This window comes from Phascolarctos cinereus, unplaced genomic scaffold (genome assembly GCF_003287225.1).
Source record: "Phascolarctos cinereus isolate Bilbo 61053 unplaced genomic scaffold, phaCin_HiC Scaffold_8;HRSCAF=390, whole genome shotgun sequence".
NCBI classification, from domain to species: domain Eukaryota; kingdom Metazoa; phylum Chordata; class Mammalia; order Diprotodontia; family Phascolarctidae; genus Phascolarctos; species Phascolarctos cinereus.
The window spans coordinates 46356868-46498952 of record NW_027556291.1 but is presented as its reverse complement, the minus strand read 5'-3'; the positions used below and the strand labels follow the sequence as shown (position 1 = coordinate 46498952).

General features: G+C 50.5%; 2 protein-coding genes across 2 annotated transcripts; one reads left to right on the top strand and one right to left on the bottom strand.

The window, feature by feature from the left end:
• Positions 1-33213: 33213 nt before the first annotated feature.
• Positions 33214-102215, top strand: BCORL1 (BCL6 corepressor like 1). The gene is given in 15 exon segments (XM_078147976.1): positions 33214-33581; positions 57488-57618; positions 62339-62429; positions 63318-65615; positions 65617-66303; positions 71649-71808; positions 72107-72187; positions 74223-74645; positions 81717-81940; positions 83733-83951; positions 87082-87248; positions 88579-88724; positions 95654-95731; positions 98189-98342; positions 101413-102215. Coding segments are annotated over 14 exon segments (5094 nt in total). The 5' UTR covers positions 33214-33581; positions 57488-57532; the 3' UTR covers positions 101693-102215.
• A 10955-nt stretch (positions 102216-113170) lies between these two features.
• ELF4 (E74 like ETS transcription factor 4) lies at positions 113171-140196 on the bottom strand. Its single transcript, XM_020969814.2, is given in 10 exon segments — positions 113171-117825; positions 117827-117962; positions 119203-119562; positions 120633-120825; positions 121070-121153; positions 125889-126077; positions 127485-127568; positions 128963-129134; positions 129729-129952; positions 139931-140196. Coding segments are annotated over 9 exon segments (1833 nt in total). The 5' UTR covers positions 129801-129952; positions 139931-140196; the 3' UTR covers positions 113171-117282.
• Between the last annotated feature and the right edge of the window lie 1889 nt (positions 140197-142085).

Here is a 142085-nt window from a genome sequence, read left to right as displayed (position 1 = left end):
TCCATCTCTGACATCCTCCATTCTAAGGTAACTTCCTAATGGGCCTGGTGAGGTAGAGGATAAAGAGACAGCCTCATAATCAGGAAGGCCTACTCTTCCCCCCACCCCCCCACCCCTTACACTATATGACTCTGGGCAAGTCACTTAACCATTTAAGGCCTCAGGCAAGTCTTTGAGACTTTAAGTTCCAGCTCATTGGTACGGGAAATTTCCTTAGTCGTTCAAGTAACTAGACTAAAAAAGAAGCAAGATACCTCCCTCTGACATTATCTGTTCCTATATTCTAAGGGCCCTCCAGACCATGTAGTTCTGGCTCTGCTATCTTGTGGCCTTGGCCAGGTCCCTTTCTTTCTCTGGCCTTCAGTTTCCTCATCTGTAAAATTTTGGGGTTGGTCTTGGTGGGCCTTAACACAGCTTCCAACTCTGAATCGATCGAAGATCAGATGTATCTGAGCATTTAATTCTTAAAATTAATCTTTTGATTGATGTCTTTTTAAAAAAATCCATCAACTGAAAGCATTTATAAATGACTTACTATGTGCTATGTACTGTGCTAGGGATAAAGACAAAAGTAAAAAACAGTCACTGCCCTGAGGAGTTTACATTTTAACAGGGGAGATAACAAATATATATATAGGCACATACAAGACATATATGGAGGAGATACAAGGAAACCTTGGAAGGGGATGCCTGCAGAAGGGAGGATTTGAGCTTCACTTCGAAGCAAGCCACAGAAACTGAGGTAGAAATGAGAAGGGAGAGCTTTCAAGGCCTACAGGTGGGAAACGGAGTGTCATGTGTGAACAAGAGCAGTATGTCTGGACTGAGGAGTATGTGGAGAGGAGGAACGTATCAGATGGGAAGAGTAGTAGCTAGGAGCCAGGTTCTGAAGAGCCAAACAGAGGAATTTCGGTTTGATCCCGGAGAGAACAGGGAGTCGGTGGAGTTTAGTAAGCAGGAGGTGACACGGGCACAACTAGGCTCTAAGAAAATCACTTTGGCAGCTAAGTAGAAGATGGAGCAGAATAGGGAAAGGTTTGAGACAGAGACACCAATTAGGAAGCTATTACAATAATCTAGCCAAGAGGTGAGGGGAGCTGGAACTAAGGTGATTACTGTGTAAATGGAGAGAAGGGCACAGATCACAGAGATGGTGTGAAGGTCGAAATAAGATTTGACAACGGAGTAGATATTTGGAGTGAGGGAGAGTAAGATAGTCGATGATGGCACGGAGGTTGCAAACCTGGGGGACTGGGAGGATGTGTGGTGGTACCCTCAACAATAATAGGGAGATTCCAAGGAGGGGAGGTATGGCGGGAAAAGATGAATTCTGTTTTGGACGGGTTGCACTTAAGATGGCTACAGGACAACCAATTTAAAATTCCAACAGACTGTGCAAAACTGGAGTTCAGGAAAAACTGGGGCTGGATATTGAGATCTGGGAATAATCTACATAAAGAACCCATGAGAGCTGATGAGGTCACCAAGAGAAGAGGGCCCAAGACAGAGCCTTGGAGGACACTCATGGTCACTGGCATGACCTGGATGAAGATCCAGCACAGAAGACTGAGAAAAAGTGGTCAAACAGGTAGGAAGAAAACCAGATGAGAGCAGTGTCCTGAAAATCTAGAGAGGAGAGAGGATCCAGGAGGAGAAGGTGGTCAGCAGTGTCCGATACTGTGGACAGGTCAAGTGGCATGAGGGGAGAGGCTATTAGATTTGTGGATTAAGAGCTCGCTGGGAATTTGGGAGAAAGTAGTTTCAGTTGAATGATGAAGTCAGAAGCCAGCCTGCAGAGGGTTTAGAAGAGAATGGGAGGAAAGGAAGTGGAGCACCAAGGGTAGATGACTTTTTCCAGGAGATTAGCTGAGAAGGGGAGGAGATATGTAAGATAATAGCCAGCAGGCACCGACTGAAGGAACTGGTAAGGATGGGGAAGGCTAGGTTGTGTTTGAAGGCAGCAGGGAAGAAGCCAGTACACAGAGAGAGATTAAAGAGCAGGGGGTGGGGGTGACTGTGGGGGCAATCTGTAGGAGAAGATGGGAGGGGAATGGGATCAAGGGTACACGTAGAGGGCTTGGCCTTAGTGAGAAGGACCACTTCAAGAAAGAAAAGAGGATCACTGAATCATTTCTTTAAATGCACAAAAGGGAATAGAAGGAAGGCCAGAGGAAATCACAAGCAAGTAGGACAGCTTTGAAAGTTACATGTTGAATTTACGATATGCTTAAAAAAAGAAAAGCCAGCTATACATAACGGATTCACAGTTTCATGTACAATCCTCTCTTTCTGTTCTACTGTGTACATGGAAGTTCTCCTTTTAGTTGGTGTTTGTTAAGTTCAGAATAAATTGGGGAAAAAAAATAAAGACTTCTCTGGAATATCACTTTCCAAAAAAAGAAAAAGGCCACCTCTTGATCAGAGACTGGGGTTAGGGAGGAAATGGTTGGGGATGATATCAGGAAGACATGAGATAAGGAGAATGGGAAAAGTGGGAGCTTGAGGCAAATGGCTTCCATTTTCTCATTAAAATATGAGACAAAATCCTGTGCTAAAAGGGTGGAAGGAGAAAGATGGGGGGAAGGGGACTAGAGAAGAGGAGAGTTTTGAAATAGCCAATGCGCTAAATGAGAGAAAAGAGCAAAATTAAAAGGCTCACCTTGCTCAATGGAGAGCCCAGCTGAAATCCCATCATAGAAATTTGTAGTGGATCTAACAAGCACATTTACATGACTTCTTCACACTTCGAGGAGATGGCTAGTGAGAGCAATTCAAGGTTGAAGTTTGGCAAAGTGTAACGATAAGAGGGCAAAGGGGGCAAGGGATTCCAGAAGAGAGGATAGTATAGAGATGAATGGATTCACTAAGAGGTCAAGACTGGGAACTGAGAAGAGTGTAAGTATTAATTAAGCACCTACTATGTGTAAGACTTTGTGCTGAAGGATACAAAGATACAAATCCCCTCTCTCCCCCTCACCTTCCCCCAGCTTATGGTCTACAAAGGGAAATATGTAAGCATTTAAGTATATACAAAATAAATATATAGGACTACACCTGTGATTTCACTGGGCCAGAGCCATGGTGTCAAATTCGAATGGGAGCAACTAATATAAGCATCCATGTAGACCACATTATTATATATTGACTTAGTTTTAAAGTGTAATGTTATCCGTATTTTATTGTGTTTTTGTTTAGTTGGTTAAATATTTCCCAATTACATTTTAATATGGTTCTGGCCACTATTGAATGTTGTGGGGAGGGTGGCATACTGCTGGTGTTTGACCCTTCTGGTCTAGAGAACTCCAGAATAAGGAAACTCCCTCTGCAAATTAAGATCTGCACCAATTCTGTTATTTCTAGTCTTAGAGAGTTGACATAAACACTGAGGAGGTTAAATGACTTGCCCAGGATCACAAAGCCAATATGTGTCAAAGGCAAGATCTGAACCTAGATCTTCCTGGCTGAGGTTGGCTCTCTGTCTACTACCAGAAGAGTCAAACACTCAGCCTGTGGCCTCCCTGGTGTGACTCCAACCAGATTATAATGTAGTTGGGAAATACTTCACAAAATAAAAATACCATAGAATGTAGATGATATTAATATGTGGTTTTCTAAGTCAATATGTGGCCCATAGGGATCCATAGAATGTTTTGTATCCCCTCATTTCTATTTGAGTTTGACACCATTGCACTACACCCATACCAGGCATTTTGGAACGGAGACAATCCCTTTCTCCCCTCCTCCTCCATCCAAGGAGCCTTCCTTTGTAACAAAGATTTAAAAGGGGGAAAACAGTTAAACAAATGCAAACATATTGGCCACGTTTAACAGGATATGCTACATTCCACATCTATAGTCCATCACTTCTGTAATGAAGGGAGGGAAGTTCATTCTCATCTCTTTGAGGGCCAAGCCTGATCATTATAATCACCCAGCATTCATTTTCCTTCTATGGTCCTTTCCATTTACATTGTTGTTTTCATTAAGTACATTGGTTTCTTGGCTCTACTTCATTCTGCATCAGTTCATATGTCTTCCCAGGCTTCTCTGATTTCTTCATATTTATCAGTTGTTATGGCAAACTGATATCCCACTACATTCATGCTCCACAACATGTTTAATTTCCTCAACTGATGGGTGCCTATTTTGTTTCCAGTTATTTGATACCACAAAAAGTGCTACGATGAAAATTTTGGCATATATGGGACCTTTCTTTTTGTCTTTAATCTCTTTGGGCTATATACCTAGCAAGGGGATCTCTGGAACAAAGGGTGTGGATATTTTAGTCATTTTCTTCAAATAACTCCAAATTGCTTTCCAGAATGACTGGACAGATTGACAGCTCCACAATTAGAGGAATGTATTAATATGCCTGTCTTTCCACAGTCCCTCCCACATTGACTGTTCTCTTCTTTGCCATTTTTCTGGGTGTGAATTGAAACCTCAGGGTTGTTTTTGTTTTGCATTTCTCTTAATGTTAGCAATTTGGAGCAATATTCTATGTGGTTATTCATAGTTCATTGCATATCTTTTCAATGCTCCTCATCCCCAGCCCTGTCTCAGAGCTATCACCTCACTGTCACATTAACTTATGACCACAATCGTAGGATCATACCCTGAGCATAGCCCTGGCAGTGATAATAACAATTCCTATTTCTCAGTCAACAAGGATTTATTAAGTCATTACTATCAGTCAGGCACTAAGCTAAGCACTGAGGATACAAAGAAAGGTAAAAACTCTGCCTCTGCCCCAAAGGAGCTTATGTTGGAATTAAGGAGACAATTAAATAATTTACATACAAGAGTATATAAAGCTTATCTGGAAGGGGGAAGACATTAGCATTTGGGGAGACCGGGAATGACCTCTTGCAGAAGGTGGGATCTGAGCTGAATTTTGAAGGAAGCCAGCTGGGCTGGAGGAAGGGATGGGCTGGAGCCTTCTCAAAACTGATTGTTAAACTTTCACTGTGAGCATTTACATCTCTGAAATGACAAATGGTACAGATCAGGGCTTGATCTATCTTTTGTTGATTGAACTTAAGAAAGGGATAGAGAAAATGTTAATAATACTATAAGATGTTAATAATAGATGTTAATAAATTTAATATGACCTGTGTATTTTTTTCTCTCTCAGAGAGCTGGTTGTTAAACATTTATTGGTATATCACTGAAATCAGAGAAATGATTTTTCTGGCAGGTTACAAATTGTTTTTTTCACAGTAGCCCTGTGAAGAAGATAGTGAAAATGTCATTAATCCCATTATATAGAATATGGAAATGACTTGCCCAAGGTAAAACATCAAGTTACTATCACGGGAACTCTGAGTCAGAAGGGACTTCAGAGGCCATCAACAGCAAATTGTACCTTACCCAGAATCCTCTCTGCATCATCCAACACCAGTGGTCATACAGCCTTTGCTTGAAAACCATCACTAAGGAGGAATTCACGACTCCCCAAGGCTGCTCACTCCACTTTTAGTGAGCTCTCATTTTTAGGAAAGTTTTCCATAGATCAAGCCAATCAGTCACTTTTACCCATTCCGCCTTGCTCTGGCCTCTGGAGGTCAAACACAAGAAGATTCTCTTCCATGGGATAGACCTCCAAATACTTGAAGACAGGTATCAGGTTCCCATCTCCCACCTATCCAGTCATCTCTACTCCAGGCTAACCATGCCCAGCTCCTTCAGCCAATAGGCATGATTGAAATATAGTGATCTTCACCATTTCCCTTTTTCCTCCTCTGGACACCATTCATCTTATCAATTATCTTTTCTAAAATGGACCTTTCAGTGGAATATTGCATGTACTATTAGATTCGGTTGATCTGTTGGCCAGTTTTGAGAAACTGATTCTCTTTTCTCTCTCTTTTTATGCCTTGTTGTAAGGGATGGCTCTCTGAGTGGGAGTGGAGGGATTGATTTAGAAATGAGAGTGATATGAAAACAAAAGATATCAAAAAATCATTCACCTAAATAAATAAAATGGCATACCTAAACCAAACAGGATACTTCAGATATGGTCTGAGCAGGGCAGAATACAGTGGGAATACTCTCTCTCTAATCCTAGAGATAGTAGGCTTCTCAATGTAATTTCAGGCCACCATATTATTCTATTGACTCATTGAATTTGAATCCACTAAAGACCTTTTTTTTTTTCAGATAACCTCCTATCCAGCCACATCTCTGTCACCTTGTTCTTGGGAAATTGATTTTGGGAACCCAAGGCTAAGGCTTGACATCTATCCCTATTAAAGTTAGCTTTATCAGATTCAGCCATTGATCAAAATGTCAAGGAACACAGGGCCAAGCACAGAGCCCTGGGGCACTTCACTAGAGACCTTCCAAATTGACTTGGGACCAGTAACTCATCAGGTCCAGTTTTGACTCCGTCTGCCTGTACTGTTATTTAGTTCGTGTTTCTCCATCTTGTCTTCAAGAATAGCAGGAGAGGCTGGAGGAAGGGCCGAGACTCAAAGCTAGATCATAGAACATAGAATGCAAAATCTAGAAGGGCCTTAGAAGGATTGTGTACAGATTTTACAATACAGAAGTGAAAACTGGAGCCCCTAGGTGCCTGTGTTGAAGAGGCAGAATAATACAGTGGGAAAATCATTGTCTCTGGAGCCAGAAGACTTGAGTTCAAATCCTACCTCTGCTACTTACTACCTATATGATCTTGGATTTACCCTCCTGGGCCTCAGTTTCCTTATCCATAAAATAAGAGAGTCAGACTGGATGGCCTCCTAGGTCATCTAGCTCTAGGATTCTGTTGTAAGGACGGAGCTCAAACCACCCCATTTGGATCTGGTACTTTGGCCAGGTAAGAAGACTTTTTGATAGAATCAAACAATCAATACTGGCTGTAAACGGCCTGTATACCTCCTTGAATCAATCAAAGCCATGGTGTGAGAGACTAGGCCATACCTTTAGCAAGGGAGAAGCTATATTAGAATTGAGGGAAAAAACATTCTGAGAGGCTGGAGCAAAGGGTGGACTAAGTTGTGAGAGTACAGGGAGATGGTGAGGAGAGTTGTTACCTGGACAGGCATGTCATAGAGGAGGATCCAGGCTGGGAAGTCCCAAGAAAAGATCAGCTCTTTCCCCAACTTTTCCTTCCTGCTACCTCTCTATTGACAGACACTAATACTGCTGTTTTGTTACCCAAACATGTCCAGTAAGCTGGAATTTTACCTCAATTACAAAGAGGCCAGGAGTTACCTAGAGATCGATATAATTGTAAGGTTAGGCAGAGAACCCAACCTCTCTTAAGTGTCAGGAATTTTCCTAACTGGGGGCTTGGTGAGATTGTCACTAAACTCCAAACTTTTCATGTAAAATAAACTCCCTAAAGACAAAGAGGAGAGAACCAAGTGGACCTTAGGGGCGATTACCCCTTTGGTTTAAAACAAGCTAATTATTGGAACTGTGTATAAAGTCTTTTGGCCAGCTAGTAGCAGACTTGGGGGCTAGAACTCAGGACTCTTAGCTCCCAGCAGGCCACTCTTCCCACTATAGCACTCTACCTCTCCACTCATTTGTATGGATTCTTGAGTAGGCAGAACCAGTTTTGCTGAATTGCTCTCCAGTCCCAGTCCCAGCCCCAGACCACCATTTAAATATCTTTTAGTTAGGTACCACCAAATGTCTTCAGATGTACCATATAGCATATGGTCAAACTCAGGTTTGCTACTCTTCTGTACATCCATGACTGGTGAGATGGTTAGAAACTCAAACACTTGGGAAGAGGACCTGGGCTTAATCCAGTATTTCCAGGGTCTTTGGGAACAAAGGCAGAAGTAAACTGGGACATCTTGGGTGTGGCCCAGATAAATTGACATCTCAGTTTTGTACTTCTGGAATTCTGCTGGGGGGAAATAAGACCGGTGCCTGTGGACATTCTTTTTTTATGTGGGGGGCAGGGAGGGGGAAGAAGCTGGTTGTGTATTTTACCATTTATCTGTGTGGGAGATAATATGATGACCTAAACCTAGACACAGTGTAGGGTGAAGGTGACCAAATCCTGAATCACTGACTAGAATATAGGCTGATAGAGTACAATCGTAGGCCAGAGGAATACCAAGTTCCTGTCTCTATAATCCTATACAGAACCCTTTCACATGGATTATGTCATCTAATCCTAGACTACATGGGATCCATCAGAAACTAGCACCCTAGAATAGAATCATGGAATCTTCAGCTGAATTCCTAGAATAGAATGCTAGAATCACAGATGAGAACCATAGGTTAGAATCCTGGAATCCTGGAATAGCATTCTGGAGTCACAGAATAGAACCATGGGCTGGAATCCTAGAATAGAAAGCTAAAATCATACATAGACTCAAATCCAGGGGCTGTGCTTTGCCTGCTCCTCCCAGTACACATCACCTCACTTCCTGCTTCTGGCTTTTCTCCAGGGTCCGATGGACTCCCTGGAGAGAGGGAGAGAGAGCTGGCATGAGGAAGGGAGGCTCCGAATCACTAAGGGATGTGCAGAAGGGTGGAGGGTCAGAAGTCAGAGCTTGGCTGCAGACCAAACTCCCCCCCCCCCCACACACACACTATGAGAAGACAAACAGGCCCATTGATTCCAAAGCCTCCCTGAGGGCATTAGAGTAATGACTCAGGACTGTGTGATGCCCGCCCCCCCCAACGACCCCTTGGTTGACCCCTGCCCTAAAAGGTCCCAAAGGCCACAGATCTCAGTTGCTTTGGGGCCATGTGGTTTGGACTATTTGCAATCTCGGTGGGGAGGGACACTGGGGGTGGGGTGTGGGCAGACACTACCTCTCACTGTGTTCAATCGGCCCAGAGCACCAGGCAGGAGCATTCAAGGCCCCTTGGCCAGACACACAGGACCCAGACACAATCCAAATGGTGAGACAGTCTGGTTAATTTTTTTTTAAACTATTAAAAAGTGCTGGATGCTCGTAGTTCATTTATATCCTGTTTCATAAAAAAAAAATCTGCATGCTGTGTGTGTAATACCCATATTAGATGGAGGGCACTACAGCAGACCAATTCGGAGCTGCCTTTTAAAAAGACCGTTTCCATCCCCTTTCTGCTTAGGTGAGGCAGAGAGACAGTAATGGTCATTGCTCATTTCACAGAATCTCAGGGGGACCTCAACACCCCTGACAAGTTGTCGTCCAGCCTTTGCTTAAAGACGGGCCAGTGAGGGAGAACCCACTCCCTCCTAAGCAAGCCCTTTCTCTGGTCTCTGGAAATTAACCAGGTGTCCTGGGTATTTGTCTGACCTGGTTGGGAGCTGTTGTCCTCTCTCCCTCAGCCCCACCTCCACCTCCAGGAGTCTCTCATAGGGAAACTCTCCTGAATTGTTACTTGATGTTAACTTATGTCTTTATTTATAAATGCTCTACTGCGTGCCCAGAAATATAGAAGACCCAGTCCCTGCCCTTGGCCTGGCTCCAAGGCCCAGAGGTGGAAGCCGTGCCATAAGGCACAGGAGGATTCCTTCTGATATGTCTAGATCTCAAAAGGGAAGCATAATCAAACCCTCCCTCCTGCTCCCCCACTCCCCACCGAAGCCAGAGGGCTCTCCTGGACTCTAACAATTTTTAATAATAGTAGCGCATGCTTTTCCAAGACCTTAAAGTTTTAAAAAGGGCTTTCTTCATAATCCTGAGAAGCAGGAAGGACAAGGATTGTAGTCACCATCTAAAAGGGGGAGCAGAAGAGCTTTGCTCAGTGTTACATGCCTAAGAATAGCTGACCCTGGGCAAGTCACTTAACTTCTCACTGCCTCAGCTTCCTCAACTGTAAAATGGGCATAATAATAGCACCTACCTCCCAGGGTTGTCGTAAGAATTAAATGAGATAATGCCATTATCATTTCCATAGCAACTTAAGTTTGCAAAACACTTTACAAATATCAACTCATTCAGTCCTTGTAACCCTGTGAGGCACAGTATCCCCGTGTTACAGATGAGGAAACTGAGGCTTTGAGAGGTTCACTGACTGACTCATGGTTACACAGCTAGTGAGCTAGGTGTTATTAGCACAACAGAGATGAGGAAACTGAGGCTCAGAGAGGTTCACTGAGTGGAGCAAAGTCACACAGTTTAGTGTCTGTGCTCAGAATCAGTTTGAGTTGGCCTTTCTGACTCGAACTACAGGGCTCTAACAGACATTAGGCAAGGCTGCCTAGCCAATGACACGGTATCAGACCCGATCTCCGAACAGCAGAATCCTGCTGGGAACTTGGCTTAGTGCTTGGGGAAGGGGGGGGGGGAGCCGGAGAATTACCTCAGGGACAATTAAATTCAACAAACATTGATCAACAAACATTTATTATTATTAAATGTTTGTTTGTGAGATCCAGCCGCTCTGGAGTGCAAGCAGTGCACGGCCCCACGGTGTACGCCTGAGATGCCAAACTCCTTAGGGTGCTAAGCCTGCCCGCCTGCCCTCGGGGAGTTTGTTGTCCAAAGGGGGAGGACTTAAGGCATCGCGGCCGGCGAAAAGGAGGTGAGGCTAAGCACGATGTAACAAATGGGGGGGGGAGCGCAGCCTCCCACCAGCAGCCTAAGAGGGACCTTCTTCCAGGGGCCCCGAGGCCCACACACACCGGGCGGTCCCCACCCTCGGGAGGTTCGGTCCTCGCGGCCTTAGCCTGGGAGGTTCGGTTCGGAGCCACCAGGTGGGCTTGGGAACGAAGGAGCCCCAGAGGAGGTGGGGGGTGGGGTGGGGAGGGAGAGGCCAGGGAGGGGGAGGAAGGAGGGCGGCTCCCGAGGCTGCGTGGCTCTCCAGCTCCTCGCCTGGGTGCGGCCTTCAGGGCTGTTCTCTTGGCCGGCTCCCAGCAAAGTCGGTGGGGCTTTAACGGGCCGCAACGTCCAAGTGGTGGCCGCCTGTCCCTTCCTGCCGGGCCTGCAGCGGGGCTCCGCCAGTCCCTCTCCACCCCCGCTTCTCTTCTCCTTCCCCTTTGTCCTGTCCCCCCCCTCCCCCTCTCCCTCCCCCGGCCCCTCCTCCCACCCGGAGCCTCCCGGAACCTGGAGCGCTAGGGGCCTCCCTGCCACCTGCCCGCCGAGCCCAGCCCACATGCAAAGCGGGAGTCGGGCCGCTGGGCCGGAGCCGGCCCGGGGCCCGGACTCCGGGGGACCGTGGCGGGCAGGTGGAGAGCACTCGCACACACCTCCCCCCACCTCACTCGGTCCCGGCCCCGGCGGCCCCAGGCGCGGCTGCAGCCGCCGCCGATGCCGATGCTGCCGCCGCCGCCGCCGCCGCCGCCACCAGGCAGAGATCGAGCCGGCGAGCCGCCAGGCCAGCCGTCCCGCCGGCCAGCCGTCCGGCGGTCCGGCCGTCCGCGCCTACCCAGCATGCACTGCCAGGCCCCGAGCCACCGCCAAGCAGCGGCCCCGGCGGCGGCCCGGTACAAACAGGAAGTTGGGGCCGCCCTGACAGGCCCTGGGGGCCGGGGGCCCAAGTCCTGGAGTCTCCCCTCACCCCCTTTCTCCTCTTCCTCTCCCCCAACTTACATTCTCCCCCAACACACACACACACACACACACACACACACACACACACGCACACTCAAGGAGACCCTCAAGTAATGAAACAGCTAGCCCCCTCCCCAGGACACACTTCCTCCCTTCCCTTTGGCTCCTCTCCCCTCCAGCCCAGGTCTCTGGGGCCTCTGCCAAAGCTCCCAAATCCAGCTGTGTTGGTGACTTTAACTGGGCATCCCCCTGACCCAGCACCTTTGGGAGGGTCAAATCCCCTCATTTAACAGAGGAGGAAACTGAGGCCCAGACAGAAGGGACAAGTTCCCACGGGAAAGCCGGGACCAGGACCCAGGTTTCTTGCCTCCCAAGACACTCACTGTTCTGTCCCCAGGCACTGCATTGCCTTTATGGCTAGGAAAGACGACCCAAACTTTGCTGAAGGGTGTGAGGTTGGGGGGAGGGGAGGAAAGAGAGGAAGAGCAGACTTCATTCTTTCCCCAGCCATGGACTGGTTAATAATATCAATCCCATTTATACAGCTCTTTAAATACCCACTGAGATGTAAATGACTAATGATAATAATATCTCATTTCTGCAGGGTTTTGACATTTACAAAGGTATTAGTAGTAAGAGTGCTGGATTTGAAGTTAGGGGACCTGGGTTCAAATTTTGACTCTGTGACCTTGAACAAATCACTTCATTTCTCTGGGCCTCAGTTTCCTCCTCTGTAAAATGAGGTGGTTGAACTAGATGGCCTTTGAGGTCCCTTCCAGCTCTAGATCTAAGCTCCTATGAGGGGAAGGTCATTGACCAAAGTCTCACAAAGTGTGTAATTGGCACAGCCAGAATCCATAGCTAAATTAGCAGAGTGACTCCTTGGTCACAGACCCTGATCCCACAGTTGGATGTCCCTTGTCCGAAGAGGGGAACAGGAGAGCATAAATACCTCAGAATAAAGCCAGATAGTACATCTGGATCCATAGCTTCGAACCTACCCTGCCTGGGAGGGTGGAATGGAGCGAGCAGGCAAACGTGAACAGTTTCTAGCAGGTGAAACCCTATCCTTCAGCTCCCCTGTCCTAGCTTAATGTTAGCTTAACCAACTACCATAATCCCAGGTAAGCCAGGAAGATAGTGAGCTAGGTGACCTAGTCTTGGGGTGAGAGGGATGAGAAACCACACCAGCTACATCAGTGACAGACTAGAAGCTTCTGGCAGGCAGGGGCTGGCTCATTTTTTGCACTTTTTGTCCCCAGTGCTTAGCTCAGAGCTTGCCACATAATTAGCACCTAATAAATGCTTTTTCATTGATTCATCCACATTCACATGTGGGTAGGGACTGGACATGTGATTTTATTAGTATAGGGAGGTCTCACATGAAGAAACTTCCTTAGACCAAATGCAGATTGGCACCTTCTCTGGAACTTTTGGTCTTAGGCAGCTGCTTAAGAGTTGACAGGTATGTAGTAGGTGCTTAATAAGTGCTTGATTGATAGATGCTCTCCATAACCCTGCAAAGGAATTCAACTCAATAAGCATTTATTGAGCTGCTGCTATATGCCAGGCAACGATGCTAGACACAGGGCACTGGGTTGCTTCTTTCACTGCAACCTCCACTGCCAGGAGGAATAGGTCTACATGGTCTCAGAGCTCCCAATCTCTGTCCCACATCTGTGATTTTAGACACCCTTAGGGGCAACTCAGGGCAGTGAATGTCAGGAGAACTTGAGGTCACGATAGCTGTGTTTCTGCTGCTGACTGACTGTGTGACCTTGAGCAAGTCCCCATCCCTCTCTGGGCCTGTTTCTTCTTCTGCAAAATGAAGATGGCTTCCAAGGTCCCTTCTAGCTTCAAAACCAAGGAATCTATAGCTTCTCTCTACGAATCACCTTACTTTCTGTGTGACCCTGGGCAAGTCTTTTTCCCTGTCTGACCTCAGTTTCCTCATTTGTAAAAATAGGGGAACATGTCTAACTAGATAATCTTTAGTGCTGACACTCTGTTCTAAGGTCCCTTTCAGCTATGAATTCTCTTTTCTCTATAGTAAAGTCCCTCCCAGCTCTGACATTCTCTGTTCTTTGTTCTGAGGTCCCTCCCAGCTCTGACATTCTCTGTTCTTTGTTCTATGGCCTCTTCCAACTCTGACCGTCTGTGTTCTAAGGTCCTTTCCAGCTCTGACATCCTGTGATTTTGTGCTCTACTTGTGTGACCCTGGGCAAGTCCCTTTCTGTGTTTGGGTGTCATTTTCCTGCTCTGTGGACTTCAGGGGTGAGTGAGGGGAGAGGGGTAGTGTTTGAAGATTGGATTAGATGCTCATTAAGGTTTCTTCTGGCTCTGCCATTCTGTGATCCCTGGCCCCAGAGGCTGTAGGTCTCTTCCTTGTTCCCATCCCACCAACTGCTCCTTCACTTGGACTCCGAATGACAGAGCCCACCTCAATGAATAGGGCAGCCTTTTTCACAGCCTAGGTCTCTCACAAGCAGAGAAACACAGCAGTGACTTCACACACCTGCACAGAAAGAAAAATCTAATAAACAATTCTCTGATTCTTTATGGTTTACATTTTCTTCCCAATGGCACTGTGAGTTAGGTGGTATATTGTTATCCCCATCTTGTATAGAAGTAAACAGACTGAGAGAGAGAGACAGAGAGACAGAGAGAGAGACAGAGAGAGAGAGAGAGACAGAGAGAGAGACAGAGAGAGAGAGAGATTCTTCCCAATGGCACTGTGAGTTAGATGGTGTATTGTTATCCCCATTTTGTAGAGAAGTAAACTGAGACAGAGAGAGAGAGAGAGACAGAGAGAGAGAGAGAGAGAGAGACAGAGAGAGACAGAGAGAGAGAGACAGAGAGAGAGAGAGAGAGAGAGAGAGAGAGAGAGAGATAAGTTGCCCATGATCACATAGCAGGAAACATTTGCCCTGGTATGTCTTGCCTTTAAGGAGGGCCCTTTCCATGAGTCTATACTGCCTCTCTATAGAAGGCAACACCTGTGTACAGGTATAACCCTCCACTCCTGGATGATTGCATGGCCCCACCCACACAGAAGCACTTCCTTGCCTTAGTAGTTGGTTTCCCATTGCTGCTGAGAGAGACAAATTTCCCACCCCTTGTCCCCCAGCCAACCTGGGGATGAGGCCCTGGAGTTAGCTAGGCTACCACATTGAAAGCCCTTGCAACTTTGTAGGACCATCCACACTTTGGACTGGACTAGCATCGATTTCTATAGCCCAGGGTCACCTCCCTTCCACAATGGGGCCTCCTAGAAGGAGGGACTCCCATATAATGTGTATATATACACAAAAAGAGACAGACATCGAAACCCACATGCACACTCCCATAAGGTGTGCCTGGGCTACTGGTTTTCATGGTGACACCTTCTAAATATACAGGACACAAAAGTTACTAAGCGCTTTCCCATTTGATGGAATCACAGAATGTCAGAGCTGGAAAGGACCTTAGAAGCCCCTCCCCCATTTTACAGATGGGAAAAAACTGAGATCCAGAGGAGGTGAATGGCTAGTTAAGGGTCACAAGGCTGGCAAGTGTTTGGGAAAAGGCTTCATGACCAGAATCCTTGACTCTTCCTGGGTAGTAGACTTTCACTGCTTCTGATTTCACTGTTGTAACCGAAGGGATCATCTGACTCCATTGAACTAATTCTTTGCACAAACTGCTATCCACAGAGATGCAGGGCACACATAGCCACCTGAAAATATGTACACAGATGCACTTGTGTGCAACATGGAAGGACACATGCATGTATTGTGCAATGTAGGCACACAATAACTTCTCAGTGATTGATCTGCACACTTGCTGGTAGTCATCTGCACATGTCTACATGTAGGTATCTGCCCGGGAGCCCTCCACAGAGGCTTGCTACCTGTATGGGCTTGGGCCAGTCCCTGGGCCTGTTTCCTCATTCCTTATTCAAGTGAAAGAGGGCTTAGACTAGGCTCTCCATGAACCTCTAGAGCTGTGAACCTACACAAATACATTGTTGCCCACAGGAACATACAAATACACATGGACAGTGTGGAAGCACGTGAAAGTAAGGCACACATGTGTAAGACATGCATACAGATGTAGAGACCAGCACACACAGAAATGCCACCTGGAGCGACATGCATAGTCATCTAAACACACGTGCAGATGCTGCATGCGACACCGGGTCCCCCGGCTCACAATAGATGCACCTACAGGCACATACATGCTCATGAACACCTGCACGGATGCACGCGGCAGCACAGTGCGGGGGCGTGTGCGCGCGCGCGCGCACACACACACTCTCTCTCACACACACACACACACACACACACACACACACACGTGTGCAGGGTGGTACACACGCGCAGGGACGCAGAGCCCGGGAGTCTCGCTCCCAGCCCCACGTGTAGAAAGGCAAAGCCAGGCTGTAGTTGCTCCAAGGAGGAGCGCCTCTCAGCCCTCCCAGGGCCAGAGCAGCTCCGGGCTAGAATGGCAAGTGGCCGGCCGGCCGGCGCCCCAGCCTCCCCAGCAGCTCACTGGGGATTGGGCCGCTCCTCTCTGCTCCCGGAAGGTGACAGAGGAAGGGAGCGCCGGCCCGCCGGCCACTGCTGCCTGACTCGGGCTCCTGCTTGTGCAGGGCGCGTGAGCACGAACGAACGAGCGAACGAACGAGCGACTGATGGAGGGAAAGAGGGAGAAAGCACGGCGCTGCTCCGGCGGCTGCTTCCCTTAGACTGGGAGCGCCCGCACAGTCCATACGATCAGGCAGGCAACGTGGAGGGGCAGCGGGGAGCAGAAAGCGCCCAGGCTTGGCCAGAATAGTGGGCCACGCGTTCGAATTCCCTCCTTTAGTATGCGCGACCCGGGCCTCCGGGGTCAGTCCCTTACTCCTCTCAGGATCTCAGTTTCCCTATCGGGAAAATGGGAACAATAACGTGAATTTCTTAGACTGTAAAGTGCCCTAGAAAGGGGAAGTATTTCTTTAGCTTTGCAAACCGGCCCCCATAAGATTATAGGCCATTTCACAGTTGAGGAAACGAGGCCCAGAGAATAGTAAGGGTCCTGCCCAAAGGCATTCAGGTAGTGAGACACGGAGCTGGGATTCGAGCCCAGGACTCTAGGTGTCGAGGCTCCCCACCCCCGAAGGACAGAAAATTGGGGGCAACCAGCCTGTTTCCTAAAAGTTGCAGGAAGGGCGAGGCACTTGCCAACTAACGGTGCAGAGGATGAAGGGAATCGTTTAAGGGCAAGCCCCACCTTCCCGAGCCCCCGCTGGAGGAGGGGGTGGGCGGGCCGGAGACAAAGGAGAGCCACGCCCAAACCCTGGGAAGAGGAGTTGCAAGGCACCTTAGAGACCATCTAATTCAGTCCCCTCAGTTTTTGGGAGAAAGTGAGGCCCAGAGACCGAACGGGGTTTGACCAAGGATGCCCAGGTCCTAATGGGTGGATTCGAACTCGGGCTTTTCAGAGTGGGCCAAGAGAATAACCCCAAGTCTCGGGCCCATGCTGGCTGCCCACCCTCTAGGGGTCATTGCCCGATAAGGTGATGCCATTCCCCAGGCTAGCAAGACAACTTTTATAAGGGGCGGTCCTTCAGCCCCAGAAGGAACTCACCCTCCCTACCTGATCAGGTCCAAGTTACAGCGCCCCCCCCCCCACTCCCACTCCCACCCCCACCCTGGCCCCAGGGGCGGGGCCAGCCCTGACTAACCGGGGCAGGAAGTGGTTACTGCTGCACGTTTCCCGGCTCGCCATGCCATAGGGTGTCCTCTACTGAACCTGGGGGCTTGGGAAGCCCCGGATCAGCGGTCAAGCGCCGGTAGGATCGGGAATGTCAGCCTTCCCTCCCCTTTAGGAAAAAAATTAATAGGTCCCTTACACTCCCTCCCCCTCCCCCTTCCCGTGGTCTCCAATTTTTTAAAGAAAAAAGAAAAGCCCTATGAAACTGCCGTGGCTAGTACCATTATAGGCATTTTACAGAAAAAGAAAACTAAGGCACAGAAAGGGTAGGTTATTTGCTCAAGCTCAGGCGGGCAAGGAGCTGCGAAGCAGAGATTTGAACTTCGGCTTCTTGTTTTCAGATCCAAGGGGCAAAATAAAATGATTGAATTAAAAGGCCCTTCCCATCTTTAACACTGTAGGTTCTAAAGCTTTTCCCGGCTCTGACACTGTGTTCTAACTTCGCATGTCTGACATTCTATTCTGGGAGTTCCCTCCCAGTTCTGATATTTTGGATTGTTACAAAGTTTCTTCTGGCTGTGACCTTCTCTGATCTCAGTTCCCTCCCAGGTCAGACCTTATGTGTTCTAAGATCTCTTCCAATTGTGACAATCCATGTTCTCATGTCCCTTCCAGCTCAGAAGTTCTATGTTCTAAGGTCCCGCCAAGCTCTGACAGCCCAGGTTCTAAGCCCCACCCCTACTTTGACCTTTTCTAAGATCACTTCCAGTTCTGATCGTCTATATTCTTAAATCCCTCTCAAATCTAAAGGTTCATGTTCAAAAATCCCCTTCGGGTCCACTTCTGGGTGGTCTAAGGTCCCTCCATGCTAGGATGAACTACGGTCCAAGGCCTCTCCCTGCTCTGACGTTTCTCTTCTCGGGTCCTTTCCAGCTCTGACATTCTACCAGTCACAATCACAGTGTCACTGAATTCTGAGCTCAATCCGAGAGTTCACCAAATGCAAGGGATGAAATGGTCAGTATTCCTATCTCCCAACCCCCAGCTTGGCCTTTACATAGTCCCCAATCCTTTGAATCTCACCTGTTCTTTAAGGAACAGCCCTTCCCAGCTGGGGCTCAATGTCCTTCTGTTCCCAGGCAGTCCCCTTTGGACCTTCCTTCTGTAGAAGCCCAGGCTTTGATCCTGCCCAACAAAGATCCCCCCCTCCCTAGCACCCCTCCAGTTTGGCGTCTCTGGCTTTCCCATCTGAGATCTGTGCAGGCAAAGGTAACTGCCCAGTCAAAGCAATTGTGAAGGGGCACGTGGGTTGGAGGAAGAGGTCTCTCCACAGTTAATGGGGAGACCTTGACAGTTTAAGTGGGCATTTCACTTGAGCCCTGAGGGACCTAGTGAGGGAGGGAAGCTCCCCTGTGCCTAGTGCAGTGCCTGGCACAAGTGCCCTCAGTAGTGGCTTCTTGCTTCAGATCTGATTGGATTGTGTTGGATGAAAGGAAAATGGAGGCTCAATGAAGGGGTGGGAGTGTAGGAATATTCACTGGTGAGGAATGGAGGTTTGATGAGGTATTGAAGGGCTGTAAGAGGCTCAGGAAGGGATATGGGGGCTCACGAAAGAGGATCAAGGACTCAATGAAAGGAATGGGGTACTCAGTGAAGAAATGGGGGCTCAGTAAGGGAATGAGGCTTTAATGAGGCATGGGGTCAGGGCTAAGCATCTGGAAGCCCAGAATGCACTTCTCCCTCAGGCTTGGGCAGATGGAGATGAATCCTTAGCCTGCTTCACTTTGTTCTCACTTTTCTAGAATCTTTTGCTGGAGGGCCTCAGTTTCTCTGGTAATGCCTGATCTCTCTCTAGTCTCATTATTACATATTTTCCCCCTCCCCTAGTCTCTGATGATTTAAACCCCCCAACCACTACCATTTGCTGTCTGGCTAAGCCTCCATGTCCTCATTTTCTTGCTTTATGAAAATCCTGTGCAGTGTTGCAAGGCCCCCATAATGAACTAATGTTCGCTTGGGTCAAGCCTGAAGATTAGACGTGACAGATAGATAGATAGATCGATCTAGAGAGAGATACCACATATATATGTGTGTATTTACATAATAGACATATATGTACATTTGTATATACGTATATATACATATATGTGTGTACAATGCATCCACACACATGTAACATATACACATATATGTATGTACAATGTATATACATATACACGTGTGTGTGTGTGTGTGTGTGTGTAACATATACACACATATATACACACATATCTTTGAAGCCATCTCCCTGAGCCTGGCTGGGAAGTGGTCAAAGGTTCTCCAGCCATGCTTTGAGGGATCCAGGCCTAGCCCCCTTCCCCCTAGGAGGCCCCTGGGAATGCACACACTCAGTTTGGGGCGCCAGGGCCAAAGCCTGGCTGGTAGGCAGCAGCTGCCGCCTAGGAAAGGGGAGGGGGGAATTCTCTCTGAGCAGCAGCTTCAGGCTGACCATGAGGCTCAGGGGCTGAGCTGCTGACCTTGGCTGGGTTTTGAAGTCATTGAGTAGTCTCTGCCCCAAACCCAAAGCCCCTCTGCATGTTTGGTCAGGATCGAAGGGACTCAGTTTATGTGCAAGTACTCAGGCAGACCCATGGAGAGCCCATAGTGAGCAGTGGGGCCATCTCTGAATGTGAAGAATGGGAGACAGCCTGGGGTTGTTGTTAACTTGGAATTATGCTATGAGGTTCTAGTCTGAACGTTGATGACTTGCCTCAGTTTCCTCCTCTGTAAAATGAAGAGAGTGGATTGATGGCTTCTGAGGACCCCTCCAGCCTCAGATGCTCTGAGCCCTTGACCCTATGATTCAGGAGGCCTTTTGCTTGGATCTCAGGACCGTTGTTGCATAGAATAATGAACATTTTACAATGTTCATTCATTCCCTGTTTTCTGTCATTTGAGCTTGCTTACTATTTGAATTGTGACTCAGTTGAAGTTTGCTTTATGAGTGTATGCAGTTGTGCTTGTAGAAATGCCTGGGCAGTCATAGACCAAGCACAGAAACTCATTAAGGGTTATTCAAAGCCAATAATGTGAATTAATAATAATGCTTTACCTTTATACTTTTTCAAGTGCTTTCATAATCCTTTGGATTCCTACAAGCAAGGGAAGCAACCTCTAGTGGAGAAAGCCTCTGGATTTGGAGTTGAAAGACCTGGCTTTGTATCCTAGTTCTGAGACTTACTAAGTACATGACCTTGAGCAAAATCCCTTACCCTCTCTAGGATTTTAGATTTCTGTTTTGTTTTGTATTGTTTTTAATGAGAAGGTGGGACTAAATGACATCTAAGGCCTTTTCCAGTTCTGTCTCCAAGCCTTATCACATGTTGCTTCCTTCTATGTGCTCTTTGATTCAGCCAAAACAGCATTCTTCCTCTCATCTCTCATCCCCAAGCCTTTGCAATGGCTGTTCCTCATGCCTGGAGTGCACTCTCCATTCAACTCCATTTCTTAAAAATCCACATTTCCTTCCAAGCTAGTTCAAATGCCTCCTCTGCAAGGTGTTTATGAGGTCTTTTGGATTCTTGTTTGAGGTTCCCTTACACTGAGAATGGATAGCATGGAGGTCTAAAACTAGCCCCTGTTTTTTTGTTTGTTTGTGTTTTGTCTATACCAGTGAAATAAGGACGATACAAATCACATGTTCCTTTCTGGTAGGGAGTTTTCCCATCGCCTTTTAAACAACATCATATCCTTAAATAACATCCATTCTTACCTTGGTTTTTATGAGTGAAAACTCTCTGGGGTCAGTCCCAATCAACGAGTCTGGCTTAGGGTATAAACTCCCCTAGCAAGTAGAGGGTGTGGTTAATTCCATTGCTGTAGCATCTAACAGGAAGGTCTCCTATATTCATTCAGTCAATTAATAATATGTTCACTGAAATCTCAGTTATTTGAAATGCCTCGTGGATCTCTCAGTTAAGTAAAGAATCAGCCTGAGACTTTTCTTGATCTCAGCCTTTATCGTTGACTATCTTTTTCAAGTGTTAAAGGCGTCTCTCCTTTTAGCAGGTATACTATGGTAAGCAGCACCATATCCCGACTGCTCAGACATCTTGTCAGGGCCCAGGACCACCAATCTGACACTACAGGTGTCATTTTCTGGAGCTTGGAGGAGTAGAAGGCACAGAGGATTGTTTGGAACGTGTTCTGAACTCAGGCCCTAGCTCAGGTTTTTTAAAAGATCAAATCTTGCTGGGTTTCATGAGCATTTCCTTTAGTTCCCCCACAAAATCTTGGTCAATCAAGGTTTGCAGGTAATTGATTTCTGGTTGTGTGAGTGTCTATGTTATGGGGAGTTATAGGAGATACAGTTTCTGGCCTTGAGGCCCTCACTGTCTAGTGAAGAGGACAGGCACACACAGCTGAAACATGGACAAAAACAGGTGTGACACAGACACATGGAAATAAGTGTCCAAGAAGCAAGAATTTGGATCGAGCTATATAAGGAAGCACAGCTAGAGGCTGACTCCACACTTTTTGACTGATAGGAGAGACAGCATGATATAGTGGAAAGAACTCTGGATGAGGAGTGGAAAGATCTGTGTTTGAAACTTCAATTTACCATTTACTAGCTGAGGGAGAGACCTCCCCCCCCTTTTAAGCTACTGTTATTATTGTTGTTGAGTTGTTTCAATAATGTCTGACTCTTCTTGATCCCATTTGGGGTTTTTTTGGCAAAGATACTAGAGTGGTTTACCATTTCCTTCTTCAGCTCATTTTACAGATGAGGAAACTAAGGCAAACAGGGTGAAGTGACTTACCCAGGGTCACACAGCTAGTAAATATCTGAGGCCAGATTTGAACTCATGGATTCCTGACTCCAGGCCCAAGGCTCTGTCTACTTCAGTGCCACCTAGTAGCCCAAGTTACAGTTTCCAAGTCTCAGGGGCAGCTAGGTGGCACAGTGGATAGAGCACTGGCCCTGAAGTCAGGAGGACCTGAGCTCAAATCCGGCTTCAGACCAAACACTAGACACTTTCTAGCTGTGTGACCCTGGGCAAGTTACTTAACCCCAACTGCCTTAAAAAAAACCAAACAACAAAACCAAGTCTCTAAGACCTTCAGTCTCCTAATCCTTTGACTGATTTACTGCTTCATTGGAATGAGTCCTGGATTGGAATTATGCAGGAGAGGTCCCCAAATTATTTGTGCCCTTTGACCCAGCTACCTCACTACTGAACAGAAACCCACAGGAGTCAAAGACAGAAAGAAGGGGAGCCCCCATATATAACAGCACTTTTTCTGGTAGTGGAAAAAAAACCCCAAAACCCGAAACAAGTAGATACCCATTGATTGAGGGATGACTGAGCAAACTGGGGTATGGGAATGTAGTGGACTATTATTTTGCTGGAAGAAATGACAGATATAAGAAATTCAGAGGCACATAGGGATTCTTATAGGAATTGATACAGAGTTTAGTAAGTAGTTCTAGGTTGGTAGAATTATCCACGATGGTGACAAGAATGTAAATTAAAAGAAACTCAAAAAGCAGCCAAAATCAGATTGGTTGTAGTTACCAATTTTTGTCCCAGAGAACAGATGATAAAACCCACTTCCCTCCCCTTTATGAAGGAGTGGAACACTACGGGAGCACAATGGTGTATATGCTGTAAGGGCAGTTTGTCAGTAGTTGGGCTCAACTGTTTTTCTTTTGATAGGAGAGAAGGTTCAATTGAGAGGTAGACTAGGGGCAAATGCATACCAGGAAATGACTGGTGTTTAAAAAAAAAGGTATCGAAACTTTTTTTAAAAGAAAGAAAAGGAAAGTACCTGTTTAGAATCAGAGGAACTAAGTGTGCCTAGTTACTATCCTTAAGACCTTGAGTAAGTCCTTTCCTGGGTCTTGGCCTCAGTTTTTTCATCTGTAAAACACGGGGTATGGGGGGGAGGGAAGCAGGAGGAGGGGGTGGGAAAGGTTTAGACTGGCCCACAATGTCTCTTCCAGCTACCAACCTCTGAGCACCAAGTATGGGCAGGGCAGTAGGGGATGTACAGCCTTTTAGAAGCTTACACTGTATAGGACACAAAACAAGACTGACTTTCAGGACAGCCAATGACTGGGTGGGTCATTGCCCGATCTGGAAGCCCTCATTGCCTCCAAAACATAGATACTTGAACTATTAGACTTAAGACCGATTTAGAAAAAAGAAAAAAAAAAGCAAAAAAAGGGGCAGCTAGGTGGCGCAGTGAATAGAGCTCTGGCCTTGGAGTCAGGAGGACAGAAGTTCAAATCCAGCCTCAGACACTTAATATTTACTAGCTGTGTGACCGTGGGCAAGTCACTTAACCCCATTGCCTAGCCAAAAATAAATAAATAAATAAAAGAGCGATTTAGAACTTCTGCCTCATCTGAAGCCAACTGAATCTCAGCTCTGCTACTAACCCAATGCGTGACACATCCACTTGGGCAAGTCATCACCCCACTCTGAGCTTCAGTTCCCCATCTGTAAAATGGGGGTAATAATCTTTGCATACTTGGCCTCAGCAGACTCTCAGGAGGAGAGCGATTCCTAAACAATATAAAATCCAGAGAAATGAATGTTATCGTTATTGTCAGTCTGCACTCATGTTAGTTACCCATTAAAGACTGGCTTAATGTTATTCCTATCCCAAGCCACATTGGCATTTTAAGAGGGGCCTTCCATGTCTTAAACCAAAGGTGGAGTTTCAGACAGAGAAGGTGAAGGAGAGGTTTGGTGGAGGGCATGGGGATATTTCACTGTCTTTGATTTCACACCAAGTATACAGCTGCTTGATCTGCTCAGTACAGCCTGGTCCTGGTCTGGTGAAATAGAATTCAATTCAATTATCTATTTAGCACCTACTATGTGCAAAGCCTCGTAGTCCCTGCCTCTCATACATAAAAACTCTGTGGCCCAATCAACTCTGTAAAACTATAAGGTACAGATGAGTTTCTTGTTGATATTAGGAGAGGGAGTACCAGTCTTCTTTCAAAATTCCCCTAACGAATAAAATCACAGGTCAACCCCACCCAAAACAAATGGCCTAGGCCAATTCCAAAACAGGCCCTGCCCTCAAGGACCTTACCTTCTACTTGGGGGGCATGTGCACTGATAAGTAAATACAACGGCACTGCAAAGTGATTTCAGGAAGGAGACAGTGTTAACAACTGTGGGGAGTGGGTCAGGAAAAGCCCCATGGTAAGAAGTGGCTCCTGAGCTTGGCTTTGAAACAGTGGAGGAACTCTAGGGGGCAGAGGTGAGGGAGGGCATTCCAGACAGTAGACCCCCTGCCCAAAGACATGGAGCCAGGAGGTGGAAGATTGCTTACCGTTGCAAGCTGCCTTCAATTCAGCTAGAGGGAAGAGAACGAGAAAGCAGGCAGTTCGAAACAAAACTGTCAAGGTAGGTGGGAGGCAGATTGTCTAGGGCGCTCAGCTCAAGAAGAGCAGTAGGCAGAGCATTACATACCCAGACCCCTGGGTCCCTATCCTAGCTCTGCCCTCCAACCCTTAGCTTTGTAAATTGGAACAAGTCCCTTTCTCTGAGCCTTAATTTTCTCATCTGTAAAATGGGGATAATTATCTGTACTCCCAACTGTCACAGGGATGGCATGAAGGTCAAATGTGATACTGCATGCTGTGAGCTTATTAAGAATAAACCTCGGGGGAGCAGCTAGGTGGCACAGTGGATAGAGCACTGGCTCTGGAGTCAGGAGGACCTGAGTTCAAATCCAGCCTCAGACACATTTAAAAAAAAACATCATTAGCTATGTGATTCTGGGCAAGTCACTTAACCCAAACTGCCTCACCAAAAAAAAAAAATAAGTAAATAAAATAAACATGTAAAAAAAAAAAAAGAATAAACTTCAGGGGCAGCTAGGTGGCGAAGTGGATAGAGCACCAACCCTGAAGTCAGGAGGACCTGAGTTCAAATCCAACCTCAGACCAAACACTTGACATTCACTAGCTGTGTGACCCTGGGCAAGTCACTTAGCCCCAGTTGCCTGAAAAAAAAGAATAAACCTCCAAATTTCTGAAAAGTAGAAGAGATAAAAAGGTCAGAATCCAATCTAGCTTGGTTTAGGCTAGGGGTGAGGAGCCTGCGGGCCTCAAGGGCACATGTGGCCTTCACAGAGAATGTGAAGTTTGAATTCAGTCAAACTGCTGAACTTGGGGACCTAGAGGGCCACATGTGGCCTTGAGGCTACAGGTTCCCCATCCTTGGCTTAGGCCATAAAATCCCAAAGAAGTTGAGAAGATCAGGTCTGGGACCTGCATTCCCTGAGTGCTCACCTTAATGGTGATAACTCTATTCTTCCCAGGTGGGAGGAGTGAGCTCTCCATATAAGGCTACTCTGGTCTCTTTTACCTACCTGGATTTTTGTGACAGTCTCTTAACATGTCTCTAGCTGATTTTACTAATGGGGAAATCTCATCGAGTAATTGTTTAGTGGCTCTCTATTGCCTCGGCTACCTGGCATTGAAAGTGTATGCCTGGTGTCACCCTATATCTCCAGCCTTATCTTCATTGGTTCCTTGCCCCCTCCCCCACAAACTCACCTTGTGCCCTCCTACCACTGTGCCTTTATTCAGAATGTGGCCCATGCGTGGAATGCCCTCGCTTCTCTTCTCAGCCCATTGAATCCCTGCCTAACCTCTAAAGTTCAACTCTGGTCCTACTTCCAGGAAGCTCTTCTTGCCTGGGTAGCTCGACCCTCAGAGCCCATTAGGCATTTTGTTTGCATCTCTCTAATATATCCATACTTTAAAAAGTCATATATTGGTCTTTTCTTGAAAAATATTTCTATTAAAGATACTGTGACAGGCCCTAAAGTTTACAAAGTACTGGGTTACAACTCTTCTTCTAAGAAAAACAGTCCCTTTGCTCAGGGAGCTTACTTTCTACTAGGGGATAAAAATGTAAAGAGAGAAGGAAGAGATAATTGGAAAACAAAAAGAAGGACTAGCAAGTGGGGGGAAAGCAGGAAAAGGGTGGCATGTGACCTGAGCCTGAAGGAAGCTTGGGATTCTAAGAGGCTGAACTGGATGGAGTACTGTGCAGGTGTCCCCCAGGGCAACCTGTGCAAGGTCTGGAGGCCACAGATAGAGTGCTGAGTTCAAGAAACGGTCAGAAGGCCAGCGTGGGCTAGTATGAATAGCCACTGAAAGGGAGAAATGTGAAATCAGCTGGGAAAGGTAGATGTGCCAGATTGTGAAGTGCTTTCAATGTCAAACAGAAGAGTTTGTATTTTAAAATAGATTTTTATTGATATCTTTGGTTTTTCTATTCCCTAGATTTCCTCCTATATCCCTTACCAACCCCCATCTCAGAGAGCCATCTCTTATACCATATTTAAAGAAGCAGAGAAAAAATTTTAGCAAAATTGATGAATCCATTGAAAAAGTACTTGCCGATATATACAATGTTCCACAATCATGGACCCCCTCCCTGTTTCCTCCTCCAAATACCTCTGCAAAATAGGTCTTCCTTAGTACCAAGACTGTTCTTGGCCATTTTACAACATTCATTAGAGAAGTTTGCATTTGATCCTTGAGGCAATAGTGAGCCACTGAAGTTTCTTAAGCAAGGGAGTTTCATAGTTGATCAGTGTTCTTAGAAGCTTATTTTAACACTTGTGTGGGGGATGGGTTGGAGGGAGGAAAGATTGGAAGCTGGGAGACCAATTAGGAAGCTATTACATTAGTCAAGGTGACCTGTGAGTGATGAGAAACGAATGGATGGAAGAGATGTGCAGGGATTGATTGGATATGGGGAATGAGGGAGAGGGAAGAGTTGAAAGTGACTACAAGGTTCAAAGTCTGGATGATGGAGATGAGAGAATTTGGAGGAAGGGCTCTTGGTGGTGGTAAAGGTGGTGGGGTGTTTGTGAAAAGAATGGAAATTAATTCAATGTTGGCCATACTGTAATCCAGTGCTCTGTGTTAGTGACTGATCTCTATTATGAGGCTGGGACCAGCATAGGAGCAGAGCCAAGGCTCTACCTAAACCTGGTATCTACTTCAGTGGCCAACACTAAATTCTGAACACAATAGATGCTTGATTAAAATACAGGGGCATGGGGGGGGGTGTTGAGGGGCAAAGAGGGGGACAGAAGCTGATATGGGCCTGGAGTACCTTTCTAGGACCCACACATGCCAGACTCCTTCCCACTTTGATACCTCCTTCACTCGGGCTTCACCTCTTGGGGTACCCTCCCACCCCCTCTGTCCTCCCTCTTTCCCCCCAGGGCAGACTCCAGTATACCCCTGCTCTCTGTGCTTTCCTGCTTAAAAAAAAAAAGTCTTTTTTTTTAAGCTCCCAGCAGTCCTAGGGTGGGGGTGGGGCTGGGAGCAAAAGGACAGCTGGAAGGGGCCTAGCCCAAAGAGAAAAGAAAAGTCTCTGATGTTATTCTTGGCCTTCTTTCCATTTTCTCCCCTTTGACTGTAAAATCTAGAAAGGTTGCAGGCTGTTTACAGAGTTCAATTACTCACATGTATTGCCTCCCCATGTAGGTTGGGAGCCCTTGGAGGCCAGGGGACCATGTCTTCTGTTTCTCTGTAACCTCAGCCCTTCGTACTGTGCTCTGCATGTAGTAGGGCTATTAAGTACATAAACAGCGGGGACTTTTTAGTGCAGGGGTCAAATACCATACCCCCAAACATACCAATTCAGTATAGCTATAGCCTGAGTTTCTAACTCTTGGGCTAGCTCCATCCCCAGGGTGTTTGGGATTGCATAGTAAAGTCGACTGCATTTTCCCCCCTTTCCCTCTATGTTCACCTCAATGCCTCAGTTTCCTTCTCTGTAAAATGGGGATAACTATGAGTGTTCCAGCTACCTCATGGTGGTGGTGTTAGGGGCTGGAAGGAAAAGTACTTGGTAAACATTAAAGCATTACAGAAATAGGAGTTATTATTAATGATTGGTTGGGGGGGATGACCAAACTCAAAGAAGATTCAAGCTTGCTTAATGCTCTAAGTTTCGGTCCCCCTCCTCTCCTGGATTTTATCAGGGAGCCATGGGGTTGGTATATTTTATCAGAGCAACAAGGCCTGTGATTGCAGAACAAAGCAGAGGACTAAGGCAATTATCCTTCAAATTCAGGCTGAGATTGGTCTGGGGCCTCAGTTGTCCATGGACTGCCTAGTTTCCTGCTTTGTCTGCTAAGCTGTCAGATAGTAGGGCCTGGGCCACTGTTATCCTTAGGCCTCTATACAGCCAGACTGGTTGATGGTCCTTATGGCAAGTACAGTCCAGGACTAGGTCAGATTTTATTGGTGGGAGAGAGAATTAGGAAAACAGTCTGTCTGAAAGGGAGTCATTTGGCATCCTAGAGTTCTGGGTAGAGGAGGAATCACAACTGTCTATGTATTTCAAAATAGTCTACACATTTCAAAATAGTCTACACAGCTCCTGATTTCTTGCCTTTACCTGTGGGTCAGGAAGCTTTGAACCCTAGCAAGGGTCCTTGATGATCCAAGAGCTTCAGCCATGAAATAACTTCAACTCTCTTTTCTCCAAAATATGGATGCTGTAAAATGGGGAGATGTGGACTCTGCACAGAGTGACTAAGAAATGGGGGATCAGGTAGCAAGAGCACTTAGGTTGAGAATCAGAGTACCTAGATGGGAACCCCCAATTTGTCATTGTGTGATTTGGTGGCCAGTCACTTAACATCTCTGGGCCTCAGTTTCCACCTTTGTAACTCAAGGGGACTGGACTTGATGCTAAAGTCCCTTCCAGCTCAGACCTTCTACGAATGCTTAATTAAATTAATTTGAACTGTCCAGAACACATCGAAAACATGAGCAGGAGTGCACTTGGTATTTGGAGGTCACCCCAAGATAGTAACCAGAGTAGAAACCCAGTAATTACCTAGTTAATTCAAATCCATGTAGACAGCCAGTCTAAATCAGGGTGATTTGAGGTAGGAGGCTTGATTTATCAGACCCCAAAGCATTCTTTAAATTTGATTTATAAAACCAGTTTGGCTGCCTATTTTAGCCACAGCAACCCAATTATTTCCAAATATCCACTTCAGTTTTGTGAGGTGTAGACAAAATTGGGAGAAGAATGGGGGAAACAGCTGCTGAAAAAGTGAGGACACCTTCACCTGGGTCAGGCCTCAGAGGAGAATCAAGATGGGGAAATACAATAAGTCTTATATAGGCATTACAAAGGGGTATGCTGGAAAGTGTGTGGGAGCAAAGTTGGCTTGGGGGGATGGGACCTAAGGCCTTGGGCAACAGCAAAGAAGAACTAAGACTGAAGACAATCAGTTCCCAATGGCCTAGCCATAGGAGCCCCCCAAGACCCATCCCCCACCTTTGCCCCACATAAAAACATTCCTGGTCCTTCCTGAAACCAGGGGAAGGCTCACCGGGATGCACTGCTGTCTGGCATCTCATTCAGCAGAAGAGGTGGTTAGCAAGGGTTTGGAACCTCTGGGCCCAGGACAAAGCAAAAAGGGGAAAGAAGAGAGAGGAAGGCAGTATTCTGGGGAGGACTCTTTCCAGTCCAAATGACCCTCCAATTTGTGTATATGCGTGTGGAGGTGTATACACGATCATGTATATCTATATGTATATGTAGTTAATATTCATGCCAATTCGTGGAACGTTCATTTTACAAAGCACCGAACACTCCAGGAAGTGCTCACAATCTCCCCTAACACCCTTCAGCCAGCTGAGGTGATGCCTTTGAAGTCCCCGATCCTCTCTCCAGGTTGGAGCTGCAGAGAAGGCTAGAAGACAGGCAGGCAGCTAGCTCCTCGCTTCTTTCTTCTCAGAGTTGTAAAGTCATCCGAGTTTGAACGTGGCCCGAAAGCTTGGCAATCCAGAAATCCCTGGGATGCGTTTGTATAATAAACACATATGCAATGTATTTCTCGAGGTGGGGAGTTAGGGCGAGGGGCTAGGGACTGGCGCATTCGGAGGCTGGGTGGAGGGGACCGAGGGCTCTGAGAGCTGGGATTTTCTTGCCCACAGAGCAGGGCAAGCTCTTTCTTATACCAACCTTTCATCCCTCTCCTCCTTCTCACCCCCTCCCCCCTCCCCACCCAAGACTCAACCCTGACTTGGAGGGCCAGCCAGGGGCTTTGCAGCGGGCCAGCCTTCCACGAGGGGTGGGCCGGGCCGAAGCGAGGCGAGGCGAGGCAAGGCGAGGCGAGGCGAGCCCCGGCATTTTCCTTTCCCCAGCACCTGTCCCACTTAAGCGCAGGGGCTGGGGCTGCGCCCGCGGGCGTCCTCAGTGCCCAACGCCGGAGCCACGCATGGAGGCCGTCTCGGGTGGGTGTGCGGGGAGCCCGGAGGGGGGCGGCGCGGGGCGGGGCGTTCGGCGGGGGCTTCCTCCCCCCTCCCGAATGCAAGGCCGAATACCACCCTCTAAGCGTCCCTCTCCCCCTTGGTTCCAGGAGAAAACGGGGGAGAGGCGCACGTAAAGCTCTCGGGCCGCCAGTGGCGTTGCTCGCGGTGCCCCCACCTCCTCGGAGCCCCGGATTGGCCCCCGAGGTGGCCTGTGCGGGGTCTGCGGTGACCCAGGGAGGTTCCGTCTTCTCTAGAGCCGGCTGGGGGAGCCCCGAGAATCGCAGGCCCGTCCCCCCTTCCTCCCCCTCCTCCCCCACGTGTCCTCCCGGAGCTCAGCGGCCTGATCCCAGCTCCCCCCCCCCTCCTCCGCCGCCGCCACCACCGCCGCCGCCTCCCTTCCCCGCTTCCCCGGCGTGAGGAGGAAAGTTGCGCCAGCGGCTGGGGGGCGCTGCCCAGGTGAGGGGGCGCTGCAGGGCTGAGTCCCGGGGGAGCGGCCCGGCCCTGCAGTGGGGGTCAGGGCGGAGGCGAGGGGGTGGGGGGAAAGAAAGAAACTTGCAAGCCAAGACACCCTCCGCCCTGCTCGGGAGCCTGCGTGGACCGAGCCCTCGTGCAGGGAGGGAGGCAGCGGGCCGGGCCGGATCGGACCTGGACCTGGACCGCGCGGGGGAGGGGGAGGTTGGGCAACGGGCCAGGCCTGGGGTCGTCTAGATAGTTGGACACCGACCCGAACCCAGACTAGAGGGTCGAACCGAGCCCCCAAGGGAGCTGGGGCGCCAAGTGGCCAAGGCTTTCTTTTTCTGTCTGTGGGGGGTGGGGAGAGATGAGGCGGGGTTGGACCAGCCCCGGGGTGGGGGGGAGTGAGCCCGAGCCCGGGGCACTTGCTGGGATCCGGACCGGGGACTAGGGCGGGGCGGTGCGAGGGGCAGGGCCGGGCCGCGAGGGGAGGGGGAGCAGGGGGTGGGGTAGGCTAGGGGCGTGTAGTTAGGCTCAGGGTCCGGACCCGGCCAGAGCGAAGGTAGCTAGCTGCCTAGCTGCCTGCCTGCCTTCTCCTCCTCCTCCTTCTCCTCGGGGCCCGGAGCAGAGGGAGGGAGGAACGGAGTGAGAGAGCGAGGCCGGCGGCGGCTGCGGCGGGCGGCCGGCCCGGCAGAGAAGGCCAGCTTCCGAGGAGTTTGTGCCCTGGGCTCCCCGGCCCCGACCGCCCGCCTCCCGCGCACTAAGAGGGATAGGGGATTGAGTGGTAAGCAACTACGAGTGTTAGACGGTGTTAGGGGAGGTAATTCCGGGAAAAGAGTCCAGACGCCGCCTCCGATTGTGCTGGCCCCCCGCGGCCCCCCACCCTCGGCATCTGGAGTCTCCTCTTGAGGCAAGGGGCGCCGACTCGCCCCGAGGCAGCCCTGGGCTGCTGGCCCTCTCTCTCTCACCCCTTCGCCCATCTGATTCTCTCCGGGGAGCAAGGCTTAGGGAAGTGGGGGGCAGGTGGGGCAGATTTCCCTTCCTGCGGGCGACAGCCTTATTCAGATAGTCTACGCCTCCTTCTCCTTGGATCCAGGATCGGATCGAGTCACCCAAACGCTTGGGGTCTGGATCGTCCCCCCCATCCCTACAACAGATTTGATGGATTTCAAGGATAGGGACGTATCCTCGTATCTCTACGCCTGGGGTGGGTGATTAGGCGTTAGGATTCCACCCCCCCTTCACTACCACCGCCCCCCTTTCCTCGGAGCTGTTTCCACTGGAATCGGAAGAAAAAAAAGGGGGGTATTTATGCGCCTCCCTGTTTCTCCAAAGGGTCGGCGTGCCTGAGGACGGTCAGTCTCGTAAGAGGAAAGTGGTCACCACTGAAACTCGTGTCGCCCCCGGAATTACTTAGGTAACGCTTGGGGGGGGGTAAGAATAAGGGGGGGATGGGGAAGCCCCTCCGGAGTGACTCCTGTTTCCCGAGGGGTGGGGAGTGAGGGGTGCCCCTCCCAACGCAAGAAGGTTTTTCGGGGGGAGATAGTGCTGGGGGGGTAGCGACTACTGGGGGGGGTGTTAGAGGAAGGGGGAGTCACGCCCAGCCAGCTAGGGGAGCCTCCCTCAGGCCCCAGGGAGGAGGGACTGAGTGCGACTGCTCAGTGCTGCCCGGCGGGGGAGGTCTCGGGTCTCGAGATCTGCACATTGGATTGGGCACCAAGGGGCCCAGCAAAGTGCGGGCGCTGGGGGCAAAGGGGGGGGGCTTGCAAGAAAACATTGAGAGACCCCTAGCTCTAGGGCAATGACCTCCCACCTTTCTTCCTCTGCCCTCTTCCCTTCTTAATTCTCTCCCTTTCTGGGGTGACTGGAAGGGGGGGCTTGGGTCTCTTCCACCCGTTTGGATCGAGAGCACCTCTGCCTCTCTCGGGAGTCTAGCTCCTTGCCCGGCTTGCTGCAGCCACTGCTGCCTCCCTCTCCCTCTCCGGAATCCGCTCCGTCCGCACAGCGATCTACTCCCCCCCCATCTACCCCCCCTTCTCCTCCCCTCCCTGTGTCACTGGGGCTGGTTTGGCTCTGCCCCCTTCGCCGCCGCTTGCTCCCTGCTCTTGTCCCTCCCTCTCTCCACCCCCCTACTCCTCTTCTCCCCCCCACCCCAAAACTGGGGCATTCTGGGAGCTGTAGTCTCCCAGAGTGGGGCACGGCGGGGCTCGCGGCGCCGGCCGGACTGCACTTCCCGTCGCGCCCCGCGCCCGGCACCCACTCCGAAGGCTGTGCTCGCACACACATACACACACACACACACACACACACACACACACACACCACACACACACACACACACACACACACGCGCGCGCGCGCACACACACATACATACATATACACACACGCATACACAGATACATACGCGCACGCACCGAGATACAGCGCTCCGCTCCTCTCTCCCCCTCACTCTTTCGCTCGCTGGCTCGCTGGCTGCTGGGGCTGCCAGTGTGTATCTCTGCCTTCCCTCAGCTTTGCTGAGCCCTCCCTTCTTCCCCTGGCAGTTCCTAGAGTCCGACCCGCCGCCAGCCAGCACCCGAGAGGAAGGAGGAGGAGGAGGAAGAGGAGGAGGAGGAGGACGAGGACGGCGAGGAGGACGGCGAGGAGGAGAGCGAGCACCAGGAGAAGAGGACGAGCCGGAGCCCGAGCTGGAGGTTGGTGGTTGGCTGGTGGTCGGTGGTGCTGAGCAGGGGGGCTTAGGGCGGTACGCGCGCGGAGCGGGCAGCGAGCGGCGGCGTCGCCGGGGCTGGGGCCAGCAGCCAAAGGGAGCCGGGGTGGCGGCCTGAGCTGAGCTCCCCAGCCCAGCCCAGCCGAGCCCAGCCGAGCCCAGCCGATCGGAGAACAGGTGCGTCTTTTTTTTTTTCCCCCGAAATTTCTTCCACCCTTCGGAGCCCGTTGGTTGGGCTTCCCGGCTTTTTGCCTCGCCTCGCTCTGCTCGCTCGCATCGGAGCAAGCCCCTGCCGCGCCGCCGCTCTCCCCAGCCTGGAGACCAGTGGGCGGGCGGGCAGTCGGGCGGCGTCCTTCTCTTCTCTGTGTCCCCGGACATTGCGCTCTCCTGGGGCTGGGGCTGTGCCCGCGCCCCACCCCTCCTCTCCCCCGGGACACCCCACTCCAGGGTACTCCATTCCACTTCCCAGCCCTGCGCGTACCCCAGCCCTCCCCACCCCCGGCCAGGTGAGACTTGTTCCCCTGCGGGGAGAGGAGCGGAATCGCGGATCAGAGCCTCCTCTCCGGCCGGGCGGGGGTCTCCATGGAAACGGGCAGGGGGTGATGTGGTGGCCCCGCTACCTGGAAGACGAGGTGTTGGGTGCAAGGGGGAGGGGAAGAGAGAGCAGCAGCCCACAACTTGCCCTGTGCCCGGGGCCTTAGATGGGCTGGGTAGCAGGCAGGGCAAGAGGGAGAAGGAAGGCGTCGGCCCGAGGGGGAGTGGTCGGTGGTCTGGCAGGGTTTCATAGAAGGTGACAGAGAAAATAGCCCCTACCCTTTAAAGAAGGGTGTACCCTGCTAGTGTGCTTGCGGCCCCTCCTTCCCGGGGTGCAGAGCCAGTAAGGAAGGAGGGGGGGCTAGTTTGGGGAAGGGGTGGATTGGGAGTAATCTTGTGGGGTAAGGGACAATTACCTGGAAAGAAAAGAAAGGGTGGCTTAGGAACACCTGGCCTCCCTTCCCCTGGCCCTGGGGACCCCCCAGGGCCGGGGCTGTATTTGAGAGAGGTTGGACCCTATAGAAGTCGGGGTAGTTGCCCTCAGCCCTGGCCATAAGAAGGTACCACTTGGCAGCGCCCCTCCCACCTCCTAAACCGAGGAATGGAGGAGGACTGGACGCCGCAGCCGGAGGCCGGACTGGGGTGTGTGGGGGGGGGAGCAGCAGGGGCAAATTACTGCCGCCCTTGGGGAGGGGAGGAGGGGAAAGGAAGAGATAGCTCGGTATCGCCTCGGTCGTCTTTGCTTGGGAAGGGCGGGCGGGAGCGGCTTTGGAGTGGCTGGGGGAGGGGATCCCCGAGCAAGGTTTGGGGGGGCGAAATCGGGCGGCGGGGCCAGGCGGGGCGTGGGGCGGCGGGGCGGGGCCGGGCCGGCCGGGGCGGCGCTGCGCCGCCGCCGCCGCTGCCGCCGCTGTTACCCGCCGCCGCCTTTGCCGCCGCCGCGGTTTCTGCTGTTGCCGCCGCTGCTTCGGCTGCTGCTTCTCCTGCTCCTGCTGCTGCTGCTACTGCTCGCCCGCGCGGCCGTGGCCGCCGCCGCGGGGTGCTGGGCGGGGAAGGGGAGGCCCGGGGGAGTCCCGTGCCGGGCCAGAGGGCGCCGGCAACGGCCGGGCCGTGGGGAGTGGGCTGTCCCGGGGGCGGGGGTTAGCGGGGGGTGGAGTTCCCGACGGGGGGCGGTACGAGCCAGCGGGGACGAAGAAGACAAGGAGCCCCGGGGGCCGAGTGCATGGAGGACGAGGTGCTGGGAGAGAGAGGAAGGGGGGGAAGGGAAAAAGGGACAGGACGGAACAGTCGAGCGGACGGAGGGGGTGGGCGGGGTCCCGAGACGGGGCTGGGGGGGTGGAAGGTGGCGCAGAGTCTTCGCCCAGGGCTCCTAAATGGGACTGAGCCAACTCTGAGGAGGGCACCCGGGCCCAGAGGGGGATCTGGAATCGTGGATGGAGGCAAGTGGAGGGAAGGGGGAGGGGGCCTGGAGTGCTGGGGTCTCAAAGAGAGGAAGACCGGACAGGAGGGACGTCCGGGCCAAAGCTGGGAGGGGCCCTCAGAACAACAGCAGACTCATTGGAGGGGAGGGGTGTTTTATATAAAGATTTGATCAATTTTAGGGAGAAGGAGCAGCAAACTTGATGATATATGTAAAGATGTGACCAGTTTGGGGGTGGGGGCAGCAACCTGGGCCTGCCACCAGTGACCCAGTTCAGTCAGGGCTGCCTGCCCAGCCCTACTCAAAAACAGGCAATAATTTGTTTAAAGGTCCAGCAATTTGGAGGGAGTCACAGATCATTCCTGTATCCAGAGTAAGAGGGGTGAAGGAGAAGTTAGGGGGTCCCCAGACACAGGTGGGCCACCAGGTACTATAGTCTGTGGTCTCTGAATGGAAGAAGGGCATGTATGGCATGGTCCTAGGACACTTTGGTTCGGGGCTTATCCCTGAAAGGACACTTCCAGGACTGTCAGAGAAATTCTGGGCTGGAGCTGTAGTGAAGAAATGCCACTCTAGGTTTATCCAGCTTGCGATTCTGTCTTTGACCATCACTCTGGAAGGAGAAGCAGTCTGAGAGAGAGAACTGAGGTGGGGGTGGGGAGAGGGTGGAGTGGACTGGGTAGAGTCTTAGACTAAAGGGGAGGGGGGTGGCCGGCAAGGTGGCAGCACACATGCACATATACGCAGACAGACAGACACAGAAAAAAACCTGGCCAGCCCAGCCTCTCTGGTGCTGAGATCTGGGGGAACAAACCTAGGTAGGCTCAGATAATGATATTTGGAGAAAAAGAAACAGAATGGTTGTCACAGGGCTAGTGGACTATGGAGGTAGGGTATGGGGGGGGTGTGGGGGGGGTGTTGAACTGCAGCATCCCTGGGGCAGTATCAGAAAGAATGAATTACCAAAGTGGGGCCAGGGAAGCTCTAAAGAAAGAGCCCTCACTCAGGCTGCCTGGTGTATACAGTTTGAGAGGCACGTGGTGAGCTCTGGGGCTGGGCAGAAACCTGAGTTTCTGGGCCTGGACACACAGGGCTAGGTAGAGTGGGCAGTAATGATTTTTGCAAGGGTAGTGGTGGGGGGCGAGTTTCCATTCTAGAACCAAGAAGAATGGGACTCAGGAAGTGATTGATGGGGGAGGAGGGACCTGAGAGCTGGTGACAGGGATGTCTGAATTAGGGCCTAGGGAAGAACAGCTCTCTGAGAGGCCAATGAGAAGGAGAGAGCACAACCTTGGAATGGGAGGGGGGGGCGTGGAAGGAGTGAAGCTAACCAGAGCTTGGCTTCCTGCCTTGGGCCCAGGAAGTCACTCTGCTGGGGTCCTGGTTAGGGCAGAGAAGAGGAGGGTGATCCTTCTGCAAATGAGGTCCTGGGGAAAAGGCATCCACTGGTAAGTCACGAAGTGGAATGAGAGGCAACTAGATACCTTTTTTCCTCCTAAAGGGACCAAATTGTCTCGGGAAAGCCCAGGGGGCCAGGAAGGGAAGGTTCCTGAGAATTGAGGTCCCAGGTTTGGGTTCTTATCACTGAATGTCAGAGCTGGCTGGAGTAGTCTCAGAGGTAATCTCTTCTCGGGCACACATCTACAGAGATGCAAACTGAGGCCCAGAGAGGGGAAGGGACTGACCCAAGGTCACACAGTGAATCAGGTCCAAAATGCAGGTCTCCTGACTTTGAAGCCTGTTCTTCCCGCTATTTCATGTTGCTTATTGTTTCTATTAGATTGTCTCTGCTTCCATTAGTGTGGAATTTCTGAAGCAAGGGGGAGTGGGGTGGGGTTGGGGGGGAGATATTCAGACTATTCCAAATGACATAAACTTTTACTGTCTCATTGGTCTGGTAGTATTTGGGGGGCAGGGAGGTGAGGAGGAGGGCAGATTCCTTGAAGGGGACAGGATGAGAGGGGAGAAAATGACTTGACTATGTGATAAAAGGGCAAAGGGAGAAGGCAGGAAAGGGAGGCCTTCTTACATTGGCTGGACAGTGAGGGAGGAAGGAAGTGGTAATTGATAGTGGCAGGTGGGGGGTTGTGTGGCAGGTCCTAGTAAGAGCTAGGGGGAGGTCCTGAACTTTCCAGGAGAGAGTTTTCCGAAGTGGAGTCCGAAAATTGGGGGGGGTCCTTTAACCTCCGTGCAAAGACTAGGAGGCAGATTAGAATCCAGTTTAGTGAAGAACTTCCTGACAGAACTTTCCAGATTTGGCTGAGCTAGTTATCGCCTTTTCCAGGATCTCTGAGGTCCTTTTGACCTCTAACGAGTATGAACGGAGTTGATTCCAAGAGTAGTGAGTTCTCCGTCACTGGGGGGATGGTAGTGGGTCTGGGGAAGGGCTAAGAGCCCTTCTAGCTTCTGAGATTCTCTAATCAGAGGTTCAAATTGAGCTGGTAAGGAGTAAGTATCCGAGAAGCAAAGGGCATCATTGGTGGGGATCTACTCATAAGTGAATAGGGAGGATTTGGAGAAGTTACAAAGACAAAGTGAGCCTGGAGAGGAGAGATCAAGGTGGGGGGTGGGTAACAGGTGAAAAATTAGAGTAAGCAGTTGACTCAGCTGGCTCTCCTGGGTGGAGGGGAAGGGAATCCACTGGATATTCCAGCATGCCTCAATTTCCCCAAGATATTGGGCATAGTCTGGAAAGGATAGCCATGTGAGCAAGATGGAAAGATGTGAGTGCTGGGTAGATTCGCAGTGTGGTGGGCTCAGAAGTATTTGAATCAGTTGGTCATAAACATTTATTGAGCACCTGCTAGGTGCCAGGCACTATATTAAGCAGTGAGGATAGGCAGAAAGGCAGAAGACAGTCCCTGCCCTCAAAGAGCTTTCAGTCTAATAAGAGAGACAGCGTTCATACAACTAGGTACAAACAAGGAATTGGAGATGATCTCAGTGGGAAGGCATTAAGGTTAAGGAGAACTGGAATAAAACTTCCTGGAGAAGGTGAGATTTTAGTGGAGACTTAATGGAAAGCCAGAGAGTGGGAGATTTGAGAGAGAACTTTCCAGGCATGGGGGTTGGGGGCAGCCAGGGAAACTGCCTAGAGGTGGGAGATCTCTTGTGTGAGGAGCAGCCAGGAAGCCAGTGTCACTGAATCAAAGAATATATGGGAATAAAGTGTGAGAAGACTAGAAAGGTGGTTTGGAGGGGCTGCCTATGTAGGGCTTTGAACTCCAGATAGAAGGTTTTATAGTTTATATTTGAATGACCCAGATCAATGCATCAGTGCCAGTATGGAGGGAGGTCTCTAGTGGAGTGCCACAGGGCTCTCTCCTCCATCTTGTGTAACTCAACATTTTAATCAGTGACTTGGATGAAGGCCCAGATTTCATGGTGATTAAAATTTCAAATGACACAAAACTAACACTTTGAATGACAGTTATGATCCAGAAAGATCCATTCTGAAAGCCAAATTTTAGGTTAGATGTTGCAGTGCTAACATAATGTAGGCCAGCTTACTGACCTTCCAGTCAGAGGACCTGGGTTTGACTCCTCGTTCCTCAGCTTCCTGCCTGTGTTAACTTGGACAGTTTTCTCTCTTGGCCTCACTTTCCCCCTCTGTAAAATGAAAGAGCTGGATGAGATGAAATCTCTGGTCTTTAAGCTAGAGTATATTCAAAAAGTGACCTTGTATGTCAGGATATTGTAAGGAATTGGATGTTTAGCTTAGAGAAGACTTGGGGAAGACAAGATAGGCTTCGAGTGTTTGTAGAGCTGGCATGTAGACATGTGGGGTCACAGTTTGGCTGCTGGGACCAGTAGCTGGGAGTTAGAGGGAATCTAGGTACATGCAATAGAATGGAAAACTTTCCAAGGATTTTGTTGTTGTTCAGTCATTTCAGTCGTATCTGACTCTCCATGACCCCATTTGGGCTTTTCTTGGCAAAGGTACTAGAGAGTTTGCCATTTCCTTTTGCAGCTCATTTGAGAGATGAGGAAACTGAGGTAAACAGGGTGAAGTGACTTGCCCAGGGTCACACAGCTAGTAAGTGTCTGAGGCTAGATTTGAACTCAGGAAGTTAAGTCTTCCAGACTCCAGACTCAGTGTTTTATCCACCGCAGCGCTGCCTAGCTGCTTTTCCTAAGCATTAGAGCTACTCAAATAGGATGCCTGGGATAATGAGCTGCCCCTTAGTAGAGGTCTTCAGGTGTAGGGGTGACTATTTTTTGTGAGCACTTTTTCACTAAGTGATTTACATAGATTATCTCATTTGAACTTCACAACAGCTCTGGAGGTGGATGCTGTTATCCCCATTTTACAGATGGGGAAACTGAGGCAGACCATAGTGAAGTGACTTGGGCAGGGTCATATAGCTAACAAATATCTGAGGTAGGATTTGAACTGTAGCCTTCCTCACTCTAAGCTCAGCTCCATATGCACTGCACCACCTTGCTGGAGTTCTGGTGACTTCTGAGATTTCTTCTAACTTTGAGACTCCATGATCCTAAAAAGCATGCTAGGTTTGGAATCAGAGAACCTGGGTTCAAATCTCCATTCTGCTTCTTATTCCCTATGAAATCCTGGGCAAGTTGTTTAAACTCTACAGGCCTCAGTTTCCTTAGTTGGAGAGTGAACTCCAATATCCCTTCCCACCCAAAATCCATTAGCTTATGACCTTAACAGAAAGCAAGGGGGCAGGAGGGACCCAGAAGCCCACAGGTCAAAACAAAATTTGGAAAACTTTGAATAGAACAACTATACAGCTGTGGAGCAGGGGAGAGCCTGGACTTGGAGTCTGGAAGACCTGAGTTCAAATCCAGCCTCAAACACTGCCTAGCTGGGTGACCCTGGGCAAGTCACTTAACCTGTGCTTCAGTTTCCTCATCTGCAAAATGGGGATAACAGCACCCATCTCTCAGCGTTGTTGTCAGGCTCCAATGAGAAAATATTTGTAAAAAGCCCTCAGCACAGCTTCGGGCACCTAGTAGATGCCATACGAATGCTTCTTTCCTTTTCCTTCTCCTTCCCCTGGGCCCTGTAAGGACAGTGCTTCACACAGTGGAGCCTAATGAATGCTGGTTGGTGGAAGTGACTGGGACATCTTCATTCTCCATATTTGTAAATTGGAGAGAAGTAAGGTTAAAGTAAGGAGTGCAGATTCCGAGAAAAGGGATCTACCCAGAGGGAGTTGAATGCCAGAGGGGAGGCATCTTCCATTGAGTTGACCTAGCCTTGGGCTCAGCCTTAGGAAGTGGGGAGGGTTAGCCAATGTGGACTTGGGGAGCCAATGCTAGGGTGGGCTAGAGGTAAGCTGATATAAAATAGGTGGGGAGTGGGGGAGAGAGGAAGGTTTCCCATGCATACTCTGAGACCTTGAATAGAGGAAATCATTTCTTAACCCTGGCTTTGGGGTTAGATGTGATCATATGATTGCTAGGCTGTTTAGGGACAGAGTAGACCTGAAAAAATAAGTGGTCCAGAGGACTGGATTTGGAGTCAGGAGGACCTGGGTTCAAATCCCTCCTTAGCTCTTCTTATTCTCTTTCCTCGGATGCTTACTAGCTGTGTTGACCCTAGACAAGTCACCCCCCCACCCCCCTTGAGCCTCCAGCCCCCCCCCCTTTTCTCCTCTCGAAAACGGGGGCAATTGGTATTAGGTTCTGTTATATGATTGATGGACTGTTTCCGGACCGAGCAGGCCTGGGAGGGTGTTTAGAAGAAGTGGTCTAGATTGTTATGTCCAAAGACCTGGACTCTGCCCCAGCCTTAGCCTCTTCCTGGTCTGTTGTGCCCTTCCTGGGGTTTCCTGCTTCTCCAAAGTACTTCCCAAGCCTGGCCTGCCTTAGGGCTCTCTACAAATGGCATGCTTTATTATTGTGATACTCTTCCCTCCGATCCTTCCTAGCTATGTGACCTGAGGCTAGTCTCTGAGCCTCAGTTTCCTCCTCCACCGCCCAGCCGGGATAATAATAGCATCCTCCCCTCCCCCCAGGGTTGTCATGGGAAGAAGATGAGACCGTATGTAAAGCGGCTTTCAAACCTCCCCAGAAGCTTCAGCTGTGCCCTGATAGTCTCGAGCCTAAAGGCTCCTAGCTCATACAAAAGCTCATAGCTCATACGTCATTATTGCTTTGATTGAAAGGAATGCTAATTTAATGCTGAAACTCTACCTCTTCTGCATTGCATTCTTTGTAGTTTTTTCGGAGCTGGCTGGGGGTGGAGGTGGGTAGGGAAGGGGAGTTACTAATGGGCCAAAGTTGAAGTCTAGCGATAGGGTTGGGGGTTACGTGTTTCCTTTGCTATAATTTGTATGTTCAATCCCAGGGCTCTTTGATTTGCAACACAAGACCCGACCATCCATGATCCGTTTAAAACAATGGCATGGCTTTGAAATGGCCGAATGTCAGGGTCCCCCCCCCCCCAGACTTAATGACTTGTGGCAGATTGGAAGGGGTGGGGATTTGTATTTGCAATTTACCGGTTGGGCATTATTGCAGAAGGCCCTAAGTGAGAGGCCCAGAAAGCATTGGCCAAGCTCACTGGCAGACAAAACTGGGCTGCCTTCTTGGTGATCTGTTAAGAAACAGACCTTGAATTGTTTTGGCATTAAGTTCTGGCTTTTGGGAGATCCCAGTGTTAGCACTGTTTAAGGGTCCAGTCAGGTTCCACTATATTGTGGGTGGTAAAGATGAGGAGGGCTGCCAAATCTCAGTGCTTGCTGGGACACTGTGTCATACTGTACCATCCCACCCCCCACCCCCTACCCCCCACGGCCACCGCCACAGCTTAGCCATTGGGCAGTGGAATCTGTAAAACAGCAAATCCCAGGCTTGGCTTTTAGAAGTGGGAGGGACCTTAGAAGCTATCAGGAGATAGTATTGTTCAATAGAAAGAGCCCTGTCTTAGAAGTCAGAGGACCTGGATTCGAATTTTGCCTCTGACACTATCTGGGTGACCTTGGACAGTCACATAAACTTGCTAGGCTTTGTTGCCTCCTCTGTAAAGTCAGAGAATTGGACTGCATGGCTGCTGAAGTCTTTTCCAGCTCTAGATCCATGACCCTAGTCACTTCATTCAGTTTCCTTCTAGAGAAGGTTCCTTCTAGATCTGTCATCCTGTGTTTGATCTTGGCCAGTCCTTTTGCCTTTCTGGGCCTCAGCTGCTTCTTCTGTAAAATTGGGGGGGGGTCAGACTACATGGCCTCTGAGGTCCTTTCCCCATCTAGATCTGTGATCCTTTCATTTTACAAAAGAGGGGAAACTGAGGCTTTGGCTAAAGATACACTGGTAGCAGGTGGCAAAGCCAGGGCTCGGAGCCCTGGAAATTCAGGGCTTTCCATGCCGTCTGAGTCTTCTCCCTTTTGCTAAGCTAGATTTCACTTGGTTGGACTGAGCTGCCATCGTGATGTTTGTTGGGTTTTTTCCCTTCTACTTCTTGAATGTTATCTTCTTTTACTCTTCTCACCAAGTTCCCCTATTGATCACCCTTGGGGTAAAGGGTCTCGAGGATTCAGAACTGGAAGAACTCCTGTAGTGGTACCCTCCCATTTTCCAGATGTGGTAGAAGTGGCTTTCCTATGGTCACACAGGTGGTGTCAGAGGTGGGACTCCAGCCCAGGTCCTCTAACTGGAGATCCATGATTCTTTTGCCTGCTGTACATGGCCTTGGTGAATCAATCCCTAGCTGGCCAGAAGCTCTGCTGAGCCTTCCTCCTTTGCCCTTTACCCTGGGGCAGGAGCACGTCTCCTAAGTAGTAGGGAGGAAGAGGCAGCCTGGTTCCCTCTCTTACCTGCATGATGACCTCTCTACCTCTGAGGCTACAGTGGCAGCAATGTTATCAGCTATGTTTCACCACGAAATTCCAGGCCAGGAAATGAAGAAAGCAATTCCAAGGGAAACTTCATGGAGGAAATGGAGGGAAGAAATGGGGGAGGACCCCCAATCCAGGCCTCATCATCAGTGTATGAGGACTGAACAAAAAGTTATTGCATTTGGAAGAGTGCTGAGTGGGTTCATTGTGAGCCTTTCCAGGAGGGGGATGCTAGCTTCAGGCCTGCTATGAGGGGCAGTTCCCCTCCCTTCCCCCCAACCAGTTAGCCCTCACCCAGGGTAGTACCCCACCCCCACCCCTACCTCCCATAACCAGCTGAAGTCAGAAGGCTGGGAGAGAGGGGAACACCACTGAATACATGATACCTTCCTCTGATGCCTCTTTGGATACTTTTGTTCCCAGACTAATGGGGACTTCAGAGGCCTTGTAGTTCAACACTCATGTTTTAGAAGGGGAAACTGAGTCAGAGTCAGGAAAGGGAAATGACACAGGTCACACACAGATGGGACCATAGATCACGCATACTGAGCTGGAAGGACCTTTTAGAAGCCATGTAGTTCAACCTCCTCTCCCCTGCCCCCTCTCCTCCTCATTTTATAAATGGGGAAATTGTGTCCCAGAAGGTTTAAGTGACCTACTGAAGGCCACATATGAGATCCTAGATCTCAACTTACAGATGGAGAAAACTGAGTCAGGGGAGGAGAGGTAACAGTTGACCTCACACAGATAGTGAGTGTCAGGTCTGGGATTTAGACCCCTTAGCTCTGATTGGGGATGCTCTTTCCACTGTACCTGGGCCTCGGTTTCCTCACCTCTAGATTGAGGTTCATGCTAATTGCCTGTGTGTACTTCCTTCCTCACGGGGTGTCCTGAGCAAAGTGCTTTGGGAACCTGGAAAGATTAGAGGCATGGGAACTGCAGTGATTTTTTTTTCTCTTTTAATTTTTATTAGAGTCATCAAAAAAGGGAGCAGAAGAGGAAACCATTCAAAACTAACCAGCAGCTGAGTATAGTCTGACGGTGTATACACTGTTCCATTCCCATGGACCCCCTCCCCCAACCTCTGCTGACGAGGGCTGGAGGTACCTTTTTTCCCTCCTCTCTTGGGGGGGAGGGGGGGCAATCTCAGTGATAATTACACAGCTGCTATTCCTGTTTATAACTCTCCATGAACTGTGCTCGTAAAGAAGACCATTGGCAGGGAAAATCCAAACCTGAGAATACGAATTTCAGAAAGATTGTTTTGGGCTTTGGAAAATGCCTTGTTATTCTTGTCCCCCTCTCTCCCTGCCTCCCTCCCTAAGGGATTTACCTTCCTAATTTGTTCTCCTTAGGCAAACATTAAAACTGGTCGCCAGTGATGGAGGGTAGCTGGAAAGGCCAGGGACTACAGTGGGGGTGGGGAAGGAGAGGAGGAAGCCCGGCAAGGTTGAAAACTGAGCCTCAGATAATGCACATGCAGTTAATTGAAAGTCGATCCATATTCTCAGGCCCAACTTGGTTCTGTGTGCTTTGTGTGGGCCATTCTACTGGGAAGAGCCAGCAAAGGGACCTTGGAGCTAGAGAAAGGAAGCAAAGAAAGGATTTCAGCTTTTTTTTCTCCCACATCCACCAGGAGTTGTACACTGTATGCCTTAGCTGCTCTGCTAGGTGACCAGAGACCAGAGACTGTGCTCAGGACCAGAGCTATGGAGGGCAAGGGAGTGGCCCAAGGTCACCTAGATGGTCATTGATTTAGAGCTAGAATAGACCTCAGAGGCCTCCTAGTCCAACCCTGTCTTTTTACAGAGGAGGAAACTGAGGTCCAGAGAGGGGAAGGGACTTGCCCAGGGTCATATGTGAGATCCCAGGTTCAGAGTTGGAAGGGACCTCCCAGGCCACCTAGTCTAACATCCTCATTTTACATGGGAGGAAACTGAGGCCCAGAGAGGGGAGGTGATTCGTTCAAGGTCACACAGGTAGGCAAGAAGTGGCATGGCAAAAATTTGAACCCAGGCCCTGGGATTCCAAAGCCAGCTGTCTTACCATTGTACCACACTGCCGTAGGAATCACGAAGGCATCCTTCCGATCCAGCAACCAACCAGCCTTCTTCGTTTTAGTAGATAGTTTCATGAGTTATTGTGGCTAAAAAGAATCCCTTCCCAGGCTGCTAATCTCTGGTGCTGCGGCTCCTTCTATGAGATACAGTCATTCTGGCTTTGGGTCTCTCCATCCAGGTAGGACCTGCTATGTTATTCCCCCTCCCGTAGAAATTCAGTGGTGCCTCCAAAGAGGGAGGGGGGAACAAACAAAAGAAAGAGAAGGCTGTCTCTCTGCCCTCCCCAGCTTCTAGTCTAATTGCTGGTTGATTCTGGGGAAGTGGCCAGGAATTCCCCTTGGGAATTTTGAGGGACCTTGGCATATTCATGGCTTAGCAGGCAGTCTCCCATAGCTGGACTAGAAGAGTCAAGAGAGGGTTTGAATCCTGTATGTCTATGGGACGTTCCTGTATTCGGCTTTGGAACGTGGACACCAAGCACCCAGTCCCGGCCCAGATCTGCCCCTGGCCGAGGGGAGCAAAAGCTATTCTCCATGTAGGGGACAATAGAGGGACTTTATGGAGTCCCTGCTCTTTTAGTGGGCTTAGATTCAGCAAAGCTGGCTACTTCCTTCCTAGATCTTAGAGCTGGTCCAGCTAGTGCAACCCCCTCATTTTACAGAGGAGGAAAGTGAGGCCCAGGGAGGAGAAGGGAGTGACTGGCCCAAGGTCATACATGGGATTCTGTATCAATGCAGTCTAGCTAGGTCCAGAGAAATTCAGTGGGAGAATCAGAGCTAGAATTTGGGACTTTAGCATCCTGGGCCAGTGATTTTTTTTTTTTAACTATACCATGACATTTTAGAGAAGGCAGTGGAGAGACAATTTTTTTTCCATTTGCATGAAATGGAAAAAAGCTAATGTAGCAGTGACTAGAAATGGGAAACCTGCTTGGAGATATGGAAATGGAAGAGACATTTTTAAAATTTCCTTTTGTGTTCCTTAATTGTTGAGATAAATGATGAGTGCCCTGGTCACTCACTCTCTGTCCTCTCTGGGCTTTAGGGATGTCTTGGAGGCCTGGGTGGTGAGCTTTGTCAGTTCTTGTTGTTTTTGTCCTTCCTTCTCGAAGAGGAACATTAGTAGTAGCTGCCCCATTGGGGACCCAACTGGCCAGGTCTAGTTGGGCAGTGCAGCTCCTTCCTTCCTTCCTTCCTTCTTTCCTTCCTTCCTTCTTTCCTTCTTTCCTTCTTTCCTTCCTTCCTTCCTTCCTCCCCTCCCTCCCTCCTTCCTTCCTTCCTCCCCTCCCTCCCTCCCTCCCTCCTTCCTTCCTTCTTCCTTCCTTCCTTCCTTCCTTCCTTCCTTCCTTCCTTCCTTCCTTCCTTCCTTCCTTCCTTCCTTCCTTCCTTCCTTCCTCCCCTCCCTCCCTCCTTCCTCCCTCCCTCCCCCTCCCTTCCTCCCTCCCTTCCTTTCTTCCTTCCTTCCTTCCTCTCTCTTCCTCCTCTCTCTCCTTCCACATGGGGGATCACATCCTTATCAATTTTTATCCCTGAACCCTAGCAATATATCTTGAGGTTTAGAGCTAGATTTCTTTTTTATGGACCATGCCTTAAACCCAAATCACTCTGGCTCTCAGATTGGCCAACTGTAGGTCCCAGCACAAGCCTCACTTGGTCATTGTTTGGATTCTGATGGCTCAGAGTGAGTGTAGATGGCAGTTTTTCTGTTTTGGACAGAAACCCTGAGGGTCTTCCCCTCCTAGATTGATTTTATTTTTTTGGCTAGGTGAAAGAGGCCATTCTTTGCCTCATTTTTACCTGGCCTTAATCACTGAATGGGCAATGCCTCACACAAACTGAGACCTGGGAAAGACCTTAACTCAAAAAGGCCAAGGCCTCCCACTGCATCCAGGGCCATCCCTAGTCGTCCTGATCTATAGGACCCAGATGGCTCCAGAGGAGAGAGTGAGGCTTCTGACTTTGCACAGCCCTGCTTCACTTAAATCCAGTTCACTTGCGAGTCATGACTTCTCCTTCCTGATGTCATGGCCCTCTTTGAGAATGAAGGACAAACAACAGTTTGTCATTCGTATGTACCCATTTTACAGATGAAGCCCCCATAAAATTGACACAGGAGCCATCTGATTGGTTTCTCCCACCCTCGTTTTCACAGGGATAGTGTGTTTCTTTGCATCTTATCAAGCAGCAGGAGTGTCAGTGATACTTGCTCAGATGGGATATGGTGGGTGAGATTGGAGGGGTCACAGAAACAGCCCAGGGCTCCAAGGAGAAAGACTGATAGGTTAGCAAACAAACCAGGACTTAGCAAGAGATTTAGATGGGATGCAAACACCTGCCCTCCTGGAGTTTTCAGTCTGGTTGGGAGTTGTGATGCATGCATGGGTCGTGCCCATTGGCCAGGTTTTCATTTTTTTAGCCTTCCACTGTTCTTGATGTTGTTAAGAGGAGTTGCTGTACTTGTGGATGAGGGTGGCTGGAACCAAGGTGTAGGATGGGGACCTAATTACTACAGCAACTCATGTGCGTGTAGGGGTGGGGGTGTTTTATAGCACACTCAGTTGAAGCCTTTCCAGGATTGGGTCCGTGGGGTGCGCACAGGTGGAGGCGCTTGGTTGGGCCAAACAGTAGGCCTAGGGGATGGTGGCAGAATGTCTCCTGTCTCATAGTTGCTTGGGACAGACTGGCCATAGCTAGAAAGGACCAAACAGCCTAGCTCTAAGTGATACTTTTCTCCTATCCTTTCCCAGCTGTCTGTTCCCCAGAAGCCATGAAGGTCTTATGGGAAGATGGGGTATCTGAATTCTAGTGACTTAACAGAGCAACTGGTGATAGAATCTAGGTGTTCTTGACTTCAATCCAGTGTTCAGTTCAATTGACAAAGCATGAATTAAGCACCTACTGTATGCCAGACTGTACTGGGTACAAAGGGGATCAGGAAAAGCCTTTTGTTAGCGGCGCTGCCTAAAAGAAGGAAGCTCACGGTTCTAGGAAGTGGAAGGGAAGAAAGGGCATCCCAGGTATGGGGGGCTGCTTGTGCAAAGTCACAGAGGGGGGAAATGATGGAATGTTGTGTATGAGGAACAAGCCACTTTGACTGGAGAGAAATAGGAAATGAGACTGAAAAGGCAGACGGGAGACAGGTTGTAGGGGGCTTTAAATCCCAGATGATGTGATGTGGTGGCTAGAGAGAGAGCTGGCCCCTGTGCCAGGAATGCCTTCCTCTGACACAGGTGGGCTGTGTGACCCAGGGCAGTACACTGACCAACCTCTGAAGAGAGAGGGTGCCTACCTGCTTTGGTGGGGGCAGTTTTCTCACCCTTATCCTTGTTGTGTCAATGTAATCACAGGTTCAGTCCATTTCCTTCTACCCTTGAGGCAAGAGTGAGCCACAGATGTTTAAGTAGGGGGTGGGAGTGGGTAACATGGTCACATCTGTGTTTTAGGAATACCAGTTTGGCAGCAATATTCTTCCCACTATATCACATTTCCTGTCATTTTATGGAAAGATCATGGCTATGGATGCTGGGGCTGGGGCTGTTGGGAGGGGATGGATATCGAAACATCTTCACATGGGAGATCACTGAATCAGGAAAATGTTTAAAATATAGTATCTACTCCCATGCGTAGTAGGGAGGGTGTTCTATGAGTTTAGAAGATAGGAATGTTTGTTTCCAGTGGAAGAGAACATTGAACGAAGCAAAGGATGGGACCACAATGTCTAGTGGTAGGAGTTACTACTGAAGAGAAATGCATTTTTGTAAAAGGAAAATCCTAGTGTTTTAACCCTTGAGAATGAGGGGTTAAGTGACTTGTCCAGCCAAGGGCATGTAGCCAATCATAAGTCAGAATTTGAACCCAGGACTCGACCCCAAATCCAGGGTCCTTCCCACTCAGCCAGGTGACTCATCCTACTGTGTATGTGAAGGCAGGAATCCCCATGAGCTTTTCTCTTCGATGTTGACACAATTCTTCTGTAGGGTCTCTTGAAGCTTCTCTGAGCACCATTCACCACTTTTTACTCAGCACTAAGAGGGTGGTCCTTGGCCTCTGGCTGGAAAGTCTGGATGTGGCCGCCATCCAGGACATGTACCAATTGTCATTTGTCCTATTGGATCTGGATACCCCCAAATTGTCACGTCCACTGTTGTCTTCCATGACCCCACTTACCTCCTGAAGCCATCCAAGGCCCTAGTCTGTGTGCCTTTGTAGACCGAATGGTGAGGCCAGGCTTTCATCGAAGATGAATCAGACCATCAAGGAAGAGAGGGAGGGGTGAGTGTCACTGATCCCCTCTTACTCCAGGAGATCCTTGGCATTGGCTCTCTCCAATGAGGAAGTCTCGTAGAGCAGCGTACATTCTGTAGAGTACCTGGGGTGATCTCTTGGCAGGGTTGTATTCGGCTACCCCAGCTTGGTGGGATGCATCAGTGGTTATAGCAGAACCATGCAAAATTCTGGGAAACTGGGCGATATGTGGCCCATGCCATGTTCTCTCTCTTTCTCTCTCATTCTCTCTCCTCTTCTCTTCTTTCTCCTCTCTCTCATTCTGTCTCCTCTCCTCTTCTTTTTCCTCTCTCTTTCTCTCAAGCTCTCTCTGTGATCTTGGGCAAGTCATTTCCTCCTCTATAAGAAGGGTAGATGCTCTGAGAGGTCCCCCAGAGCTCAAAATTCTGTACTCTTGGCCAGATCACTGTTTTGTTGCCTTCTCTATTTATATGCCCCTTCCTTGTGTTAATATTTGAAGAAGCTGGAGCACCGTTGGTGTGGGCACCAGTCCATAACTTAGCAGACAGTCTTCCCAGGTTTCTGTGGCTAAAAAATCCCCTGCTTGCCCTGTGGCTGACACGAGGCTTACACCTCTCCAAATGTAGCTGGGCTGGTATTTTGGCGCTAGCCTGATCCCCAGCTGCCCTGCAGCCTGGGATGGAGACCTGGCCAGAGCCTTCGGGAGGCCAGGGTCACCACTGTGCCCCAAGGACGACTTGAATAGAAAATGCCTTGTCCTTTTCTAATGAGAATAAGCCATGCTTCTAAGTCAAGTTACCTTTCCCCCCCAGCACTTTGTTCCCAGTGCCGGGCAGCAGGATGTGTATTCCTACTTTATGAAGAAGGAAGCTGAGGCTCAGAGAGGGGAGGGGAAGGGACTTTGCCAAGGTCACATGGCCAGTAAGTGGCAGAGCCAGCTCCTGAACCCACGTAGCTCCCCATCTTCTGGGTCCATGTGCTCATCAGAAAAGAAGAAAAAAGGAAAACCAAGTCAAAGCTGCTGTTGGTTGGCCTTGAGCCTGCTCTGCCAGGGGTTACTTTGAGGTGTGGGCTCTGTCCCTTTGCCCATCCTCCTGACCATTCTCCTCTTGCTGGCCATGGTCTGCGTCTTGTTAGAGCTTTTCTTCGGCCATGTCTTCCCTCCAGAGCTTCAGCTTAACCCATGATGGTGAAATAGTCCAGGTTGCCCTATTGCTTTTTTCTTTTCCTTTGTAGTTGCCACATGCTCTGGGCCTCTTGGGTCCTTACCTCCTTCCTCTGGTACATTTTAAAAATTGTTATTACAATAGTTCCCTCACCTAGAGATCAGGGAACATAGGATAGCAAGGCTGGCAGGGCCCTCGGAGGTCACCTGGTCCATCCGTCTCATTTCAGAGAAGAGGAAATTAGCCCTCGAGATGGGAGTGATCATAGCATTAGAGCAGAGAAGGAGAGGTCTTAGTGACCGCCTAGTCTCCCTCCTTCCATCATGGAGAGGAAGAAGAAGAAATGGGGGCCTGTCGTGGTAGTACAGGCATGTGATACCTGCTACTGGGAAGGCTGAGGCTGGTGGATTCCTGGGAGCGGCCAGTACACTTCCAGGCTGGGTGAGATAGGGAGATTCAGCCTCAGAAAGAAGAAAAGAAAAGGAAGAAACATGGATAAGTGCCTTGTCCAGTATCATCCAGAGCCTTAGGGATGGATCCGGGATCTGGTTTCTCCCAGTGGTTTAGGACAGAAAGCTCTTTGCCACCACCTTCTCACCTGCTTAGCAAGGATCGTTATCGGCTCGTGGGACTGACTACCTTCCTGCTCCTTTCTGTATGGCTTTCCAAGATCCACAAGCTGCTGATTTTGTGACTGAGGAATCTCTCCCTCTGGTCAGATTGACCTCTGCTGCCTTAGTGATTCAGAGGCTGAGCTAGTCTGCCCAGGTTCACAGCTATATGGAAACCTCCTTGCTCATAAATATTGCCACCGCCCCGCCCCCCTCCCCTCCACTGAGGCTTCAAGTAAGGATATTTGTTATCAGAGTGTGTGAGGTGTGCCACCCTGGTGGCATGGGGGGATCACTAAATTTGGTGCCAGGAGATCCAGGTTGGTGTCTGGGCTCTGGCACTTAACTACCTGTGTGACTGTAGGCCACTTGCTTCTCTTCTCGAATCTCCATTTCCTCATCTGTAAAATGGGTGTAAAAACCCTTGCCTTCCCGGCCCTGTTAGAAGGAAAGTCCTTTGCCAACGGTAAGGCACCAGAGAAAGGGGAGCTCTTACTTCTTCAGGGGAAGTGGGGGCTGCCAGATGCTGCTTTCCCTCTTCTGGGAAATAGACTATCTGTCTTAACTATGCCCTGCTGTGGGGAGCTCAGTACGACCAGGAACCTGTGTGGGAGTGTTTTCCCTTAGCTGGACCCTTCTTCCCCTGTGGAATAGAGCTGGACTAAGCTGGTAGTGTTGCTGTCTTACTCTGCCAGCGGGTCCCCCTGCACTTTCTCTCCCACCCCTTCGGGAAGGCCATCTTTTAATCTGTCAACACAAAGGCTGTCTTTAATTAGCACTAACACAGGGGAACTAGGAGGGCCGGAGTATATCCCAAAGCCCCACCTGTCTGATGCTTTGCAGGCTCCAAACCTGGGAAGCCCAAGATTTGCAGGGAATGCCTCTATTTCCAGGGGTTCTGGAGATGTCCGCCTTGTTCCCTGGGTGCCCAGCGGCCTTTGAGAGGTTTGGGCTTTTTTTTTCCTTTTTCCTTGGAGATTGTTATCTGGGTGATCCATCGCAGGCCACCAGATTTCCAAATCCCAGAGTTCCCCCTCCCCCGACACCTCTGGTTTGGGTCTCTGCAATACTACTACTAATCCTCTCTAAATCACACCAGAATAACCCAGGTAGTAGCAATCCACCTCGGATGCCCAGCAGCTGCTGACCCAGCCCTGCTTCCTCTAGATAGGAGGGCAGTTAGCTGCACCATACCCTTCACATTGAAATGCAAATGGCTCTTTGAGGGAGCAGAGCTGTGGATGACCTGAACCTTCTAATGCTTTGGGGGGGGGGGGAATGAGGGAAGCAGGGAGGAAGGGCACCCATGTAAAAAAAGCCACCTGGTCCATTAGCTAATGACCTGATCTCCTGTTTCTGAAGCCAGGGTAGGTGACTCCATGTGTGCCAAAATGAGCTGAACCACTTAGGAGGCCCTAAGGACAATCAGAACTCAGCTCGCCAGATTGCTGGAAATCTGTGTGGGGAACCCTGTCCTTGTCCTCCTCCTGGAGCTCCTGGCCCACTACTGGCTTCAGCCCCATGAGGGAAACCTAGCTACACCTGTACCTCGGAGCTCCTAGGCCTAGAGCTGGCAGGGCCCTCAGAGGCCCTCCAGTGCAACCCCCTCATTTTACAGAGGTGGAAACTGAGGCCCAGGGAGGGGAAAGGGACTTGCCCGAAGTCATACATGGAGTGAGAGAGCCAAGTCCCTGCTCCTCTCACTCCTAGAACCAGTACTCTTTTTTCCTCTCTATCTGGTACAGAGGAAAGCCCACACAGACTGCAGTCAGAAGACCTGGGTTCAAATCATGTTTCTGAATCTTACTAGCTGGGTGACCTCGGGCAGGTCATACGATACTCTGGGCCTCATTCCTCTTGTAATGAGGGTGGGGTTGAACTCCATGATCCTTTGACATTTCTCATCTACATTCTGAACTCTTGTCGGGGGGGTCATTTAGGAGCCTCTAAGATTTGCAGGACACTTTCCAGACAGCATTTTGTTGTTGTTGTTGGTAGTGGTGGTGGTCCTTGGTTTTCCAAGAGGACCATGACATCAGGGAGGTGATGCCATGACTTGCAGGTGAGTTGTTGAGCCTTCTTCTGATCCCCATTTGATAGATGAGGAACAGAAGGGTCGAGAAGTCACGAGATCTTCCCGGGGTCTCCCAGGGAGTAGCATCCATTTGACCCCAGGTCTTCCTTCGGGCTCTCTTTGCACTGCACCATGTCACCAGGGCGGTGGAGCATCATGATAGCACATTGGAAAGTCTGCTGACTATATCTAAAACCTTCAGCAAGCATTATATGTAATGGGGACAGGCTAGAAGCATTTCCAGTAAGATCGGGGGTGAAACAAGGATGTTCATTATCACCACTGTCATTCGATATTGTACTGGAAACGTTAGCTTTAGCAATAAGAGAAGAAAAAGAAATTGAAGGCATTAGCATAGGCAAAGAAGAAACAAAGCTATCACTCTTTGCAGATGACATGATGATATACTTAGAGAATCCTAGAGAATCGAGGGAAAAACTACTTGAAATAATAAACAACTTTAGCAAAGTTGCAGGCTATAAAATAAACCCACAGAAATCATCAGCATTTCTATATATACCAACAAAGCCCAACAGCAAGAGATAGAGAAATGCCATTTAAACTTACTGTAGACATTATAAAATATTTAGGAGTTGACCTCCCGAAACAAACCCAGGAACTCTATGAACACAATTACAAAACACTTTTCACACAAATAAAATCAGATCTAAATAATTGGAAAAACATCAGTTGCTCATGGGTAGGCCGAGCTAATATAATAAAAATGACAATCCTACCTAAGCTAATTTACTTATTCAGTGCCATACCAATCAAACTACCAACAAAATATTGTTTAGAATTAGAAAAAATAATAAGATTCATTTGGAAAAACTAAAAGTCCAGAATACCAAAGGAACTAATGAAAAGAAATGCAGGGGAAGGTGGCCTAGCAATTCCAGATCTTAAATTGTATTATAAAGCAGCAATCATCAAAACTGCTTGGTACTGGCTAAGAAATAGGGAGGTGGATCAGTGGAATAGGTTAAATATGCAAGACACAGTAGTCAATGACTATAGTAATCTATTATTTGATAAACCCAAAGACCCCAGCTTCTGGGATAAGAACCCACTCTTTGAAAAAAACTGCTGGGAAAACTGGAAAAGAGTATGGCAGAAACTAGGCATAGACCCAAATCTCACACCACATACCAAAATAAAGTCAAAATGGGTTCACGACTTAGATATAAAGGCTGATACCATAAGTAAACTGGGAGAACAAAGAATAGTTTACCTATCAGATCTATGGAGAACAGAAGAATTCATGACCAAACAGGAGATAGAGAACATTATGAAAAGCAAAATGGATAATTTTGATTACATTAAATTGAAAAGTTTTTGCACAAACAAAGCCAATGCAACTAAGATTAGAAGGAAGGTAGAAAATTGGGAAAGAATTTTTACAACCAGTCTCTCTGATAAAGGCCTCATTTCTAAAATATATAGAGAATTAAGACAAATTTATAAGAACACAAGCCATTCCCCAATTGATAAATGGTCAAAGGATATGAACAGACAGTTCTCAGATGAAGAAATTAAAGCCATCTATAGTCATATGAAAAAATGCTCTAAATCATTATTGATTAGAGAAATGCAAATCAAAACAACTCTGAGGTACCACATCACACCTATCAGATTGGCCAACATGACAAAACAGGAAAATGATAAATGTTGGAGAGATGTGGGAAAATTGGAACACTAATACATTGTTGGTGGAGTTGTGAAATGATCCAACCATTTTGGAGAACAATTTGGAACTATGCCCAAAGGGCTACAAAAATGTGCATACCCTTTGATCCAGCAATAGCACTTCTAGGGCTATATCCCAAAGAGATCAAACAAATGCGAAAAGGACCCACATGTACAAAAATATTCATAGCAGCTCTTTTTCTGGTGGCAAAGAATTGGAAATTGAGAGGATGCCCGTCCATTGGGGAATGGCTGAGCAAGTTGTGGTATATAAATGTAATGGAATACTATTGTGCTATAAGAAATGATGAACAGGCAGACTTCAGAAAAACCTGGAAAGACTTATATGGTCTGATGCGGAGTGAAGTGAGCAGAACCAAGAGGACTTTGTACACAATAACAGCCACATTATGCAATGACTAAGATTGTTAAACTGAACCCTTCTCAGCATTACAAGGATCTAAGACATCTCCAGAGGCCTCGGGATGGAAAATGCTGTCCACATCCAAAGAAAGAACTATGAAAGCCGAATCGCTATCACTTATTTTTACCTTCTGTTGAGTTTTGTTTCATCTTTCTGATGGTTCCTCCTATTGGTTTTAATTTTTACTTACAACTTCACTAACGCGAAAATGTGTTTAATAGGAATGTAAATGTAAAGCCTATATCAGATTGTGCGCCGTCTTGGGGAGGGTGGGGGGAGGAAGGGGGAGAAAAATTTTCAACTCAAAAGCATATGGAAGTGATTGTTGATAAATCAAAATAAATTAACAAAATAAAGTACCAGCATACTGCAAAAAAAAAAAAAAGGAAAGTCTGCTGACTTCGGAGGGGGAAGCCACAGAGGTGTAAAGGCCAGCACTGACCCCTGGCACCCTTGGGGCTCATCTGGGCAGCGAAGGGCTTGACCTTTTGGGTGCTACGCTCAGTGCTTGTGTCATGTAATACCATAGGTGCCCATGGTGAGGAAGATTCTGAGCCTCTGGCTAACTGGCAGGGCTTGTGCTTTGAGCTCATTTGAGCTTTGGTTTGTCTCTTTCTCTAAAACTCTGCATGTGATAAATTGAGAGGCCAGGCTGCTTGCGTTCTGGATGACCGAGGCTATTACCTGCTTGGCCCAGGAGCCCAGTCAGTGTGGCAGGCACCTAAGCCTGGCGCTTTGGGTAATGCCACCCTTCTCAGGGCTTGCACCTCCCTGCAGAGGGGCTGGCTACTATAGTAGGGACTAAGGGAGGGCTTTGGGAGCTCCAAGTGGTCAAGGTTCAGCTGTGGAAGTCCCCTTTTGAGTGAGCAGTTTGACTGGATGGTGGTGGGACATGCTGAATCTGATTGGGAGAAGACCCTAGGTTCGGTTTGCTTTAATCTGGGTCCATCTTGAGAACAGAAAAGATTATTTTCAAGGGGCTTTTTGAAGAACGGAGGCTTTCCCTAGAGGGTCTTTGTGAGGTTTCTCTATTCACATTATGGGTCTACCCTGGTAGCTTGGCTTCTATTCCACCAAACCCCGACCCTTCCCTACCTTTTACCTCATGTGGGCTCCTCTTAGATGGGACTTCAGGGGCAGCTAGGTGGTGCAGTGGATAGAGCACTGGCCCTGAAGTCAGGAGGACCTGAGTTCAAATGCGGCCTCAGACCAAACACTTGACACTTACTATCTGTGTGACCCTGGGCAAGTCACTTAACCCCGATTGCCTAAAAGCAAAAAAAAAAAAGGGACTTTAGAACTATTTCCAGGAGGCATTTCCAAGAGCCTGATCAGGTGGCCATATTCAGTGGAACCTGCCGTCTAAGAACCTTTCTTCTATCATTCAGCTCCCATCTGTTTTGGACAAATAGGATTTTCTCTCCTTGCCATAGTCCTTAGCCCCTCCACAATGGGACATAGCAGCTCTTTTCCATCTGGGAACCTCTGGGTTTGCCCAAGGCTGAGTTCTCCCATGCCATTGTATTTCTGGGTCTTTTGTAGCTAGGAGGCCTGTTACTTCATCTGCTTTCTGGCTTGGATGTTCTGGCTTCTTTTATGAACAAAAAGTTTCCCTAGCTGGCATAGGGCTTAGAAGTCATTTCATTTGAAGCTTCCATTTTACAGGGGAGGGAATTGAGAACCAGGGAGGGGAAGGGACTTACCTAAGGTCATACAGCTAATGCCAGGAATTGAGTAGAAAGAACCCAGGCTTTCTGTCCCTCTGCCACTACCCCTTTGCTCTCTCTTGAAAAGGTCGGTCATAGCAGCCGTTTGGAATCTCACTCCCCCATCCACATGACTTTATCTTGGGTTTGTCTGTTTGGACCTCTTAGGCAAAGCAGCTCTGGTCGCTTCCATCCTGGTGGTGAAGGGCTGTCATGATCTCTACGGCACCACTCTATAGTGGGGTGCACAACTGGACCAGTACTGACCGTATTCGCATGTGTGGCATCAACGAAGAGAGGTAAGACAGCTCAGTGGCTTCTGAATGGTTGGGAGGGCAGTGGGGAGCAGCTTGCAGAGTGCTCAGCCCGGCCCATGTACCCTGAGCAGTGGAGGTGCCATGGTAGTGTCGCAGTGTGGATTGAGGGGGCAAGGCAACGAGCTAGGCCTGGCCCTGGCCCAGAATGCACTTGTTTTCCTCTTGATGCTCAGCCCCCTGAGCTCCCTGGGGAGGGGCCCTGGCTGCTGTGTCAGCAATGGACCTTTGGCTGGGTAGCCTACACAATGAGAGGGAAAGGGAAGTTCAGGCTCTTTCGGTTTTATTTATGGGGCTCAAGGCAATGTTGGGAGACATGGAAGCTGATCCTGAAACCGTCCCTGTGAGAGAGGTAGTGCCTGCCACTTGGAGTCTTCTCTGTTCTGGAAACTGCCATGTACCTCTGCTCATGCTTTCGTGTCTTCTGGGCCTGCTGCTGCCTCCACTACAGGGAAATTGCTTGAGCTGCCTGGAAGGTCCAGAAAGCCTGGAATGTCTGATCTAGATACTGTTATTTATCAGTGCAGTAGTCATTTATGGTTTAAACCCTGACCTCGCTTTTTAATCAGAGTATTCTAGATTTTAGAGCTGGGAGGAACTTTTGAAGTCATCTCATCTAGCCTCCTCTTTTTCCAGGTGAGGGGACTGACACTATGAGAATGACTTGCTCAGAGTCAAACAAGTAGTAAGAGGGAAAGCCAGGATTCGAACCCAAGTCTTTTGTGTCTTAATCCCAACATTCTTTCCACTAAACTACGAAGGTTCTCTGGCTCCCAGTCTAGCTGTCTTTCTAATATACCTCAGGTGATACAGTGGAGTGAATATGGAATTTTGAGTCAGGGGATCTGGGTTCACATCATTGTTACTACTCAGATGACTTTGGGCAAGTTCCTTCCCCTCCTGAGCTTCAGTTTCCTCCTCTGTAAAATAAGGGGGTTGTGTGGATAGAGCACCAGCCCTGAAGTCAGGAGGACCTGAGTTCAAATCCAACCTCAGACCAAACACTTGACACTTACTAGCTGTGTGACCCTGAGCAAATCACTTAACCCCAATTGCCAAAAAAAATTAAAAAAAAAAAGGCGGGGGGGGGGCGGTTGGACTAGATGGCTCCTGAGGTCCCTTCTAGCTCTAGAGTGAGGATCCTGTATCATTTGACCTCCCTGTGATTCAGTTTCCTCCACTGTAAAATGAGAGGGTTGGACCTCTGAAGTCTCTTCCAGCTCCTGATCTAGGATCTTCTGTGTCTTGTAGTCAAATTCTTTGGGATCATTGAATTGTAGATTGAGAGCTGGGGGGGGGGGACGACCTCAAAGTTCATCCAATCAGTCCTGCTCATTTTATCAATGAGGAAATTGAGGCCAGAGGTGGTTAAAGTACTTGCCCAAAGTCGTGAAGTCAGAGGTGGCCAAGCTAGGATTTGAACCCAGGTCCCCTGACTTCTCAGTGTTCTTTCCATTGCATAAAATGATCTTCTGAACTAGTGATTCCTCTGTAGTACCTAGAAGCTTTTTAATAGTGATGGCTGTCACTCTACTGAGTCCTGGGTACCTTCTGCATGCCAGCCGTGTGTGGTGGTTGGTGCAAACAGTAGCCCCATTTTTAGAGGAGGTATGCGGATATCTCTTGGGTTGGGGAATGAATGGCCCTATCCACTCAGTGGATTGCAGTAACCTTTGAAGTATTGTCACTTCTGTTGTCATATCCAAGTCCCAGTCCAGGCCATGCTGTAGCTAATTTCCCAATTTCAGTCTTCCTGTATTTAGTAACTGAATTCTTCAGCCCTATAAAACTTGGAGAAATGATGATTACCTAGTAGAATATCCTTTGAGCTCACTGAGTCATAACATCATAGATTTTGAACTTGGAAGGATCTTATGTGTCATTGAACGCAACCCCTTGTTTTCTAGATGGAGAAACAGAGGCATAGAGAAGTGGGAGTGACTTGCTTAGGTTCACAGGGCTAATAAGTGTCTGAGGCAGAATTCAGACTTGGAGATTGATTCCTCACTCCAAGGCCAGCATTGGTTCTATTTACTCAGCCCCCCAGCTGACTAGGTCAAATTCCCCCTTCTTGCCCCGAGCCCCATTTAACAAGAGAAAACTGAGATCCAGATCATAGGGGTAAATGGGGAGGGGCCAGTGAAATCCCAGGTCCGTTCCCTCCCCCCAAACCACATCCTATAAGCTTTCCCACATTTCTTTTCATTCTTTATATCTATTATCACTTATGGCCCCCTCATTTCACACAAGAGAAAATCCAGCCCGAGAGAAGGGAAAGATCGAATCTGAGCTTGTAGAAGTTTCACTGGAGTTTCCTCCGTCGAGGTTTTGCAGCTGCTCCTAAGGGAAGGATATCTATTTCCAGGGATAATTTCATGCAGGGTCAGAAGGGGATGGAGGGGGGAGGTTTATGTGTAGGGAGGAACAGGGGGATCTGATATGGTTCTCCTCTCCCCTTCCTGGCTGGGGCTTTTGTATATTCATATGTGTGTGTACGTATGTATATATGTGTGTATGTTGGGGGGGATGTTGCCATGAAAGACTTATAGATCGCTTTTCCCTCTAGTTTCCCCGGCTCCTGTAAGGGGTGGGGGGGTGATAATAGGAGACCCTTTAAATCGACTTCCGTACTCCCCCTTCCCCCCCCCAAAAAAAAAAGCCCATCCCTGGGAAATTCAAGTTGTGACTTGTGCCCACCCACCCACCTAATCCCAGGCTAGGTGTGGGCCTTGCTTTTCTGGTCTCTCAGGAGTTGAAAGTGTGGGTTTCCTCCCCCCCCCCCACCACCTTGTGCAGTTCCCCCAACTGGATCCACAGCCCTTCCACCCCCTTCCAACCCTTCCTGCTCTCTGTGTCAGTTTCGATAGCTGGGGGACACGCCCACTTCCGACATTCTATCCGCCTTTTAAAGGGCCCTTGCTTCTTTCCATTGGTTCTGTCATTGTACTGCCCTGGAAAGATGGGGAAGGGCTTTGAGAGATGTCCCTTTAGGAAGAGCTCATTGCCCCTTCTCTCTCCCTTGTCCATTTTGCTTTCCCTGCCCCAAGTTTTATTGGGGGGGGGAGATAACAAATTGTCCCTTTTCTCAAAGAGTGAGGACAGGACGATCGGGCTCTTCCTTGATCACGACGTTTTTATGGAGAAGTCCAGACTTCCCATGGACTGGAGGGCCTGGCAGAACGGGAGATCTGGCCTTTGGAGGCATGAGGGAAAACATACCTTTCTTTCCCCAGAAGCATCCATGCATTCTTGCCTGGTGCTCCTGTAGGAAACAAGGGAAGATGCCCGAGCTATTTTCTGCCTGGCCGACATCTCGTCCATCTTCCCCCCACATCTTCTGTGGTTTTCATCTTCCTAAGACACAGGGGACAGGCCATTTTTGCCTTTTGTTTTTCACACCACAATAATTTCCCTATGAGCCCCTCACCCCCACCCCAACTCCCATAGAAGCATCTCATTGAAAAAACATAGTACTTAAGTCCAGCTGATCGTAGTACCATCACCTGTGCATTGTTCTCTACCTCTAAGCCCCCTCCCCTTACCTCCTTGCTACTGAGAATGATCACCTATTACTTCATACATTCTCCGGGACTTCCCAGTCAGTCATTGGCCTACTGCCTTTTAGTGATGTGACCATTTACATGATTGTGAAGAAGGCAGATTATGGGCTCCTACATCTGGAGCTGGAACGGACTTCAAAGGCCATCTGGTCTAATCCCCTCATTTTACAGAGGAAGAAACAGGCTTATATGGGAGGTGACTTATCCAGGGTCACACAGGTAGTAGGGGGTGGAGCTGAGATTTGAAGCTGGGGTCGTCTGAGTCCAAAGACAGTGGTCTTTCCTCTGGGGTGGGGGAGGGGAGGTGGCGATCACCCTGCACATTTCAAGCTCCCTGGTTTCCTTTTAAATGCCCTCTTGGTTTACTGGGGGCATCCTTATGCCCAGGAACCTTTGGGAGTGACAGTTTGGTCTCCTGGCCCCCATTTGGAGAAACCAGTGAGCCCTTGGTAGCCGTTGGCCCCTCAGGATAACCGTTAGCACAGGCCATCCATGGGGGCCTTGCTTACTCCAAGTTGACCTGGGAGCAGGAAGAACTGTTCCTTTCAAAGCCCTGATAAATGAGGAGGCTTCAGAGTGGGATTCCTTTTGCATCCTTCTCGAATGAATTTCCAAAGGGGATTCAGTTTACAAAACCTCAGTTTGCATGTGGCTCTTTTAGGGGCATGTTTGTTGTGTCAAACAAAGTCCAGTTGGGTGTTTGGAAGCATTTGTTGGCCACAGGCAGAGCTAACCTCCAGGGCCCAGGATTCCCCAGATTCAACCTTTGTTGCCCCTGGAGCTACCAGGAGAGGCAGAGGCTTCTAGGGGGCCTGGGCTGGGGAGGGGGAGAGCGAGCGGGGAGGGAGGTGGGAACATGAAAGCGGGGATGATACAACAACAAACATTAATTAAAGTCTTCTGGGAGGAGATAGAAAGTTTAGATAACCATGTCCCCTGACCTCATGAAGCTCTCTATCAAGTAGGGGGTGAAGACGCCAGCCCAGAGAGCTATAATTTACTTTGTTCCTATTGTGTGTTAGTTACAAAACAAAATGCTTTGTGAGCTTGGATGGTGCTGATGCTGGGGGGGCAGGGGTGGCCAGGAGTGGCCTTTGAACCATCTCCAAGTCTCACACCTTGTCTCTGTGTCTCCCCAATGCCAGGAGAACGTCTCTTTCTGATGAGGAGTCCAAGGCAGCTGGCTGCCAAGGCTTCAGACCCCAGGAGTTTTGTGTCACTAGCAGCTTTTCCAAGGTAAAACGATGAGCTGCTGAGGATGCTGGATGGAACGTGGCCGTGGCCCTCGTGGCCTTTTGGGCAGCTCCCTCCCAAAGTCTTTAAAAAATTTAAAGCCTGATGCCATCTGATCTGACCTCCTCATTTCGCCAATGGAGAACCAGAGCCAAGAGAGGGGGAGGTGACTTGCCCAGGTCACATGTGCCAGAGGCACGATTTGAACTCAGACCCTGTGACCCCAAAGCCAGTGTTTTTCATACTCCACTACAGTAGACCTGTCTACTAGAGTCTCTCTTAAGGTGCATCATAGCGTTGAAGGCCCTGGGAAGGTGGTGCTGGCGGATGGGTCCCTGGAGAGCAGAGGCATCATCAGAAGTTGAATGAATGCTCTTGGCTCTGGTACTGACTTGTCTGGCACGAGCTGTCTTTGTCCTCTTGTTTCTCTGTCTCTAAAATGAGGGGTTGAGGACCTTCAAGGTCCCTTCCAACTTTGAATCCTGTGGTTGCCAGCCCACTCCCACCCAAACCTACTCTCAGAGGAAAAAGCATCTGATAATTGAATTCATGCTAAGAGATTAATGGCAGCTATTGCATTAAGAGCACCGGGCAGGACCCCTGGAGGCAAGTCCTAGCCCTTAGATGGTGACCTTGGGCAGGACTAGACTAGCTCTACTCTCCTGTGATCCCATGCTGCAGGTCGAGCAGACTGAGTTCCGTTAGACTTCTTCCTCTCTTCCCCCTCCTCCTGCCCACACCTCTCTCCTTCTCCCTCCCTCCCCCCACCATTGCCACCTCTGTCCTTTCTGGGGGTATTTGGAAGGTTTGGACAAATGAGTATCTCCAGAGCTTCCAACAGGAGGTACCTGGAGGGCATTCTTTCAGATGCTTCTTCTGCTGTCTTTGCAGGTGGAGCTCACGGCAGTTGGTGGTGGCAGCGATCCCCAGGGGGCGGACGCAGCTGATGGTGCCAAGGAGAAATTTGGGCACAAGGCAGGGGAGCAGCAACCCAGCAGTGAGCCGAAGATGGCCCCCCCTGGGCCTGACGGTATTTGTACCCCATTAACCAAGCCAGGGGATGGCCAAGGGCTCAACAAGCCTTCCCCGCCTGATGGCACAGAGCCGGGCAGCAGCCAGGCTGAAACCCACACGGACAAGCTAGCCACCTGTCCCCTGGCTGGGCTTAAGGCACCAGACCACCAGCATGCTGGGGCGCAGAAGAATGCTTGCATTTTGGCGACACTCGGCATCGGGGCTGCCGTGGAGGGGGCCTTGCCTCTGGTGACCACTGACGTCAGTCCTTTGCCTGTCCCAGTTTCTGGCCCGGGCCCTGCGCCCCTGTCGGCTTCTCTCTCCGTTCCCCTTGCCGTTCCTGCCTCAGTCTCCCTTTCAGCTTCTGTTCCTTCCCCTCCGTTGGCCCCAGCTCCCATCCCCATCTCTCTTGCCACACCGGCTGCCTCCATTCCGGCACCAGCCCCCCTGTCACTCCCAGCTCTAGTTTTGGCTCCTATCCCCGCCACAGGCCCCGTCCCACCCCTCCCTACTCCAGCCCCGTCCCCAGCCACCCTCCCCGCCCCTCCTCCCACTCTCATCACAGCCTTTGCCGCTGCCACTCCTGCTCCGCCCCCCACTCCCGCTCCCGTGTTTACCCCAGCCCCCACCCCTGGCCCTCAGGCCAAACCTGCCCTAGCCCCCATTCCCACCTCAGCACCCATCTCTGCCCCCTTCAGCCTCAACCGAGTGTGTTTCCCTGCCACTCAGGCCCCAGCCATGCAGAAGGTGCCCCTGTCCTTTCAGCCTGGGACAGTCCTGGCCCCAAACCAACCGCTGGTCTACATCCCTCCCCAGAGCTGTGGGCAGCCTCTCAGTGTGGCCACGATACCTGCTCCATTAGGAGTATCCTCCACCCTCACACTCCCCGTGCTGCCCTCGTACTTGCAGGAGCGGTGTCTGCCAGGTGTTCTGGCCTCTCCTGAGCTCCGTTCTTACCCCTGTGCTTTTTCTGTGGCCCACCCACTGAATTCAGATTCCAAGCTGGTGTCCCTAGAGGTAAACGGACTCCCTTGCACCTCTCCAACCAGTGGAAACAGCACCCAGCCTGTGCCTGATGGTGGCCCTGCTCCTCCAGGGGACGTCCCTCTACCTGCCCCTGCTGCCAAGGTTCTGCCCCCACCACCTCAGCCTTCCCTGCCGGCTGCTAGCGGGAGCTCAACCCCAGGGCACCCCCCTAAGGCCCCAGCCACTGCAGAGCATCATGTGGAAGGAGCTTCTGCCACGTTTTCCCCTCTCAAATCCCCACCGCAGCTGGAACGAGAAATGATCTCCCCTCCTGAGTGTGTTGAGATGCCCTTGGACCTCTCTTCCAAGTCTAACCGCCAGAAGCTTCCACTGCCGAGCCAGCGGAAGACGCCACCCATGCCGGTGCTGACGCCAGTGCACACCAGTGGCAAGGCCTTCCTCTCAACAGTCCTGTCCCGCTCCCATCGGGCAGCCCAGGCCACTGGCAGCAACGTCACCTCGTGCCTGGGGCCTGCGTCCCCATTCGTCATCTTCCCCGAGTTTGTGAGAAATGGGGACCCCAGTGCCTGGGTGAAGAACTCCACAGCATTGATCAGCGCCATTCCTGGTACCTACGTCGGGGTGGCCAATCCTGTGCCTGCTTCCCTGCTACTGAACAAAGATGCCAGCTTGGGCATCGTCCGAGACCCCCGGCACTTGCCCAAACAGGAGCCCATCTCCATTGTCGATCAGGGAGCACCCAAGAATCCCAACTCTGCCTGTGGCAAGAAGGGCAACCAGTCAGCACCAGCTGAGAACCCAGTCAGGCGATCCACCCCGGCTCGGATTGCCCCTGGGGTGCCTACCTGCCCATCTAAGGAAATGCCATTTTGGAAACCCACAGGGCAGGGGAGCATCTACTCGAGGTGTTCGATTAATGGGAAGCCCGCCGCCGCAGCCCAGGTCTTGCCTGTCAGTTGGTCACCCTATCACCCATCCTCACTCTTTTCCATTGGCATCTCCAGCCCCGGGCAGTTAGCTGCACATCAAGGGGTGCCTATCAAACCGGCTGGCATTGCTGGGGAATTCTCTATGGTGCCATCGGCCAACCCCAGTGAGGCAGCCCACGGAGTTGCTGAGGGTCAACCAAGACCCAGTGGGCCTTTCCCAGAGGGGCAGGAGCCTGTCCCAAAGAGCACTGGCTGCCAGCCCCCCCACCAAAGCCTGTGAGGAACCAGTCAACCCCACCATCTTGATCTTGGGTCCCCAGACGGGCAGCCTGCCCGGTAATATTGGAGAGGTGAGAGGGATGAAGGCCAAGGCTGGGAGTCCCCCCCGGGACCAAAGGCCAGAGGATTCTGAGAGCCAGCCAAGTCCTGACCCCCCTTCCAGTCCAGAGGGCCCCCATAGCTCTTGCAGCCTGAAGTCGGCGGGAGATGGAAAACCCAAGAACAAGGTGCTGGCCACCTACCTGGCTCCCGACCTGGCCTTGACCCCCTCTCAGGGCTTCCACAAATTGTCTGAGATGTCTTTGCTACCTCACGAAGGCCACCTGAAGGAACTCAAAGTTAAAGCCGAAGTACAGGGGACCAAGAGGGGCCTAGGCCTGGGAGGTCGTCGGAAAAGTGACGGGGACCTCAGCTGGGTGAAGAAGGAGAACATGATGTTCTCTCTGACTCAATGCTTCCAGGCTGAGGGTTTCCTTGGGGGCCCGGCGAGGGCCAAGGCTGGGCAGAGTCAGCACCGACAAGAAGGTCAGAGCAGCTTCTCTTGCAAGAACAAGTGGCATCCTGACGATGGCACCAAGCCATCTTCGAAGAGGCTGAAGTGCAGCCGGGCCAAGGAAGAGGACGTGCCAGCCAGCAGATCCCGAGGCCGGAGCCCCCACGGACACAAGGTGAGCACGGTAGCGGCCACGACAGCAGCCAGCCTTGGTGTGGGTGCGCCTCTCGTCAGGCAGCCAAAGGGTTGGAGACCTGACAAGTCGAAGTGGGGAGGGACCCTAGATCCCTCTGTTTCCTGGTATGTGGGCCTTCCTTCTGACCATTTACCAGCTGAGGAAAAGGAGGTCCGGAGACGGGAAGGGTCTTGGCCAAGATCATATGGCCTTGGGATTCCAGCCTAGGGCCTCTTTCCACTGCATAGCCAGGGACTCAGAAAAGCTAATCCAGTCTTGGGCTGTGTTAAGAGACGTTCAAGAATAAAGGGGAGGAGGGCGCTTGGTCACACTTTTTAGGCAGGCCCTTGATCGGCTAGGATGGAGGGCTCTGTGTCCATACCGTGTGACCAGCTGAGTGATCTTGAGGCTGTTTAGCCTGGAGAGGAGCAGACTCAGAGGGGGCGTGACAGCCCTCTACACATGCCTAAAAGGTGCTGTCATTTGGAAGAGGAATTCATCTTGTTCTATCTGGCCCCCAGAAGGCAGAATGAGGAAGAGGGGAAAGGGGAGTTACAGAGAGGCAGATCTGGCCATGTCAGAAAAAACCTTCTAACAGTCCCAAAAGTGGACTGGGGGATTGCCTTAGGTAGTGGTAGACTTCCCCTTTCCTCCCTGGGGATCTTCAGCCAAAATTGATGCCCCCTTGTTTACTGGCCTGGCTTTCCCATTATAGGGAGGAATAAGGCCTCTCAAAGCCACTGAGGAAAGGCAGGCCTTTGATCGTTAATTTTTTTTTCCATTTTTTTAGGCAATTAGGGTTAAGTGACTTGCCCAGGGTCACACAGCTAGTAAGTGTCAAGTGTTTGGTCTGAGGCCGGATTTGAACTCAGGTCTGCTTGACTTCAGGGCCGGTGCTCTGTCCACTGCGCCACCTACCTGTCCCTGGTGGCAGGCCTTCACAGGCCTTCTCTGGAGCAGCCTTCCCTTTCTCTACCTTTCCCTTTGGGATTGAGGAGTCTTTTCTGGGAGAGACCTTGTCTGGGGGCCTGGGCTTAGGAGTTCCTGCTTGCCTGCCTCTCTCAGGGCTCAGGCCTCAGGCCTCGAGTTAACATTTGGCTGGAGCCTTTAGGGACAGCCCTAACAGGTGCTCCTGGGGTTTGGCAGCTTTGATTTTTTCTTTTGAAGGGGGCCAGGGGGCATCAGTCCAAGGAATACATATGGCATTGGCCCCTTAGGGATCCCCATGCTGCCTTCTACTTGTAGGAGAGGCAATGCCAGGCATTCCTAGGCCCTAGATCTAGAGTGATGTTACAGGAAACTGGGGGCACAGTGGACAGAGCACCGGCCCTGAAGTCAGGAGGACCTGAGTTCAAATCCGGCCTCAGACCAAACACTTGCCACTTATGAGCTGTGTGACCCTGGACAAGTCACTTAACCCCAATTGCCTTAAAAAAAAAAATAGGAGACCAAACACAAAGCACATGCATGCTTAGTATGTGCCAGGTACTGGGCTACCACAAGCTAAAAGATAGCTCCTGCCCTCAGGGGGCTTATGTTCCAATGGGGCTTGTCCAAGGATGCAACCAGTAAGTGGCAGAATGGGGATTCAGAACTGCAGTGGAGTGGGGAAAGCCACATGGCATTGGCTCTTTAGCATCATAGGATCCAAGATCTAGAATCAGAAGGGATCTTAGAGGAGGAACCTGGGGCCCAGGAAAGTGACTTGCTCAGGGTCACGAGGCTAGTATGTGACAGCCAGGACCGTTTCCATTGTGCCTTAACATTGGATGATCTAGAAGTATGAACTCTCCAAAGTCAAGTGACTTGGCCAGGGTCACATAGCCAGGTGTCAGAGGAGGGTCCTGAGCATGTGCCTTTCTGATTCAGAGAGCAGGTCTCTCTGGAAAGCCTCTCTGTGCTACCCCACCTTTCTTGGCCAAAATCAGAAGTCGTCTAAATGATACCCACAAGGTATTCACTTGCCCTGAATTTTCATTTACTTATTTATTTTTTTGGTTTTGGCTAGGCAGTGGGGTTAAGTGACTTGCCCAGGGTCACACAGCTAGTAAGTGTTATATGTCTGAAGCTGGATTTGAACTCAGGTCCTCCTGAATCCAGGGCTGGTGCTCTATCCACTGCGTTACCTAGCCGCCCCCTTGCCCTGAATTTTTAACAGCTCGTCTCTTAACTCCTTCCAGGACAGCCAGTCAATCAGAAAGCATTTCTTGTGTGTCCACCATGTGCCAGGCATTGTGTTAGGTGCTGCCATGCAAAGAAAAAGGCAGGACAGTCACTGCCCTCAAGAAGCTTATATTCTACTAACTTCTAGCAGCATATCCCCATCTTGCTTGTCCCTCAGAAATCTTATTTCTCTGCCACAGATTCTGTGGGCATTGGAATAAGGGCATCAAGGAAGGGGCAGCGAATGAGGGGGGAGGGGGTTAAAGCCATGGCACTAGAGAAAGCAGACCAAAAGCCAGAAGAGTTGAGTTCTAATCCCAAATCCACCGCTGACTAGCTGGGCGACTTTCTAGGCCTCTGTCAAACGAGGGGGCTATATTGGGCTCCCAGACAGGGATTCTGTGGGTAAGCTGAATTGGTGTTCAGTTTTCAACCCGAGTTGTCTTCCTGCCTCTGCCCAGGAGCCTCCTGGAATTCTGACAGGGTTGGTGGCTTCAGCTTCTCTGTTCTCCCGCCCCCATCACCACCCCCACCCCCAAGCTCAGGCAGCTTGGATGGCCCTGGGAAATGTTTCCTCAACCTGACATCTGCCAGGCCTGGCCCTGCCCCTATGCGGAGCCAGGCAGTGCTGGCCAACCAGCAAGTGAGATGCCACTGTGTGCCCTCTGGCCTGTACGTGGAGTCCAGGTGAAAAAAAAAAATTAACTCGATGCCATTTAACCCCCTATGCCCCTTCCAGGGTTTGACTTTGTTCCCTTGTTACCACAGAGGCAGAGATCACTTTCAGTAGGGTTTCCTGTTTTTCACATCACTTTTGTTCCTGATCTAGCCTTCGTGCCCAGAGAGCTGTCCTTTATGACCAAGAATAAAAAAGAGGGGAAAAAGACGGGTTAGCAAAACTGTCCCATGCCTCAGGAGAGCTAGAGGAGGATGTGTATATTGCTGCACAGCCATAGGCCCTCACGCTTGCAGAGAAGGGCAGGAGGTGTGTTGGCTCTTCTCCAGGGCCGGTTGTCATTTTTAGAACCTTTTTTCTTTACTAATAGATGTAAGTATTTATGGAAAATATCCCCACTTGGCTTTTTTTTGCTGCTGTTTCTTTCCCCAGATGTGTGGGAAGATCCCAGAAAACCTGGGTCCAAGGCTCAACTCTTCTACTAACTTAGCTGTATGGCCTTGGACCAGTCCTTTCCCATACTGGCTCCTCAGTGGACGTCTCCTAGCTCCAGAACCTGTCTTTTGGTGGCTCCGGGTCAAGCATCCGTGGCCCGGTTATTCAGGGCCACTTGATATGGCAGGGGCTAGAGGGGAGTAGTTTAAAGGGGATGCATTGGAGTCTAATGGAAAAAAGCACTAGGCTGGTAATTGGGAGACCTGAATTATGGGGTGACCTTGAGTGAGGCCTCAGATCTAGCAAATGTGGCTAAAAAGTCCTGGCCCCCCTCCCTCCCAGTGCCATTGGGAGACCCAGGCCAGGCTATGTACGTGGAAGCCCACTGCAGGGAGGAATTGCCCAGCCCAGAAATCCTGCCCACAAGGTGATAATGAAGTTATTGGACTCCTGGCCTTTCTCCCTAGCCTTTGAATTCATTTACACTTGTTTGACTTTAATATCAATATAATGGTTTGTGTCCTGGCCCTCCAACTGGCCATGGCTGTGACCAGTTCAACAAGTCTCTATGTGAGCCCATGTCTCAGGTGCTGGGGTGATAAAAGACCAAAACTGCCAGTTCCTCTGCTGAACCGCCTTCAGGGCTGCCCCACTTCTAGCTGCTAGAGCACCTCCCCCCCCCCCAGGATTCTGGCTCCTTCATGACCTGTATCCCAGAGCAGGCTTGCTTGACCTTGTGTCCTGGGCCCCTCAGGCAGTCAGCCTGGTGACATCTATGGAGGGGCCCCTTGAGAACTGTGTTTGTAAATGTATAAAATGCGCAGATATCAAAATAATTACTAAGTTCCCGGTCCCTGGGTCTGAAGCCCTGCTCTAGGCACCCCCCCATCTCACAGCCCCGCGCCCCCCCGGCCCCCGTTCTTGGATGCCTTTGCTGGCACTGCCCTCCAGTGTGGAATGGACACCCAAGCTCACGGCCTTCCTTCATGGCCCAGCTCAGGTGCCACCTTGTCCAGGAAGCCTCCTGGGATCTGTGATCATTGCTCATATTCCCAGAGTCCTCTTAAATTCAGCAAGTACTTAGTAAGCACCTGCTGTGTGCCAGCCACCCTACTGAGGCACAGGAGATACAAAGCGAAAACCAGGCCCTGCCCTCTGGGAGCTTCCATTCTTTTGAGAATATAACATGTTCAAAGGTAAAGAAATCTGGAGTGGTAATTTATACTTTTTTTTTTTTTGGCAGTTGGGGTTAAGTGACTTGCCCAGGGTCACACAGCTAGTACGTGTCAAGTGTTTGTTTGGTCTGAGGTCAAATTTGAACTCAGGTCCTTCTGACTTCAGGGCCGGTGCTCTGCCCTAGCCTGCCCTGGTGCCACCTAGCTGCCGCCAGAGTGGTAATTTAGAGGAATCAGAAAAAGGAGGTTTGCCCTCCTTTGGGAGGAAAGCCCAGAGCTGAGCCTCGCAAGGAGAAGAAGGGGGTGCATTCTAGCCCAGGGTTGGGGGGTACACATTCTGTTGGGAGGCACAGAGGTGGATTCTCTTGTATGAGGAATGGCAAGTATCTGTATGACCTCAGACACTTAATAGCTGTGTGACCCTGGGCAAAGCACTTCACCCTATTTACCTCAATTTCCTTATCTGTAAAATGGGGATGATAATAACAGCACCTCCCTCCCAGGGTGGTTGTGAGGATCACATGAGAACATATTTGTAAAGCACTTAGCACAGTGCCTGGCACATGGTGGCTGCTTAATAAACGCTTGTTTCCTCCTTCCCTGTGATTCTATAAGCAGGCCAGTTTGACTGAAATTAAGAGTCCTTAAAGGTAAGTAATGTGAAGCAAGATGAGAAAGCTAGGTTGTTGTCGAACTATGAAAAGCTTTCAGTTCCAGGTGGAATTTTGTATTTTAATTCTAGAGTCAGTAGGGAGCCACTGAAGATCCCTGAGCAGGGGAGTGACTTGAACAATGTTTGTTAAATTGGTTACAATTAAATGGTGCTCCTTCAAGGGATGGAGTGTGCTTTACCAGCTAGCCTGACTATAGGCGTGTCTCTTTCTATTCCTCTGTAGTGGAGGAAGCACCATGGGGATTCCCATGAGTCCAGCAAGAAAGCCTGCAAGGCCTCAGGCAAAGAGCACAGCGGCATACGGAGCAAGCACAAGAGACAGAAGTCTGCCAAATCCCAGTCCCAATTGACGGGATTCCGCAGAGGAGATGGACATGAGGAAGGTAGGCCTATAGATGCCCCAGAGGGTCATGGGAGTTGACCGTGGGGACCTAGGTTCTAGCCCTGGCCCTGTTTGTTCTGCACCCTCTGCAAGCCTCAGTTTCCTCGTGGGTAAAATTGAGATTAAAATGGCGCTCGCCTCAAATGAGGTCGTGCTTTAAATTGGAGAATGTCAGTATTGGCGTTACCATCACAACCGTCGTTATTATTCATACTCTTTTATTTTGGGGCTCAGGCTCTGCTGACATTCTTCTTATGTCTTCCCTTCTCTTCAAATGATGTCCCCAACCCTCCCCACAGGCTACTTGGAGAAGAAAGCCAAGAATAATTTCCGAGACTTCATCCCTGTGGTCCTGAGCAGCCGGACCCGCAGCCAGTCTGGTGAGTGTCTCTTGGCAGCTGGGGGGAGGGGGGTGGGGGGGCCACTACAGCATGGGCCTGGAGGCTGCTCCAGGGCATTTGCCATCACTCTGGGACACATGAGCTCTGAGCATGCCCGATGGTGGTTTGCAGACAACTATAACCCTTTCTCGAATTTGACTCTGGGCCCTGGTGGTACCTTGACAATTTATATCCTTGTCAGGTCACTTAACCTTGAAGGGTTTCAGCCTTTGGGAAATGGGACATATTGGTAGGTTGAGTCATCTTCAAAAATCAGTAGGCCCCCATTTCTCTAGAGTCCCCCCCAGTTTGTGGTGGTCCAACCCACATTTACAAATGCTAATCTTTCCTAACTCCTCCCACTCCTGCCTTCTAAGGCCAGAATCACCTGCCTGTTTCGTTATTACCCTTAATAAGGGGGTGAGTATTATTAATATTAATGGCACTTGGGTGGATCTAATTTCTTTAGGGTTTACAAGTGCATCCCTCAGTTAGTCAACGGGCATTATTAAGTGCCAGGCATTAGGAATATCAAGAAGGGCAGTAGCCCAGTGCCCAGCACACAGTAGGTACTTAAATGCTTGCTTGCTCTTTGAAATATTGAGAAAAATAGTGGTAAGAGGAAGCATTCTTTTCTAGGTAGGGTTCGGATTAGGTGACCAAGAGATACTGTAGTCTGGGTCTGCCCAACCTGTCTTGTGCAGGCCTGCTCTAGTCTGTGCAAAGCATTTTGTAAGAAAGAGGACAAATGCTGTTGTCCCCAAAGAGCTAATGATCTAATGGGGGCAAAAGGCTATGATCAGGATGTTTGGGGGGAAAAAAGAAAGAAAGGCTTAGGTCTTCCATTAAAAAAAATATAGTGGGAGAAGGGCCCTTTCCACCATAGCAATTCGAAATCTAGGAACATTTGTATCACTTAGTCATAATAGGATCCTTATGAGAATAAAATGAAAGAATTGTTTTCAGGTGTTTAAAAAAGGAGAGCGACAGAGGGAGAGGTGGTCCCTGCCCTTGAGGGGTTCACATTCTGGAAGGGGAGGCAAGAAATAGAAGGGACTTGGGGAGGGGGAGGTCTTGGCAGCTGGGGGAAAGACCAGCTTGGAGAAGGTAGTATTGGAGCAGAGCTTTAGGGGAAATTAGGCATTCTAATGGAGAAAGGTGAGGAGGGAACTAGGCAGCCTTCTTGCCCAGCTCCCAGACCAATCGATATTCTTTTCTCTATACCCTGACTAGAAGCTGAAAGGGAGATGGTGTTTTGGTAATGGTCACTTCCCCAACTCTGAACCTTATTTTGTGGCTTTGAGCAAGTCCCATTCCCTCTGCTCTTCAAAATGGGGGTGGAAGGGCAGCATGGTGGAATAGCTGGAGTGGAGTTGGGAAGACCTGGACTCCAGGCTTGCTTCTGACTCAGACTGGCTTTGGGACCCAAGGGAATAAGATTATGAGTTATGGCACAATTGCTGGGCTGAGAAGTTTCCTTACCTGCGAGTTTCCCGCCACCAAAAAAAAGAAAATTGGATTACCAATATTTATCCTTCTGGCCTCAGAGGGTCATGGTGAATGAAGAGTTTTATAACATCTTGTTTAGAGGCATCTCCGTCCAGAGCTGGAAGTATTGAGTCATTTGGGGTTTTCTTGGCAAAGATACCGGAGTAGTTTGCCATTTCCTTGTCTAGCTCATTTTACAGATGAGGAAACTGAAGTAAACGGGGTAAAGTGACTTGCCCAGGGTCACACAGCTAGTAAGTGTCTGAGGCCAGATTTGAACTCAGGAAGTTGAGTCTTCCAGACTCAGGACTTTCCACTGCAGCACCACCTAGCTGCCCCAGCCATCAAGTCCACCCTCCCATTTGACATCTGAGGGAAGGGACTTGCCCAAGGTCACCCAGCCAGTATGAGCCAATCAGAGGCGAGATTTGAGGCCAGATCTTCTGAATTCCAAGTCAAGTGCCAAAGCAACGGTCAGTGGGAGCCTTTTGCCCCTGCCCCCAAGGGTGGCATCCCCCTTCTTACCCTGGGTATGTTGTGTCCGCAGGGAGCCTTTGCAGCACCTTCACCACTACAGCTGAGTGTGAGCTGGGCAGCCCGGAGGTGTTCCCCATGCTGGAAGAGCACCAAGAAGAAGTGGGGCTAGGCAGCAAACACCGCAAGCGAAAGGCCCACCGCTCTTCCCAACACGTGAGCCGTCGCTCCCGGGGGGACCGCTCCCTGGCCAATCGATCCAGCCGGCACCTGCGCAGGGCCCGAGAGCTGCCTTGGAAGATGGAGTCCCCGAGGCAGCCATGGGACACGGAGGATGAGGAGGAAGACGAAGATGAGGACGAGGAGGAAGGCCATGTGAAGAGGAAAAAAAGGAGACGGCAGAAAAACCGCAAATATCACACCGGGGAGTACCTGACAGAGCGGGAGGAGCAGGCGCACAAATCTCTGTGCCATCAGCACCGCAAGGCCCGGACGGGTATGACCAGCATTAGGTGCCTAGGAAGTACCTTCTGGGGACAGTCGTCTTTGTCGCTCACTACTGGGGAGCCAGACAGGAACCTAAATCTAGAAGTGACAGTGATCTCAGAGGCCAACCATTCTATATACAACCTGGGCCCTCCCCCACCCCACCCCCATTTTCTAGATGAAAAAACTGAGGCACTCAGTGGGGAAGTGACTTGCCCAGAACGTTAAGTCTCAGAGTCAGGATTTGAACCCACATTCTCTTACTCTGAATCCAAGGCTCTTGCCATTGTATCATGCCGTGTCCCCAAATATAGAGGCAGCAAGGTGTCTTGGAAGGAGCACTATCTTTGGAGTGATTGGACCTGGGTTCTAGGCCCAGCCCTGCCACTTACTTGCTGTGTGACCTTGGGCAAGTCCCTTCCTCACTCTGGGGCTCAGTTCCATTGTCTGTAGAATGAGGTGGTTGGACTAACTGGTCTCTAAGGTTCTTTCTGCCTCCCAGTCCCCCACATGCTAGGATCCTTTGTCAATTCAGCAGTCTAGCCTGGGGTCATGGCTGTGGCCTCCCCCTCTGCTGGGCTGCTGACAAAGAGCATCCCACACAATCATAGATCTTGAGCTAGAAGGCACCTCAGAGCCACTGAGTCCAGCTGCCTCATTTGACAGAAGAGGAAACTGAGGCCCAGAGAGGCAGTTACGTTCATATTTGAAAACCAGGTCTTCTGTCTCCAAAGTCCCTGCTGTTTCCACCACACCATAGGGCCTCCTGATAGTTGGAGGCTGTTCCCTTAATGGCCTCTGCCTCCCTGGAGCAATGGAGGGCACCTTTTGGGTATATCTCCTGGAGGGGGAGGGGATAGCCATGGAATAGAATATAAGTAGAGTCACGGGCAAATCCTGGGAGAGACAGACTGAGCAGATCTCCCTGAAGGCCAGCCCCCCAGAAAGGGAAGGCTCATGGAGGAGGGCCCGAGCAGCAAGGTGAGGCATCGATAATGGATGAGCCCGGAGCTGGGCCTCCCACCCACCCTTTACAAGCAAGATGGGACCCTGGACAAAATCTGGTTTCTCTGATTTGTGTACAGGGTACATAATGATTTCAGAAAGCCTAACTTAATTAGCAGATGGTTCATTAGGTGGCTGGGCTTTCTAATGCCCTGGCTTTCCTTCCTCCTACCTTCCCACCCTCCCTGTGCGGCTTTCCCAGGGAGTTAATCTGTTAAACAAACACTTAGGTGAGCTGGAGAGAATGCCTCCTTCAGGGGTCCTTTTGAAATTTGAGTCTTCCATCTTGGCTTTCTGATTGGGAGTCTGGGAGGGAAATTGAGGTTCTTTTCAAGCAGAAAGATACTTAGATTGCAAGTCAAGTCCTCAAAGCTTTGACTTCAATTAAAGCCAGAAGGGCAAGGCAGAGAAAAAGCGAGTCTCAGAGAAGAGGCTGAAGGCTAGCGGCCTTGGTTTGGCCAGCCCTAGACAAGTAGGTGGCGGAAAGAATGAATAGGGATGGCTTTCCTTGGATGACCTAGACACCGCCACATGGCCTCCCCAAGTCGCAGGTAGCGAGGGCTGGCTGACAGCTTACTTGTTCCCTTGGAAGAGCAATCGCTAGGTTTGCAGACAGACAAAAATCTGGTGAGGACTAGGTAAGTGTGGTCAAATAGACCAGAGGTTTGAGAGCTAGAAGGGATCTTAGAGGTCGTTCGGGCCACCTCCTTCCTCCCTCCCCGCCCCCCGCTCCCATTTTACAGAAGAGGAAACTGAGGTGAAGTGATCTACCTATAGTCACACATAGGATCCTAGATCTGGACCTGGAAGAGATCACAGAGGCCATCAAGTCCAACTCTCTTCATTTTACAGATGAGGAAACTGAGGCCCCCCAGCAGTGAAGTGACTTGCCCAAGGTCACGAAGCTGGAATCTGAGGCAGGCTTCAAACCCAGTGATTCCTGATTCCTGGTCCAGTATCCTGTGCTCTTTAAAGAGGACTGGACATTCAGAGGCCTGGCTGGACCCAGCTCTTGCCTCTGCTGCTCAGTAGCAATGTGACCTTGGGCAAATCCTTGCCCCTGCTTGGCCCCTGCCTCACCTTTCAGAGGAGGGCTTGGGCTAGATACCTTCCAGCTCAGTAAATCTGAAATCTCCCAAGTCCTTTATGCCAGGATGCCCCTCCCCATTCCGCTCTGTGCCCTCTGTGCCTGTAGCAAATGTCTCTCATGATTTACTCATCTCCAGCTGTTCATCAGCATCTCCTGTCTCCATTAGCTTGAACTCATGGGCCCCATATTGGGGCAGTGGGAAGAGAGAGGAAGAGCAGGGAAGTGAGCCCTGGGTCCTCTGACTCTGGGTGACCCCCGTCTCCTTGCCATTGGCCCACACTGCCTTCTTGATGTTGGCCTTCTGATTTTTAGACTGTTTATATGGAGCCAGGTATGTGCTTGGAATTTCCAGTGTCGTTAGGCTGTGGTCTTTGATCTTCTCCAGGGAGGGACTCCAGAGCTGTCTTCCCAAGCTGCCAGACTGGTCATCGATTGGCCGGGGATGGGTATTTGATGGACTGGGGTTTCCTAGTTCTTTGGGGTCTCGAGGCCAGAGACAGAGCCTTGTTTGCCTTATCTGATCTTCCCTGCAGTGGAGGGAGGCGGAGCTTAGCCAAGGCTAGGAGGCTTGGAGTTGTGTGTGGCAGATGGCTTCGGTGTGTACACAGCCCGCCCATCCTCCCAGAGATCAGAAGTTCAGATAGCCTACTCAGAGTTGGAGTCCCATGTGGTCACAGGGTGAGCAAAGGGGGCCAAGGAAGAACACAGCATTCTTGGCCGGGGAGTTGTTTGAGACATCTGTCACCTCTTGCTGAGCCTGGTACATCCAGCACAACTTATGCTGACTCAACACGTTTTGGGGGTGGTAAATACTGTTAAATCCTCTATCCCCTCCAAAAGGAGTCTGGGGCCAATGATTAGGGGCAGTTAACAGGACAAGAGAAATAGCCCTCCTGGGGAAAGAAGATTCCAGGGAAGGCTCAGTCCCTGGTGGTAAACAGGATGCTATGTGGGGCCACCAAGTCCCCAAAGAGGGGAACTGGAAAGGTGATTGGGTTACAAACCCTACGAGGGAAAAGTGATTGACATTGTGAGATAATGATAATGTAAATGGCCACAGTGGATAGAGTGCTGGGCCCGGAGGCAGGAAGACTCCTCTTCCTGAGTTCAGACAAGTCACTTAACACTGCCTCAGTTTCCTCATCTGTCAAATGAGCTGGAGAAGGAAATGGCAAGCCACTCCAGGATCTTTGCCAAGAAAAGCCCAAATGGGGTCACGGAGAGTCAGACACAACTGAAAACAACAGAACAAAATAAATAGTGATGGGGTCAGCCAGGTGGCTCAGTGGATAGAGCACTGGTCTCGGAGTCAGGAGGACCTGAATTCAAATTCGGCCTCAGACACTTGACAACTTACTGGCTGTGTGACTGTGGGCAAGTCACTTAATCCCATTGCCTACCTAAATGAATGAATGAATGGTGATGGTAATAATAGCTAGCATGTAAGGTTTGCAAAGCACTTTACATACGTTATCTCATTTGATCTTCGCTGTAACTCTGTGGAGTAGGTACTATTATTGCCCCCATTTTATAGACAAGGAGCCTGAGGCTGAGAGACATTGTGACTTGTCCAGGGGCATACAGCTAGTCAGTGTCTGAGGCACGATTCCTGACTAGCTGTCTCCTGTAATTTCCTCACTGGAGGCCGTGGGGCCTGCTGTTCTGGGCTCCCTTCTTTCTCCTAACCCATTTCTTGGCCCCCCATCTGAGGCTCCACCACCTTCACAGCAGCCTGTGGCTTCTCTTCCAGTCAGGAACCTGCAGGTTGTGCCTTTTTAATTTGGGAAAGGGTTGTCATTGTCTTCGTTTTTTAAGCCTTCAGTGTTTCCCCACTGACCTCTCAGATCAAGTTCAATTCAATTCGATCTGATCCAACAAGCAATTATTAAGTGCCTACTATGTGCACTGGAAATGCACTGGAAATACAAGGACACAAGTGAAACCTGCCCTTCCCTCAGAGACCTTAGACTCTTTCTCCTGGAGAAATGTGCCATGGACTTAAGTAAATAATTCGAAAGCAATACAGATATCTGGAGCGCAAGTAGTCTTCCTGCTTTTAAGCTCTTCTATAGCCTGTGCCCCCACCCTCACCTTTCCAGGCAGGTTTCATTCCTCCCAGGCCTGCCCTGGGCCCAACAACTGAACTAGGCTGTTTGGCCACCTGAACGTGCCCTGGAGGCTCGGAGATCTGGACATCAGTCTTCTCCCCATCCCTCTTCCATTCTGCAGCAGAGCCAGTGCTCCCATCCCCTTGTCTTTCTTGTTCAAATGTGCCCCTTATGGGGCTCTGCCCTCCTCCCTCACCCCAGACTTTGGCAAGGCAGACAGAGCCCCAAGTCTAGAACCAGGGTTTGGGTTTGACGCATGGCTCTGATGCATCTTACCTTTCCTTTCTCTGGACCTCAGTTTCCTCAACTAGAAAATGAAGGGGTTGCACTGGATGGCCCCTGAGCTAGGCTCCTGTGATCCTGGGTCCCTTCTATGATAGTGTTGTTTGTTTATTCATTTCAGAAGCTTTTGTTGAGTGCCTACTGTGTGCCAGGCACTGTGTTAAGGGCTGGGGATGCCAAGAGAAAACCAGCTTTGGGGAGCTAGAAATCAATCACTCGATGCAGAAGCAGCACATACTAAGTGCCCATGTTGTGCCAGGCACCGCCCTGGCACAAGGATAACAAAGTATGGTATGTGTCTCTGCACACGAGGGTTGTGATTGGGCCCACAGTGTGTCCAGCCCTGTGATGCCACCAGGCACCGTATAATGGGCCTTTACTGTATTCTGAACAGAGAATGCTTTGCTCAGCTCAGAGCAGGCAGAGCCATAGGCTTTGATGGGCCCTCAGAAACGTCATCCTTGACTGCGTTAAAGGGAGCATGGTGTGGGATCTGAGGAGGCAGGCAGCTGGACTTGGGGATTGGAGCTGCTGCTAGGCTTCCCTGGGAGCATTCCAGAATCTCAAGAGCCCTCAGATGGTAGACTTGGAGTCCAGGGAAACTTCGGTTGGGATCCTGGCTCTGACACTTGGAGCTATGTGACTCTGAGCCTCACACTTTCCTACTTTGTAAAATGGGCTTGATAATGCTTGCCCTATCTCCCAGGATGATAGTGGGGAGAGAAGAGTACTTTGAAATGCTCAGGATGCTAAGGCAGAGGGGGCAAGGAGCTCCCCACTCTCCATTCTGCTAACATTTATCAAGCACCTCAGTTCACCAAGGTCCTGGGCCTGAGATTGGCCCTCGGCCTCTAGGAGTGGCTATGCCACTGGAAGAATGGAACTCTAGATGAGTGTAATACATGAGAAATGGGATGGGGCAAAGGAGATACCCCTACCTAGAGCTCTCAGAAAATGGGAGGGGGGAGAAAACACTTTCAGGAGAATGTAAGCTCCCTGAGGGCAGGGCCTTTTCCTTTTTTGTGTTGATGAGCCCCTAGTTGGCCCATGGGAAATGCTTGGTGGATTGAATTGGTGGGACTCCCATGGGCCTTGGGGGAAAACAGGGATTTCAGTAGGGGGAGAGGCAGGGGAGGGCAGGATGAGTTCAGGGAATGGAGAGCATTCCAGTGGGCCCCAACCCCAGAATGTGTGAAGAGGAGTCTTAGGAAGTAAGGCAGGAGGAGTGGGTGGGAGGAGTCAGGGAGACCTTGGCAAATCACCTAATGCCCCTGGGCTTCTGTTTTCCTCATCTGTAAAGTGGGGGTGATACTGGAACATACCCTCCCAGGGTTATCGTGGGGCGCAAATGATATGACATATGCCAGCCACATATAAATACATATATATATATATATATATATATATATGTATATGTATATGTATATAATAACCTCATATATATTCTAGATTATATGCATGTGTATATATATATATATACATACATACATATATATAATAACCTCACAGAGTTATGTAAATAGCAGCTCTCCTTATTCTGTGTGTTTTGCCTTGTAGATAGTGTCCTCCAGCAGGGGAGAGGTCTAGACGGGTGGCCATGTTTTCCTCCTGGTATTGATAGTGAGGATCGCTGCTGGTGGGAACAGAAGAGTAACTTGACCCCTTTCCCTGTTAGTCTCTAGCACCAGAAAGCGCATCCTGAATATTTGGTGAACTTCTTGCTGGGCTCATAAGGTTTTGAGCAAGAAGGACCTTACAGACTATCCTTCATTTTATAGATGAGGAAACTGAGCCTCTGACGCAGGTTCCAAGCCCAAGGCAATGCACTCTGATGTGGGATGGAGAGTGGGAATATCTGTCACCCTTTACCAGCAGACCTTGGAGCCGACTTCCCTGACCTCTCAGATGGTCCAGCCTTGTGGGCTGCCCCCTGGTGGCCAGGACTGAAGATGTCCCCTGCCATAGAGGGGCTGGTGTGATGAAATGCTCTCTGCTCATTCCTTCACCCACCACCGATAACACTAAGTCTCATCTCTCTAGCACTTGAGTGGTACAGAGCGCTTTGCTTACAGGGCTCATATTTATTGCCCCCATTTCAAAGAAGTAGAAACGGAGACTTGAGGGAAGTGACTTGCCCAGAGTCACGTAGTACATCAGTGTCTGAGCCAAGATTGCCACCTAAGTGTCCCCACTCCAAGAATCCAAGGCTCTAGCACGCCAAACAGTGGACATTTATTATGTGCCTTTTGGGTTCAGAGTGCTGCGTGAGGTTTAAGGAGATAAGAAGTTTGAAGAAATCCAGGTCCCTGCCCTCATGGAATGTGCAGAACAAAATATTGCATGATAGGGAGGCTCCAGGAAGGCCAAGCAAGGAAAGATTCCACAAGCAAAGAGGGAGAGGGAGGGCATTTTAGACATAAGGCACAGCCTGGGCAAAAACCTGGAGGCTGGTGTGGCTACTCCAGGTGTGTCGTGAGATCCAAACCTTTCTCTCATCTTGGCCTTAATGGGTGTCCTCGAGCGGGCAGGTGGAGGACCCTGAGGGCCCTGTGGAGGGGAGCCCCCTGATGTCTTTACTTTCTCATCTCCCCATCAGATTCCAAGTCTCGGAAGCAGAAGGGATCATCGCAAGGCTCTGAGATCCGCCTGAAGACCAAGCACTCAGCATCTTCCCATGGGTCTGGCAACATCCCAGTTTTTCCCAATGGTTTTCTGGAAAGCCGCCTGGAAAAGGTCACCTCCCTGAGCAACCTGGATAAGCCATCGGGGAAGCGCAAGTGTAAGACCAAGCATCTGGCTGGCCCCACCGAGGAGGGCAAGGTATGTGGGCCCACAGATGGTGGACAAGGAGGGAGCCAGCGCTGGTGGGAGACAGGAGTAGGGAAGTAATCCAGACTTCTGCTCTTGTGATGGGACATGCTTTACTAGCCCAGGGTCCTGGAAAGAGCCCCAGATTCCAGTATGGGCTCTGCTATTGACTTGCTGTGTGACCTTAGGCTAGTCCTTTCCTCTCTCTGGGCCTCAGTTTCCTCCTCTGTAAAGGAGGGGGTTTGGACTAGAAGGTGTAGATCTGTGAGCCTATTGTGGCCTTAAGCAAGGCCCATTCCTTCTCTGGGCCTCAGTTTCTTTATCTGCAAAGTAAAAGGGTTGTCTTGCATTATTTCTGAGGTTATTTCCAGCTCTAAATCTGTCACCCTTTGAATCTCTATAGGCTTGGCTGTAGTGCCGAGTGGTAGATATGGGGATGGGGACTGGGGTTTGAGTCCTAGCTCATCTGCCTTCCCTCCCCTGAACCTCTGCAGCTGGGTGGCTAGATGGGTAGTGCCCAGGCCTGGAGTCAGAGAGACCTTAAGCCACAGACACTTATTAGCTGTGTGACCCTGGGCCAGTCACGTAACCTCTGTCTGCCTTTGTTTTCTAGACTGTAAAATGAGGGTCAAAACAGCATCTACAGCCTAGGGTTATTGTGAGATCAGATGAGATAATAATGTAAAGTGCTTAGCTCATTGCCTGACGAGTAGTAAGTGTTATATAAATGTTAGCTATTATTATTATTATCTGTAAAATGGGGGTGAATAATGACCTTCTTATGGTGCTAAAAAAGGTTCAAGCTCCAGATTTTTCAGGCTCCTCCCTTGTCCTGGGCTGAGGTTTGGTTCCCGTTACTAACCAGCATCCTCCAAGTCTGCTGCTCTGACTGGCCTTTGCCCCTCCAGGAAGAGAGATTCCCTGCGGATCCCAGCCCATGCCTTCCTGTCAGGGCTCCCTCTGTTCCCCCACCTCAGGCTCAGGCTGCAGCTTGGGGGGGAGGTGGCTTTGTCTGCATTTCTCCTTTCCCCCTCTCCTCCATTGTGTAGGATGAGGAAGAGGGGCTGAGCTACCCATTAGACATCAGTAGTTCATGGGGGTAGATGTGCCTCTGTTTGACTAGAGGAGGAAGCTGAGTGGAAGGAGGTGCCAAGCCTTGATCTAGACCTCAGCAGGGTTCAAGAGAGACAGGGGAAGCGTGGAATGGGGCTTGGTGCTGGAACCCTGCCGGGGCAGGGGCCTAATCTGCACTTGGCCCTACAGGGCCAGTTTGGGTGAGAAGGAGGCAGTTTGAAGAGCCATGCTGAGGAGAGTACCCCCCCCCCCATTTGGGCTTTGAATTTCAGACAGCCAGGCTAAGCCATGTCCTCTCGTTTTCCATATAGGTGTAGCCCCTACTCTTCTCAAATGAGGGCCCAAATACAAGTGAAGACAGTGGCTCAGTGACACTCCATAAACTGTTTTAAGTTCCTGCCTTGGAGATCCCAGCTTTAGATCAGTGGTTCTCTTTGTGACCTTGGGCAGGTCATTCCCCCTTCCCCATCGCTCCCAGGCCTCAGTTTCTTCCCCTGAAAAATGACTAGTTTGGCTAGATGGCCTCTGAGGTCCTTTCCCAGCTCTGTGATCCCTAGAAAATGGAAGGAAGGAAACTGAGGCCCAGAGAGGGGAAGGTGCTTGCCCAGTGGGGCAAAAGTAAGTGGCCTGACCCTCATGTGAAATGAATGATAGCTAGGAAGGTGACTGAGCTAGTGTTGGGTCCTACAGGTGACCAGTTGGATTCAGCTCTTTTATCTTTGATTCCCAGGTGAAAGGGTCCTGGTACCACATGAAAATTGTGCCTGCGAAATCCCTAACCCCAGCAAAGCTCACAGAATCCTGGCCCCCCTTGAAGGTTCAGACAGGCTTGGAGGATTGTCCTGAGTCCCCTTCAGCTTGCCATATCCCCCCTGAAGCACGGCGACTGATTGTGAACAAGAATGCCGGGGAGACCCTCTTGCAGCGGGCTGCAAGACTTGGCTACAAGGTAAGAAATTTGGGCAAGAAGAATGTCTGTCCTTCCTTCCCTTGGCGCGCCCCCCCCCCCCGGTCTCTCTTTTCTGATCACCTTACTGTAATTCACAAACATTTTGGGAGTATTTACTATGTGCTGAGCATCTCCTCATCACTTAGCACAGGGCCTGGCACACAGTAAGTACAACATGGCCCCTGTTCTCAAAGTATCTGCTGAAGGCCATGAATGCATGCCATAGACACAGGTGTTTCTCATTCGAGGGAGACAGGTAAAAAGGATTGCAGAGGCAGAGCAGAGAGAGTTCAGAGAGGCTTCTGGGACAGAGAGGCTTCTGGGATGAGGTCACATCTGAGCTAGGCCTTCAAAGAAGGGAGCAACTTAGCAAAGGTAGACAAGCCCTAAAAAGTCTGTTTGAGGTATGTACAAGCATAGGCGCAGGGGTCTGGGAGAGCTGGAGGAGAAGAAGGGCTGCTCTGGATGGAGTCCAGAATGAGGTGCAACAGGAGTGCTCTGAGAGAAGGCTGGCACCTGGTCTGGTAGTGAGAGAGAGGGAAGAATCGTTGCAAACCTGAGTGACTGGAAAGTTGATTGTTCCCTCACCAGAAAGAAATAGTGAGAGTTTGGGGGAGAAGAGGCTGGGCCATCTGGGTGAAGATGTGCGGGCTTCAGGCCTAGCTGGCATTCAGGAGCTCAGTTAGGCCTGAATTGATGGATCGAGTCAATTGTTAGCTGCATAGGAATGCTAATTGAGCCCATGGGAGCTGATGAGGTCACCAAGAAAAATTGTAGGGAAAGAAGAACAGCAGGCCCAGGACAGAGCAGAGCCTTTGGGGATCCCCTCGTTTCAGGCAGAGAAGGAAGACGAGGAGCCAGCAGGGAATACAGTATTGTCTTCTGTAACACTGCTCATTCCTGCTATGTCGGGCTGCTTCCCAGCTGACGGGTAAAGCAGCTCTCAGCAAGAGGCAGTGTGATAGAACGGCTTGCCTGATAGCGTCTCCCTCTGTGTAGGCAGCTAGATGGTACGTGTAGTGAGTATTGGATGTGAAGTCAGGAAGTCTGGAGTGGGAATCCAGTCTCAGACATTGACTGTGTGACCCTGGGCAAGTCATTTTACCTCTTAGTCTCAGTTTGCTCATCCGTAGAATGGGGCAAATCATAGCACCTATGGCATAGAGCTGTCAGGAGGTTCAAATGGGATAGCGCGTATTAAAGAAATTAGCAAACTTTCCATCTAACTGTAATAATAATATGGCATGCACAGTGGAATAGTAACAATTATCATATTGTTGTTGTTGGAGCCAATGGAACAGATGCTTCTTGAGGGCAGGGATTGTCTTGCTTTTGACTTGGTATCCCCAGCACCCCCAGGGCACGGTGCCTGGCACAGAGCAGGCATTGAATCCATACCTGCTGCTTGAATGGGACCTCCCATGGTCTCTGTTCGGTCTGGCTGGGAAAAAAGGGCTCAGTTAGGTGTAGCAGAGGCTGCAGTAATGGAGATCAGCCAGGAAAGCCAGGTTCCTGGGTGCTCCGAGGGGTCAGGTCCCAGGAGGGAGAGTGCTTGGTGGCCCGGGGGTGGGGGCTGTGGTAATCTGGGAAATCTTGGTGGAGAAGGTGAGCCTCTGGATGGGCCCAGGCAGCTGCTTATCAGCGTGGGTGCTCCCTGTCACCAGTCTCCAGGCGGGTCCAGGGAGGCCCTGGGGCATAGCCAGGCGTGCTTGGTGGGTGGGGAGCTAGGTGGGAGTCTCTCCCTTCCCCAAGGGCAGCAGCTGGTGGGTCTGGGAGAATTCCAGTGGTTCCACGGGCTTTCACCATCTCCTGGCTCCATCCAGGCTTAGCCTGGGCTACCCTCTGGCCAGAGAAGGGCCTTTGGGCCTATTGTTTGAGGGGCCCAGCCAAGTTAATCATTAATGGGTAAATGATCCTCTTGGATTGTATTCAGAACAATTCAGCTCCAAAGGGGAAGGCCTGGAGGTCTGGTGCTCCCTACCTGCAATGCCAGCTGGGAAAATGGGTGGCCCAAAATGCTCAGCCAGCTCTGCAATGAGCCTTTTTTTTTTCCTTGTTCAGAAGTTACTGCGAGCAGTTGTGATCGGTCTCCCCCCGAACTTGGCTTTTCTCTGAGGCTGAGGTCATGGCTTTCATCCATCCTCTCTCCCTCCCACAGCCTCCTCCTTACCTTTGCTCCTCTCTTAGCCTCCCTTGGTCACAAGGAAGGACTGGTCAGAGTGGGAATGACTCAGTGGACCTCATCCCCAGTGATGAAGAAAAAAAAAAGCAACTTAATGCATATGTCTTGAGTTACAGGGGTAATAGAAAGAATGCTGGACTGGTCCATTCTCAGCTTTGCTGCTGACTATCTGTATGACCTTAAGCCATTCACTTCCCTCTCTCCTCAGCTTTCTTAACCGTAGAATGGGTATAATAACCCTTACACTCCCTTCCGGAATTGTCGGGTGAAAAGTGCTTGGTAAACCTGAAATCCTTAGAGCTATGTGACCTTGTTAGATATTTATTCTAAGGTAGCTGGGGAACGCAGGTCTGGCCACGGTCACTCCTCTGCTCTTGAAGCTTTCAGGGGCTCCCTGTTACTATCCCTGGGAGAAAGTGCAAACTTCTAGCTTGGCAGTTAAAACCCAACAGGGCCTGGCTGCATCCTCTCCTTCTGTGTTGATGACACATTAGGCCCTCCCCCCACGCACTCGCTGTTCCTCCGGTGTCCATCTCCCAGTCTTGATGCATGGCCTTTCCCCCCCATGCTTGGAATGTTCCCCTTCTCAGCTCCTCTGGGTTCCAAGAGGCCTTTCCTCATGTCCCACTTAGTGTCCCCTCCCCCCCAATTAATTTGTATTTCTTTTCAGCTGAATCACCTGTTTCCTTCTTTATTCTTGTATCCCCAGCGTGTAGCACAGAGTTGGGCACACAGTGGGTGCTTAATGAATTGAAGTCCCTATTGAGCACCCACTGTGTGTGGGAGCAGAGTGGCCCAGTGGGGCAGGTGGTGGTGGAGGGAATGGGGAACAGGCTAGCGTCTCTGTGTCTGAGGACTCCTCTTCTAAGGGAGATGAGACACGTCCCCCCCCTAAGACTTTCCTGTCACTGCTGACGTGACAGCGCCCCCCATTCCTGTCCTCCACAGGACGTGGTCACGTATTGTCTGAAGAAAGAAAGTGAGGATGTCAATCACCGGGACAACGCTGGTTACACTGCCCTCCATGAGGCCTGTGCTCGAGGCTGGACAGACATCCTCAACATTTTACTGGAGCATGGGGCAAATGTCAACTGCAGCGCTCAGGATGGCACCAGGCAAGTAGGCCCTGTTCCCCTGCCCTCCTTTTCCCCCCACAGCACATACCCACTGACTTAAAACCACACACCCCCCCCCTTGGCAAAAGGATGGTGGCAGCTGCCAGGCAGACAGAATCGAACCCTAGGCTGTTTGAGCCATAACTAGATCCCAAGGCAGAAGTTCAAGAGGAAAGGATGTTGTCAGGGTGGACCCCCAGCTCCTCCCCTGTGATGTCTTGCAGAGCACCTACCATAAGAGACTTGGGCATGAGACCCAGGGAGGTACCACCAACCCTCTTGTTTTCTCTTTGGGAGGCTGCTGCGTGTCCAGTCGTGCAATCTTGAAAAAACAGAAAGCAGCAAACCTTGATCAGGCATCACTGTGTACGGAGGCCCCTGCTATGAGGGAGGAGAGAAAGCTTAGATAAGACACACAGCCTCCCCCTGGAGGAAGCCCCCACAGATGATCCTAATCCCCCATCGTAATGCGACACAGGTGCAAACAAGGGGCAAAAATCCGTGGGGGGGAGGCCGCCATCCCTGCCTGAGGAGAGACCCAGGCGAGGTAAACAGGAGAAAGGGAGGAGCAGGGAGAGCCCAAGAGAAGGAAGCAGGAGACATGATGGTTCGAGGTCAAGGGTTTGGAGTGAGAAGACCTGGGTTCAAATTCTGACTTACATGCTTGTGGGGCAGGGGATTGTGCCTTCTTTTCTTTGTGCCTCAGTTTACTCATCTGTAAAATGAAGGCCTTGAACTAGCACTTTGATTCTCTTATTTAATGCTTGAGGCAGCTCAGTGTCATAGAAACTCTCCCCTCCCACAATTATTAGGCTGTGTCCTGCTACTCCAGGCCTCTGGGCCTGCCTCTGTGACCTTGATGGGGTGGGCTTACCTGGTGACGGAAGGACACCTCCAGCTGCTTTGAGGTGCCATTCAGTGCTTCTGTCCCAAAGCACTCTCCCCACCCCCGATTTTGCCTTTGCAGACCTTCACTCCTCTCAGGTGACTATGGAATCTCCCCAGTTGGGCCCTGAAAGCCAACTCGTATGGTTGCTGGGGCGCTGGGGGAATTCTGCCTCTGCCACTTACTAGCTCTGGGACTCTGGGCCACTCATTGCACCTTTCTGAGCCCTGGTTTCCTTGCCTTTTAAATGGGAACTCTAATATGATGAGAAATACCAATTCCTGGGGTTGTTCTGAGCATCCGTTGAGATGATGCTTTCTAAAGGACCTTGCTTACGTTAGGATGCCATAGAAATTTGAGCTTGCCTGATTTCTTTTCTGATGGACTAGGCCAATCTTCCTCCTCATTCCCCCTAGACACGCTTCCCCTGCCCTCTCTCTGCAGGCCTGTCCATGACGCTGTGGTCAATGACAACCTGGAGACCATCCGGCTTCTGCTTTCCTATGGGGCAGACCCCACGCTCGCCACCTACTCAGGGCAGACGGCCATGAAACTTGCCAGCAGCAACACAATGAAGAAATTTCTCAGCGGTAAGCACTGGCCCCGATAGCAGGGCTCATCCAGGAAGAGGGGGGCCAAGCGGCCAGCCCTCTGTCAGGGCAGAGGCCTTGTTCCCCCCCTCCCCCGCCCCTGGCCATTCTTATAGTTGTGCCTTTCTGGTTGGTCGATGTGCTGTGGCCCAGCTTTGAAGCCATCCTGTTTTATGGCCTTTGTGGCCTCAATTTCCTTCTGCAAAATGAGAGGGGGCAGACTAGCTGATCTCTGGGGTCCCTTCCAGCTCTAGAGCTAGGATTTTATATGTGACCTTAGACAAGTCCCTTCCCCTCCCTGGGCCTCAGTTTCCTTTTCTGTAAAATGAAGGGGGTTGGACTGGGTGGTCTCTGAGGTCCCTTTCAGCTTTGACTCTGTGATCCTATGATAATTATGACCAGAGATAAGATTTTTAAAAACTGTTTTTTATAAGTCTAATAACCATCAGCAGAGCCAAATCTAAGAGACGTTTTCCTAAGGCTGGCCCAACAAAGCAGGTGGTGTGTGCTCTGGGCCCTGGTGTCCCCCCCAACTCAGACTCAGTTTCCTTTTTTGAAAGCTGCTGTGTTGGAGTCTTGTTTCTTCCTGCCCAGCATCCTTGTCACTATCACTCTGGCTGGGTCTTTCCACAGCTCCTTGCATATGTCAGTGAGAAGTTTTCACTTTCCAACTGAAAGTTGATATTTCCTCAGTTTCTAAAGGTCAAGCTTTGCTCACACCTATCCCAAGAAGGGATGTCAGGCCCCATCCCTAGTACCTAATCCTTAGGGATTGGGAATGTTGGCATGGCCTTTCTAGCCAGCATTTAAGGCCTAACAAATTGGCCCTATCAGAGCTCCCTTAGGCCTCCCTCCTTCATGGCCCCCTGCAGAGAGGCTTTGTCTCTGCTCAGAGGGAGTTGCCTTTAGGGTTTAAAATCTCACCTGGATTGATTGATGCCAAGTGGAAAGAGTACCAAACTGTAGTCAGATGACCTGGTTTTGAATGTAGGCACTAGTTCTGTGAGCCAAACAAATCCTTTCCTTCTTCTGGGTCTCCATCCCTTCTCCTCTAACGAGAGGCAGTTGGCCCTGAAGATCTCAAAGATGGAAGTCCTGAGAAAATTTCCTTTTCTTTTCCTGTGCCTCAGTTTCTTTCTCTGTAAAACTGAGATGATAAACATCCTCTCCCTCCCCCCCCCCATCAGAAGTGGAAGCCACTCTCCTTTTTCGTTTGGGACAGTAACAGCTAATAACTCCGATGAAGAAAGCCAAGAGCTAGTATTTTGAATCAGTCTTTATTTGCAAAGAGATGGGATATAGCTTTTTTTTTCTTTGTGACCAGAGAGACGGCTATATTGGAGCCTTTGGGCATTGTGAAACCATCCTTACATCCTAGCATCCTTCTCCTTCCCATCTCTCCCTTGGCTACCTTGGGAAAGCACCCAGAGTGCCTGATTGAATCTGTGGGGTAGGCCACAGACTTGTACTTTTCTCCATTAGAGGCAAACTAACCATCGGCCCGCAGTGAGATTGCTCCCCTGGAGGTGGTGGTGAGGGGCTTGGCAAAGCCCTGCTGGAGCCTCCATCGGGCATGCTCAGTTGGTGTCTGCCATTTGGCCTGTCCCTTTGTGACATCACAGCTGGGTTCTCCCTGCTGTCCCCCCCAGCAGGCCAGCAGAGCTCATTCTGTTTCCGTCCCTGTTACTCCAAGTATCTCTCAGGCACTGGGTCGGTCATTCCTGGAAATAGCCCTCTCTGGGAGAACAGCTGTAGGCTGGGCAGCAGAAATGCCTGGGGAGGAGCTGCAGGGCGTTGAAGAAGGCGGGTATAATTATAGTCACCATTTCTGTTCCGCTGCCTGGGAGGGGGAAGAGGACCTGGCTCATTATCTCCTGGCCAGTGGAGAAGACAGAGGCTCCCATCACTCTGGGAGCCTCTGAGCAGGGGGGGGGGGGGGGGACCTCCGAAGGCATCTCCTGGCCACAGGGGCTGGGGTTTTCGCCACACTGTGGTAGAGTGGTGATGGTTGTTTTTTCTTTATTCGTTTTATTTGTTACAAGAGATGGTTTCAATAAGTAGGAGAGAGATCGTCGGAAACAAAGTGAGGTAAAGACAGAAGACGTTGATCGAAACAAGACTGAAAGTCCAGAAGGAATCTTGACCAAACTCTTCATTTTACTGAGGAGGAAACTGAGGCCCAGACAGGAGAAGGGCTTTGCCCAAGGTCATGTGGGTGGTAGGAGTCAGTTGGCAGAGGTGAGATTCAAACCCAGGTCCTCTGACTTCAATGAGAAGACTCTGTTACTGCCCAGCTGAAAAAGCAGGACAGTACAATGCTTTTCCTGCTGACCTGCTGGCCATGTTTGTTGTTGGGGCCTCACGCAGAGTGACCCAGGACAGAATCATTCCAAGAACTTGATCCCAGCCAGGCCAATCTGAAGCACTTCAGCAAGATGCTACTGAACTAGCTGTGTGGCTCTGGGCAGCCTCAGTTTCCTCTTCTGTAAATTGGACCGGGGGATATCTTCAGGCTCCTTCCGGTTCTGCCTTTCTAGGAGCCTGAGTTCCTCCTGCCCCCCCCTCAAACTTGAATCATTAGCTTCTTCCACAGGCCTCTGCCCCTGCCCCCTAAGTCCCTTCCCCCACAGCACAGTTCCCAGGCCCCTTCCCTTCCTTAAGATAGCACCTCTGTTAGGACATTCCAGGGGGTGGAGATAATTTGAGCAAAGCTATTGAAGCAGAATTTGAATCCATTGCCTTTTCTCCAGTGTCTTAGAGTTGGTTGAAAAAGCCTGGGGGCATTTAGCCTGTAGAAAAGGAGAGCCACATCTGCTCTTTTTAAATTAAATAGCAACTTTCTAGGGAAGAGACTTTCTCTGCTTGCCCCCCCTCTCCCCCAGGCCAGGACTAGGAGCAGAGGGTGGAAGCAGTACTGAGGAACTGAGACCCTCCCAGATGAGAGCCATCCCCCACAGAGGCGGCAAGAAGTCTGCAAGTGGAGGCTGACTGCCTGCTGGCTCGGCATGCTGGGACTTTCTGAGGCACCCGTCTCCTTCCTGCCTCACTTTTGCTCATTCTCTCTGTGCCCCAGAGTGGACGAGTATGGATGGAGGGAGGGAGGATGAGAGAACCATTTAGGTCCAGAGCACAGACAGCCCTGCTCCTGGGGCAGTGGCTTCCTGGGACGGTGGCTGTGAAGTGGGTTCAGGTCATTGAAAGGAAGCCTTCAGCCAAAGCTTGTGTAAAGGGAGGCTTGAGACCCCACTGAGACAGCTTGGGACAGTGCAGAGAGCCCCAGATGTTCCAATTCCAACTATCCCTTAGCAGATAAGTGAATTTCATCCTGACCCTCGGTTTCTTCTTCTCGAAGGTTGAGTGGTGACAACATGGTCTTGTATAGCACTTCTCAGACTGACGACCAGACCCCCTTTACACTCTTAAACATGATTGAGGACTCCCCCTAAAGAACTACTGGTTATAGTTATTGATATTCATCACATTTGAAATTAAAATGTCTTAGTTTTATTATGAAAGGAGTTTGGGCCTCGAGGAATCCCTTAGAGGGTCTCAGGGATTCCACCTCAAGTGTCCCTGTAGCACACTTAGAGGACCACTGGTTTCATGGATAAGGCACTGATCTTGGACCTAGAAAGACCTGGGTTCAAATCCTGCCTCAAGGCACTTAATAGTCACGTGAACCTTGGAATAACTGTTACCTAAGCAAGCCCCCTGTGCCTCTGTTTCCTCATCTGTAACATGAGAGAAATGAACTCACGTGGCTTCTGAGATGCTTTTTGGCTCTAAATCTAGGCTCTGATGCCTGGGTGTTTTATAAGATCCCTTATGATTGACCAGTGTTCTAAGTCTCGTTTTTCCTCTTTGGATTTGCTGAAATTAGTCTCGAGTTCCAACTTTGCTAGCAACTAGTTGTCTACCATTGGTTCTCAGTTTCCACATCTCTGCAATGGGGATAATTCTACCTTGGCTTGCCTCCCTTACAGCAGGGCTGTTGTGAGGAGCAAATGAGAGCATCTGGCAAACACTGTGTAAACAGGGCCAGTGATCATTGCAGAGGGTGTCACACAGACAGATGCCCAATCAGACACTGAACACCAAAAAGTCTAATCCCCAAAGAGTCTCTTAGAATCCCTCCCTTTGGGCCAAATTACCAGCAAGGCATGTGACTAATTTACCTTTGACCCCTGGAGGAAGAAAGCAATATCCAATCTAGACTAATGAAAAGAGACCAGTTTTTCCTCTTCTGTCGGGGACAATCGGGGCAGAGGAAGGAGGATGGGGGGAGAGGGAGAGAAGGGTAAAATTAGATTTGAGGAAAACGAGCAAATCCCATGGCCCTCTTTTGGCATCTGACTCCACGGTGGGGACTGCATTTCGTTGTCATTACTGTTCGTTGATTTTGTTTTTTTCCAATTTTTCCCTGAAAAAGTGGATCCTATGAGGTAGTGGGAGCACAGATAGGTTGTGGGGGAACTCTTTTTTCCCCAAAAGATAAGGCTCAGGGGTGCAAGATAGAGGCAGAGAGACAGGCAGGCAGCTAGACAGCGAGTGGCAGAGAGGAAAGGAAAGGGCCACAGAGAGAAGTGGAAAGGAGCCATGGAGAAGAGAGGAGAGCTGGTCAGAGAAGGAATGAATCTTGGTGAGACTGGGCCCAGGGATTTGGCCTAACTTTAGATTGACTGTGTAAGAGCAGGAAGGAGAGCTTGCCCAGACTTACACAAGCCTTTATCCAGCATCTCTTCTGATGCTGTAGGGGGAAATGTGTCTAACATACAGCTAGGAGAGACCTGGATTCGAATTCTACTCCTGGTGCTTACTAGCTGTACAGTTTTAGGCCAGTCACTTTCTCTGAACCTCAGTCTCCCTGCCTGTCAAATAGGGGATTAAATGCTATACCCCTTGCCTCACAAACCTAGAAGTGCTGGAGAAGTGGAAGAGTCATCTCAGGCCTCCACTAAAGGTGGCCTGGGGTCATGTGTGACACCAGAGGCCAAGCTTTGGCAAGGCCTCCCTTGCTCAAGAGGCTTCAAGTGTAGGCACCTGCCACGATGGGTCGTGCATCCCTCCTTAGCTGGCTTCCTGCCAGGCCAGCCACAGAGGGGATGGATCAGCCGCCCCTTTGGCTCTCCAAACCTCTAACTGCAGTTGCGGCAGGGTTTTCGTGTGTGGCACTGGAGGTCACCCCCAAGAGGATACAAGTGCAGATCTGGAAGTGTTGAAATAATAACCATTGCTGACATTTGCGTAGTTTGGAGAGCCCTTTGTACATTACCATTTGTCACTGCCGGATTGTGGATTGTGAATTCTGGCCTCGGAAGGGAATCTAGACCCGTCAGAGAAGGCAGGCCATTCTGACTCTTAGCAGTTTTGTGATCTTGGCCCAGGGGCAGAATGTGAGCCCCCTGAGGACAGGCAGGTACTGTTGAGCATTTTGTCTTTAATCTCCCCCAACACTTTCTTAAGTTGGGACTTGGGACTTCTTCAGTATGGGAGAAGCAGATGAATGAAAATTAACAAATGGAAAATAAAAGCATCTACTGTGTTCCAAGCACTGGGGATACAAGTGGAAAAATCTGGAGTCTCCCTGAACTTAAAGCTCACACTTGAATGGGGATGCTACCTCCCCCCCACCCCATACACACAGTTTCAGCTGCCAGTTGGATGGAGGAACTCAGTGGTCCAGAGTGCAAAGGGGGCAGAGTAGATTGGAAGGCCATTAAATCAGTAACTGTTCTCCTACACACTTAAAAGGTCCCTCCAGAGAACTAAGAGGTCAAGTGATTAGCCCAGGGTCCCATAGCCCCACTGTGCATCAAGGGTAGTACCTGACTCCTAGGCCACCTTCCCTGTCTACACTCTGAAGCCTCTCCACCTTGTATGCAGTAGACACTTTAAAAACAGCGACTCCTCAGTAAAACAGGACAGGAGGTGGATTAGTAAGGTTCTCAATAAGGTCCCTCCCTTCCCTTAGTGATTCTAGACTCCACATGATGGAAGTTCCTATTTCTGTAGTCCCTTCAGGTTTCCAGGATACCCACCACAACTCCTTGGTGAGGTAGCTGGCATCATTCTGCAGAGGATGTAACACTGACACTCAGAGATGTGACTTGCCCAGAGGACATGCCACGGCTAGTGCAGGCCTGAGCTGGAACGCCTCCTCCCAGCTCCAAACTCTGGGTCCAGCATTCTTTTTTTGTTTGTTTTTGAGTTTCTGGATACATTTTCCAACAACCCCCCCCTACACACACACACACACACACACACACACACACACACACACACACACACACACACACTCTTCAATTTGCCAGTTGCTAACAGGAAGGAGAGGACAGATCTTTCTTTACCTGGGACAGATAGTGACATTGACATTGGACTGCTGTAATTGACCAGATTCTTGGTACTGCTCCGTGTTGATTTTGTTCACCTTGTCACAGTCATTGTTTCCCAGCATGGTTGAACTTTCTCTAGCACTGAATCAGCCCATCCAAGGCCCAGTTTTCCTAGCATGCTTCCCACTGCACAACACTGCCTCTGTGAATCAGGTAGCAATGAAGACAGGGACCAGACAGCTCTCTGGCCCCTTGTCCACTCCTTCCTCCTCATCCCCCTTGTACACACATGTGTGCTTTGGGCCTAGTCGGTTATGTGCTGGTAAATGGTTAACAACCAGCTCTCTGGGGAAAAGAATATACCCACGACACCCTTTTTCAGTTAAATCTGCGTTTTCTCCATCGCTTTCTTAAGTCTAAACAATGGACAGAACACTAAATCAAGCCCTGATTTGTAGGAGGTTTGCTGATTTCTGAGGGGTCAGTGCTCATACCCAAAGGGCTCAAAGCTGGTCTGATCTGGCTCCAGCATTCCCCTGGTCCAAGGTCTGCCCACCCCAGCTCCTTATGCCTCACCACCTTCCTTTCTTCCCCTAGATCACCTTTCAGATCTCCAGGGTCGCCCAGAGGGTGATCCGAGAGTGGCCTGGGACTTCTACAGCAGCTCTGTATTGGGTAAGCTCTCACCAGATCTACTGTGCCCCCTCTTGCCAGGGAACTCGGGGCTGGCTGGCGTGGTTCTAGCCATCTGCAGCCTGGCTCCCAGCTACCTTTTTCCAGACTTCTCTCATACTGCTCCCCTTCCTGTATTCTATTTTCTGGCTCTACTTGCTTAGCACAGTGCCTGGCACAAAGTAGGCGCTTAATAAATGTTTACAGATGGTTGCCCCGACCTCCACCTTCCATCCCCCCACCTCTGTGCCTTTGTTCAGGCAGTTCCCGATGCCTGGAGTGCCCTTCCTCCTTACCTCTTACATTTAGCTTCCTTCCAGAACCATCCTAGGTGCTAAATGCAATTGGGAACCTTTCCTGATTCCCTGACTTGGTAGTATTCACTCCCCTTTTTGCAAGAAATACAGTTGTTATTACCTCTCCCCGCCCCGCCCCCCCCCCCCCCCCCGTGGAATATGCACTTGATCGGGGAAGGGGGGGAGAACCCATTTTCTTTTGCAATTTTGGCTTTGTCTTCCCAGTCCCTCATCTAAGCAAGCACTTACCAGATGCTTGTTGAGATTTCAGTCGGGTCCTTCATTGACTTCAGATCCTAGATTTTGAGCTGGAAGAGAACTTGGAAGCTACCTAGTCCGATTCTATCTTTTTACAGAGGAGGAGGCTGAGGCCCAGGGGTGTGCCAGAAGGTCAGAAGGCAGAAGGCATCAGAGACAGGATTGGGCCCGGCCCTGTGCCTTGCCTTGCGGCAGCTTGCCTACACAACTCTTTGCCACCTTCCTTCACTTCCAAGCAGTCCCTACCCCACCCCCAACCTGAACCTCTCCTCCCCCCCACTTCAAGCTCTGTCGCTCAAATCAACCAAGTAAATTCATCCACTCCCCCTTTCTTCTTCCTTCTCTCTTTCCCCTGTCCTTGGCCTGAGCCGCCTGGCTCACCTCTTGGGGGGCACTCAGGGCCTCATTTCTCTGCAACTCTAAGGCTTCCAAATCACTTTCCTTCCAACAACCCTGGGTGGTCTGGAGTCTAGGCCACATCCTCCCCTTGTTACAGAGAAGAAAACAGGTTCACTGAAGGGGAAGTAAGTCTCTGAGGCTCAAGTAACTGGCAGAGGGCCAGGCTGGGATTTGAACTCGAGTCTCCTGAGCTGGAGCCCTGTGGGCGAGCTCTTCTCTTCTGTTCTCTTCCTCCCGCTTCCCTTCCCCAGAGCCTGCTCCTCCCTGCTTCTGAGATAGTAATTACCCCCAGGCTCTCGACCTCCTGACCTCAGGCTCACTGCCTTTTGATGCTAACCAGATCCCCAGCTGGGATGGTTTGTGGCTCCCTTATTGGGCCAAAGACTGAAGGAAATTCCCTGAGTGTAGGGGAGGTCAGGGAGAGGGAGGAGTAGGCCACACAGGCCTAGGACTGACCCCAGGCCAGGCAGTCACCTTAGCTGCCCTGACTGTTTGGGGAAGCCGTTCCTGGCCTTAGTTGGCAGTCCAGGGCTCCCACACCTGGCTTCTCAACCTGTAGGATGGCAGAAACCATGGAGTCTAACCCCCTCCTTTTTAGGGAGGAGGAAACTGAGGCCCAGAGAAAGGGAAGGACGTGCTCAAAGTCACACTGCTAACTAATGGCGGGGCCAGGATTTGAGATCTGAGATCTAGGACTGACTGGCTCAGTGAGCTTTGGGTGTCCTTCCCTCCCCGGCCCTAGGACAGACAAGAGGGGGAGGGACAAGTCTGCAACTGCTGGGCTTATAAACTGGCTTCTGAAGACGTGGTTTCCATGCCCTCTCTTTCCCAAGGGTCTTTCCTGTGGCCCTCTAGGCCCTCAGGTGCAGCCTTTGGACCGAGTCCAGGTTTTACAGAACAAATCCTTTTATTACGGGGATTTGGTCTGTGAAGTTTGGCTTCAGTCAGAGGGCTACGCTTAAGGACAGGAGGCCTCGAGGCTGCAGGTTCTCCACGCCTGGACTAGGATAACCAGACTTGACGTGAAACATGGGGGGAGGTGGGGAAAGATTGAGAGTCAGGAGACCTGAATTCATGTCCTGGCCACTGTTTACTTCTCGTGTGACCTTGGACAACCCATGACATCTCTGGGTCTTGTAAAATGAGAAGACTGAACAAGCTGACCTTTGATGATCCTTCCATCTCTAAATCCCATGCTCCTAGAGATTTGAGGTTAGTCCTTGTTAGATAGGTGACCCTTGGCAAATCCCTTGACCTGTGGGTGGCACCTCAGTTTCTTCCTCTGATCAATGGGCACAGCAGCACACATTTGTGCTCCCTGCCTTATAGGGCTGTGTGAGGAAGGGCTTTGAACCTTCCCTTGCTCTCCAAGACAGGAAGGAGCAGCTGCTGCTGCTATCTGCCAGGGTTGGTCTTTCCGGCCTCTGACGTGGGCTCAGGAGCCTGTGCCCTCAAGCTAGACACAGTGGATCCCAATTCTCCATGTGGATGTGTGCTCTCTCCACAGAGGGGAAGGACGGGGCCAAGTGCGACCTTCTGGACAACCCCCCTGGCACCTCAGACAATGACGGGAACGACCAGGAGTCGGACGACTTCGTATTTGAATTCTCGGAAAAGCCGTTGCTTCCCACTTACAACCTCCAAGTGTCGCTCTCCCATGGGTGAGTGTGCAGGAGGCCTCTGTGCGGGGGAAGGCTGCCCGGGACTTGGGGAGGGGGTGTGGACCGGGGCCAGCCAGGGACCCTGCTTCGCCCTTCTGGCCAGGAGGTTTCCAGCCAGTCGCCAGTTGTTTATTCAATCCCTGTTATGTGTCAGGCGTGGTGCTGAGGCTCCCGAGACAGAGATGAAACAGCCCCCACTCTTAAAGAGAGATTACATGGTATTGGCGACTGGGGAGGGGGGGTGGACTGAATCTGAATCCTAGATCTGGCATTTAGCAGCCAGGGCCAGTCACTTAAATTTCCTGAGCCCTAGTTCCTCATCCCTAAATGAGACCATTGACCTCATGGGAGGACATACAGAAAGAGCTTTGTCAGCCCTTTGGGTGCTCAAGAAGTAGAGGTTCTCATTATTGGAAACGATTTAAAGGGGCTGACATCGATACTGTAAGCGGCAGGTGGCCAGGGCTGCAGAACAGACACAGGAATGGTTAATTGGAAGTCACTGTGTGCTTCGAATATCAGAGTTGGAAGGGGCCCGCAAGGCTGTCTGATCCAATCCATTCCCTGAGCACAGGTCTACAACTTGCTTCTTCCAGGGAAGAGGGAGACCTCCAAGGCCTGGGAAGCCTCGACCTCAGGAGGCAGCCCAGTCCTCTGTGGGACAATTCTAATTGGGACTCTTCTCCACCCAATGTCTTTCCTAAAATATGCTCTTCCCCGCCCCTGCCCCCCCCCCAGCACTTCAGTTCTGGGCTTCTGACCAGGCTCCTTCCTGGTTCTAGGTGCCCTGCCTCTCTTCACAAAGAATAAGAGGGGCAGCAGTTCTGGCTGCCATAGCCCACAGTTGATGCACATTGACCTCAGGGTCCACCAAAACCCCGAGATTTTTTTCAGACAAGCTATTGCTTGGCCATAACTCTCCAGAGTGTAATCGATCTGAAATATCATAGGATCGTTGGTTTAGAGCCGGATGGGAAGGAAGGGCTCATTGGATCCAATCGTCTTTCTCACTTTCCAGAGTGGGGGAAGGGACTCATCCAAGGACACGTAGGTAGTGGTGAAACCTGGGTTTGAAGCTAAGTCTCTTCTGACCGGCAGAGTGCCTTGGATGGAGTGGAATTGACTCTATGCCTATTATTCTGCCTTCCCCAACGAGAATGAGGGGAGGGGCTCGCTGATTTTCAGAGAGAGGGAGAGAGAGAAAATACTCAGTAACGTGGATATAATTATGCCCTTGTATTCGTCTCAGCTAACCCTGAATCCCCATTAGAGTGTATGCTCCCAGTGACTATTTCCTTTGTCCTTGAATTCCCAGCACCTAGTACAGCATCTGGGATGCAGTAGGCATTTAATATGTGTTTGTGGAGAGGCAGCGTAGTGAATTGGCACTGGGCTTGGAATCAAGAAGACCTGGGTTCAGATCCTACTTTAGCTACCTAATAGTTGTGTGATCCTGGGCCAGTCATTTAACCTCTCTGGGCCTCAGTTTCCTCATCTGCAAATTGAGAAGGAGGGGTTAGATTCTCTTAGGTTAGCCCTCTAAGATGCCTTCCAACTCTAAATCTGTGATCTGTGGGTGACCGGCTCTTCCCCCAGCACAGAGCCCAATCCTCTTCTCACACTAAGAGTATACCATATGTTGAATGTTGCTGAGTGAGCCCCATCAAATATATTCAGTCCTCAGAGTGGAGGGAGGAAGCTTCATGGTCACATCTCGGATCACTGTACCCTGGGCATGTGGAAGGACCAGTTAATAGGACTAGCATGATAATTCTTAACAAAGAATCGGTTAGAACTTGAATTAATAATTCACTCCTTCCTTCTCGGTGTCTCAGTGTTTCAAAGTCTAACAAACAGCTCCTGCATAAAGTTCTCCTTAGAAAAAGGAAGAAATCTGACGAGCAGGTGATCTATACATAGGGACTGTCATGAATCAGAAGCAGAGCTAAAAGGAGAGCTCTAACCAGTGGGCCACAGTCCCGCTTGCAGCCTCTCTCCTCCCTTCCCCCCGCCTCCCGCCAGACCAAATGGTCTGATATAGGAGTAAAAATAGTCTTCTTGCTAACACCCACCAGGATCACGTTTCAGGGGCTTATGGTCCTTATTCTTCTGGGCATACATAAGCTGATCTCTGAGGGTGGGGGTGGGCTCTAGAGATAGTATTGCACAATTAATGAGTTCCTGCAGAGTACCCCCCACCTCCCATTTCCCACCTCCCACCTTGCCCTCTGAAACCAGATCTTTGGCCCGAGGCAGTAAATGGACTGGGGGTGGGGGGATGAGAAGAGCTAGGCAACTCACATTGCCTCCCACCCCCCCCAAGCATCCTGGCCTGCAGCTGTAGGACCCTAGGTGCCAAATGGAGCCCCTTTGGAATCAAACAAGTGATTTAAATGACAGCTTGTGTTATTCTTCACAAGTTGGTGATCCTTGGGGGAATTCTCACTCTCTTCACTAGAGTAGCCAGTGTACCCCAACAGAAAGTTGACTCTTTGCTGGTGGTGAGGAGGGGTCTCCTGGGGCATCAGACCATAGTAAAACCTAGAAAGATTCAGAGGATCTGAGTGTGAGAGGCAGTGTGGTCCGTCCATTGGAAAGAGTAGGAGCTGGCCAGGTCTCAGCCTCATTTTATGCAGGAGGAGGAGGCAATAGATAGGGAGGGCAGTTTTCCCAGGGTCACATGGATACTTCAGCCCAAGTCAACCCCAGGTCATCTGGACTCCCATGGAGTCTTTCTCTCCATCTACTAGGCCCACCTGCCTCTGGTTGGAGAGACAAGACTTAGAGTCCCCTAACAGTCAGACGGATGTCGAACATCTGCTCTGTACTGTGTCTCGCACCTGCCTGTTTCTCTGTCTTGGGTCTCCTTCCCCCCCCCCCCCCCGGCCTATTAGAATGTGTGTTCCTTGAGGACAAGGGAGAGTTTGGGCTCTTTCTTGGTGGGATTGCTGTGTGGCTTCCTCGTGGGCCTTTGGACTGGGCCAAGTCAGGTGAGCTCCCAGGGTTCTGTTCCCCAACATCCCAAAATTCATTTCTTCTGTTTGCTAACCTCTCTTCCCTCTTTCCCCAGGCCCTGTAACTGGTTCCTTTTCTCAGATGTCCTGAAGAGACTGAAGCTGTCATCCCGGATATTTCAGGCCCGCTTCCCGCACTTTGAAGTCATCACCTTGCCCAAGGTGGAGTTCTACAGGCAGGTGGTTTCCAGCCAGCTGCTCACCCCTGCCGAGAGGCCTGGGGGCCTAGACTCCAGCCCCCTGGCCAGCACTGAGACTGTCGAGCTGATCCGCTATGAGCCCGAGTTGCTGCAGCTCCTAGGGTCTGAGGTTGAATTCCAGTCCTGGAGCAGCTGACGGGCTTGCCCGCCAGCCCTTCCCTGTCCCCCCCCTCCTCCAGCCAACTCCCCTCTCCCCCCTCCCCTTTTTTCGGACTGACTGCAGTATGAGGCAATAATATGAACCAACTAGAAGCAGCCTTATCAATGCCAGCATTAGTGACTGGAGTCTTTGGGTTCAGATTTCCTCTCACCTCCCTCTAGTTGCAGTCAAAGGGGGAAAAGATGCATTGTTGGTCCCTAAAGATCAGAGAGGACCCGCAATAACTGTGAGAGGGGACGGGGTGCCCTCAACTCAGCTCACCTCACCCTCCTAGGCAAGGAGCCGAGCACCAACCAAAGGTGTCTTTGGTGCCTGGCCCTAGGGTGGGCTCAGGGATCCCTGGGCGTGCGTGACCAAGCCCCGGGCCGAGGGAAACAGACCCAGGTCCAGTTGGCGGTGCCAGCCCTGGTGGAGAAATTAGAAAACTCTTTCTCTAGCAACAGCCCCCCTTCCCATATTCCTCCATGTCTTCCATAATATTTATTTAATTAGTATTTAATTTGTATTGTTTCCTTGGTTTCTGAGAAGTCTGTATCACTGTGATGATTTGAGACATCATCTTGAACGAGGGGCTTTGTTCACCTTTTAATTTTCTTCCCGTCCTTCTTGGAGAGGCCCTGGGAGGTGACCCCCTGTCCCCCTCCCTGGGACAGACCTTCCTGGCTTTCCATCCGAGGAGGGGGAGAAGCTGGTGATCTGGGAAGCCAAAGCCGGGGAGTAGGCGGAGCTGTGTGATGCTGTCTACAAGCACAAGGGGCTTGGATCCCAAGGGTTGTGTTTTCTCCCCAACTGCCCTTCTCCCTAACCTTGCCCTGCTCTAGGCTCACACGTGCTTTCCAACAACTCTGCCTGCCTTAGCTTAGTTCTCTTTGGAGTGAAGGGGTAATGAGCTGCGCTGACAAAAGGACAGCTGAAATCGAGTCCTGGAGGGGACTGGGCCCCCCCCCCACTATCCCTCATCCTCTCCCCTCCCTTCTCTTTTTTTCTCTTAGTGCCCATCCTCTTGTGCCTTCTTCTCCCCACTGTCCCTCATCTTCAATTCTCTTCCCCCTCCCCACTGCCATTCTCCTCTTTCTCCCCTCATCCCCCCCTTCCTTCTCACTCCCCCACATTCTCTTTTGATGCCTTCATTAGGCTCCCTGACCCCTGGCCACATGTCGCCTCCAGGACTCAGCTGTTTCCCAGGCAAAGGCAAGAGAAACGTCTGTGTCTCTGTGTCTCTGTCTCTGTCTCTCTCTCTCTCTCCCTCTCCCCCTCCCCCTCCCTCCCTCCCTCTCTCCCTCCCCTCCCTCTCCCCCTCTCTCTCCCTCTCTCCCCCTCTCTCCCTCCCTCCCTCTCTCCCTCCCTCCCCCCTCTCCCTCCCCCTCCCCCCTCTCTCCCCCTCCCCCCTCTCTCTCTTCCTCTCTCCCTCCCTCTCTCCCTCCATCTCCCCCACCCCCAGCACAGGCCCCAACTCCACTCAATCCAGCTCCAGTCAACCCAGCTGCGGGTTGGCCCTCCCAGGCTTCCCTCCAGCCCCAAGTCTTTGGAGGAGCCCTCAGTCCATTGCCCCCACCCACCCTGGCCCCCTCTCCACCCACTCACTTCCCTTTCTCAAACACCCAGATGGATATGAGCTTGTTACTTTTCTATGGACTGCTATTTTTCAGAACAGTTCTTGGGGAGAGAGGGCAGCTACCCAAAGGCAGATGTGGCCCCCTCCCTGGCCTTCTCTGGTTGTAGATGGTACAGTTTTATTGTACAGGTGCTAAAAAAAAAAAAAAGAAAAAGCAAAAAAAAAGAAAGAAAAGAGAAAAAAAGAAAAAAAGAAAAAAAAAGAAAAGACTCCCAAAAAAAAAGCCCAAGTTTGAGGATGGGACAATCTGTTCTCTGGAGTCTCCTGACCCTGGCCAGGAGCAGTTGTGGTGAATTTTCTTCGTATTGTCTTTATTCCCCAGTGGGCAGCCTGACTTCCCCTTATCTGGGACCTTCTCCCCCTCCCTCAGTCTCTCTGGGGCCCTCTGGACTCAATCAGCTTTTAAAAAAAATCCTTCCTTTTTCTTTTTTTAAAAATATATATATTTAAACATATAGAGATATTTTTAAATATATATATACATATATAAAGCTGAGGGTTTGGGTTTTCTTTGGGGGTGTCTTTGGTCTTGGGTTTTTTTTTTCCTTTTTAAAGGTTTTGTCCTTTTCCTTTTGCATTTGGGTGTGTATTCTGGCTGCTCTCTGGTTATAAGCAACAGGCTGTGGTGTCAAAAACACATTTCTATACAGAAAAACCTGTATCAGGCCTCATGTCTTGTGTGTCTCTTTTTATTCTCCTCGATCCTCCTGCTTTCCTCGCGGCCCCCCGCCTGCCCCACAACCTGGTACACAGCACCCTTTTGTGTGTTTGAAGCCAACGGGAAGCTCCGATCCCTTGAGGACTAGAGAGCTGGCCACTAGTTTTCAAGCTTGGCATTGATTGGCAAAAGGGATGAGAGAGCCCAGCCAGGCTCCGGGGAATGGGAATGGCGGGTGTGTGTGTGTGTGTGTGTCCAGTTGTCTTGGGGGTTGAGATGGGGGGGGGCAGCCTGGGGGATGCATTGATTTGCTTGTGTTTCAGGCATTCCTTGGTTACCGTGGAGATAGCCTGATTCCTACAGCCCAGGAAAGAATGGTTCTGTTCCTCTGTGCAGCAAAAGGGGGGGGGGTTCCCTAAGGCCTGGGGAGGGGGGTGGGGCTCGAGCTGGGGAGGCGTTTTTTCTGTCCTAGCCCAGAAAGCTCACCCAGCACTGCCTCTCATCCTGCTGCCCAAATTGCCCTTTCCCTGGGCCTCCCCGGGGTGTGTGTGTTGGGGGGGGGGGTTCTTCACCAGCTCCGGAGAGGGCAGCCACCACGTCTCCTAAGGCACTAAGCCCAAAGTGGTTTTCTCTCTGTCCAGCCCACTTACGTTTCAGATCCTACATCGCTTGGTTTCGAAGCCCAGAGTCCCAAAGTGGATATGGGGTGTGTGGGGAGAGAGTAATTAGGGTCTGAGCATGAGCTCCCACCTCTTGGCGTCGTCATAGATCTATTGGTCCCTCTGGCTGAACACTTCTTCCGGATTCTAAGGATTCTGGCTCCTCCTGCGCTGAGAGAGGTCAAAGGGGTGGGCCTGCCCTCTCTGAACCATCAAATTTCACTAAGAAGCATTCCTCTTCCCAGTAAACCAAACTCTAGGATATCACACAAAGGAAGGCATTCACAACGATTTAGTCATTTAAACAGAGCCCAAAAGATGTCAGAGCTGCTATAAGCCTTAGAACATCTTACATCCTGTGTCACTCCACGTCTCTGGGCCTCAGTTTCCTTCTCTGTAAAAAGGGGATGTTGATTAAGATGGCCTCTAAGGATCCCCTCCAGCCCTAAATCTAAACCCTTATTTTACGGGGGTTGGGGGGGTGGAATTGAGGCCAAAAGAATGGAAGTGATAACTAGTAAAGATTGACGTCCAGGTCTGCCACCCACGTCGAGCTAATTCATTTCAATACAATGCACATTTTGAAAAGCACCCACTACTCTGCTTGTATACAAATGGATGGAGATAGGAGATGAAAAGGCAAATTCAGGCAGCAGCAAGACCAGTTTGGAGTGGAGAGTATGCAAGAGGGAGTAAGTGCCAAGCTCGGCAAGGGAAGCTGCAGCCAGCTTGCTGAGGGCTTTCAAGCGTCAGGCTGACCGAGTGTATTTTAGCCCCGAGGCAATAGGAGAATCGGTGAAGAGTAATGACTTGGAGAATAATCCAAAATGGGCAGACTGTGGGGCGGGGACACCCCAAAGATTCACGGCCCCAGGTCCTCTGTTAGCACGCAAAGACGCTAAAAAACATGGACCTTCCTGCCCTCTGAGGGTCGAACCCAGCAACAGAGCTTTGCAGACAGCTGGGGAACTCGAGCTGGATTTTCCACAACAGCTGGAGAGCCAGGCTACTTTCAAGTAATCCTGGGTGGGTGAGGGCGTTTCAGCAGAGTTGAAAATAAACCACAAACCCACACGGCTCCTCGAAATTCAACAACCGACTGACTTATTAAGTACCTACTGTATGCTGCGAGCTCTGCCAGGCACTGGAGAGAGGCAGCCTAGGTGACATGGGTTTCTTGTGCTCTATATAGGAAAGAAACGAGGCACAGATTGAAACCAGGGCGATACGCAGCATTCCATGGTAAAGGCGGATGGTGAAGGAGCTACCGTTTGCTTAGATTTTGGAAGGAATCTAACGACAGAGGAAGACACTGGTGCAAGAAAAAGAATGCAGGGATGTTTTATTCAGAGGCAGGATGGAGAGGGGAGTAGATCGAGACAAGGTTGAAAAAGCAGGTGAGCCAGATCGTAGCAGACCTTAAATGCCAGCCTGAGGAATTCGCATTTTAACGTAGAGACAGACAATGGTGAGCTACCGCAGTACTTGGGTGCTGAGGCCCGTTATGCATCAGGAAGATTAGTATTTCACACCTCTATAATGGAAGGCTGGACTGGCCCGGCGGGAAGACTTGTCACTAAGAGACTGCGGAGATAGTCCAGGCAGGTAGTAATAAAGCTGCTAGCAGTGAGACTCAGAGAGGAAGGGGGAGGGATGTGAGAAGTCTTGCAAAGATGGAATCGACAGGATTTGGCGGCCGAGCTGGATGGATCGGAGAGGTGAGGACGAATATCAAGATGACAGACCTTGGGAACACACAACTATGTCTCCCGGACAGACTGAGTGTAGTGGAGAGTATGGGATCTGGATTCAGAAAAACCTGGGGTCAACCCCCAGCTCCGACAGTCCCTGGCTGTGTGACCTTGGCCAAGTCACACAACTTCTGTTTCCCCGGGAGTAAAACGGAGCTAATAGTAACTAAAGCAGTTGCAAGGCTCCTGTGAGACAATGTAAAGTGTTTCGTAAATTTTGGAGCGTTATTAAAAAATGCTAACTATTGCTATATATAAATCGTGTAGCCATTGGAGGGGGGGGAGGTTTATTCATTCATAAATGCCTCCTGGAAGAGAATTGTCCAGAGTGCTAGGGGGAATTGCTAATTCTAGCAGTTCCAATTTCTCCCGGGCTTTGGTGTTTACAAAGCATGCTTCTGCTCACAACCCTGCATACCTCCCTGCTCTCAGCGAACCTAACATTGAGAGGAAAAGGCATGTACAAGAAGAACCCGGATCCCGAGAAATAGAAAGAAATGCAAAGGAGAGAGCCAGGAAAAGGGGGAGGGGAGGGGAGGAGAAGTTGGGGAGGAAGAGATTAGTTGAGGAAGGGGCAGGAAAGGCTTTTAGTAGGAGGTAGCTCCTCCCGCCAGGGCCTTGAAGGGCAAAGGCTGGGAGGTAGGAGATGATGAGCACATGATATGAAGAGAACAGCTGGGAGTCCAGCGGAATTGGAACCCAAGAGGATGAGGAGGGTCTCAGCCCAAGATAAGCCTGAACAGGAAGTGGGGAGCTTACTATGGGAGGATGTCAAATGCCAGAATTAGCTGCTGATGGAGTTACTGAAATTTGTGGCCGACAGACTGGACAGGCGGCCCTAGATCTCGGTTCGATAGGCAAGCGTCGGGAAGATAGCTCGGGCAGGGAGAAGACTGGGTCGGAGAGGCGGACGGGGCGGGGAGGACGGGGTGGGTTTGCCGGGAAAGCGAGGAGTTAGTTTCGTTTGGGACTTGGGGCTGGGTTCGAGATGTCTCCAAGACATCTAATGACCAACAGGCAGCTAGTGATGCGGGGCTAGAGCTCAGCAGCGACGGGGCTGGAGCTACGGATTTGGGAGTCGGCTGCCTAGAGAAATAATTGGACCCAAGGGAGCAAATGAGATCAGATGAGATCAGACGCCGAAGGGGAGGGAGAGGGCGAGCCAGAGCCTGGGGGACACCCACGCTTAGGAGGCGGGGCGAGGATGGGGAGGGGGCGGGGAGCTGTGTGGGCGGGGCCTTCTCCCTGCCGCCCGCCCCCCCCCCCCCCCCGGGCTAAGGCCTGGGACTGCGCGGGCGCGTGCCCGGGGGCGGGGGCCAGGCCTTCCCTCCCGCCCTCTTCCCCCCCCCCAGGCTGAGCCCCAGCTGCCCGGCCCGCGGGCCGTCTGCGGGAAGCTGGCCTAGGCCAAGCATCTCCAGGCGATCGGCACGGGCAGGGACCTCGGGGCTCTGGGAAGCCAGAGGGCAGAGGCGGTGGCCCTAGAGGCTGGCCGGGAGGCGCGCGCCCGGAAGCCTGGGCGGCAGCCACGTGCTCAGCCGCGGCCGGGAGGGGGAGGTGGCGGGGAGGGGGAGGACCAATCAGGGAAGCCGCCCGGAGCGCTGTGAATTCCCTGTTAGGGAGACTGGGTGGGAGAGAGAGGGAGGGAGGGAGCTTCCCAGCCTCGTAGACCCTCCCTCCCAAGCTAGAAGGGACCCCAGAGGCCAACTCCCCTCAATTTACAAAGGACGCTGAGGCCCAGGGAGGGGAAGGGACCTGTCCAAGGTCACACAGTGTCGAGGTAGAATTTCTACCCAGCCCTCTGACTCCAGAGCCAGTACTCTGCACAGTAACATGCTGCGCCCCCCCCCCAGTTTTTAGTCTCCCTGTCGCCTGGCTTCTTCCCTGATGGTGTAAAACAAGCCCAGGTCCCCCACTTTTTTCAACTTCACCTTGACTCTGCCACCCCACCAAGATGCATCCTCTCTTCTCCCTATCGCTGGCAGTCTGACTTTCCACCCCTAAGCTCAACTGGAGAGTCAGGGAAATGTCCTGAAATTTGGAGACCTGGGTTCGAATCCCAATGCAAGGCGCTTCCTGTCTCTTGGGTATCATTTTTTCAATTCAATAAAACATTTATTAAGCACCTACTGTATGCCAGGCACTGTACTGAGGTGTCATCTGCAAAACTAGCTGATAGTACTCTGATTCTGGACTGGAGAAGAAAGGAGGACTTGAGGTGGGGGTGGGGAGAGGAGGATGGGCCGAGGAAGAACTAGCCTGCGAGACTGGGCCTGATACTGCCTTAAACTATCAGACATCAGGTTTTGTTTTGTTTTTCCTCAGGGCCCCTGGGAGCTAGAGGTAGAAAAAGACTCGATTGAAGGAAGATCGTTTTAACAAGGAGAGCTGTCCCAAAGTGGAATAGGGAGGAAGGGAGTGGGTTCCCCTTCATTGATGGTTCACCTGTCCAGTATGTACAGGGGACTGATGATTTTTTTTTCAGATGTAGGTAGCTCCTATCCACTGCATGGCTACCACCTGTAAAATTCTGTGTTTCCAAAGTCCCATCCGGCTTTAAATTCTGTGATCTTCTAAGGCAGGGGTGGGGCACCTGCGACCTCGAGACTATATGTGGCCCTATAGGTCCTTGAGTGTGGCCCTCTGACTGAATCCAAACCTCACAGAACACATCCCCTTAATAAAAGAATTTGTTCGGTAAAACTTGGACTGAAAGGGCCGCACCCAAGGACCTAGAGGACCACGTGTGGCCTCGAGGCCGAAGGTTCCCCACCCCTGTTCTAAGGTCCAAAGCAGATCGAGATTTCTCCACCCTCATCGACCTCCTTGACGGGGATGCTGCTCTCCTGCCTTACCTTCCCTAATACTGCCCTCTCCTGGTTGACCTCTTCCCTGTCTGACCCTGCTCAATCTCTTTTGCTGGCTTGTTCCCCCCCGCTTCCTCCCCCACCTTTAAGTGTGGGTGTCTCCCAAAGCTCTATCCTGAGCTATCTATCTCCTCTCCATACACTCTCTCCGTGATCTCATCAGCTCCCACGGGTTCAATTATCTCCACAAAAATGACTCCCAAATCTATATATGCGAACCTGATCTCTTTCCTGAATTCTAATCCTTACATCAACATCCTCTTGTGGGGTCTACCTCCACCTGGATATTCCATCAAGCATCTCAAAAGCAACTTGGCCTGAACCGAACGGCACTTTGACTCTTCCCCCCACCCCAAACTGACATAACTCTAAACTTCCCTGTCTGGATTGAGGAGCCACCATCTCCACCATTCTAACCTCAGAGCCATACAAGCTAAGCACATTGCAGTCACAGCAGACTCCTCTGTCTCTCTGATCTAGATTCTGTGATTGTCATTTATCTGGAGGCTATACCAGTCACTGAGCACCCCAGATGTTGAGAGGGGCCCTGGGCTCTACCACTAAGTAGCTTGTGACTCCAGTAGATACCTCAGTCCTCCTCTCTGACATCTGCCTGGATCCACCTGCCAGATGGAAAAGTGAGCATCTGTCCTCTCCACTGCGGAACCCTTTGCTAGAGTGCTGGTCAGTAAGCGGAACAGGAGAGGCATGGGCCAGGGCTCTGGGGCCAGTCTTGGAACAATGGAGGAGAGGGGAAAAGAAGGGATGCAGACAACCAGCTCCCACCCCAAGCTGCAGCCTGAGCCTGAGGTGGGGGAACAGAGAGAGCCCTGACAGGAAGGCATGGGCTATGGACCAGCAGGGAATCTCTTTTCCTGGAGGGGCAAAGGCCAGTCAGAGCAGCAGACTTGGAGGATGCTGGTTAGTAAAAGGAACCAAACCTCAGCCCTGGACAAGGGAGGGCTGGGCGGGGAGGGGGCTCCTTCCCAAGCATTAGGCAGTGGGAGCAAAGGGACCTGGGAGAAGACCACCATCATCAGTGGCTGAACCTTCTTTTAGCATGGTAAGGCTTACCAGGTGCTTTCCTCTCAAGAGCCATCTGAAAGCCAGAGTATGAGGGTCATTATTCAATTCCATTTTACAGATGAGGTCCTTGAGGCTCAGAGAGAAGAAGGGACTTGCCTGGGATCACTCAGTGAGAAAATAGCAAAGTCAGGACTCAAACTTGTTACCAAAACCCCTTGTGATCTGGCTTCCAACTCAAGTACCTTGCAATTGCTGCCAAAATAATCTTCCTAAAACTTGTCTCTTCATGTCATCCCCTTCTCAAAAACCTTCAGGGGCTCCCTATTGCCTATAGGATAAAATACAAACTTTTCAGTTTGGCATTCAAGGTCCTCCAGAATTTGGTTTTGAACTACCTTTCATTCCTTATTGTACATTTCTCCCTTTCACACACTCCAAAGTCTAGGCAAACCAGATGCCAGCCATCCTCCAATCTCATCCTGTTCTCTCCCACCTTTATGAATTCACACAGCCCCGTCCCCTGAGCCTGGAATACACTTTCTACCTATCTCAGCATGTCAAAATGCTTCCCTCCCTTCCAGGTTCAAGCTTTAGTGACACTGCCTCCAAAAGGCCACCCTGATTCCACCCAGCTGGAAAGGCTCTGTCTTGACTCATTTTCCTAGATCACTTTGTAGGAATCTCTTTCCTTTCACCCTCCCTTGTATCATACCTATTTTGTGTCTTACTTCTTTCCATTCTTCCTTCTCCCTGTCCCCCCCCTCCCCCCAGCTCCCTCTGGCAGGGATCCATTTTCTGGTCCCTTTTGATTGGTGTAGGACCACCTCCTCCTCCCATGAAGCTTTCTCACAACCCCTTTGTAACGAACAGTCTTAGCAAGGTGCCTGAAACACAGAAAAAAGCAAATGACTTACCCAAGGTCTCATGGCTAGTTAAGCATAAAGGATGGAACCAGAGCCCAGCTCCTTCAGTGGTTTCTTATTCCCTCTAGGTTCAAAGCAAAATCCTCTGTTTTGTTAAAAGCCTTTTACCACCTGCCTCAAACCTACTTTATTGGACTTACATTACCCTCCTTCATTAACTCCAGCTCTCCCAAGGTAGACTGAACCCCACAGCTGGAGTGCTCTCCCTCTTCCACCACCTCCTCCTCCTCCCCCCCTCCTTTTCCTCCTCTTCCTCACCCTCAGCTTCTTAGAATCTCAAGCTTTCCTCGTCTCATCTCCTAAGCTAGCCTTTCCCGATTTCTCTAATGGCTGTTACTGCTCTCTCTTCCCCTACGTGTATTTTTTGTATTTTATGTGCTGTATCTCACCCCCCCCCTTCTACTCTCATGTAAGTTCCTCGATGCCTGGAACATAGTAGGCACTGGAGAAATGCTCATTGAATTTCAGAGAATCACAAAATGTCAGAGACCATCTAGTCCAAACCATAATCCTACTACAGTGGAGGGAAACTGAGGCCTAGAGAACAAAAGTGAGAAACTCAGAAGCCCACAGTGTTAGAGATGGAAAGGACCCTAGAGAGATCCTAAAGCTAGAGTAGGGCCATGACTTACAATCAGAAGATCTGAGCTGTAGAGCTGGAAGGTAGCTCAGAGGCCATCTAATCTGACCCCTCATTTGACAGAGGAGGAAACTGAGGACCTCTAAGATCTGCCAGGCCCATGCATCTAGGCCTAGAAAAGGCCTCAGAAGCCATCTTGTCCAAACCTTTCACTTTACAGAGGAGGCAACTGAGGTCCCGAGTGGTGAAGGTGACTGGCTGCACCTTGTCAAGTTGTTGGGGGGGGGGGACAGAGACTAGAACCCTGATCTCGTGCCTTCCAGTGCAGAATTTTGAGAAGCGGACACCTTAATTGTTCCTAGTGTGGGCACAGAACCAAGGCAAAAGGGGGGGGGAGGTTAGGAGTGATTAGGGACCTCTCTCTGGGAGTCGGTGGAAAGAGGGAGGCAGAGAGGGCGGGAGGCCTTCTTCCACTCCCCGAGCCTGAATCAGGAACCTGCCCCACCCTGGCCACGCCCCGAGCTGTGCCTTGAGCCTAGCCTATCCTCTGCCCGACAGCGCCACCTGCTGCATGGCCGCCTTCATGGCAAAAAGGGAGGGCCGGCCTCTCCCCAGCTTCAGTCTTGTCTCTGACTTGCATGGCTCACATCCCCAGAAGCACAAGACAGGGGCTGACTTACTCCTTCCTTGAGGCACCCCACTCCCCATTTCTATCTAGGGGGTGAGCGGCGGGACCCAATGCAAAGGACTTCGGACTGGGAAGTCAGGCTCACCTGGGCTGTAGACACTGCGGACACTCCCTAGCTGTGACCTTGGACCAGTCCCTTCCCTTAATCTTCAGTTGCCCTATCTGTAAAATGAGGGAGATGGGGAGGGATGAAGTAAATGATCTCTGAAACCGATCTTTCAGAGCTGATGATGTTACCACAGAATCACAGACTCCTCAGGAGGTGGAAGGAAGCGTCAGTATTCTCTGTTCTGGCTGACTTTCTATTACTCCATGAATGCATTTAAGAGATTTCACAACAATTCTCTGGGACACAAACCACCCTTCACTACCCCAATTGGTGCCACCTGGAAAGGCCCAGAGAGCCCGGCCCTAATGGGAGAAGATCCAGGTGTCCTTGGGGAGGGCTGGGCTGGGAGTGGCTGGGAGGGCAGCTCCAGGTTCTAGGCTAGAAACAGCAGGCCTTCAGCTTGAGATAATGTCAGTCCTACGGCTCCAAACCTTCTCTGCCAGGTGACAGGGCTGTGAAGGACAGTCTAGGGGACAGCCATGCCAAGGGCAAAGGACCTAGGGACCCTATTCCCAGTTTTTGGCCTTGTCTCTTCCCTGGAAAGGCTGAGAAACTAGTAAAAAAAAAAAGTTACTCATCACTAATGTGAAAATATGTTTAATAGGAATGTATATGTAGAACCTATATCAGATTGTGTACCATCTTGGGGAGGGAGGGGGAGAAAAATTCAAAACTCAAAAGCTCATGGAAGTGATTGTTGATAAATCAAAATACATTTTTAAAAAGTTACTGAGGGAGAGAGGAAAGGGGGGCACTGGGTGGGCAGGTCCTAACCAAGTACCAATTCTTCTCAAGGTTAGTGGAAAGGGAGTCACCCTAGCCCACCAAAACCATTAAAGTCAACATCTTTATTTTTTTTAAACTTTTATTGATGCCTTTTGTTTTTATATCATAGTCATTTGCCATATACCACCCCCACCCCGCAAGCCTTCCCTTGTAACAATGAAAACAGTTAAGCAAAACCAAGCGACACAGCAACCACATCTGACAGCGTATGCAAGATTCTGCACCCATAGTCCTCCACCTCTCTGAGAAAAGGGGGGGGGACATGCGTTTCCTCATCTTCTCCAGGAGGGTGCAGATGGGTCACTACAATTACACATGCAGCTTTAGTGTTCTTATCGTTTATATAATAGCAGTCATCGTGTGTATTGTTTTTCTGGTTCTGCTTACCATTCAATTTGATTTCAAAAACATAGAATTCATAAGACTTAGAGATAGCTGGAAAGGAGCTTAAAGACCATTTCATTTTACAGAGGGGAAACTGAGGCCCAGAGAGGGGAAAGGAGTGACTGCTCAAGGCCTCCAAAACCAGCGTTCTTTCCACTGAGATGGGGAGGCCCAGGACTAGCCTACATATCCAACTGGAAGGGACCATGGATGCGATTGATTAATAGCCGATCATGCAATTAATATCCAATAACACAAAATCATTTCTACCTAACATGGGATGTTGGATAGGGAGGGAATGTTATACTTAGGTCAACAGGGCCCTCAATTCTGCCCAGTTCTAACTGTCAGAAAGCTTTTCCTGGCATCTGGCCTCAAATAGCGATTTCATGGCTTCTTATTCTGCCCCATTCTGATGCTTGACGGTAGTGAGCGTGTTGTCTTCTGAAGTTCTCAATGCCTTCAAGCTGATCCTCCTATGCTCCCATTTTGACTCCACTGGTCACCTTTGTCTGGATGCCCTCCTACCATCCTGGGCCCAGACTCAAGTACTGTACTCCAGATCTGACCAGGCAAGGCCACAGCTAAGCGGGAGGGTCACTCCCTAAGCCCCAGATCACGGGAGCCTCATTGACCACCACATCGCCTTGCTGAATCATCTTGAGATCGCAGTCCACTCAACCTGAGCTACTTTCAGACAAACAGCTAAGCAAACTAGTACTTGGAACCCAAGTATAAGCCTTTATATAGCCCTCTGGCATCTCATCTGAGTAGATTCAACCCATCACTGGAGCTGTCAAGATCTTTTTCATCTAAGGTGCTATCTACAAATTTAATAAGCAACCAAATTTATCCCTTTATCCAAGTCACTGCTGAGGATATTAGGCTAGGGCCAAGCACAGATCCCTGGGGGATCCCTGCAATAGGGGGAAGAGTTCCCAGCAATGAAAACTATCTCAAAGCAAAAGGGATGGCCTCTATCCTATCCCCAAAGGGACCTCGGCTGAGTTTGTGTGACTGTCTCAGGCCCTGGGCACAGACACACTTAGTTTAGCCCCTGGGGACCTGCTAGCTGGGCCTATTCATCGAGAGGCTTCACACAGGACAGGCCTGCTCTCCTCATCCTAGCCTGGAATGCTCTCACTCACTTAAAATCTCTCAGCTCCAGTGCCAAGAGGCTTTTACCAACTCCCTCAGCTGCTAATCCCTTCCCCCTCAAATTACTGTCTATACATTATACATAGTTTTTACTTTTCTCTGAACATATTCACTCCCCATCTCCCATGTAACTCCCTGAACACAGGGATTATTTTTTGTCGGTGTCCCTGGCGCCTCACAGTGGCTGGCACACAGTAGACGATCGATAAGAATTTGTTGATGGATTGACTGGCTGAGCACCCAGACACTAGAGAGTGGGGACAGTTTTGGATTCCAGCTCTAGCACCTTTCCACCCTTGGTCTGTGTCACCACAGAGTGACCAGTCAAGGAGGGGGCCTGAGAGCCCTGGCATGGGAGGACTCAGCATCTGGGTTCAAAGTCCCAGTTTCAGCCTCAGTGCCATAGCGGGCAGGGACTAGATGGTCTCTAAGATCCAGCCCAGCTCTAAATCTCTAGATTCTATGGATAGAGCTACGCGGGCTGCAAGGGTGTGGGCATTTCCATGGGCCGCCCAGGGGCAGGGCCTGCCTCCTCCGGAAGCAGATGGGAAAATGACTACATCCGACGTCCTACCTAACAAGGTTCCTCAGCCCAGGATGTCCTGGGACAGCAACAATCTCCCTGCATTCCTTCTCTCACCTCCTCCAGGACCACTTACTCGGTGGTGGGGAGAGGGGGATGGCTGCAGGAGACTATGCCAAGAAGATGGGGCCTCTTTGGCCTAGAAAGGCAAACTCTTCCAGGGTTGGGGGACCCGAAGGATACATACAATCAAGAAAGGGCTGAGGGGAACAAGCACGGAGATGTTCACGGCACCCCAGGCACAGAGATCCAGGGTCCTGCCCACCCTTCTTCAGCCTGACCGAGGCAGGTTTTGGCCAAGTCCAAAGCTGTCCTCTCCCACCGTGGGAGACCTCGGACAGCGCTGATTGCCAGAAAAGTCGTCCTGGCTTAAGATCTAAGTAGCTTCCCAAAAGTTTGGGAAGGAATTCCTGAATGACTGACCCAGAATGGGAAATTCAGATGCTTGGGGACATCTCTGGCCAGCAAGGTTGGGTTCCAGGCCCTCCTCACCCAGGTGTCCTAACTGTCATTTCTAGAGCTCTTTGTCAGCTTACAAAGGGCTCTCCTTACAACCTCTCCTCTGGGAGGTAGGTAGTGTAAGTATTATTTTCCCCATTTTACAGAGGAGGAAACTGAGGCCCAGAAAAGGGCAGTGACTGGCCCAGGATCACAGAGGAAGTGGTAGAACCAGGATTTGAATTCCAAATCCAGGGCTTTTGCCACTAAGCCATGCTGGTTTCTACATACTTGAGCACCTAAGTGCATGCATGTGGATGGGCACACAGACACACAAGCACACACAGACAAAGCTCCCAAGCTGCCCCTGGGGACCTACAGCACTCAGGGGGCATCCCTCAGTGTAGGGAATGGCAATGAAGAAACTGATTCAGGCAAGGTTACTCAGCTGCAAGCCAGTTCAATTTCCCAATGACTGGCCATGGTTGCGGGGCCCTATGTGGGGCCCAGACACCCTTCACTTCCCCCCTCCCCTCCCCAAGGAGCTCACAGTCTAGTCAGGGCAACAGAAACAGCACCCAAAAGTTAGCACTGCCCAGCCTAAGTGGGGGCTTTTGTGGGCACCAACCTCCAGGCCACCCAAGCCACCTCTCCACCCACCAGCTAGGGGCATTATTCTCTGAAGGTTCATGTCTCTGAATGGCCCTGAAGCCCAGGGCTTGGCTCCAGGGATGCCCAACTAATTATGGTCAAAAATGGCAAAGGGCTGGTGACAGGTTTCATTGGCTTCTTGCTGGCATTCAAGGATCAGAGGATCTCTATTGTTAGAGGGGGCCTTCGAGATTATCTAGTCCAACCCTTCATTTTACAGATAAGGAAACTGAGGCTCAGTAAGGTGAAGGGACTTGCCCAAGATCACAGAGTTAGGGAGTGGCAGAGCTGAGGTTCAAAGCCATGTAATATAGCTCGAAATCCAGAGCTCTCCCACTGTTCCTTGCTGCTTCTAGGCAGGCCCTAGTTGGCAAAACTGGCTGGGCCTCTCCCAGATGCATCAAGGTTAAAGGCCAGGTTCTTTAACACAGAGGGTCCCAGGGGGCTTGGGCATAAACAATAAGGCTGATGGTGGAGAGCTCCCCTCCCCCACCCCATGCTTGGTGGTGCCCTTGACTTCTCTGCCAAGCTCCCCCAGGTGACTCCAAAGCAAGCACCAGGGAGAGGGGAGAGGAGGGTTCCATTCAAGATGGCAGCCATGAGAGATTCACCTAGAGATGGCCCTGGCACTTGACTGGTGGGTGAAGCTCCCTTGAGGAGCCCTTCTCCAAAGAGGGCCAGAAATCCCTCTCTTCAGAGTTCCCCTTCTCCCCTACCTCCTTCAGCTCCAGTCCTGGGCTCCTGGAAAGGGCCCAGGGCTCCAGCCAGCACCATTCCCGATTGGGTCAGGTTGGGCTCAGCTACCAGCAGGGCCCCTGGGCTGGTGGCGAGTTCCAGTTCAGCCACGGGGGTCAGGCCGACAGAAGGGCAGCTGGTGGGGGTCTGGGGCAGCACAGGGATCCCTGGGGCTTCCTGGGGCTGGGAGTTACCCAGGAGCCCCTGCATCTGAAGTGGCTGAGGCTGCCTCAGGGCCTCGTCAGCCACGACACCCTGCAGGTAGGAAGGGGGCCCAGGAAGTGCCTCCTTCACTCCTGGAGTCCTAATGATGGCAGCCACCAGGGTCCCCGGGGGCCTGGATGCAGGCCCAAGGGCCGCCGATGAGAGGCTGCTAAGGACAAATGGACGCCCTGCTGAGGCTGAGCCCTCTGGGAAGTTAGATCCCAGAGGGAAGGCAGCCTGCAGGGTGACGATGTCCTTGAAGGCCGAGGCCGAAGGGACCCCCTGGAGGACAATTTGGGGATGAGGTGGCCGAGGTGCCTGAGGAGCCACTGGCCAGCACTGTGGCCAGTGGGATGGTCTGAAGGGTAAGGGCTCCCAGGCCTGAGCTGGATCCGGCTGCAGACACTCCACCGTGGTTAGAAACCAAAGAGGCACTAAGGAGAAAGAAAACAAGCCACGTGAGGCAAGGGGCAGCCCCCAAATACGCTCTATGCTTTATCACCCCTAAGTATTTGCTCAACGTATCCCCTCTACCTGCAATGTCCTCCCTCCCTCTCTTCACCTGTCCAATTACTACCCTCTTTTAAAGTGTAAGTAACTCAGATGCACCTTCTCTGGGAAGGCGATTCCTTTCTCCTTGTAGCATTTTCTTAGGGACCTTAATTAAGGGTTGGCAGGCATTACTTTATCATGTATCCAAGAGACATTAGAAGTTGTCCAATCCAACTCATTTTATAGATAGGGAAACTGAGGCTCAGAAAAGAGAAATGTCTCATCCCAGGTCATACAGGTAGATGGGATTTGAACTCAGGTCCCCTGACTCTAGTACCAGGGGTCTTTCCATTCACTGCACTGCCTCCCCTTTGTTCTGCCCTTCTCATGTTGCATCTATTATATAATATAAAATATTATATTAATCATTTTCACTATAGTTATCTGTTTTGGGGTCTTAGCCCCCTACTAGAGTGTCACCTACTTGAGGACAGGAACCAGGGCCTATCCAAAAGTCGTATGGCCTTCAGTGCCTAGCACAGGGTTCTGTGTACAGCAGGTGCTTAATGGATGTTTGTTGAAAGAAATTATCCAAGTTAGAGAAGCTATATGTACCATGTGGAATGCATGGATCTCAGAGCCAAAAAGATCTGGGTTCAAGTCCTACCCCTGACACATCCAGGCTTTGTGAACCTGAGCAAGTCACCTCCTCTCTCAATGCTCTGGGCAGCTCTCTAGAGACAGAATCCACAAAAGCAATGAGGCATCGTAGTCTGTCCAGGGAGAGTGAGAGCTTCCAAGGTCCCCAAGATCCCAAGCAAACCTTATCTTCTGGGTTTCGCCCAGGGTGAGGGAAAACAGCAGTGGCCCAGCCTTTGGAGGAGAGGTCCACATCAGGGGAGGGTTTCTCATCTTGTCGAGCCCAGGGTCTCGGGCCTGCCCTTGTTCTCAAAGTGACAGGCTGTAGAACAATACATCTGACCCAATCCTAGCTGCCCCATCAATCAACTGTGTGACCTTGGCCAAGTCACACTCTCTCTGTGCCTCAGCTTCTGGATACTAACACCTGCTTCCCTGACCTCGCTGGGCTGTTCAACAAGCAAATGAGATCACAGTTGTAAAAGCACTCAGCAAGGAGGTCTCCCGACAGCAGGTAGTCAGAGAGAGCACCAAGGATCTTACCTGACTGTGCGGGCCAGAGTCCCCCGAGCCTCACCAGGAGGGGCTGCTACGGCAGCAGCTGCCGCAGCCACAGCAGCCATGGCAGCAGCTGAGCTCTCCTTAGCCATAGCTTGCAGGCTCAATGCTGCCTGCGGGCCTTGTTGCAGAACCTCCATAGGGGGATCCTTCTTCTGCTGAGTGGAAGGCCGGGCTGAAGCCTTAGAAGCAGCTCGGCGCGGAGGTGGGGCCTGTTGGAGTTCAGCACTGGCCTCATCACCCTCTTCATCTTCGATTATCACCAGGTCTTTGGGCATTTCCTTGAACTGGTACACCAGCCTCTGCCCTTCCACTTTGGAGAGGATGCCCCTCTGATAATAATACCTGGGGGCAACAGGGCACAGTTGGTGGGGAGGGAGACACTGAGCCACGAACCTCAGATGCCTGAGCTGCCCTGCCAGTGCCTCAGGAAAGCCCTTTACTGGCTCAACTTCCAAAGACCTTGGAAATAATCATAATCGTAATTCCAAGGTCTTTGGAAACTGATCTAACAAAGAGATTTCCCAAATATATTTGCCAAAAAACAATATTAATAATTATCATCGTCATCATCATCACTACTGCTACTCTTGCTCCTACTCCTACCACTACCACTCAGAGATAAACTGGAATACATGTTGTAATCCACAACTCCTCCCCTTGACAAGTCCTAGCAGTGTGATTCTGGACAAGTACCTTTAGCTCTCAGGAAGGCTTCAGGCAACTCTGGAGAATTCCTAACTAGGGTCCACATAGCCCACCAAGGGGTCAGTGGATAGATTTCAAAGGGTCTGTGTGATCTTAGATTGGAAAAAACAACATCTTTATTTTCAGTAACCTTTGGTTTCCTTTGTAATTCTAGGTAGTTTAATTTACGGTCCATAGGCTTTATCACCCTGGCTGCCCAAGGGGTCCAGGACCTCCAAAAAGGCTCTAAGCTGTAAAGTAGATGCCAATCTGGCTTGCTAAAAGAGGTTTTCTCACTATAATTTTCCTAAACTAAAGAAATCACCAATCTGGTCAAATAAATAGTAATAGCAGCTCACTCACATTTCCATTGCTTTGAAATTTACAAAGCACTTTCCACATATTATCTCCTTTAAGTGCCCTAGAGGCTAGCTGGTAGAGTCATTTTCACTCACCTAGGGAATTCTGAAGGGACAGGGAGAAGGGGCAGGGGTTGGGGCTGAGACTGGGCAATAATCAGAAAACTCGCTGGGAGAGAGGTTAGCTGGAGCTGGAAGGAGCTTCCCCAACCAGAGGTGAGGGCAGCCTCAGGCCTAGGGGACGGCTTGGGAGAAGGGCATCAGACTCCCGCTTCCCTGGAGGGCAGAATGAGAGGCCCAAAGCAGGAAAGACTGTGGTAGGACACCAAGGAGAACATCTAGGGGATGCAGGGATGGGGATGGGCTTACCTCAGTGCCCGCCCCATAGTCTCGTAGTTCATGTCTGGCTTGTTTTTCTGCTTCCCCCACAGCTTTGACACAGCCTTGGAGTCCACAAGCTTGAAGATGCCCTTCTCACGCTGGGTCCACTTGATGTACTTGGGGCAAGTGTTCTTATCCTGCAGGAGAGCCAGCAGGAACTCCCAAAGGTAGATGGTATTCCCTGGAAGAAGGAACATTGTCACAGAAGAGATCAGTAGTTCCCCAATCAGACTGGGGGCTCCCTGAGGACAGGCACAGTGCCTCTCTCCTCACCAGACTGGGGGCTCCCTGAGGGCAGGCAGTGCCTCTCCCCTCACCAGATCAGGGCCTCTCCAAGAACTGGGACTATGTCTCCATCCTCCCCCCTGCCCAGCCTCCCAGCGCCAGTAGGTGAACGAGAGAGAGAGAGAGAAAGCAGTCTGTACCTTTGCCATCCTTAGACTTCTTCCGGATGGGGAAGTTGGGCTCATTGACTGGTGAGGGACAACGGGGTGCTTTTGCCTTCTGGACTGTAAAGGGGGAGACGGATGGGGAAGCAGGATGAGTACAGTGCCTCAGTGCCCCTGAACCTAGCAGAGTGTCAAAATGGCAGCAGATGAGCCCTGATTTGGCCCGTCCACCGAGGCACATGGTACAGCTTCTCCCACTCACACCTCATTCCATGGTGTCCCAACCCCAATCTGGGAGCCCCAGAGGTAGACATGAAGAGGCCAGCTTCTGGAGGCTCCGTAAGCTCCTTACACATTGGCCTCCCTCTGTGCCGGTTTGTAAACACAGCAGCAGCACATGGCTGGTTCAGGCTCAAAGGCATTCTCTGTGTGTGTGTGTGTGTGTGTGTGTGTGTGTGTGTGTGTATTGGGGTGGGTGAGTATACGTGTGAATGTGTATGTATGTGCATATATATACATATATATATATAGATAGACGTGTCTGTGTATATATATATATATATGTATATATATATATATATATATACACACACACACATACATACAGAGAGAGAGAGAGCTGCCCATCTCCCTCCCCCTCATGCAGACCCCAAGGGCTAATAAAGAAGAGTGGCCCCTCTGCTGTAGTGTAGAAAGAGAGCTAGGCCATAAGCAATAACAAATATGAAGACATCAGAGAATTTGGGGAGACTTGTATGAACTGATGCAAAGCAAAGCAAGCAGAACCAGGAGACAAACAATATCAACAGGCTTCATAACTCTGGTCAACGTAGTGACCAATGGAGATTTCAGAAGCCAGATGGCGAAGCCTCTTCCCACCTTTCAGCAGAGAGGGGTGCACAATAGGTATGGAATGGAACATACGTTATCAGCCATGGCCAGTGCGGTGATGAATTTTGTTTGACCGTGCTTATTTGTTATAAGAGAGGATTTTATTGGCGGCTTGGGGGAAATCATTGGAGAAATAACAGTGATATAAAAAAAATAAAGAGAAAAATGAGGAAGAGGAGAAGGAAGGAAGAAGGCAAAGGGAAGGGGACAGAGGAAGAACAATGAGAGAGAGGGAAAGGAAAGACAAGAAAAAAGGAGGTAAGGGAAAAGGAGGAGAGGGAGGCAGAAAGAAAGAGGGGGGAGAGAGAGGTGGAGGAAGAAGGAGAAAGGAAAGAAGAAAGGAAAAGGAAAGCAAAGAAGAGTTTGTCTGAGAGTCCCGGTCCTCAGCTTCCTTTCGATCCCAGATCTGCCACCAACCCACTGGCTGGGTGACCTCTGACAAATTCCTTAATCCTGGCATGACAGACACAGAAGAGGTTGGGGAGTCTTCTTAGGCTGGGCAGATGTATCCCAAGGAGCCCCTTTCCAATGGCTTTTGATACAATTTGTAACACAAAATGGAAGCTTGGGGCCCCTGGGACTGCTGCACCTTCTTCACACAGTGATGTTTGCCCACTGTGAGATAATTGCTCCAGAAACTCAGTTTACTCCTGAGTAAAATGAGGCAGTTGTACTAGATCAGAGTGATTCTCTTTTCTCTAGCAAGTTAAGGTTCACAACATGTTTTCCTCACAACAACCCTACAAGGGAAGGTATATAAAGTGTAATTATCCCCATCTTACAGAGGAAGAAACTAAGGCTCAGAAAAGGGAAGGGATTTGCTCATGGTCAATTCAATTCATTTCAATAAGTATTTATGAAATGCCTACTGCATCCCAGGCACCTTACCAAGGCACTGGGGATAAAAAGGCAACCACGTAAACAAAGAAAACCAGTGCTAGTAAAGCTCTGAGAGTTTACATTTCACTGGGGAGGGGGGGCAGTGTAGCGAGAGTAAGGAATAAGTACATAGAAAATTGAATACAAACCAGATACAAAGTAATTTCCACAGGTAGTACATTAGCAACTGGGGGATAAGGAATTAGGGGCCATTAGCTGAGCTTTCCAGAAAGCTGGGGGCTCCATGAAACAGAGGGGAGAAACAAGTGTATTCGAAGTGGGAGGGGGCGGCCTATGCAGAGGCATTGAGATGAAGATGAAGCAATGGGGAATGGCCAGTTTGTCTGGAAAACTGGACGTGTGTGTGTGTGTGTGTGTGTGTGTGTGTGTGTGAGAGAGAGAGAGAGAGAGAGAGAGAGAGAGAGAGAGAGAGACAGACAGACAGACAGAGAGACAGAGAGACAGAGAGACAGAGAGACAGAGACACACACAGAGAGAAAAAGTGGGCAGGAAGCCTGGAAAGGCAGCCTGGAGTAACACTGGGAAACGTTTGAATAGTCTAACTGAAGGGTTTGTACCTTTTCCTAGAGGCAAAAAAAAAAAAAAGCCATGAGAGTTTCCTGAGCTAAGGAGTGACACACAGTGAGCCCTGTGCCTTAGGGATATCAAGTTGGCAGCTGGATTGGAGAGAGAAGCAAGGGAGGGAGGAGGGAGGGAGGGAGACCAATTAGGAGTCTCAGCCATAGTGGAAAGGAGAGGTGATGCGGGCCTGGGCTGGGGCGGGGGGGAGGGGAGGAGGGCTCCCGCTGTGGAGGCAGAATTGACAATGCTTGGCAACTAATTGGATGTGAGGGGGTGAGAAAAAGTATTGAAGTATTGAAGATGACTCAGATGTTCTGAACCTGTGACTGGAAGGATAGTGATGCCTCAGGAAGAGAAATGTTCAGAAGAGGGGAGGGTTTGGGGAGGGGGGGAAGATAATGAGTTCTGCTTTGGACATGCTGAATTTGAGATCTCTATAAAACAGACAAGGGGTAGAAGTTTGTCAAATGGTGTGGGGAAGATCTAGTAAATACATGACCTATTAAAATTCAAATCTGGGGCAGCTACAGCACTGGTCCTGGAATCAGAAGGGCCTAAGTTCAAATCCAGTCTCAGACACTTAACTAGCTATGTGACTCTGGGCAAGTCACTTCACCCTGTTCACCTCCAAAAAACAAACAACAACCAAAAAAATACTTTATCTCTATTTTTTCTTAGGTTCATATGCATTGGAAACTCGAGAATTTCTTTCCTTTCATATGAAATAGGGATAGAGGAAGGTTTAATGAAAGCCAAGGGGTCCGAGGACCACAAAAGGTTGAGAATCTCTACAATAGGTCATTGATGATGTAGGATTAGGACTCTGGGGAGCAGCCAGGGTGACTACATAGATATGGGAACCCTCTGAACCTTTCAGGTGTCCTGGACCCTTATGGCAATCAGCTAAAAACCTATGTCCTCCTTCTCAGAAGCAGCTTTGCAAATAACTAGAGGAAATGCTACCTTTCAGAAAGAGGTTAGTGAAAAAAAAAGAAGTAATTTTTCCCATCCAAATTCATGGAAATCCATCCACTGACTTGTTAGTGGGTCTAGACTCCAGGTTAAGAACCCTTGACATAGAGGATAGTTGAAGTCACATAGCCAGGTCCTTGTCAGAGCCAGGATTTGAATCCAGGCCTCCTCACACTCTGCCTCTAGATATGATCTCTAAGCACCTGCCAGCTCAAACGTTCCATAATTCTTTTACTGCCCTCGCTCTAGCACAGAAACTGAGGCCTGTGGAGATAATAAGGGATCATAGGCTGTAAAACTGAAAAGGACCTCAGAGGTCACTTAGTCCAACACCTGCATCTTAAATAGGACGAAACTGAAACCTCCCAGAAGGCAAATATGTCACACAGAGTCAGGATTTGAACCCAGGTCTTTTGACTGCTGGAGCTCAATCTTAGGTCTGCCCCCTACCAGCCCCTCTACCTAACTGATTGCCTGATAGGTTCACTACTTTATCAATTCCAGCGTCACTCACAATAGCCCAGTGAGGTAGCCAGGGCAGGTACTGTTTCTACTTTTACTGAGGAGGAAACTGAGACCCAGAGAGGTTAAGTTATTTACTTATCCATGATCACAAAGAAATTCATTAAGTGTTTATTATTCACCTATTACTTGCCAGGCTAGGAATACAAAGACAAAATGAAACCAATCCCTGCCCTCAGTTGGCTCCCATCCTTAGAATAAGGGAATACGAAGTGATTTCCAGGATAGGAAAGCCTTGGGCTTAGGAAGGGAGAAGTCACACCAGAGCTGAGCCTTGAAGAGAGATGAGGATTCCTGAGAGTGGAGATGAGGAAAGAGAATAGCCCAGGCCAAGGCAAGATAGCCAGTTCAGCCCAAACAGATTGTTGCAGGAGGGCAGAAGGGCTAGGCTGAAGCCACATTGTTCAGGGCTTTAAATGCAATGAGTTGGTCATTTTTCCTGGAGGTAACAGGGAACCACCGACATTTTTTATGGCTGGACCTGTGAAACTCATTTTGGGTGGCTGTGTGAAGGATGAACTGGAGAAGGGGGAGGCTGGAGGTAGGGAGGCTACTGCCATGGTTTGGTGGGAGGTGAGGAGGGCCTGAACTAGCTTCCCAAGCGTGGGAAGAGAGAGAAAGGCCCACTGAGGCAGATGTTTTGGAAGTAGGATTGATGAGCCTTGGCAATTGGCTAGTTGGGGGGGGGGGAGTTGGAGAGGGAGGGAAAGGTAAGAGATAAGGACAGGAGCTAGGACATTCAAACCTGGGAAATGGCTTTTAAGTGCTAGAGACCTTTCTCTGGTCTTTTTTATTTCATGGGCACCAAGCCCAGCCCTTGGACTGTTCTTCTGGGGACACACCAGATAAAGTTCAGCAACTCAAGAAAGCCAGAAAGTGGTGTTAATGGTGACATTTCAGGCACTGTGGCAGGCCAAGAGGGCCTGTGCCCCTTGCTGAGCTCCGAGGGTACTTACAGCCACCTGTAAGCAAGGCAGGCCTGGCTCCCTACAAAAACAAAAGTCCTTACCTTTCTTCTTTGACCTCATTGGCAGAGGCCTCCCAAGGCATTTGTCCATGGAGCTGTCCTCTGGCATGGAGAAGCCCTCCGCAGTCATACTCCCACTAGTTGGGATGTCTGCCCCCGAGGAGGTTGAGAGCACACAGTTGGTGAAGGCCCCAGAAGAGTCCTGCTCAGTGAATATCCCAGAACCACTGACTGTAAGAGTAAAAGCCCGGGTGGCCTGAGTTAGGGGCCAGGACAGGTAGAGGACCCCTCCTCCCAAGGATGGTGGCATCTAGTAGTCTCAAGGTCTGGACACACAACCATGGCCTTCCAAGTCTCTCAAGTAGCCCCTAGGCCAAGGCAGGGGAGACAAGTTGGTACAACAGAGACAGCCAAGGATGGGGTGTCCTCTCTGGCTCCCTTTCTCCCCTCTGTAACATGAAGGAATTGAACTTTCCTATTCCACCTCCTCCCCATTAATTCTGTCCCTCTAAGATTACCTTCTCTATCCACTACATATATTCTGTATGTACATGGTGGTTTACAAATTGTCTCCCCCATTGGCCTGTGAACCCTTAGAGACAGGGATGCCTTGCCTTCCTTTGTACCTCCAGGTTAGCGCCATGCCTGGTGTCTGACGGCACTAGAGAGGCCCTAACGCAGATGAGGTGTGAAGACAATCCCCCCCACCCCACCCTTGCCTCCATACTGCCAGGGGGTCTACACTGCCCTTGGCTGGGGAAATGGCCACCTGGATTAATTTTAGAGATGTGAGGAAATGGAGGGAGCATTTTCCAGAGAAGGCCACTGAGGCCGGGGGCACAGAAAAGGACTTGTCCAAGGTCATATATCAAGTCAGTGGCAGAGCTCAGTCTAGAAGCTGTTCTCCCATCCCCACTTTGGGGCTGCAGGCTCACTCCCCATCAGGGGGTAATTTTACTGCTCCCCACTAAGGGCAACAGAGCCCGTGCTCTGAAGAGGAACCCTGATGGGGCTGGGGTCAGGGAAGAAACAGCCTTAGGTGGAGCATCAGGCTTAGAAACAGGCAAGAAATCAATTCGAATCCTGCCTTGGGCCCCAGCTGGACAACCCCAGACAAGTCCCTTCACCTCTGGGCACCTCTTTCCTCCATCATATAATGGGAAGAAGAATGTCCCCCAAATTAAATGAGTTTCTGCAGTGGCTGAGACCCTAGACACTCTGGCTGCCCTGGGATGGGCTCAGGACCTGGGAGATCTCGGGAGAGCTTTCCCAGTGTGGGCTATTTCTGGACTTCCACGGTCAGAATTCCAACAGCGTCACAATCTGTGTCTTCTAATGCATGCCTGGGACCCTCTTGCTAGACCTACTGGGCCCTTAGCTTCCCAAGCAACATCTATGCATCCTCTCCAGCCCTGCTAGCCAGAGTAGGGACTGGAAAATCTATTATCCTCAATTTACAGAAGGGAAACTGAGTCCCAGAGAGGGGAAGAGACTTGCCCAAGGTCATGTGGCTGGGAAGTAGCAGTGGTGGGACTTGAACCCAGGTCCTCTGACTCCCGTGGCTAGCGCTCCCTCTCTGGCACCCCGCTACCTCTCTGCTGTTTGGGGCTCTCCAGGGAGAGGGAGATTCCAACTCACACATGCGACTTTCATCCAGTATGTTGTTGGGGGCCTCCACGTCAAGCAGGACTTCAGTGGCCATCACAGTCTGGTTGTTATCATCTGGTGTGGGGGAAGATGGAGGAGGTAAGAGAAGTCCACGTGGGGCACAGGTCAGCCAGAGGAAGAGGCTGAGATGGGGGGTAGGAAGAACCCTGGGGGCTGGGGGGATGCCATGAGGCCAAATGAGGGGGGGAGCCACAGAGAGCCCTATGGCAGAACATCGTTGGGTTCAACCCACTGGGTCTCTAACAGAGCCCTGAGGGATGGTTTGAGGGAAACTGTGGTCATCATCCAAGTGGAATAGTGGGGAGAATGCTGGATTTGGAATCGAAGGTCTTGGGTTCAAGTCTCAGCTCTGCAGAAATCCAGGTAATATCCTGGGATACTTTTGTATGGGATGGAGCTTAAGGTAAGTCACCCTACCCTGCCCCCAGGCCTCAATTTCCTCTTCTGAAAAATAGGGAGGGTTTACACTAGCTGATTCTAAGATCCCACCTTTACCTCCTCTCCCCTCCCAGCTCTGCTTATAGGCTCCATATGCCCAATGCTCATTCCTATTTCTCTACTGATTCATACCCTTTCCCCTTCCTCCCCTTTCAAGCTCCATCCCCCAGCCCCCTTGTGAAGCTCGCCCTGACCAGCCACATGCTAACTCTCCTACTGGATCACAAAATGTCAGAACTGAAAGGGGCCTTAGAGGCCATCTAAGGTCCTCATTCTACCAGTGAGGAAACTGAGGGGGAGGGCTGTGATATGGTTGCACAGCAGCAGAGCTGAGGCTCAAACCCAGGTCCTCTGATGCCAAATCCAGTGTGCTTTTCACCACACTAAGCCAACTGATACAATAACTGTTCTGTTTCATGAGTCTTGTCTCCTCAGTTAGACTGTAAGCTCCCTGAGGGCCTGGACCATCTCATGATACTTTTGTATCCCCCACAAGGATGAGCACAGGACTGGCCACCCCCCCTCCCCTTCAGGAGCCTGTCTTGGTTACTTGAATAGTTCCCTGACCTCCCTTCTTAGGTAAGTGCCTTTGTGGTTTAGTTGGTGGACCAGCCCTCCATTCATTTCCACACCTCATTAACACACAGAGCTTCTCAGCTGTACCCCCTGTTGAAGGTGATGAGTTGAACTGGTTGTTTATCTACAACTTTTCCCTCCCAGCTCACAGGAAAGGAAAGGAGGAATATGCCCGTACATGGTCCCTCCTTCATGCCTCTGGTGGACAGTTAGTCCTAGCCCTGGTTCCTCCAGGCTTAGCTTAAAGAAGAGTCACCAGCCTCCCCCAGAAGTCTTCCTTGACTTAACTCACTTCCTAATAGTCCATCTGTCCCTCCCTTCTCCACCAGCTCATCTTCTGCCTCCCCAAGTCAGGATGCACTCCCCCCACCTCCAGCTCCCTCCCTTTCCTTCTTCCCTGAACCTGCCCAGTCCCAGCCCCAAAGAGGATGGACCTGACACCACCAGGCCTCCCTCCAGGATCTGCCCTTCGGCCACCCCCAGGTCCCGGTCTGCCATGATGCCATTGGGAACTTCATCTCGGTCCAGCCCAGAGTAAAGGTGCAGCAGTTCTGGACAGGGGAGCTGTTCCACAATCACCGCTGGAAACACAGAAGGATCGTCCAGCTGTGGAGGGAAAGGACAGCTGAAGGTATTCCCCTCCTCCCCAGCCCCCTCCTCTCACACATACCTTCTTCAGGGAGTCCTTCCTGACTCCCCCCCTGCACCTTACTGGCCTCTGAAAAAATATCCTTCCCTGGGTGCTAACCATGGAGAAGAAGAGGCCCCAGAGGTGCTCAATGTCTATACTGGCCTATGGCCTCAACGAGGCAGCCTAGGCCTCTCCTTCTTTCTTCTTCCCAGTGTGGCTCCTTCCATCCATGTACTCATACTATGCCTCCACACCCAGACTTTGGAAGACAGGAGGCTAACTTCAAGGCCTGGCTGGATATCACCTATGGTGGGGGTGGGAAGTTATCCTTTAGAAGTGATCTGGGCTCCTCTCAGCCCAGGCCAGGTTAACTGGCCACAACAGATGGAGCTGGGGGGTGCCCTTGCTGCCATGTGGGAGAGAACAGGTAGGGGATCCTTTATTAGTGACCTGAGATCCTGGTGTTCTGTCCCAAGGACTGGTTAATCCAAGGTGGGCCACTGCCAATGACAATAGGGTGTTTGCTGGGGGTGCTATCTCTGATGCTCCAAGGAGTTGCACCCATGTACCTGCTGGATCTCCTCCATCCCGCCGTTGGCAAATTCAAATACCAGTTCACTGCTCTGTACAGCAGTGGCCATGCTGCCTCTTCTCAAGGCCAGTGAGAAGGGAACGTCTGGGGCCTTGAGATCTTCGGGGCTGAGAGAGTCACACAGGCCAACTCAAAGCTGGATGAAAACCTGCCCTGGGGTCAGGGCAGCATGCTGGTTGGGGCTCAGCTGGCTGGAGAGACCTGGGTAGAAGAGAGGGAGAGGACAGAAGCCTGTGAATTCACCTTCCCCTCAGTCCAGCCTCCTAGTCCTGAGAACCACCAAGGGGAGGTGGGAGGAGAAGGAAAGAGGAAAGATGAGAAGAGAAAGAAAAGAATCATGGGAGGGTTCAAAGAGATCATCTAGTGACTAGGGGTGGGGAGACCACAAGTGGCCTCCAGTCTAATTCCTTGATTTGACAGAAGAGGAAACTGAGGCCCAGAAAGAGGAAGTTAATTGCCCAAGGTCACAGAGTTGTCAGACTTAGCAGCGCCAGGTCTCCTGAATCCTGGTGCACTGCTCTCCACCACATAAAAGATAAAAGAGAGACAGACAAGCAGAAACAAAGAAAGAGGGAAGGGGGGGCAATTAAAAGAGAAAAATGTAAGGATACTGCAAAAGATAGGAACAGGGCATAGGGTCAGAAAAAGAAAGCAGAAGGCAGAGAAGTGAAAAGAGAGAAAATGATTCCATTTAACAAATGTTTATGGAAGGCAGCACTAGCCTGGGGGCCCCTGACCCGGAGAAATAATGAAGACCCCTACGGAGGCCAGGCCTCCTCCCTAAGGGGAGGCTGGCCCATTTAGCTGTTTCAGTGCCTTCTCTCCTTCTCCTCCCCTCTCCCTTTTTCTATCTTCTTCCTCTCATCTCAAGCGCCTGCCTCTCCTTTCCTCTTTCTTCATTTTCTCCCTTTTCCCCCCTTCACCTCTCCTTTTATTTTTCCTCTCCCTTCTCTTCACCTCCTTTACCCCTCTCTTCTCCTTTTCCTTCTCTTCTCCCTTCCTTCTTCTTCCTTCTCCTCTCCTCCTGCTGCCTCCCACTTCTTTCTCTGGAGAAAGCCCTCACCCTTTTTGCCTGAAGCCTCCGTCTCCCCCAACCCAGCTGAAGCAGAGCACTCCCCCTCCCCCAACCTGCAGGCACCCTGGGCCAACATAAGACACAAGTTAGAGAAATTGGGATTCTGTGAGAGCTGGTAAGGCCCGCACAGTGGGCCCACTGGGAGCCAGCTGGCAGAGTCAGTCAGAATTTGCCCCCAGACTCCAGTGGAGGAAAGATCTGTGCTGGCCAAGGACTGCACTAAAAGCCTGGCGCCCACCCCCACCCCCCTCCCACACTTATATAAGCTTGCCCAGAGAGGGCTGGCAAACAGGGAGACAAGATGCCCTGGCCCAGAGCCCCCCCCGACAGTTTGACAGTCGTTCTGGTTTCAGGACTGAAATGTCACCCTGGGAAAGGCATGGGGACCTACCCCCCAACCTCCCCCAAAAGGCACGGCTCAGCTTCTCCCCTGGGAATTGGTGAAGATAGCAACAGCTTGGGGGAAGGGGGTGGAGAGGGCATCCTGCCTAGTCTCCAAATCCCTTTCAGGATCCCCCTCCTCTAGGAAGCCTGCTCTGAGTACTCCAGTGCTATCCCTACCCCCACATCACAGAGACTAACAATATTATTATTATTATTATTATTATTATTATTATTATTATTATTATTACACCCCACCATATTTTCTCTATTTCAGGTGTGTTGGTCCTGCCCCCTCCCCACACCCCCTCCTCTAGTTTCTGAAAAGCAAAGACTGTACCTTCGATTTGTCTCTCCTGTATCTCCCACAGTATCTGGCCCAGGGGTAGGCACAGGTGCTTGGAGATCTTATTCAGGACTGAAGCTTCAACTCTCACCCCTACACAGATGCTTCCCAAATCTACACAGCCAGATTGCCCTCCAGTGCTTCCTCTCCCCCTCCCCGCTGGACATCTCTACCAGGATGCTTGACGTCAGCATTTCAAACGTAAAGTGACCAAAACAGACCTCATCATTCCTCCCCGCCAACCTCAACCACCTCCTCTGCCTGGATTCCCTATTTCTCCCGATGGCACCAGCACTCAAACTCTCCGACTTCTTCCTCTTTGCACCACCCCCGCCAACATCCAAGCAGTTGACAAATCCGGTCGATTCTACCTCGGAAAGCTTTTACGTCCATCGCTTTCTCTCCACTCCCACTCCTCTCACCTAGGTCAGACCCTCATCTCTTCTCCCCAGGACTATTGCAACAGCAAATTAAGTCTCCCTGCTTCCAGTCTCTCTCCTCGCTGATCCATCCACCATACAGCTGCTGAAATTACCTTCCTAAGGCTCAAGCCTGGCCATGTCCCTTCTCTATTTAAAAACCTGTTAGTAGCTCACCATAACCTACTAGATAAAGTCTAAAGTCGTGACCCTGTCATTCAATACCCTCCCTGATTCCATTTACCACTCTAGCCTTACCTCCCACGTATCCCACTATGGCCTCTGTGTTCAGCCAAACTACTTTCCTCCTCCCTAGTTCTCATCCTGCTGTCTCTGCTCTCCCTGCCTTTGCACATGGGGTTCCCCATGCTTGGAATGCTCCTTCCCCCCCCACCAAAAAAACCCCCAAACCAACCCTCCCTTCATTCAAGGCTATATATCGTCCATGTAATCTTCCTTCCACTTGGGGTAAGTGGGCCATCCGTCTTTGAATTTCCAACAATCTCTAATATTTATTTGTGTACACTTTGTATAACAGTGGTTAACATTTACAGAGCACTTACAGGTTTGTGAAGCCATATATTGTACATATAGATGTGTGCATATATATGTATAAAATGTCATTTGATAACACTCATTCTCCATCCTTCCCCCCCATCAAAATTCAATTGAACAAATTGTTGATTCACCGATTAAATGACTACTACATAATTGTGCTGGATAATGAGGATGAAAAATACAAAACCAAAAACATTCTCTGCCCTCCAGCTAGGAGATATTGTGGCCTAATGGAAAGAGCCCAGGATTCAGAATAAGAGGAGCTGAGTTTGAATTCTGATACCCAATACCACATAGGTAGATCCCCAATCTACCTATACGACCTTGGGCAGTTTTTCTCATTTGTAAAATGAGACAGTTGGACATTTTCATAAGCTGTGTGACCCTAGGCAAGTAAGTCAGGTAACCTTACTTGGCCTCAGTTTCTTTCATCTGTAAAATGGGAATAATAACAGCACCTACATCCCAGGGTTGTCGTGTCAACCAAATGAGATCCTAATTGTAAAGTGTAATTGTAACTGTAGAGAGCCAGGCAGTACCATGTAAATGTTAGTTATCATTATTATGATTACCTCTCAAGGTTGTTGTACTGAGCAATAGACGTGTGTAAAGCACTTTGCAAGCTTTAAAATGCTATAGAAATGTGAGCTATTTTTATATGTAAGGTTACCATTTCACAAGAAACCTGGGAGATTGTGTAAACTTCCCAAAGACACAAATTGGGTCTTATCTATCTATCTTTGTATACCTGCCCAGGGTCTTGGGATTCATAGGCCCTAAACACTGACTTATTGAATTTAAGTGAATTTTTCACATGATTGAAGTCCAAAATCCTGACTCTGGCATTCAAGGCCCTCCACAATCTGGCCCTTATACAGAGGCAGGATTCGAACCTGTGCCTAGGCCTTACTGGACATGGAATCAGTAGATCTGAGTGACCACAGCCTTCCTCTCTATTTCCTCCTAAAAATAATTATAACTATTCTTCCTCCTAATAATACTAATAATATTACTAATAGTAATAATAATAGTAGTAATAGTAGTACTCCTAATAGTAATAATAATATTTTCTCCTACTAATAATAATAGCTACCAGTTATATAGTGCTTTAAGGTTTGCTAAAAAGCACTTTACAATTATCTCATTTGACCCTCACAACAGTCCTAGAAGGTATTAGCCTCACTTTTCAAGATGAGGAAACAGGGGGCAGCCAGAAGTTAAGTGATTTGCCCAGGGTCACTCACCTAGTGTTGGAGGCTGGATTTGAACTCTGGTCTTCCTGACTCCACGCACACCTACTGCACTACCTAGCTGCTTCCTAGGTGATGACACTACTAAGCACTGCTTCCTTCAAAAGGCTGCCACCACGGGGAGAGTGATAAAACTGAAACTGCTAGAGATATGGGTGGGGGGAGGCCATGGGGAGGGACCTGTTGCCAGGGAAAGAGCTGACCTAGGTTTAAATGTGAACTCTGCCACCTCACCTATGTGTCTCTTATGCTCTCAGAGCCTCAGTTTCCCCATTTTGAAAATGGGGGAAGGGTAGATTGGACTATGTGACGTTTAAGGTCCCTTCCAGCTTGAAATCTCTGATCCATTGTGTGTCTCTTGCCTTGTTTTGTTATTCTTTAGAGTCCCTGGGGTCTTACCTACCCAGCTTCCTTAAGCCAGGGAGGGCCACAGTCATAGACTTCCTGTGTATCTTCCCCACACACACAATGCCTAACACTGAGTGAGGACTGGCTCAGTAAAGCTTGATTGATTTCTCTTGTTGACCTGATTCCCAGCTCTGTTTAACACCCCTTGCTCCAGCAATAAGCAGCAGGCCTGTAGCTCCGCCCCCCAATCAGCCAGCCAGTGACCACATCCTTTGGGGGCTACCACCACAGCTGAAAGGCCGGGAAAGCCCCCCCTCCCCCAGAAACTCTCAGCTTGGAGGGGGAAGGAGGGAGGGGAGGAGGTGCTGGCTGGCCCAGACCTTCTTACGTTGGTGGGAAAAATCAACTTTTAAAAAGGGGTGGAAGGAAAGGCTGCCCTCAGCATGCACAAAAGCACCTAGGCTGGTTCCCTAGGCTCAGACTGAGCCTGTTAGAATTCTGCTCTGTCCTCAGAGTTAGCTAGGAGAGATCCCCTAGCTGGGATCGTTCACTCCCATTTTCCTAAGAATACATTGGCTGGCAAACTTCTCTTGGCCCTTTTTATATCCACACCTTGCCTGCCCCCAAACAAAAATAACTAACTAAATAAAAAGTGAAGAAAGGCATTCTGGTCTCAAAACTAGGGAGACCTGGGTTTAAGACCCCTGACCTTTGGTAAACACTGTGTGTCCCTGGGCAAATGATTTAACCTCTCCCTACCCTAATCCAGCGGTGTCACACTCAAAAAGAAACAAGAGGCCAGTAAATCATACCTACTGAGCCCTGTGTGCTGCTGAGTATTGACTTAGAAAACCACATATTAACATTATCTATGTTCTGTTGTATTTTTTATTTATTTTGTTAAATCTTTCCCAATTACTTTTTAATCTGGTTCCAGGGTATACCTGGGAGTGTTCAGGCTGCATGCAAAGCCATCCCAGGGACCAGGGTTTGATCCCTTTGCTATAGACAAATCTCTAGACAAGACCAGAAATTTCAGAGAAGGTGATGACCTGAATTGGTAGAGGGAGTCCTCCCCACCTGGGAGGTTGCCTATACAGATGAAATAAGGTCCAGTCTTTATTACTATTAAATTAGAATGTCCCCAAGGACAGGCACTGGGCAATTTTTCTTCTTTATATTCCCAGTGCTTAGCACAGGGCCTTGCAAATAGTGTCTCCACTAAATACATGTTTGGTTAAAAAAAAAATCACCTGAATTCTAACTCCAAATACGTTACTTTCCTACCTAACCTCTCTGGGTCTCAGCTGCTTCTCCTGTCAAATGGCCAGAGTAGTACAGGTAGCCTTGCTACCTCCCAGGAGCTCAGACAAGAAAGCTTTTTCATAGGATTTAGTGTTGAGAAGGACCTTAGTGATGGTCCAGTTCTCATTTTACAGATGAGGAAACTGAAGTGAAGGGAGGGGAAGGGACATGCTCAAGGTCACATAAGGAGTAAGATCATAAGACCTGGGTTCAAATCTTGGCTTTGCTAACTCCCAGAGGTCTCCTGACCTTGAGCAAGTCACTCCTTTCTGGGTCTCAGTCTCTCTGCTTGTAAAATGAGAGGGTTGGACCAGGGGTGGGGAACCTTAATAAAAGGATTTGTTCTGTAAAACTTGGACTCGGTCAAAAGGTCGAACTTGAGGACCTAAAGGGCTACATGTAGCCTCCAGGCTCCAGGTTCCCCACCCCTGGACTAATCAATTTTTACGGAACCTCTCACCTCTAAAGCTTTTATCTTTCTCAAGTCCCAGCTAGGTGTCCTAGCAGGGCTTCTTAAACTTCTTTCATTCTCGACCCCTTCTTAAACTGTGAGTCTCAACACCATGGGGGGGGGGGTGTCACGGTTTAAGAAGAGGAGAAAGCATTGGGTCTGGTCTCAGGAAGACTTGAATTCAAATCCAGCCTTAGGTACTTATTAGCTGTATGACCTTTGGCAAGTCGCTTCACCTCATTCTGCCTTAGTTTCCTGAACTGTAAAACAGAGATCTTAAGAGCACCTACCTCCCCAGGTTGTTGTGAAGATAAAATAAGCTAATAGCTGTGAAGCGCTTAGCATAGCACAGTGCCAGAACCGCAGTAAGTGCTTAATAAATGCTTGTTTCCTTCCCCTTTAAGCCATTTGGAGGACCCAGACTTGTTCAGCTGCTGACCACTTCCCAACTAATTAGAAAAAAGGTGACATCTCCCCCTCACCACCCACCTGGGGGCCATTCAGCCAATGCCTTTCCCTCTCAGCCAATCCAGAATGCTCCTGCTGTATCATTTCTGCCAGGTGGCTTAGCAGAGACCTACTCATAAATGGGTCTTCCCTGTGGACATGTTCTTTGTGTTGGTCTGGGTCATACCATGGATGAGTAAAGTGTGTCTGGTTGCAAACTGTGTGCCAGGACGTGTGAGATGTATAGGGACTGTTGGCCCATGCATGTATCTGAGTCAGCCCTGCCTTCTTACATATAAAAGTGTACCTGCCCACAACTCTGGGAGACCACAGGTAGAAAGCCCCCCTCCTGCTCCCATACAAGTCAAGTGGTCTATTGCTCCCCTTCCAGTTCAGCCCAAGCTGCCCTTCCCAAAGGGGTCTGAGAAACCTGCCAGAAGGGGACTGTAACCCCTGAAGGCAGGGATTTTCTTTTTGCCTGGTATTCTTGCATCCTGAGCCATTCGGCCATTCAGTAGTGGGCACTCCATAAATGTGGGTTGAACTGAATTGAATGGGTGGGGGGAGGTGGTATCAGTTCAATTCACCACACATTTATTAAGCACTTACTACACGCATGGGAGCTGCCCTTCCCTCAAGGAGCTGACATTCTGCTGAGAAGACACAATCGAAACACAGCTACATTCATACCGAATATATCGCCAAGTAATACAAAGTAATTTCAAGAGGGAGAGAGCGCTAACAGAGGATCAAGAAAAAGGCCTCGCTGGAGGAGGCAGCTCCCGCTTTGAAGCAAGTTAGAGATACAAGCGAAGGTGAGGGGAAAAAAATGCCTTCCAGACATGGGGAACCAAGGGACAGAGGATGGCATATTGGGGATGAGGCTTGGTGAGGGCGATGGTGGCAGAGGACTTCGTGAGAGGCTCAGAAAAGGTGAAGGGGGCTCGGGGAGGGGATCTTCAAGGGTGATAAGGGACGATGGGGAATCTTCGGTGAGGGGATGGGGTGGGCTCAGGGAGGGGATCAGCGAGGGTGATGGGGGCTGAGGGAAGGGATCTTCGAGGGTGATAGGGGCTCCGTGAGACATAGGGCCCTCAGCAAAGACAACGGGGAACCTTCGGTGAGGGGATGGAGTGGACTCAGGAAGGGGATCTGCAAGCGTGATGCGGGGGCTCGGTGAGGGGATCAGGGCCTCAGGGAGCCATGGGGAACGATCAGTGAGGGGATGAGGGGGAGCTCAGGGATGGGATGGGAGGGGCTTCAGGAGGCAACAGGGGGCTCAGTAATAGCGGTTTGGGGTTCTAAGGAGGGATGGGAGGACTCCGGAAAGGGATGGAAAGACGATGGGGGTTTCAATGAGGGCGATTAGGAGGCTAAGGGAGGAGACAGGGATGAAGGAATAGGGGACTCGGTGAGAGGATGGACGGTTCAGTAAAAGAATGGAGTGGGCTATGAGTGATTGGGGGACTCAATCAGGAAGTGGAAGACTCAGTGAGATGGGGAGGGTCAATGAGGGGGTGAAGGAATCAATGAGAAAATGGAAGGCTCCAAGAGATGATGAGGGGCAATGAGGAAGTAGAAGATTCAATGAAGGAGGTGGGGGCCTGGTCGAGGTGATGCGGGGGTGCTCCTTGAGGATGATGGGCTCAGCGCGAGGATGGGGGTATCAATGAGATCCAGGTGCTCAATGAGAGGATGGGGTGCTCAGGAAGCCGGATGGAGGCTCAGTGAAGGAGATGGAGGCTCAGAGCGAGCGAAAGCCCTTCCATAGCCCAGCCCAATGATGGGCTACAGCCAGCTGCCAGTTAAAAACCAGCTCTGTCACGCTGGGCCCCCGTTTTCTGAGGCAAGCTCAGAGGCTCGACAGCCATGGTGGTGATGGGGGGGCGCGTGTAGGGGTTCAGGCCACCCAGGTGGCCACCGCTGCAAGAGCCCCCTCCCTCCCCTCGGCCGATGCCGCCACCCCTGCCAGGCACGGTGCAGGCAGCGCGGGCCCCCGTGCTGTGCCGGCAGCCTAAGCCGACTCAGCCACCACCGGCGAGGAGAGAGGCCTGGAGCAAACGCGAGGGGGGAAAGAGGAGCCAATGGGCTCCCTCCTCTCTATCGTAAGCATCCTGAAGCACTTTGCAAACTCTGCGAACCTCGCGCCTCCCCGCGCTGCTCGTGCCGGAGCCGGTGCCGGTGCCGCCGCCGCCGCCAGTGGTGCTGCCGCCGCCGCCGCCGCTGCTGCTCCGCGACCGGCGGGCGGGCGGGCGGGCTCTGGGGTGGGTGGGGCGCGCCTTGGCCGCGAGCCCGCCCCGAGCGGCGGCGGCCACGACCGGCCCCAGCGCGCGGCCCGGGCCCGGGCGGCCGCCCCAGACACGCCCCCGGCCCGGGCCCCGCCCCCGAAGGAGAACGTTCCGACCCAGTAGGCCGCCGCCAGCCCGGCCGCCAGCGGCTCCAGCTCTGGCTCGGGTCTCCGCAGGTGTCGGAGGAGTGCGGAGGGAAGGGGAAGGGCCCTAGAGGAGGGAGAAGAGGGGCTTCATTTGCATGCGGACTCTGCCCCCTCCCCCGCCTCCTGAGCGCAGAGCGCCGCAGCCCCTCCCCCCCGGCCCCCCAGGAAACCGCCGCCGGGGGCCCGGAGGCCAGAGTGGGGGGCCGCACCGGCGGGAAGGAGCGGGGGGAGGGGCCACAGGCCTCCAGCCCTGGGAACCCCAGGGCCCGCGGGCGGGGCCTCAGTCCTCACCTCTGCTGCCCGGCGGGGCTGAGCTGAGCCCTGGGAACCTTTTTCCCCTTTTCCCCCACTCCTGGGAATACGCGGCCCCAACCCCGGTCCGAGCGTCCCAGCCGGAAAGGATGGGCAAGCGGCCTGTGGCCCGGCGCGGGTATGGAGCACAGGATGGCTTGGGGTGCTCTGCGCGGGGGTGGGGGCCCAGGAAGCAGCCTCACTATTGCCAGGACGCACAGCCGTTTGGATGCAGCAGCAGCCAGTCTGGGCCTCCCCCCTCCGCTCAGGATCTCCCCAGCTCAGTGCCAGATCCTGGTCCCCAGTGGGTGGGCAGGTAGTTGAGTGACTGAGTGAGTGACTGAGTCAGTGAGCGAGTGAGTCACGGAGTGCGTTGGTGACAATTCCCTCAGCTGACCCAGTGGAGCTTACACACGTTGCTAGTACCGTTGGCCCCCTCACGTGAACTGACAGGGCCAGAGGCCAGATGGACAGAAAGGTGGGCCTGCCAAAGTCTCCCTCCTAATTCCCTCCCACCCCTTGCCACTGGTCCCCTCATGCCCATCACTCAGATCCACTGAGGAACGCCTCCGCACGCGCGCGCACACACACACACACACACACACACACACACCACACACACACACACACACACACACACACACACACACCACACACCCCTTCCGTGAAGCCTGGCAGGAATACTCAGGATTTTCCAGCTGGAAGGAACCTGTTGTAGCCAAGTAGTCCAACAGGACTCAGTTTCAGGAGGAAACTGAGTTCCAAAGAGGGAAAGGGACTTGCCCAGGGCCAGGAAAGGAAGTCTTAGCTTCACCCCAACAGCCTCCCCTCACCCCCAACCACTGCCCGCAAAGGTTCCCTCTGGAACACTTACCCTGTACCTCTATACAGATGAACCACCAGCCAACATCAGTCAAGTAGCAGCTACAGCAGACTCTAGCTCATGATCAATGAACTCAGATATTGATGTTTTACTAGACTGCTGGACAGGGTGAGGGGTGTGGTCGCGGGCCACAGAGCTCAGCCCAGCGATCTAGGGAGTGAGCAAACAGGTTGTCGCAGGGAACAACCCCACAAACCTTGGTCTCTCTCTCTCCAGCCCTGAGCTCCAACTCCAGTGTGCAGAATTCTCTTTCCCTTGCCAGCTCTCACTCACTCACTCTCTCTCTCTCTCTCTCTCTCTCTCTCTCTCTCTCACACACACACACACACACACACACACACACACATACACACACGGGGGCTGGGACCCAAAGCTGATTTTTTTTTTAATAAAGCTCCTCCTTCATGTTCCTTTCTGCCACCCCCTCCATTTGAGATGAAATCAGGAAGAGAGAGAGGCAAAGATAAAGACAGTGGGAGCTGTGCTGCCTGGGGTCTCTGTGAGATTATTTATGTGAAAGCCCTGTTTCCTTCCTTGTCCTCCAGGCCCCAGCATATTCCAGCTTTGGGCTTAACATAGCTCAGACTACACCCAGTACATGGTTACAGGGCCTGCCTTGGGCCCTGGCCCTCACCTGAAATTTTTGGGGTAGTCAGGGGAATTTCAAGTTCTCTAATATTGCCCATGGGTTCTTTGAGGTGGGGGAGGGCAGGGATCATCCTGAGGTTTCCAGGAGGATACAAAAATGACATGTGGAATGAGCCTTGGCTTTGGCATTGAGAGCCCTTCACATTCTGGGTTAAGCCTACCTCTCCAGACTTATTCCACATTACTCCCGTTCCTTCATGCCTGTTTGCAAAGCACTCCTTTACAACATTCCACCTCCCACCTCCCAGATTCTCCACAAGCATCCCTGTTCCTGGAATTCACTCCCTCCTCACCTGGGCCCCAGAATCCAGAGTTTGCTTCAAGGCGGAGCCACTTTTTACAGGAAACCTGGCCTGATCTCATTCATTATTTATGAATGCTCTTTCCTTATATTTTTCTATAATCACTTCTCAGTTTAAATGTTGGATACCCCAGTAGAACCTAAGCTCCACGAGGGCAGGGATTCTGCTTCATTTTGGTCCTTCCACCACTGTGTGAACAAGTCACTTACTGTCTCAGGGCTTTCATTTTCTCTTCTGTGAAATTCATGGGGGGCCGGGGGGGGCTGAGTGGGGCTGCATATCAACTCCATACGCATTGGGGGAAGTGAAAATGAACAGCAGTCCCTTCTCCAGCCCCCACCCCAGAGGTTGGGAAGGTCTTCTGGAGCAGCTCCTTCCTCCCCTCCCCCAGGCAAGATTAGGAGAGGGGAAGTTGTGGGCAAGAACTTGGCAGATCCAAGGAGCCTTCCCTTGTCTAGGTCCCCTCCACCTCCAGGGTTCTATGATTGTGTAAGACCATCCCTCATGGGAATATGTGGCTCTAGGAAGAAACCAGAGTTGTAGAGTGGGGAAAGCCCCAGATTTGGTGCCAGCAAATCCCTGTTTTTCTACTTTATAGATTTTGTAATTCTGAGAAAGTCCCTACCTGTCTCTGGGCCTCAGTTTCCTCCTCTGAAAATAAGGAAGGGGCTTGGCCTAGATGACCTCCAAGGAACCTTCCAGCTAGCTTTAAACCCAAGTGTTATTGGCTGCCAGGCCTGGAGTTGGAAGACCTGAGTTCTGACACTTACTAGCTGTGTGACCCTGGGCAAGTCACTTAACCCCATTGCCTAGCCAAACAAAAACAAAAACAAAACAAAACACCAGAAGGGGTCCTGAAGAGTCGGACAGCAAGAGGGATTGTTAAAAGGCTGGAGTTGGAAGCTAAAGTATCAGATCCCAGCTCTGCTAGCCAATTAACCTTAGCCAAGCACCTTCCCCACTCTGGGCCTCAGTTTCCTCCTCTGAAAATGAGAAGCGGGGAGGGGTAGACCGGGTATCTTTTAAGATCCCTTCTAGGTCTAAGGCTTATGACCGGCTAAATCTCAGGTCTGTTCTAGAGCTAACCCTTAGGGTCATGATCAGCAAGCAAGGAGATAGGTGGTATCAGTCCTTCCATCTTCCTGCCCTCAGGCACCTGCTGTCTGCAGCTGAACTGGGTGGAGCTCCTGATCCTA